This window comes from Ascaphus truei, chromosome 6 (genome assembly GCF_040206685.1).
Source record: "Ascaphus truei isolate aAscTru1 chromosome 6, aAscTru1.hap1, whole genome shotgun sequence".
In the NCBI taxonomy this organism is placed as follows: Eukaryota; Metazoa; Chordata; class Amphibia; order Anura; family Ascaphidae; genus Ascaphus; species Ascaphus truei.
In genome coordinates, this window is record NC_134488.1 from 70,470,726 (window position 1) to 70,614,904 (window position 144,179).

At 45.0% G+C, this 144,179-nt stretch overlaps 2 protein-coding genes across 9 annotated transcripts in view; both read left to right on the plus strand.

Moving 5' to 3' along the window:
* The first annotated feature begins 16,417 nt into the window (after positions 1-16,417).
* LOC142497240 (uncharacterized) lies at positions 16,418-81,929 on the plus strand. Of its 3 annotated transcripts, XM_075604757.1 has the most exons (6): positions 16,422-16,642; positions 33,266-33,331; positions 47,723-47,848; positions 48,981-49,633; positions 50,128-50,229; positions 78,642-81,929. In XM_075604757.1, exons 2-6 carry the CDS (start codon positions 33,295-33,297, stop codon positions 78,912-78,914), a joined length of 1,191 nt encoding a protein of 396 aa, XP_075460872.1. In that variant the 5' UTR covers positions 16,422-16,642; positions 33,266-33,294; the 3' UTR covers positions 78,915-81,929. The 3 variants fall into 3 exon arrangements, with proteins under 3 accessions (XP_075460874.1, XP_075460872.1, XP_075460873.1); XM_075604759.1 differs by lacking the exon at positions 47,723-47,848 and having other exon boundaries at positions 16,418-16,642; XM_075604758.1 differs by lacking the exons at positions 16,422-16,642; positions 33,266-33,331 and adding an exon at positions 36,871-37,072.
* A 14,761-nt stretch (positions 81,930-96,690) lies between these two features.
* INPP5B (inositol polyphosphate-5-phosphatase B) overlaps positions 96,691-144,179 on the plus strand; it is a 75,762-nt gene continuing 28,273 nt past the window's right edge. Inside the window, exons 1-10 of one of the 6 annotated variants that reach the window (XM_075604765.1) lie at positions 98,556-98,606; positions 101,676-101,761; positions 104,386-104,483; positions 106,346-106,375; positions 106,693-106,803; positions 117,902-118,045; positions 138,060-138,150; positions 139,830-140,000; positions 141,258-141,359; positions 142,616-142,730. In XM_075604765.1, the coding sequence (XP_075460880.1) occupies positions 98,556-98,606; positions 101,676-101,761; positions 104,386-104,483; positions 106,346-106,375; positions 106,693-106,803; positions 117,902-118,045; positions 138,060-138,150; positions 139,830-140,000; positions 141,258-141,359; positions 142,616-142,730 (999 nt within the window). Of the gene's footprint in view, positions 96,785-98,555; positions 98,607-101,675; positions 101,762-104,385; positions 104,484-106,345; positions 106,376-106,692; positions 106,804-112,515; positions 112,714-117,901; positions 118,046-124,734; positions 124,867-138,059; positions 138,151-139,829; positions 140,001-141,257; positions 141,360-142,615; positions 142,731-144,179 lie in introns of those variants that run through there. The other 5 variants (XM_075604761.1, XM_075604760.1, XM_075604762.1 and 2 more) reach the window with 5 other exon arrangements.

A 144,179-nucleotide genomic window follows, 5' to 3' on the forward strand; every position in this document is an offset into this window, starting at 1 on the left:
ACAGAGTGTCCATTGATCTTTTTATTCCACTCCATGCACCAATATTTTAACATTTAATTCAATAAAGATATATTTTTTAAATCAACCACACTATCCTACTACAGATAATAGAGTGCTACTTTAAACTGAGTTCTTTCTCTTCTGGTTCATTAATCAATACATTCTCAGTCTAGCACCTTATCTACCCTATACTTTAATTCAGCTTGAGCAGAGGTTCCTTTACCTTTCCTACCCCTCCCCCTCCTTTCCCACGGTATATATACTCTAGTAAGAGTTTGGTTGATGGGCGTCTGTTGAGCTTCCTGTGAAATTCTGTGAGATTTGATACCTTCTGTCCATATTATGAAGATATCAGTGTATCTGAAGTATACAAGTGGTTTGCTGTTGCATTTTGTGAGTCTTCCTCTAGATCAGCTGTCAAGTGGTTGGCATACTGGAGAGTTATCCGTGTACCCATTTTTTTTTAAACATAGTGTTTGACATTAAATTTAAAGTTGTTGTGGGTTATGTGTAGATCTGTGAATAATTTAAAGCCATTGGGGCCTCACAAAGGAGAAAATGACAATCCTCTGTTTAAAATATTAATCGGTTCATCTATTCAAATAATAGATGATAGATTAAAGATTCCTTTATCTGTGGTTTTGGGGCATACGTCCCAATAACAGTGCTCAATCCAATTCTGAACATTCAATGATATGAGTAATATGATTTCATAATTATGATGCAAGAACACAGTGAGATCTTGCACCCAGTGCTAGCTTGATGCAGCATAACAACAGACACTAATCAATAAGATAAGTATGCTGCAGGACGCAGTGTGTCAGGGCACAGCCAAGGATGATCAGGATAACAGCTTGTGGTTAAAAGGTAATCTTTATTCGAACATCATGGTGCAGACAGAGGAATGGAGGGTAGCTCTTACGCGTTTCACGCCTAGCTGGCGCTTCGTCAGCTTCATAGGTTGCGTGCATCACGCTCCATATAGAAGATAGTGGTAGAAATCCTGGGATTCCAGCGGTGCACAGCTGATTAGAGTAGGAGACCAGCAAGGTGTGGGTTAAAAATAGGTTTTTATTAACAAATCATGGTATGGGGGACACACTCTGACGCGTTTCGGACTAACATAGTCCTTAATCATAGAGCTGACTCGCGCCGTTCTTCTCCCCAGTCTTAAGGAGTAAGCCCCGCCCACCTGCGTCATCGCGCTGCGTGAATTTGGCGCGAAAATCGCCGAGATGCACCCTCATTGGTTGGTGCTCATAGCCAATGGAGAGCAAGATGCCGTGGGTGTGTTTCAAGCAGGGGAATGACACGCATACGAAGCAGCCGAACGTACACCCCCTCCTGCAACACCAGCCGTGACGTTGCTAGGGCAACCCCAAAACAATAACAAATAGCAGTGAACTTCCCATCTCGATCGTGTATGGGAATAAGTACATGGCTATATGAACTAAAGAATCAGCGGTGGGGGGGGGGGGGATGGGGGGAGGGTGGGGGAAGGAGAGGGGGAGGGGGGGGAAGGAGAGGGGGAGTGGCAAAGAAGAAAAAAAGAAAAAAAGACTTGGGGAGGGAAACAGATATGAATAAAATACGCATGATGAACCATGCTTAGCAACCATAAAAACATACATAACAAACAGAAACAATTACACATTATTAAACATTATAAAGCGAATCTTGGAACTGCAACGGTAGCTCATAGAGTCAGATGAAGGACAATGTGTTGTCATTATTTAACCATATACTCATTTTCAATAACAATAACAATTCATTTGGCATAGAATATAAATCATAAATCATTTGTCCTTTATGTATTCTATGTGGAAACATATATATTCATGTCTGTGAATATTCATATATTATACTCTATGGGGAGACTGATATTAACCCCATATAACTTGCTTGATAAATAACTGGAGTTATAGTTTACATAATAAATGGGCAGATAAAGCAGGCTATGCATAAAAAACTGGAATATGTGTGACATATAAAGAAGAACCTTAATAAGGACTAAAAGGCCCTCCAGGGCGATTAATGTATATATTAAATGTTCATTTGGTCCATTAAGCATGCAATACCTCTATTACAGATCTTTGTGTATAGGGCAGATCAAAACTACATAGGTCACTACATGCATCAAGGGTGCATATTATCTTAGCTGTTTTTAGTTAAGGAAGTGTTTCAACTCCCAATCCTGATTCATGCCCCTGGGTGCCAAAGTCCCAAGGGCATAAATCCAGAACATTTCCCTGCGGTTCAGGGACGCCTCCCTGTGTCCCCCTCTAGGGTGTATAGATATGTTCTCAATGGCGCTGTATGTAAGCGTTTTAATAGATCCTGATGGGCATGTATTAAAATGGCGCGCTACAGGGAAACGTACGTCCAGGTTTCTAATACTGCGAATATGCTCTGTGATTCTCACCTTCAGTGCCCTAATAGTCCTACCTATGTAGCCACTGCCGCACGCACATTTCAACAGATAAATTACGAAGTTGGTATTGCATGTCATAATTCGCGCCAAATTCACGCAGCGCGATGACGCAGGTGGGCGGGGCTTACTCCTTAAGACTGGGGAGAAGAACGGCGCGAGTCAGCTCTATGATTAAGGACTATGTTAGTCCGAAACGCGTCAGAGTGTGTCCCCCATACCATGATTTGTTAATAAAAACCTATTTTTAACCCACACCTTGCTGGTCTTCTACTCTACTCAGCTGTGCACCGCTGGAATCCCAGGATTTCTACCGCTATAAAGATTCCTTTAGTTGTTACTTTTAGGATCTCTTCGTTTGACCTGCAGTCCTCCCCTCTCTTACCACTTCTTGACGGACTCTTCTTTTTACACCTTGTGGGGACTCTTAATCTATTTTTAATCTAAACACAAAATAGATACGAGCTCTCTTTATATTGTGGTGTGTGCACTAGGGGACAGGTAAACACGGACAAGCACAGGTGTCTCACACCTCAGACTGGAGGTGGAGACACAAGTCCCCCGGTCACTCACGCTAGGGAGATTGGTTGTAGGGTAAGGAGCGTAAATGGATAGGAGTATGAGGTATAACTCCTCTATTGTGAGAGATGCCCCAAAAGTTCACTGTAATGGGAATGACGTGGCTTTAAAAACACTTAATGGTACTGAATATATAAAATAAATGGGGTAAAATAAATTATCCCTAAAAGCGACGACAAGACTGGTGAGCAGTACAAAAGGAATAAGACCAAAAGTAGGTATAAAGTTTAATTGCTGTAAAGGTCTGGGTGACCCTAATAGGGGATAACAATGCACTAAAGTAGGTCTGGTGGTCATATGGGTGAATCTGATTTAGTAATCAGACTAAAAAAAACAAGTATATTATCAGTATATCAGTATTATCAGTATAATTACCAAATACCAGTGCTACACAGTAAAACGGTTGTCTATATGGTGATTGATTTGTAAAAGAAGGAGTAAATTACCATTATGAAACCCCACTTGTACTGTACCTGATGTCGGTGTGTACAGGTCCGTGAGTGTGCAACAAGAACAAATGTCCGAATGGATCCGGTGCTCAGACAAGACAAGGTCTGTAAGCTGTATGAATGAGTGACATGAAATCCAGAACCTCCTTTCCAGAGAATAGATATAATACACATAAAGTAACAGATGAATATTGCCTAATGGTGTCTAACACACAAATACCCCGTAAGCTCATATTTAAGCCCCCAAAATTACCACAAAATATATATATGCATATAAATGCCAGAAATGGAGTGCTACTGGGCATGGCAATATATACTACAAACAAACACAAACAGAGCCCAGTGCTACATCCAATGGCAAAAATACACTGTGAAATACCTATATATCTCTTGAATAAAAGGGTAATTTAGTTTAACACTTTGGCCAAAGCATTGTAAGCCTGTGAGCCCCTTCAAGGCATGACCACAAAATCACAGGTCCTAACGCTAATTAAAATTCTTAATAACCTGTACAATACTATGAAGAATGATCATAATTGATCTGTCATAATCAGCTGCATGGTTCTAAATCTGATTGAACTTTCTATTTACCTGGACAATACCAGGAAGAATGCTCTGTATTAGACCTGTCACAATCAGCTGCATGCCTTGATTGCCACTTTCACCATCACCACATACATTTTCTAGACTTGTGCCTTTACGTAGGTTTGGATCTTAAAGTACACACAGATACTTATCGGAAACCCCATTCCAAGAATACCTTCTTACATGCTTCTAGCTGCCATAGCTTCAATTTATTTAGAGGGGTTCCACATGGACAGTTGCTGCGTTTACGCAGGAACTGTTCAACAATGGAAGACTTTGACGATAGGTCTCAAGAATTAATTCAGAGATTTCTGAATAGAGACTATAATCCGTCAATAGTACAAGAAGCATATGCAAATGATAGAGCTAAATCAAGAGATGACCTGGTGGGTTCTTTCAGCCATTCCAACACACACAACAATAAAATTAGTAGATTAACCAAAAATGAGAGACGTGGTTGTGCAATTACAAATACCAAGCATGATCCACCTTTCTTTATTACACAGTACAGCAACCAGGCTAATATAGTTCAATCTATCATTAGGAAACATTGGAGTATTTTAAATACAGATCCCTTACTGAGAGATTTTGTTTCTGGTGATCTAAAGTTTGTTTCCAAAAAAACACAAACTTTAGCTAATATTATTTCACCAAGTTTAGTAAAAAGTAATGAAGACAAATCAACAAAACAATTGTTTCCTGAGCTACGTGGCTGCTATCCCTGTGGTAAATGTAAAGTGTGTCGACATGTCCAAAAAACAAAATTATTTACCAACAATGACCAAACAAAAGAGTCTCAGATTTTATCTTTTGTCACATGCAACACTGATTATGCATTATACATGATCACATGTGGATGTGACAAAAGATACATTGGTCTAACAACACGAGCATTCAAAATTAAAATGCCCGAACATATGGGAAACATTGTTAATTTGGACATTACACATCCAGTCTCCAATCATTTCAAACTATGCCAAAATGGTAGTTTGAAACATTTTAAATGTGTGATTCTAGAACATATTAAATCTCATGCTAGAGGGGGAGACAGATGCAGGGTGTTAAACCAAAAAGAAGCATTCTGGATATTTACTATAGGCACATTGATACCGCAGGGTCTGAATACAGAGTGGGACTTGAGGTTTTCTCTTTAGTCACACCATTCCCGTGGTATCACTGTGTCTCAGTTGCGCTATCGATATAACTAGTGGCACCCATTTGGACCCCCATATTCTCAGTAAATTTTTATGTTTCTCTAAATTTGGCTTAATATAGAAAACAAAATGCGTGGGCTCTATTATTCTTCTATTTTGTTGTTTATATAAGAAAATGTTACAAGTTATGAGAATGGACAAAATTAAGAATCTATATCAAATATCTCTCATATGAGTTGTATTGTATTGTATTGTATGTCTTTATTTATATAGCGCCATTAGTGTACATAGCGCTTCACAGTAGTAATACATGTGGTAATCAAATAAATAACAGATAATATAAATAACAGATCATGGGAATAAGTGCTTTAGACATAAAAGTAACATTTCGGAAGAGGAGTCCCTGCCCCGAGGAGCTTACAGTCTAATTGGTAGGTAGGGAGAACGTAAAGAGACAGTAGGAGGGAGTTCTGGTAAGTGCGTCTGCAGGGGGCCAATCATTATGTATCGTGTTTAGAATATCCACAGTGCTATTCATATGCTTCATTAAGCAAGTGTGTCTTAAGGTGGGTCTTAAAGGTGGATAGAGAGGGTGCTAGTCGGGTACTGAGGGGAAGGGCATTCCAGAGGTGTGGGGCAGTCAGTGAAAAAGGTTTAAGGCGGGAGAGGGCTTTAGATACAAAGGGGGTAGAAAGAAGACATCCTTGAGAAGAACGCAAGAGTCGGGATGGTGCATACCGAGAAATTAGGGATGAGATGTAAGGAGGGGCAGAAGAGTGTAAAGCTTTAAAAGTGAGGAGAAGAATGGAGTGTGAGATGCGGGATTTGATCGGAAGCCAGGAGAGGGATTTCATGAGGGGAGATGCTGAGACAGATCTAGGAAAGAGTAGAGTGATTCTGGCAGCAGCATTTAGGATAGATTGTAGGGGAGACAGGTGAGACGCAGGAAGGCCGGACAGCAGGAGGTTACAGTAATCAAGACGGGAGAGAATGAGGGCCTGAGTCAGAGTTTTAGCAGTCGAACAACAGAGGAAAGGGCGTATCTTAGTTATATTGCGGAGGAAAAAGCGACAAGTTTTAGAAATGTTTTGAATGTGAGGTGCGAATGTGAGAGAGGAGTCGAATGTGACCCCTAGGCAGCGTGCTTGGGCTACTGGGTGAATGATTGTAGTTCCAACAGTAATGTGGAAGGAGGTAGTAGGGCCAGGTTTGGGAGGAAGTATGAGGAGCTCTGTTTTAGCCATGTTGAGTTTAAGGCGTCGGAGGGCCATCCAGGATGATATAGCAGAGAGACATTCAGAAACTTTGGTTTGTACAGCAGGTGTAAGGTCAGGTGTTGAAAAGTATATTTGTGTGTCGTCGGCATAGAGGTGATAATTAAACCCAAAAGATGTTATTAGGTCACCTAGAGAGAGTGTGTACAGAGAAAAGAGAAGAGGTCCCAGGACAGAGCCCTGGGGTACCCCCACAGAGAGATCAATAGAGGAGGAGGTGTTAGCAGAAGAGACACTAAAAGTACGATGGGAGAGGTAGGATGAGATCCAGGATAGAGCTTTGTTCCGAATACCTAGAGTATGGAGAATGTGGAGGAGAAGAGGGTGGTCCACGGTGTCAAATGCTGCAGAGAGGTCGAGTAATATGAGCAGAGTGTAATGACCTCTGTCTTTGGCAGCATGGAGGTCGTCAGTTATTTTAGTGAGGGCTGTTTCGGTGGAGTGAGCAGTGCGGAAGCCAGATTGTAGAGGGTCTAGGAGAGAATAGGTGTTGAGAAAATGGAGCAAGCGAGAGAATACAAAACGTTCAAGTAGTTTAGAGGCAAAAGGCAGGAGGGAGACAGGTCGATAGTTAGAAAGACAGGTAGGGTCAAGCTTGCTGTTTTTGAGTAATGGTATGACTGTTGCATGTTTGAAGGAGGATGGAAAGGTTCCAGAGCAGAGGGAGGAGTTAAAAATGTGTGTAAGCGTAGAGTTTAGTATGTTTGGATATTACCTTGTTTTGTCCTAATAATGTCTCAACACGTTGATACAAGTTTCAAAATATCGTCCTTGGGGATTGATATAAATCTATGCTGGGTTGTCCCTAGGATTTGTTTAGCCATTTATTTATTTTCATTTAAGTAGCAGATATACCATATTCATCTGCTTACCATTAGCAATAATTTAATATATCAACAATAGTCATCTGCATACTTGACATATGGAGTAGGTATACTTATCTTTATTAGCATACCATACACATTGGATTGTCACTGATCAAATACATGTGTTAGTCATTTGTTATATACTTGTGACACACTACGATCTAAGACTTAGATAGATAGCCTATATATATCTTTGAATGGCTATAAATAGTATTCTTGTGATCCATCAAAGATTATATACACACATTTATCAAGTTGCAATAGACTTTGTAGTATGAGCTACATGTAATACCCCAAGTTTCACTATGTTTGTCTTGTGATTTAAATATGTTTAACAGGTGTTTTACCTGATGATATCATTGGAGGAGAGGCTTAAATAGTACCCTCACAATAGACATTAAGGAGACATCAGAGGGAGTGTGTTGGACAGGAAAGTGAATGCCAATATGTCCAAATATAGAAAATGATAAACACTGAAACTACTTGGTGTGTGGTAATCTATTCTGTATAAATAAATGTTTTATCTATAGTGGTAAAGTTCAGGTGTACACACGCGCTCCAATAGAAAGACACACAGTAGACGTATGTATATACACGTACATTCACACAATACAATTGTCAGCTCTCCACAATAACTTCGTATTTGGTGAAGCAGAATTAGGATTATTGTTGTGTGGATCCTGAAGGTGTCACAATTAATATCTTTGGCTACGGTCCTCTCAATGCTCCAATACAGTGAGTGCAGCTGTTTGTGGGAGAACAGAAAATGAACAGATCTGCCTTTGTTTAGTGACATTGTACATTACTCCACATATATTCTCTATCACTTAAACATTTTCTTACAATACAAGATGCTTTTACGGAATGTGTGTCACGACTGTTGCCGATGGTATGAGATATGGGCTTCAAATGGCTCTTCAAAAAAGGCCGCCTTATAGTTATGTTTATATGATATATAGCGCTATTGAAGTCGGAATTGATAAAAGATCAACTGTAACTGAGATCTATCAGTATATCATTGACAACTACCAATTTTACAAGGAAACAACAAACCAAAAAGGATGGAAAAATTCCATTAGACACAACTTAAGCATGAATGATTGCTTTATTAGAACAGCTCCACGTCGCAGCAAGAGGGTCGGTTGCTGGGCAGTACACGAATTGTGGAAGGGTATGTTCGATCATGGCAACTTTTGGAGGAGAAAGAGATTGGTTGGGAACAAGAGAATGAATAATTGACCATCATGAACTGGTCCCTCCAATCAGCCTCCAACAGAGTGCCTCAAACAATATCGTTACCAAGCCGGAGCAAGTAACTCACGAACAGCTTCCAGCCCAACTACCAGTGTGCAGCCGAATACGTTGGCCAACCTCCGTACATGCTTCCGCCTGTGTACCTCCCCAATACTATGAGCAGAACGCACGAAAGTACGCCGATAAGGAGATGAACCTGCATCCAAACTACATGATTGGCTCGTGCATGTACGTACAGCATATGCCTTGCATCAACAATGGGTCACAGCACCAAAATGTTTGCCGTATCTAATCCAGTTAAATATTATTTCATACAACTTTACATAGAGAATTGTATAGTACAGTAGTAAATCCTAATTGAGCAGCATACGCGTACAATATACTACACATGCGCTAAGATACAAAGACCCACAGATTCATACTATAGTCAAGGGGTTTAGCTAAATATGTTTTGATCCACCCCCCCCCCCGCCATCTTACCTACTATTCTACATTTATATATGATGTGCGATGTCGCGGCATCATGTGACATCACTGCGTGGTCTTTTGATGGCAATGCATCGTCACTTGACGCCACGGCGTCACTATGAGAAGATGCAGGAAGAGAAGCCGGAGAGAGGTTAAGAGGCCAGTACAGATGACCGGAGCTCTCCCCCGGCAATGAATATAAATATTTAATAGCTCGCGGCTCTGTAAGCATGTGTGTAGCTTCGGAGTCCCCCTGTACAAATGTAGCGCCACACAGTTAGCGCACGCCTGCTTTAATCACCACATATTAAGGTAGAATAATCTTATACAGTAAATTCTCTATTGTGTTGTTTCCGATTTCAGTATTCTCCACGAGGTGCGGTGATGCGGAGCACAGCCGAGCAGTAAGGATGTAGCAGGATTCAGCAGTAATGTTAAAAACACTTCTTTATTGGGGCATCATGGTGCAGACAGACATGGAAAAAAGATCTTACTCTTACGCGTTTCACGCCTATTCTCTGTAGTGTTGTTTCAGATTTCGACACTTCAAATCTACAGCCATAAAATGTGAATGGACGTGTCAAAAAGATCCTAATTGTATTACTTTTTCATACTGAAGTGATATATTGTATAGATAATTGATTCAGTTGAACAAGACTTTTTTTTAATCCTACTAGGCACTGAGATATACTATATATTTGCTTGAAATAGTTTGTATGTATTTGTTAAACTACTAGGCACTGAGATATACTATATACATGATAATACTTACAGACTATTGGGTGTGTCTTTTTCACATTAAATATAGAAATTGCAAAGGCGAATTGCATATGAAAAGTCAATTGTTTATTCATTCGCAATACATTATTCAGTGTTAACACAGGTGCTGTGTGATTTGGCCACACTATACAGTACATCAGTTTTCCAACCTTTTTTTGGTTAAGGAACCTGAACCGAAATTTTGAGGAACACACACCCATGTGTAACAACAACTCGCATCAGATGCAGTGTAAAATCTTGTTGATTAGATGCAATGTAAAATCTTGTTGATTTGATGCAATTTTCAAATATCCAGAACATTGCAGGGAACCCTTTAGGGATGCCCGGGGAACACAAGGGTTCCTAGCAACCCCTGTTAAAAAAAACACTGGGCTAGGTGGATGCATAGGACAAAGCTGTTCCCCCTCCCCCACTTTGCATTTATGAAGCACAAAAGTCTGCCCTGGCAAAATTATTACTGGCCAAAGTCAGTTCTCACATTCTCTGGCTTTCCTTCATGTTTCACAAAAACCTGAGTCTCTATCCCCCCCCCTCTAAGCGACACTATACATGATTATCTAACTATCCTGTTTGGGAAACATTTGTAGCTTTATGAATTGTTACATATATACTTTTTGAGCAACAGTTGTATATAATATACACATTGTTTCTCAAATGTGTGTAACCATTATGAACATTTGTAATCTTTTCCCATTATGAGCATAAGCAAAAACAGATTACAATAATAATTATACTTCTTTTGTTCTTAATATTTGTGGACGTTGGGTGTAACACAGAGCATGCACCAGTTTTCTTTGTTCTATTTTGATGCCAACATTTATGAAGTCACTGAAAACATAGTAAATATGTCACGGAGGTTTGGAATCTGTAAACAGAAATAAAATTAAAAAAAACCTTTGCATTGCAATATACAGGATAAATTGGAGCTCAATTTAGCATTGACAGATGAGCCAAAACACCGTAGTAATGTCCAAAATATAGGCAACTTCGAATTTCACACACATGAACTATAAGTGTTACTTGTTCTAATCAATTAATGACGACTACGTACAGCACAATATATAATCTAAATATGAAATGTTAAGTGTTAACATTTAATTTTCATTATATATAACTTTACATCAGACATTATTACATAAATAGAATAATTTTTGTTTACAACGACAGTGAACATTTTTTCCAAAAATCAGTTACACCCGGACATAACTATATGATGTATGCAGGAGGGCCCCGGGTATACAGCGGGTTCCGTTCCAGGGGCCCGCCGTATAGTGAAAATCGGCAGAAAGCGGATCCTGCGATTTTCAGTTCTGCGCATGCGTAAACCGGCATTTTTCGCCGTTCTGCGCATGCGCGACCTTTAGTCTGCGCGTGCAAGCTACGGTATGCACGCGCAAACTAAGGTCTGCGCATGTGCGCCGGGCGCAACCGCCCATTCTGCGCATGCGCGACTTAGGATCCAACATGGTGGCCCCCTTCTCGGTGCCGCCGTATCGTCGGATCGCTGAAAAGCGGAGCGCCGAGAAGTGGCGTATTATAAAAAACTAATCGTTTGACCTTTTGGTACTCACTCTTTCCCCTTTTCTTCCTCCTCTTTCACATCCAAGAATTTTCTAATCATCCCCTCCAACATCCTGCACTGTTGCTATGTAAAATATATATTTTGTGTTTATTTCGACAAAGCATCTAAATAAACTGTACACGTATGCAACTTCATATAGTTCTCGTCCTGCAAAAACACCTGTGACTTTGTGTCGGTGCCCCTTTCATCAGAACATATGAGGTGACCAGTTGCTGCTCCTTCAGGGCCAACAAGAACACCTGCATTTAGCATTGGCAAGGAAATGATGATTATAACATTGATTAATTTCCACTTACAATATACATAAAGTACATATCCAAAGCTTCAATGACAATTGAAATGGAGTGAGAGTAGTAAAGGGTCATAAGAATAAATATATTGTACAATTTTACAATGTACGTCTTTACTTTAGTCTAATATGAACAGTGTACAATTATTTTCCTCTAATCAAGATCACATTCATTGAACTAATACACAACAAAATTACAGTAATGTCTCTTACATGCAGAACATTCACCCCTCATGCACACAGGGAAAATTGTTGTGTGGTGTGGGCCAATTGTCATAGTGAGAACAAAGGGGTTTAGCATCACATACCACTGACAAATGGACAGGTAGTCTACAAAAGAGCCAGCAGATGTGGGCCACACAACCTGTGCCGCATACACAGCATTGTCCTATGATGAGAAACAATAGATAGATTGGAGTAAAATCAAGCGGAAGCAAAGTATAGATTTACATTAAAACATACATTTCGGCTTATGTGAGAAATATGTGTCAATCACGTTCTGACGGGTCTCCTCCCCCCTGTGTGTCTGCTCTCTAGCCCCTGCAGCATGCACAGGAGAATCCTCCTCTAGATTCTTCCGTATGTTGCTTGTGACGTAGTGCAATGTTGTGCAGAATGCAGCAACAAATCACTATGTCAGAAACCTTCTCAGGAGAGTATTGTAGGGCAAACTTTTGGTGCTGCGCCCCCTGTCTGTTCTCCCCCAGTGCTCGCACCCCCCTTACCTTTGTGCCGTCGTCAAATAAAGTCATGGGGGTCATGTGACATCACATGACCCGGCGGTGTCATTTAATGCCGCGTTGCCCAAAGCCGGCTGAATCAAGATAAGTGAGTTACAGAGGCCTCGCACAGCCCCTGGCATTTAATTAAAATGTCTAAAAGGATTATCACATCAGACATGTGTTTTGTCATATATGAGATTCATCCAAGATGCATTAATCTGTGGTTTATGAATTACTGGCAACAGTAAAAGTTACCTGTGGTGCTTCCAGCTCTGCAGAATATGCTGTCTGACATGACAGCAGCATTGTGGAACCAAGGTGTGTGGGTGTGTGTGTTTCTATCTCTATATGTGCATAACTGTATTGACATTAACATTTGTATGAGAAAGTACATTGAAACCATTAGAACATGTCGAATATCTGATAGTTAAGAATCTATCTAAGTATACCAAAGTGTATATATTTTGGAGCAAACATAACTTTATTATGTAGAAAAGACATTTAGCATATAATAGTTGTAGCCCCTGACGAACAGTGCATTACTGGCCAGTACTGACCCTTTTTTCGTTGAACCTTAGTGAATTCAAACAGTGATCTGGTTCACATGTGTAATATATGTTGTGTGGAACTGTGAAAAGGGTGTCGTAAATATTATTCCAGCTTTCTCCTATTCAATGTACTCACCCACCGACCATCCTGCGCCAAATTCCCCGCCTCAGAAGCACGGAAGACTGATGATTGACGCAGGATATAGGAATTGTGACAGGAACCTGGATATTGGGCTACCACACTTTCATCTGCGCAGCACATATGACTTGGACATTAAGGGAGTGATTGCGTTTCCAATTACAATAAACCTCCTCCCTTTCATAATTTGTCAAAAAGCTGCGGGGCCGTCGCGCCCACTATGGCCAGCCTCATGGGGAAGAGGTCTGTAATCATCAGCACTATAATCTTAGCCTAATGGTATACAGCAGTGTCTACCTGCCAGCTGCTGCCTATACATTATTCTATATTGTATCAATGTTTCTTCATAACCCCAGAAGTGCAAGGAAATTATAGTCTGTGATATTCATTTCCAGCGTCATATTACCTTGTGGCTGAAGGCAGGGGTACTCAACTCCAGTCCTCAAGCCCCCTACGCCTCATCCCACTCTCAACAGATCAGGTTTTCAGGATCTCCCTGTTTCAGTTTCAACACAGGTGGCTCAATCAGGGGCTCAGAGCCTCTGATTGACCCACCTGTCTGAAGCAGGGATATCCTGAAAACCTGACCTGTTGGGGGGGGGGGGGGGGCTTGAGGACTGGAGTTGAGCCCCCCTGGCTTAAGGTATATGTTCACTTGCAGAGTGTTTACTGCACTGTAAGGAAAGTCCCTGTCTGCAGTAAGTTGCTACAGAGATAATTCCCCTTTGGGTGCTGTAAGAGATGTGTGCAGAGGTTCATATAATGGAGACCGATTAGGGTGAAATTATATCTTGGCTTTATTGAGCCTGTTCCTTTATCCAGACAAAACATACAAAAACAACACAATAACAAACCCCTGTCCCTTTGTAAGGGCTAGCTTATTTCCCCAGACCCTATCTGGAGGACTGGAGTGAAATTCCCATTACCAGCATATCACCCCAAAGTCTCAGGAGGTACCTTAAGCAGGTGGCCCTCCATGTCAGTCTCGGGCAGGTTACTGGGTCCTCTGTGTCCAGGAAATATAGGTCTCTGTGTGTCTTGATCTCAGCACAGCCTTTGTGCTCAAGACAGTGTATGTGTGCAGGCTTCACTGCTCTCCTTCTGTCAGCCCAAATGTGAGCTAAGGAATCTCTCTCCTGTTTCTCACATCAGGCTTTTCTAAAAGTCCTAATCAGTCAGGTGGAGTCTGGTTAATTGCCTGTGTGCAATTAGCCAGCACATTGCTGGATTTAGAGGCAGTTTCTCTCAAAAAGTGTTACAGGAACTTACATCTAAAGCACATACTGAGCAGACATATATATTTACAAATAACCTGCAGGCAGCTGGGACCTATTTTCTATTCCAACACATGATCACTGACTCCAGCTGGTGAAACATCATTAAAAAGTACCATTACTTTGCTTGAAAACAGGAGGACACAATACTGAACAATATGATGGATAAACTTACATTCTTACTTTCATTTCAACGTATCTCTTATCCTCCCTTGTTTCTTTTTTTTCTTCTAAGATACAGGACAAAGAGCTTTGCCTCTGTGTTGAAACATGCAGGTCTTTTTGGTTTCTTTCAATAAGTTCTGTACCACTACTTTTATTAATCCTTTTCCGTGGCGGAATTGCCACGGCACCAGAGCCCTTCCAGCACTTTGTGATCACGTGATCGTGGCGTCACTGAGGCCTGAACGGAAAAAGATCACGCGGCCAGATCACGGTCAGCGCTGCACAAGAGCACAGAACGCGATCTTCCTTCGAAAAACAAGCAGATAGAATATGACTTGGCTACTGCACGGACATGTTTAAGGAGTTAAATCTAGGTATGGGGTGCGCAAAGTGGGGGGCGCACTCCCCCAGGGGCGGGAGATCTTTGTAGGGGGGCGCGGTGGTTGCAGAGGCACTACGCTCTTCCCCACAGCATTTAAATGAAATGCCGGGGGATCGCGTCAGGCCTCTGCAACCTATTACTTACCGAGATTCAGACAGCTGTGGATGCGTCGCCATGGCAACACGACATCAAATAACGCCGTGAACTGAGGTAAAGGGGGCGCGAGCACCAGGGACAGGAGGCAGGGGGGGCACAGCTGCAAAAGTTTGCGCACCCCTGATCAAGGTGACAACACATTTCTTTTTACTAAAGGCAGACCCTACGAGTATTTTGAAATAATTTTTTAGATGTGGGAGGGGTTACATTTCCTCTGGCTCCTCCCTTTTGTGTGACATCAGTACTGCTGAACAGGAATTTCCGCTGGCAATGCCCCCCCTTCCTCCTTATCAGCTATAACATGGCCAAGATGTTCCAGAGCAGGGCTGTGCAAACTTTTCAGTCTGCACCCCCTGCCTGCTCTCCCCCCCTGCTCGTGCCCCTCCACTTACCTGTTCTCCGGCGTCTTCTGACGTAATGATGTCATGGCAATGCGATGTCATGTGACCCGTGGCGTCATTTGATGCCACATTACCATGGCGATGCATCCCCAGAAGTCGCCGGAGACCACCTATGGGAACTTACAGAGGCCTCACGCGCAGCTCCTCGGCATTTAATTTAAATGCTTTGGGGAAGAGCGCATACCCTTGTTCCAGAGGATGAGTAACCACTAACCACTTAAATGACAAGCCTCCCTCGCCTCTCCACTTCCCCATTCAGAGGACCCATTGAAAATAAAACTCTCAGGGGCTCTTTTTACAACAGCCAAAGCAGCCGATTTGACCGAGTTTCCAAAAACTAAAACCACCAAATGTTTGCTTTAGGTTTGTTAACGGGAGACAATTACACTAATGCAATTTTTGCTAAAGTCTACATCAGGGATCTTCAGCCCGTGGGTCAAATCTATCAGAGTAACCCTTGGATTGTCTGATAATTTCATTGCAGTTGCTGTAGAGGTAGGGTGACCAGATGTCCCGGTTTTGCCGGGACAGTCCCAGTTTTTCCTGTGCTGTCCCGGTTGCCGGTCCATTCTGGAAATGTCCCGGGTTTTGGCCGTCGTCCCAGTATGCGGCAAGGCGGCGGCGATGAGGAGGAAGCGGGAGCAGGTACTGTAAGTAAGGTACTGTAAGCGGGAGCAGGTACTGTAAGTATTTCCTATGTAGAATAGAGGCTAAGTGGCATTTTCACTCTGAAACTCACTATGAAGCTAAAAGAATGAAATCACATGGTCCTGATGATATAAATGTTTACCATATGTTTACCATATGTTTATTTTTACATCTGTAAACATATGTTATAAATACACTTCTGGCCCTTCTGTCATTTTTATCTAATCCCACCCATTGGAAGATTAGTTGAAGAGCAACGAGTTTTTCCCATTTTCCGTGCCTCGGTAGTACAGAACATTTCATCGTCTGCAAACTGGTGCCATGAGCCCTTCTTTAATCTCATACGGTACATAAGGCAGAGCATCTCTGGAGGGTGGAGTTGCGATGAACACTTGGGACTGAGCAAACGGATTAGGTCAGGCACACTGCTGCATCTGACTACCTCCCAGACCTCTTCACTATACCACAGCTGCTGCTGTTACAGACACAGCCTTTCCACGTGAGTTACAAACTGTTCTTTCCTCTTTCTTCTTCATGACAGTAATGTGAGCTAGCCAGTGCTGGGTGTGACTTCCAAAGTAATGTTGCTGTGCGTGACATTTTTGTTTTCTTTTACATTGCTGCCATTATACATAGCACTGTCTGTAGCATTCTGAAGTCTCTGCTCCGTAGAGCTTACAATCTGATTTTGGTGCCTGAGGCACAAGGGGGATAAAGTGACTTTGACCAAGGTCACACGAAGCTGCCTCTGGGATGAGAAGCAGCTTCAAAGGTAGTGACATTAGCACCAAGATACTTCTTCAGCCACTACAAAATAATCTCAATTTGTTAAACATTGGGAAAAGGCTACTTGCATGTTGGTATAGAAAAGTCTGTATGCAATATCTCTGCTTCCAACGCAGAAGGGGGGACGGGCTCTCTAATGTAAACTCTTTTTCTTTCAATAGAAAGTGGAACTGTGTCTGTATGGGTGTAAAAATAATGAGTGGTTCTCTGGTTTGGACTCGTGTGTGTGTGTGTGTGTGTGATACTCTGCATATCTTGATACCATCACTGAGGCAGCCAATTTCCATTCCCCTTTCATACTGAAAGACTTGAGAGGCAGTTTTCCATATTTGATGTAATCATCACTTTATTTCACTGCACCTCAAACTGCATGAGGAAGCCAACAGCTGGGACTACAACAGGTAGTGGCACTGTGCCTCACACAGGAAAAGCAAGCAAACCCTTTTAATTTAAAGTGGGTAATAAGAAAGAGGGTGAACATTTTTAGTTTCTAAGTAAAAAAGTAAATATTTTCCTCCTGTACCATTAACCGCTCGTCAAAGTGGAATATGCCTTAAAAAAAAAAAACTTGATAAAAGCCAACTCAGTCACACTTGTTAATACAAAATACTAACCTCTGCGGTATCTGCTGAACCATTGTTTTCAGAAGCACTACAGATAAGTAATGCGCAATAATACCGTCATATTACATACAAGGTGCACGCAGCCTAGCATTGTATTATACAAGGCAATAATTACATGGGGAATACAGTAGTTAATACTTTTTCACATTATAAATACAGGGTGCTACTGTATGTAATAACATCTCTTCACTGCAAACCTGAGATTTTATACACATTATTCATTGCAGAATAAGAAATCTATGGGCCCTTGGTACAGTATTTGTTTTTCTTTATGTGATGATGTTTTTTGCCCACTGTTGTTATATAGATGCTATATGTATGTATTTATGTATTTATATAGCACCATCCAGGTATTGTACATAGCGCTTTACAATACACGTGACATAATATTATAACACATAATGGGAATAAGCGCTTCAGACATAACACAATAGGAAAAGGAGTCCCTGCTCCTAAGAGCTTTAAAGGCTTTATGCGCCGCCCCTCCTTTGTGACGCTAAACCAAATAATGGAGACCACACAATGTTGGAAGAAAAGGTCACAGCTTTATTTTATTATCCGCTGTTAAAACCCTACCAGCCTGCTCGCCAGCCAAGTATGCTCCATGCAAAATGGGGGGGGGGGGAGATCCTTGCCCAGCGGCCAGCGATTGGCCGCGCTCCCTCCCCCTGCCCGTAGCATGTGAATGGGGGGGAGATCCTTGCCCAGACAGCCAGCAATTGGCCCGCTCCCTCCCCCCGCCCAAAAGCACTGTAAGATGGGAGGGGGAGATCCTCATTCAGCCGATGTTGGGCTGCTTCCCTCCCCCTCCCGGCCCTAGGGTCAGCTTAGGCCCAGCCCTAAAGCTGGTGGCCAGCCTTTTACCAGCGTTGATTGGGCATAGGCCGGCCCAGCCCTAAAGCCGGCACCTCCAGCCTGCCGAGCTGTTCTAGGGGCTCCAGCTGAAGGACGGACCCTAAAGTCCTCATCCTTTCTCTGTCTCCTGAGCTTGGCTGGCGCGGCAGCTCCGCTGTGACGAGGAGACAAACTGCTCCTGTGTGATACAAAATCATGTTAATATAACATTCCAACAGCTCAATACAATAGCAAAACATTGGGGATGGGTGGGTGGGAATTCCGTTAGCTCTGTCTCTCTCCCCTGGGGCCCCACTCTCTATACCCTCTCCCCCCTCCCCCTGCATGGGAGGGGACAAGCAGCCTTCCCCCTCCATGGGGAAAGGGGGAGGGGGGTTAGCCGACCCCCCCCCCCCCCCCCCCAGCTCTCGCCAATCAGGACATCGCAGCCCTTAAGGAGCCTACGACCCCATGCTGGGGCCTCTGCCTCTTCAACATTCTAAGTGGTTAGTGGGGAGAATCTACAGAAACCTAAAGGTGTCTTTCTGATTTCCCGGCTGTGGGCTTGAAATAATCCTTATATACCTGGGTTGAACTGGGACTACATCCAGGATTAACTATATTCAGATAAGGGGTATCGCAATCCCACGTTGAAGCAGCAGCCTGCGCAGTATTTATGCATTTGATATGCATTTTTAAGAGACCGCTTTCTGCCCTTTCCAACGCTGCTTTTATTTGTTAAATCCAATGCTCCGTTCAGGAGATATGAGCGTTTCAAATATTAAGTGCCCGGGAGATTAAAATGAAGCTCGCCCAGTGCAGTCTGAAGGTTACCATGGTAACTTCAGAAGCTGAAGATGAAGGAAATCGGGATTTTTAACACTTAAAAACATAAAACAGAAGAGTAGGACGTGGTATGGGCAGGGACAAGAGGCTAACGTTATAGGAGTTAAACTCACGTAGGATTCGGGGGGAGGGCTCCTACGGGGGGGCGGAGGGGGGGCTGCCTTAACTGCCAGTGACTTGAATGATGATTAACAAGGAACAGCTCCAATTCCCTGTATCAATGCCCAGTGAATCTCCTCCTACATTCTGTACAAAATGTATTGATGCAAATGTAAGTTTTTGTAATAATTAAGCTCTAATCCAGGGGTGGCCAACTCCAGTCCTCAAAGTCACACCAACAGGTCAGGTTTTAAGGATATCCCTACTTCAGCACAAGGGGGGGGGGAGTCAGTCAATGACTGAGCCACTGATTGAGCCAACTGTGCTGAAGCTGAAGTTGGCCACCCCTGCTCTAAGGGAAATAGTCCCTAACACTATAATGAAAGCCTAGATAATATCATGTTATATAAGTAATACTGTATTTACATAATGATTTCTTTTTGTGCCATGTATGGAGTTTTCTTCTAATTAAATAACATCACCCCGTATTTTAGTTTCACGTTGATGTTACTGTGCCGTTCTCAGTGGCGTAGCTAGACATGCCCGGGCAAAAAAAATGTCAGGGCCTCATTATAAGTGAACATATTTTGTAGATTAAAAATTAAATATACCGCACACATCTATACTATAATTCTTAGTTGGATTCCGTCTGTTTGTTTATATGTCCGAAGCATCGAAATCTCAGAAACGGCACCACGTAGCACAACGAAACTTTCACTGTACATTCTGCTGTGGATTTGTAGGACAACACAACTATTTTGAGCTTCCAATGTGACTCACCTCCCAAATTATGGACATTCTAATTTTCCCTCGGCTGTCCAGCAAATTTGTTGGAGCAGGGGGCGGGGAGGCGTGGCTACTAAGGTAGGGGGCGTGTCCTTGCCTGGATCGGGGCTGTGTCTCTGTGTGTGTGTGATGTCAGATATGTGGGGGAGATGTGCCAGCACGGGGGGGCGAGTGGGGGATGTGCCAGCTAGCGGGGGGAGATGTGCCAGCTAGTGAGGGGAGATCTACCAGCAGGGGTGGTGGGCGGGAGATGTGCTGGCAGTGAGGGTACATGCCACAGCAGCGCGGGGAGATGTGCCACCAGCAGGATGGGGTAGGGAGATGTGCCAGCTAGTGGGGGAGATGTGCCAGCTAGCGGGGGAGATGGACCAGCGGGGCCGGGGACGGAACATGTGCCGGCAGTGGGGGGGAGATGTACCAACAGGGGGGGAGCGGGAAAATGTGCCACCAGCAAGGAGAGATGTACCAACGCGGGGGGCGTGGAGATGTGCCGGCAGCGAGGGTACATTTTTGCCGCTCTAGGCCCGGGCCTAATGGGAAATCTGCCACTGAGTAAAGTAGAAGGTGGGAACCTCTCTGCACCCATCCACAGTGAGATTCAATAGCTTTTTTCTCAAATGATATTGGGCTTTTTTCTCCAAAATTCAGCATACACCTTAAATAAATCAGCATAGTACTGTAATATAATATAATACCGACTGCTATTTTTTTCTCCCTCCCCCATCATCCCTCCCCCTCATCAACTTGTTCCCCTATCATCATCAGCTCTCCCCCTCATCATGCCATAGCAGGAGACTCCGGAAGTAAGAAAGACTTCCGGGTCAGACCGCTGGAGCGTGCTCCTCCCCTGCCGTCCTGCTCTGTCTCTGTAGCAACTGCTAATTCCTCTGCCGGCTTATCCTCTGTTTAACGCCAGGGGCCCGCCGCATACCATCTCACCTATCTCTATCTGAAGAGAGAGAGATGGGCTGCGGACAGGGAAGGGGGAGGGGAGAGAGAAGGCCCCTGGGCCGTTCTATAGTAACCTCTCTACGAATATATATTGCTGTACGTATCCCGTCACTAAGCAGAACCAGGAAAGTACCATGACATAAAGCACCATTCAAATAAATAGTGGTTCCCTACTTGCAAATGGAATTAATAATCATTTTAAAGCAGCAGATGCCTCTGAGGGTTTAACTCATATAACAGCAAATAACTTTATTTCTTACAGCGCTGTTCTCTCAATGAGGCTCAAAGCACCTCACAATTACAGTATAGCGCGCAGTGCACAGCACATAGGAATTTTACAGACAATCTCTGCCCAGATGATCTTACAATCTATGATTTTGGTGCCTACGGCACAAGGAGATAAAGTCACTTGCCCAAGTTCACGAGGAGCTGACACCAGGAATTGAACCAGGAATTGAACCAGGTTCTCCTAATGCAAACTCAGTGTCGTTGTATACAGTCAGTGTATTCACTCACCAAGCTGCTTCTCCTGCAGTAACATATAATGCTAGTATCTTGCCCCCTGAGCTTGTTCTGCTATTGTTTTTCTTATTTTCTTTTAGTGTTAAAAAGAATGATTTCCTTAATCTCGGTCTTTTGAGGTTACCATGGTAACCTGTAGACTGGGCTCTGGGGAGAGCTTCATTTTAACCTCCTGAAAATTTAACATTTCAAACACTTCCATCTCACGAAGGAAACATCAGAGTTAAAGAATAAAAACAGCCTTACAAAGGACAAGAAGAGACCTCTTACAGTGGGGGGAAATCCTATTTAGTAAAGTCCCCCTGTCTGCAATAATAGGGGAAAACTAGTGCAAAAAGTAGCCATGTTCAGCAAAGAAAAAGCGAATAGTATAGCAAGTAGTTTGTTGATGAGGTATTCCCTATCTGGTGCTCACCCTCCGTTAATCCCGGTGTCTCAATGCTGGATCCAGAAGTGTGCATATTATAGCAATTTTGAAGGAAGCACACAGGAATCCATTTGCAGAGCAAGCTGTAGCGGATTTTTAAGAAAATGGCGACCTTAGGCAGTTCCCTGATGCCGCCCTCCTGTTCCCATGGCAACGTGACATCACACGCTTGCAGATCGCGCATTCGCTGGGCGGCAAGCTGGCATGCCGCCTCCAAATTCTGCACCCCTTCCCCCAAATTCTGCCGCCTTAGGCCCGAGCCTATTGGGCCTAATGGGAAATGTGCCACTGAGAGCAGGTACAATCATAGTGTGCCGTTTCAGGGCCCAAAGCCCTTTCCTTATACCCTACACAGGCGCCTGAAACTATGATTGCCTCTGCTCTGCAAATAGATTTAACAGAATACGCTTTCATGGGCGTCCGCAGAATTTTTTTCAGGGGGGGGCAAAATTTATAACCGCAGCACAATGGCGGTCCCGGCTGCGGCACAGATTGGTCCCGACTTGGGAGTGAGACGGCTTTCATTGGTAGGTAGTGTTACCAATGAGAGCCGCATCACTCCCGAGTGCTACCAATGACAGTGCGCTGCGCTTCCTCCTGCGTAGCAGCATAGGCTAGCCTACCACTAGCTGCCTGCCGCGGCGCCAGGGGCACCCACCCACCTCCGTCCCGGTCCACCCACCTCCGTCCCGGTCCACCCAGAGTCTGTTTTTGGCGTTTATAGCGCCGTTAACGTACTGTACAGCGCCATAAATGCCAAAAACAGCCCAGGACTGCAGTGATCCAGGCAGAGCCGCCAACAGAAATCATGGGGCCCAGGACAAATGAAAGGAGCAGGCCCCCCCCGAACCCATAGCGCCCCCCCCCGAACCCATAGCGCACCTACCACGAAAAAATATATTTTAGAGCGCAACTTTTACTTAACTGTTTTCTTATTGTGATACAGAATAAAACATTACAATGCAACCTGTTTATTTTTATATTTTCAACAAAAGACATGTGTCTGTCTGCCTGGGTGGGTGAGTGGGTGAATGACAGTAGAATGACAGTGGGTGAGTGGGTGAGTGGGTGAATGACGGTGGGTGAATGACGGTGGGTGGGTGAATGACGGTAGGTGGGTGGATGAATGATGGTGGGTGGGTGGATGAATGATGGTGGGTGGGTGAATGACAGTGAGTGAGTGGGTGGATGGGTGAATGACAGTGGGTGAATGACAGTGGGTGGGTGGGTGAATGTTGAATGTGGGTGGGTGAATGATGGTGGGTGGGTGAATGACGGTGGGAGAGAGTGACTGGGTGACAGTGACTGGGTGGGTGGGAGACAGTGACTGGGTGGGTGGGAGACGGTGGGTGGGAGACAGTGACTGGGTGACTGAGTGAGTGACAGTGACTGGGTGGGACAGTGACTTGGTGAGTGACAGTCAGTGACTGGGTGGGTGACAGTGACAGTGGTTGACGTTGACAGTGGGTAATGGTGACAGTGGGTGATGGTGACAGTGGGTGACAGTGACAGTGACTGGGTGGGGTTACTTACCTTGACCGGGTGGGTGCAGCTTGTCGCCGGACGCTTCCCCCTCCTGCCCCCGATATCCCCTTCTGCCCCCGATATCCCTGCGGCAGCTGCCAGGGACGGGAGGTGGGCTTGGGGAGGGGGCGCGGGAGGAGGGCTCGGGGGGGCACGGGAGGTGGGCTCGGGGGGTGGGGGGGCAAGGCCACGGGAGGTGGGCCGGGGGGCATGTGGGAGGTGGGTGCGCAGGAAGCTGGAAAAGGGGGGGAAGCGGGCCGCAGAGGAGCTGCTACTTCCCCCTCCATCCCACGTTGGGAGCGGGAGGGGGAGCGGGCCGCAGAGGAGCTTGGCTTGTACTTCCCCCTCCGTCCCACGTTGGGAGCGGGGGGAAGCGGGCCCTGCTTGCCCTGCGCATGCGTGACGGGACCGCGGGGAATCGGCGCCATTTTTTTAAACTTTTTTTTAAATGTATTTAATTAACTGGTGCCCGGCCGCGCAGGGGGCCTGGCCTGACCCACGGGGCCCAGGAAGCAGTACCCTTTGTCCCCCCTGTGCCCCCCCGGTTGGCAGCCCTGGATCCAGGGGGGGGCAAGCGCCCCCCCTTGCCCCCTCCTGCGGACGCCCATGTACGCTTTTTACATTTTTGATTCCTGAGTAAAGCAAAGATAAAGAATCCCATTGAAAGTATAGCCTGGCCTTCGGCAGCTATTGCTAATTCTGGGCCTTTCCTCTGTCAGTCCTGTTAGAACAGGCAGTGGAAAGGTTAATTCCTTCAGTTGGCCTGTTTTGCATTTCATCTCTGAATATGTAGCAATATTCAGGGGCGGGCCTAAGCAACCTTTGAGCATGTTAATCCAAAGGGTGGATATGGATTGGAACACCTTCTGATGTGTGTGAGCCAATCGGTATCCAGCTTTGAGTTGTAATGATTCAAAGTTAGAGAAACTCCCTGAGGATATTCAAATTGAGACATGTTTCCTAAAATATAGATTGTCAGTAAAGCCTCGTTCAGGGTGCCAGAGGCAGGAGTTGGAGGGAGGGCGTTCGGGAGGGAGGGCGGCAGTCTGCTGGGCGATGTGTGTTCATCCTCCCCAGCAGACTTTTTCAGGAGTTGAGGAGGCGGGGAGGGGGCGGGGCTACAGACCTGAGGTTAGGGATCCAAGTTGCAGTCTTGAAATCATTCTCAAGAATGATTTCATTGGCTGCCTAGGTCCCAGTGACGCTGCTGCAGCTTCAAAAAACGATTTTTTTGTTTATTGAAACTGCAGCCAGCGTCAACTCCCTACTTCGGAGACAGGGCAGCTGCTACCCTGACAACCACAGTTCACTTTAAATACATTGTATCCCACGGCCACACGCACGTCAGAACGCCCTCCCTCCGAAGCCTGCATCCTGAACGAGGCCTTAGTGAGTGATCAGTTAGTCTAGAGAAAGAGCAGAGAGATAAGAAGCCAAGAAGAGGTCTTCCCCTCTTGCCCACCTGGGGGGATTTAAGCTGCCTTGTTTAGAGAGGCAGAATTAAACTATGCTGTCTGCTGTATGCTGTCTGCACATCTATGCTGAATAAAGATCCACAGAAAAAAAGCTGCTGTGTGTGTCCCTGTTCCTGTGTATGGAGAATAGAGTGTCAGTGAGGGTCTCTCCTCTGGAGACCCCAGGGAATCCTTGCTGGCTGGAGGCGCTGTGCACCCTGAGAGAACAAGGTAACCTGTCCCACACCACACCTCCTGTCCCTGTCCTGGTCTCTGCCCACAACACCGCAGAGCACTCAGCCCTCCTGTTTACCAGCAGGTCACAGCACCCAGATCACTCAGAGTGACCAGAAGGAGTGTACCCCCCAATCTCATGTTGGGTGGGGTACCAAAGAAGGGTTACAAAAGCAAAGAGGATTTTTTTCCCCTTTGACAAATCTGAGGCAATTCTTTTGCACAGACTTTGCCTCAGTTTTGCAGCCAGGAGACTTTACTAAATAAACCCCAACATTTATTTGAAACAGTTGCAGTGCATTGCGCAGTCCAGCTCCTAAGGCTGCGTCCATAGGACTGCGCCGTGCTGAGGCGCGCGGAGGCTGAGGGAAAGCGGGTGCTTTCCCTGGCCTTGGTCCGCGCGCCGTCCGGGGGCGTGTCGGGGGGGGGGGGCTGTGATGTCACGGAGCTGGTTCGTCCTCATTGGGCGAACCGCTCACGTGACCGGCCCTGCGCTCCCTTGAGCGCTTGAATTTAAAATTTTGCTAAGACTTACGCTAGCGTGCCCCTGCTAAAGCCGCTCTCATTGCGGCTGCAGGGGCTCACTGCCAAGCAGCAGCGCGCCTCAGCACAGGTCAGCGCATAAGCGCTGACCATGCCCGAGACCTAAGAATGGACATTCAAAAGCAGCAATAAGCAGAAACATCCTAAATCCTAGGAAGTGGTCCCACTGGTGGTAACAATGAAAGGAAATAGCGGATGAACTCTCCGTCAAAGGGCAGCTACCGAACCTTTTCATATGTTCTACTTGCTCGTTCTACGGAAGTGCAGACATACAGTGGCGATGTAAGTGCAGTTCTGGAGCAAAATGTTCCTCACGTTGTTTCATGTCCTGGAATTATCCTACTTGATTAATTCAATGTGATGAGAATTGGGGTATTTTTCTGTCAACACTGCATTAACTTCTATTCAAGTGACCCCAACTATTAAATATCCTGTGTAGCGTCTTCCCCAGGCTGAAGAAGCTTGTAGTCCCATTCACTTGAATGGAGCTGATCTCCTCTATATAGTTGGAAAACGGTTTCATGGCATGTCGAAAAAGGTAACTCTTTGTATGTATCCAGAGTCTACCACCATCCGTTGAGCAGTGAGCAATATTTTGCTCTAGTGTACAAACGAGGAGAACAAAGATTGGGGGGGGGGGGCTCACTTTTTGGGAGGCTTAAGCAGCAAGTTATTGAGTGACCCAAAATTTCCATTTTTTCCTGCACCCCCTAAAAAAACAAAACAGCTTTACTGCTTGGGTTGACCTCCAGGAAACTATGACATTATGTCCTACTAAAATCACAGCTTCCTATTGGTTAACGATCATAAAGTTAACCTGGCGGCCATATTGATTTCCCAAAGATTCCTGGAGCTGAAAGTAACAGGATTCAGATACGGAGATTCTCCTGATTTGTATTCTATAAACATACAGAAAAAAAAACAAGTAATAAGGATTGCCTTAGTCTTTTATACACATCACAGTTTTCTGACCCAATCACAGACCCAGGACCAGCTTTGAAAATCGCAGGGCCCAGTGCAAACTATGATCGCTGGGCCTCTTACACCCTACCTGTGGGGCGGTTGTGGCAGCGGCACTACAGGGAGCCCACCCGGGGGGGTTCTGACACAGATGTTGGGTCCGGCATCTGTGATCGCCGCAGGCGTGGGCTTCCTCTGTCACTGTCATCGCTCCAGTTCCACAGGTGGCGTCCCGGGGAGAGCACAGGGTCCAAGCAGTTGATCAAGTTGTCAAGCCGGCCCTGCGTCCTACTGTAGTCCTGTTCATTAGAATTGAAACAAGAGAACACAATTATGTACCGCGTGGTGAGTGTGCTGTGTTCCCGATGCAGAATCATCTGGTTGTGTTTCCTTTACATGGTAAATCCAAAATATGAGTGATTGTTCGGACCTGAACTGTGTTATTCTGCACACCAGGCTCCCCCGGCTCCCATCAAAATTCACTTTTCAATTTGCCGTGTTTTAAATTCCCTTTCGGGAAATCAAAATGGTCACTGGTTCAGCCAAACAGCAGCATGCCAAGAGTAAGGCCTGTCACGGTAGCTTGTGACAGGGTATAATATACACCAAAATCTCTGGGTTGAGATGAACACGACTTAGATATAATAAATATAGTTTATTCCTTAAAGAAGGAGAACACACAAGATGATACAAATAACAGACAAGAAATAGCACTTACTTAAGGGTTGGACAATGAAGCAATCAGGTTCAGGATTGGCAATTCATTCAGCAATACAGGTTCAAATGAAGACATCACGAAAGACAATGGGTATAGGGCTTACACTTGTTTATATGGAGTTTCAGCCCTATTCCCTAACATGTGGGCGCCTGAAAGTCTAGCAGACTCTTTTGTAGTCAGGAAACCCTTTTGGCTGTAAGTGTGAATTATGACACTTACAGACCACTCAGGCTCTGCGTTTCTCCGCCCTATTGTACACAATCAGAGTGGCCAAGTCTTTGATCAGGAAGGATGTTTGTAGACAAATGGTCACCACCCTGAACATTAACATAACTCAGAGCCAATAACTTTCCCGGGCTTTATCCCAGCCTTGAAAAACAGTATTTTCTTTAATAATAACATATATTAAAATAATCCGTTCTGTGGGTCTGAGCGGGCTGAAATTTGCCAGATCATCATGCTGGAGGACCCTTGCCATTGTGGACAAATATCAGCCTTCCATGACCCCCAGAACCCGAGATACCAAAACCAAGTTAAAATCCCCTATTAACTTTAATGCACGATTCTCCGCTATAAGCTAAAAGAAATCTCTGCTTTTCACTCTCCCATTGAAATCAACGGGCTCGGCCGCTATAGGCTTTCAATGGAGCAACTCCGCCATTGAAGTCAATGGGCAAAATCCAAATTTTCACATTTGCCCATACTCCGTCTGGTTGATCGGAGAGGGCTGGAAATGGCCATGCAGTCATGCCGGAACAGTGACTACATGCAACCAAAATCCCAGCCCTCTGGTACTCACAGAACCGGAGATATGGGCTTACACTTTTTACCCTTTCGGACTTAGCCGTTTTAAAGCCACGCGGCTTTCTTCCATTAGAATCAATATGGCTGGCGCTTCCATAGCAAATGCATGGGCCGGCGCCGCCATAGGATTCAATGGGACCTCCGCTCTCATTAGAGTCAATGGCGCGACCCTCGTGGCGAGCGCGACCCTTTACGGGGGTCCTTCATCCTCGGACCCGGTGGTGGTTGAGTGTGGGGGTTCCTAGGGTCTAGGGGCAAAAAGAATTTTATTTCTGGGTGCCCTAGAACCTAAGTTTCCCACGCCAATTGTGATTGAACTTGACCTAGTGTGATCAAAGCTCTTTTCTGCGGTCTGCGGTTTGGATGGCTGCCAACCCATTCCTGGAGTTCGGCGTCGAGGAATCCCCATTGAAATGAATGGCTCCATTGACTACAATGGGGAACCGCTGCTCCTCCTCTCGGGCGCCACCTGCAGGTCTTCTGATGAAAATGGGTCCAAATCGCCAGTTTCCCCATAGGATCGTATGGAACTGCAACGGCGACCTATGGGGAGCTGCAAAATGGAGCCTGCAAAGGCGGGAAAATGGAACAAAAAGCTATAATCACTGAATTAACATTAACCCTTTCCCTCCCGCATAGATCCCAGTGTATGTGTTGGTGCAGACACTGGAATGGGAACAATACACATTTACAGGGGAATATACATTTGGGTCCTGAAGCAGGGTAAAAACACATTACTGGACTGCAGTCCAGTTAACCCCTTGCTTCCCAAGTGAGAGCATGGGGTGGCCAAATGGGGTGTAACCCCTTTAATACCGGGCCAAACCCTCTCTCCCATGACAAAGCCAAGTTCAAGGTGGCTGCTATGGACGCTTGCATCCGTGCGCGCCTCCCCTGCATGCTCCTGCAGCCCTGCGATCTGTGCTTTGGCTGCAGGAGTTGGGTCGCGGCGTTTGGGGGTGTTTCTGGGGGCGGGACGAACGTGTCACAGAGCTGGTTCGCTGAACCAGCTCACGTGACGCGACTGTCACCCCAAATATAATTTCGGGTTGTAGCAGCAAAATGTCGCAGCGTCAACACTGCACTTTGCCGCCGGTGGAGTTCTCAGTTTGAAAACTCCCACCGAACAACCCGAAATTGCGATGGACGCTGCGTAGCAGCCACCCTGAACTCGGCCTAAGCTGTGACTTCATTGCAGCATGACATCACAACTTTCTACTGGATGAACCCAGCGGCCATCTTGACTTTAACTTTTTTTTTATCGGCACATTAAAAGGTACATTTTTTGGGAACCAGGGTGGGGGTTGGGACTTGCTGCTTTAAAAGGACATAGCGTACATGTTCCAGGCAGCTGTTACCACATGAATAAGTAAGGAGCCTGTAACCACCAGCATCTGTCTGAACACCACAACATTGTGTAATTCTGCTTCAGGCTAGAAAATTAAATCCTCATGGAAGCAAAAGAGGAAAGCACAGGCTACTTGCACTGTCTAGGTATAGAACACAAAAAGAAGGTGGTGCACTGCAAAAAGCTTAGTACAAAGAGCTGGACATGTAGCCGTGCAGCCATAAAAAAGCTTTTATTGAAAAATCAGATAGTTTCAGCAGTTATGTCTGACGGTTTCGTACTGCAATAGTACTTTATAAAAGTAGTATACGGGTGCTACTGGTACCAGCCTGATGTATCACCTGTATTTTATCTATCAATGCAGGGAGTGCACCACTTCCTATAACTCTGCCTATTGCTCCATATAACCGCTCCCTATACCCATGAGTGTCGGTCTCTTGACCTCCAAGCCTCTCAGTGCTTTCCCATCACTCTTCTCTTCCCTCCACAACCAAATCTTGCTCCTGTAGTATAAAATTACTACAGACACTGGACTGGAGGTTAAACGACCACAGTTTTATTAACCATAATGGTATCATTCAACAGTTTAAGTCACACTTTACCCTGCCAGAGTACCCAAACTTTTTAACAGACCAACAGTGCCAAGCTGAGGCCTCATTACCCAGTCAGGTACCGCCCGGCACTCACTCTGGCTCCTCCCAAATGAATCAACCCCTCCGAGGCAGTTCCTTGTACGCATCACTCAGAGGATACAGCTTCCGCTCACCAACTGCCTCACATATTCCTCAAAATATCACCCCCCGCCCCCACTGTGACAGGGTTTAATACCCCCAAATGAACCAAACTTGCCACAGCTATGACAATGATAACCACAAATAACCCAAAATGTTCCAATATAAACAATATATAACATGTTCATGTAACATATCCGCAAGCATATTGCGTTCTCTTCCTCACTCTCTTTAATAATACCAGTTTGCACCATATAATTCACAAGGGAGGGACAGGGTGGGAGATACACCTTCTTCTCAGCACACTAGACTGCACTCTGTACTACTTCCTGCCCCTTATATAGCTGCTCTAACCCCTCCTCCACCCTTCCGAGTGGTCATCCTGCTCTGACTCACTCTTCCACCTTAACCATTTCACCCCCCAAAACAATCCACCCTGGGATCTCCCAGCCCAGTTACCAAGGGAATAAAAAAAGATGGAAGCGGGGAGAAGGGACAGAACACAGGTCATCCACACACAAAAATGGGTTGATGACTCCTACCATAAGGGAAGTTTGGCGAGGGGTTTGGCGCATCAGTCAAGCCACCCTCCCTGAACTGTCAGGGCTCTTTTTTTTACAATATAAATATGGAAACACTATTGGCTGGAGCAGTAATCATTGGAGGAACCCAAGTTTTGCCTCTGGATCAGTGCCACAAAAATCCTTCCATGGTTGAGATTTCTTAGTTACTTTCAGGTCTCGTTTCATTGCAATATATTCAAATCATTTGAGGTTCCCAAACCCCGATGTTGTGTTACGAAGTGTGGTAGGGGTGGCAAACCTTTCATGAGAACATGTTGCCCAGTCACTGTTATGTGTTTCCAATTGACAAACAAGGTGAGTGTGCGTAGCGTAACCAACTGGGCATCGTGTAGTGTCCCCTGGGTGTAATTATTATCATGTGCATTGCCAACCTGCGGTCACCAAGGCAACGTCACTAGGCTTACAGGCCGCTGCTGGAAAAACAAAGGGAGGGGTCCTCAGGGAGTAATGTCCCCATTGAAAATAAGTACGTCTCAGGCATCGTTCAACCACGAGGAAAATATGAAATATGCAGGGAAGAGGCTCAGAAGTAAGAAATATTTACATGTCTGTATAGCTGCCACTATACCATCTATGTATATCTTTATTTACATAATACCAACAGTGCATGCAGGGCTTAACATATACATACAGTAAAACATACGTACACAGGGATATAATACAACACTGGGATAAGTGCACTGAATAGAGACATAAGCATGGAGAGAAGGGGGTCCATGACCCAAAGAGCTTACAATCTAAGAGTTGTGTTGGGAGTCCAGTGACAGTAAGAGTGCCTGGAAGTTCAGACGTGCATTAAGCAAGTACATTGGTTCACAGAGCACACGGGTGTATGTGCTCCTATTATTATCATTTATTTATAAAGGGTCAACATATTTCACAGCGAGGTACACAGGGGGAACTGTAGTTAGGTAGGAGAAGAGATCCGGCGTCACAGCCAGTGACTGAATCGGAGGCACTTCCGGTTTGAACAGTAAATCTTTATTAAACGCACAAAAGGACACAGGCTACACCACAGTCTCCCCCTCAACGCGTTTCACGCTCAGAATAGCGCTTCGTCTTGGGTGGGGAGCTGTGGCCTGAGCCTGCACATTTATAATAAAAACTGTAGTTACATTAAGAGAGCAATTCAAGCAATATCCTACATGTGTGATTTTTTTTTAAATAAATCAGTTCTGTAGTATTAGATAATACTTACTGTACTATATTATGATTAGTTTTATTCAACTCAATGCCATTTTTAATGAGTTTAAATATACCGTGCATCCTTTGATTTTTATAGCAGGTTTTAGCCACCTCCCCAGCAGTGCAAGATCTTTGTAACACTTTCCTGTTTGTGATAATTTGTTGCCAATGTTCCCAGCAGTTTGAGCTGCAAACGGTAACAATAGATAATGTTACCTTAGGCTGAGTCTGTAGAAGGCACGTCCGTGCTGAGCCATGCGGACGCTCCGCGCTGAGCCCCTGCATCCTCCATGAGGATGTCTTTAGAGGGGGCTCACGCGAGCGTCCGCAGGGGTGCTGAGTTGCTGGATTTTTCAGCCGACAGCCAAGCTGTTTTTCAGTGCGCTGTCGGCTGAAAACATCCAATCAGCGCAGAGCAGCGTCAACGTCACGGTGCCGTGATGTCAGAGCCGAGACGTTGACGTCGGTGCGTCGCGGGTGATTGGCCCAGCGACGTCACTGCCCCGCCTCCCTCAGTCTCCCCCTGCCTCCCGATCGCGCCCGCTGGCTCGCCTGCATGTGCATGAAATCGCGCAGATTTCAGCAGGCGAGCCTCAGCGTCAGCGCGCCTCAGCCCTGCTACCCCCTCTATGGCCCCAGCCTAAGAATATAAGAATACATTGTAGATGCTGAGTTACACTGACTGAAGGATTGATTGAAACGGAAAGGCAGCCATTTAGTGAACCCCGGGAAGCAGGATCTTTCCTGATCGATCACGGGAGAACGAATCGATAGGCAGTTTAGGTAATTCGTTTTCAATACAGGCAATCAAAGACTGCATATATTATGATTTTTTTTAAGTGCTCCTTGTACTGCCTCTTTAAGTAGAATGACATAAAAATAAGAAAAAACATTCCCAAACTGATACAAAAGGTATTCACGGCCCGCTCATTAGAGCTTACAGCATATTACTGTTTGTATCAAGTGGTACAATTGCACCACATGTATCAAAGAAAATAATCCTATTGTTCTCAAAGGTATTTGTTTCTTTGATACATCTGGTGTAGTTTTGCTCCAGAACTGTACCACTTTTGCCTTGATACAAAATCCTACACACTGGACGTTCTTAAAGCAGCAACCCGGCAGCCTAAAGAAAGCTTTATTGTGTTTCTGTCTCTTCCCAGGTCGATTTGAGGCTTTGATCTGGCAGAAAATGGGAGGTACAAATCATCAGATGCATACATTTCAAGGTAAAAAACATTTAAAGAAAACTCCATTTAACAAGCTCAGTAAATCGCAACAACGATTTCCAATTCTAACGTCTTATTCAAATGTAGCACCGTCTGTCAGAGGCCTGTAACTCACTAACACCTCCTATTTCTCCATATAACAGCTCCTTATAACTCCTCCTATTACTCCATATATCCGCATCCTATAACTCCCCATATTGCTCCATATAACCGCTCCCTATAACTCCTCCTATTGCTCCATATAACCGCTCCCTATAACTCCTCCTATTGCTCCATATAACTACTCCTTATAACTACTCCTATTCCTCCATATAACTGCTCCCTATAGCACCTCCTTTGGCTCCATATAACCCCTCCCTATAACTCCTTCTATTCCTCCCTATAACACCACCTATTGCTCCATATAACCCCTCCCTATAACTCCTCCTATTGCTCCATATAACCCCTCCCTATAACTCCTCCTATTGCTCCATATAACCCTTCCCTATAACTACTCCCTATAACTCCTCCCTATTGCTCCATATAACTACTCCTTATAACTTCTCCCTATAACTCCTCCTATTTCTCCATATAACCGCTCCCTATAACTCCTCCTATTTCTCCATATAACCGCTCCCTATAACTCCTCCTATTTCTCCATATAACCGCTCCCTATAACTCCTCCTATTTCTCCATATAACCGCTCCTTATAACTCCTCCTATTTCTCCATATAACCGCTCCCTATAACTCCTCCTATTTCTCCATATAACCGCTCCCTATAACTCCTCCTATTTCTCCATATAACCGCTCCCTATAACTCCTCCTATTTCTCCATATAACCGCTCCTTATAACTCCTCCTATTTCTCCATATAACCGCTCCCTATAACTCCTCCTATTTCTCCATATAGCCGCTCCCTATAACTCCTCCTATTTCTCCATATAATCGCTCCCTGTAATTCCTCCTATTTCTCCATATAACCGCTCCCTATAACTCCGCCTATTGCTCCATATAACCGCTCCCTATAACACCACCTATTGCTCCATATAACCTCTCCCTATAACTCCTCCTATTGCTCCATATAACTTGAATAACTGCCCTACCAAAAAATCATATTTTTTAAATATGCTTTCAGTGAATAAAAGAGAAGTACTTTGGAAAATGAATCCTTGGAAAAACACGTGGCCTTGGGGCAGTTTCTGTAATCTGCCCCGTGGGATTAGCTGTGTGCGCATATTAAAGTGGGATGGGTAATTGAAATATCCCAAGGGAGATGAGTTTTCGTAATGCAACCAGCCCCAAAGGACCTTTAAAACACAGGTACTGATTTCATCAGTAACAATTATACACTAGTAGCCACCTTTCCCCGTAGCTAAGGGAAACTACCAGTGCTGTCGTTACCTTCGTGGTTAACAAGATCCCTGATCCTCTGCCGCTGGGAACCTGGGGTGATCACGTTCGATGGTACACAGCGCCTCCACCTGAGAGAGATCCTATCGTAGTAGGATTACCTCTCACAGGACCCAATAGTCAGTAAACACCCACCAAGTATATAACAAGGTATTTACTAACATATAAACGGACCACACTACAATAACAAGGCAATGCAAGGCCATACCCACACAGTGCCAGCCACCACCTTGTCCACACCCCAATGAGGTTCCCCAAAGTTATGAGGGTGCCTCGGGCACCTAACCACCCGGTGTCCACAAGACAGGCCCACCCCAAAGTGTGTGGAGTATCGTTACACACAGTGTGTATGGCCGTTCGTGCATGTGGTACCTATCCTGGTCTAAGTCCAGACCAGGACAACCTGAAGATGTTGATCCGTCAGACCGCAGAATGAACGCACGCCGCGTCTACCGGATCCTTTTCATCCACCACTGGAGGAATCTCCCGCAAGGAGTGTGTCCCTGTAAAGTGTCTCTGGTATAGTGCCGCTGGTCTGGTCCCAGACCGCAGGCCGCGCACACCGTGTGGCATCTGTCACCGACATACTCGCACTATCTGTGGTGATCTAAGGGTATGAGTCCCTATCTGAAGGTTTCTCTGTAGAACCACAAGCTATAATGAGTCAGGGCCTAGCTTGAACCTGGGTGGGAACCTGGCCTAGTCCAGCAGAGCACTGCTCCCTGGACACTACTTTCTTCCTCTATGTCCTGCTCCCGACTGGCGTGCTCCACAGGGCGCCAAACGTATCCTTTTTGGTGCTCCGTGGATCAGGAAACCCTATTGGCTAAACCTGACCATGTGCTGCTGCAGCCCCTGTGGCTGCTGGGGATTGTAATCCCCTTTCGGAGCCTGGTAATGGCCGCCACAACTCTCCCTCAATGCACAGGCGCAAGACCCACACCACGCATGCGTGCGCAACCAAAATGGGGGCCCCCGCTGATCGGGTACGCCGTGGAGCTCCGTCAACCCGCTCGAACACACAGCCTCCACCGACAACCTCCCTGCACCTGTGCCGGGTCCACCTGCCACTCCGGCAGCACCCGGCGTCTCCCTGCAGCCTCCCCCCCAACGCGCCCCGGACCTGGAGGTAAAGGGACATGGCTACACACTTATATGAAAAAGGAGTATATCAGTGGTAAAAACACTGTCTTTGATGTGGGAACCCAGTTTGAAGAGTCAAATCCTTTTGACTTTGTTAAAATCATTGACTGCGGTTCCAAAACATTAGGGTCTATCTAATTCCCATCTCTTATAAAAAATATAAATGATATATTCCAGTATATCCACTGATGTAACCCCCAATCCCCACTGCTGATGTTAACCCCTTTGCTTCCAGAGGGCCCTGTAATGCACAGCTATAATTTGGTCAAAATCAGCGTGACAGATCTTGAACACTGCCACAAGGAGGGGAAGTAGAATGTTGTATAGTAACATAGTAGCCTCCCCCCGACCCATCTCCAACTGCTGAGCATGAGTGAGCCCCTCTCCTCTAAATGCTGAGCACACGGGAGCCCCCCCCCCCCCTCCTCCAACTGGTGAGCACGAGGGAGCCCCCTATTCAAATCCAACTGCTGAGCACGAGGGAGCCCCTCCCTACAACTGTTGAGCACGAGGTAGCCCCCTCCTCCAACCGCTGAAAACAAGTGAGCCCCCCCTCCTCCAATTGCTGACCACAATAGAGCCTCCCTCCTCCAACTGCTGAGCATGAGGTAGGCCCCTCCTCCAACTGCTGAGCATGAGGTAGGCCCCTCCTCCAACTGCTGAGCATGAGGTAGGCCCCTCCTCCAACTGCTGAGCATGAGGTAGGCCCCTCCTCCAACTGCTGAGCATGAAGTTGGCCCCTCCTCCAACTGCTAAGCATGAGGTAGGCCCCTCCTCCAACTGCTGAGCATGAGGTAGGCCCCTCCTCCAACTGCTGAGCATGAGGTAGCTCCCTCCTCCAACTGCTGAGCATGAGGTAGGCCACTCCTCCAACTGCTGAGCATGAAGTAGGCCCCTCCTCCAACTGCTGAGCATGAGGTAGGCCCCTCCTCCAACTGCTGAGCATGAGGTAGGCCCCTCCTCCAACTGCTGAGCATGAGGTAGCTCCCTCCTCCAACTGCTGAGCACGAAGGAGCACCCCTCCAACTGCTGAGCACGAAGGAGCACCCCTCCAACTGCTGACCATGAGGTAGCCTCCCGTCTAACTGCTGAGCACGAGTGATCCCCCCCTCCTCAAATTGCTGACCACAATAGAGGCCCCCTCCTCTAACTGCTGAGCATGAGGTAGCCCCCTCCTCCAAATGCTGAGCCCGAGTTAAGCTTGTCACGGTAAGACCAGCTTATTACAACTTTTAATTACCGGGATCATTGATTGAGCAAGCAGAGAGATAAAAATAAATTACGTTTATTCACCTAATGAACGCTCACAACTATGTTACACAAAAATACAGTAAAAAGACACACTTACTTTGGAAAACTGGGATAACAAAACTAATCTTTCCTAATTGCAAACACACAGCAAAATATTCCAGGCCACTTCTCCAATGGGACTGAATCTCAGGTGAATCACACAAGATGGAACTGATGAAACTCTGAGATGGATCTCTTAGAACACTTAGAATCTTACCTCTGTCAGAGCTTTTCAAACCTCTGGTGTTCAGGTCCCAGAAAACCTGCAGCCCAATCAAAAAACCTTAGCAACCGCCCAGCGACCAATCTAAAACACTCATACAAGGTTTCCCACCCCTGAGCTTTTCCCCGGGCAGGTGAAATAGCCCCCTCTGCCCCTTCGCCCCCCCATGGTGCGAGGCTCCACAGCGGCTGGCTGTTTAGCAAAGGTTGTTAGGTTGCCTTGTTTCATGCCAGGATATGGGTGCTCTATAATAATGGCAGAGCCCAGATGGCCTCACACCTAGGCATCTCTGAGCCCTTTCAAGTATGGCCCCTGGACAGACACACCGGAGCCGAGCTTGGTAACCATCTGTGCCTTCCAGAGTCTTTAACTTAGAAAGCCCTACAAATCACTAGCCTCATTCCTGGCACACATTAGAAACATACTTTTAAACACTGCAAATCTGCTCAAATCTTCCTGAACCCCTACTCTAGGCTCAGGATACCTGGGCATGTACAGTATGGGGGTACCTCTGCTATACTGGGGAGCCCCATGCTGTGCTAAGGACTCTGTGTATACCTGCAGATATCTTTTAACCCCTTCATACCCATTTACCTTGTCTGGAAGATGCTGCAGCAGGGACTCTGGCAGTGAGTCGTAAGAGCGTTTTCAGGGTACAAGGTTGGCGGAGTAATGCGCTTAGCAGTATCAGAGGATATCACTCAATCTCCGTATACAACTTTTGGGGTATCCCATAACCCGGAACCCCGCTACATAGCCGCATTCTGCAAAGACTTTCTCCGCCAAACCCCCTGAAACTTACAGCCTAGAAATCTCCCGATCCCAGCATCCCCGGAGAGGAAATAAAATCACATCATTCTTTAATGTCGCAAAATCAGTATACTGTTGCAGTAATACATTTTTGACATCTGGGTCCCAGAGCTGACACTCTAAGAGCCTAACACACGGGTCAGGGTTAACCAAGTGGGCCTGAACTTTATTACAAGCCCAGTTAACATCTTCACCGCCACAAGCCCCCCCTCTTCCAATTGCTGACCATGATAGAGCCACCCTCCTCCAACAGCTGAGTACAAGGGAGTCCCTCTTCCATCCTCCAGCTGCTAAGTACAAGGGAGTATGAGGGAACCCCCCCTTCTCCAACTGCTGAGTACGAGGGAACCCCCCTCCATCTGCTGAGCAGGAAAGAGCCCCCCCTCCAACAGCTGAGCACGATAGAGCTCCCCCCAACTACTAAGCACGAGGGAGTTCCCCCTCCTCCAACTGCTGAGCAAGATTGAGCCCCACCCCTCCAACTACTGATACATTTCGCACATGCACAAACGGCGAGCACCAACCACGCATGCGCAAACAATGAGCGCCAAACGCACATGTGCGAAGGCCGTGCACTCATCGCGCATGCGAAAACGGCAAGCACCTATCACTTATACGCGAGTGGCTGGCAACTTGATGGTCGCGCATGCGCCATGAATGTTTCCAGCCACGCATGCACCATCAGCATTTGCCAGTTGCTAGTGCGCATGCATGATCTGTTCTTGATGGCCACGCATGCACGACCGGCGCTTACCAGCCACCCCTGTGCACGCACAATCCTCTTGGAGAAGGGCCCGGTTTTGGTGAAAAATGTTGTATTACCCAGCGGGACTGGCATCTGGCCAGCCGAAGAAAGACCGACATGAGCCATGACCCCCGATAGGCCAAGTGAGGAGCAACCCACCATGGGCAGAGCAGGTGAACCTGTATGGGAAATGTCAGAATTGATGACCACCATGCGATTGGAAGTGTTTAATGCGAATATACGAGAAGAACGCCGGGGAGTAGTACGATGATCACCCATAGGGAGCAAACCTCTAGATGAGCAAAGAAGCCTTGGAGAAATCCTGAGCCAAAAACTGGAGGACCGGTATTCTGTTCTAGATGTGGGGAAGAAGGGCACTATGTCAGTCATTGTCGAAAAAGAGAGAATCTACTTCAGGGGGTGAAGCAATTCATTCGCTCTCGTTCTGCTTCAGGAAATGACATCGGGACCCAGTGAAGAAGCATATTGGGTCCGGTTCCAGATCACCAGCAAGAGATCATCATACCTCTCATTTACCCCTGGGACTACTGGGGCATCAGCGCGAGTGAAGATGAAGATTAAGGGACAAGTATTCAACGTAAGACAAAGATACCCAATGCTACATCCAATGTGACAAAATATATAGTTCAATACTTCAATGTTAGTATTCTCATGAGTAAGGGTCATTTAGTTAAACCCTTTGGCCAAAGCATTATAAGCCTGCAGCCACTTCACGGCATGACCAGTATGCAGGTCCTAACACTACCTGTGAAAATCCTCATTTACCTCTGCAGTGGAGGGAGTATGGTCTCAATAGACCTGTCCTATACCAAAACATGGAAAACCCTGCTACTTAAAAAGTGGGGTGGGGTGAGCTTAAACCCTGGAAAGAGCGGCACTAACCTCCAAACAACTAATACCAGTTGAAAATGAATAAACACAATTCCAGCAAGCTCTAACCCCAAAACCTACCACATCATATATATATTTGTGTCAAAAGAAGTGCTGCTGTGTATACAACAAAAGACAAAGATACCTAATGCTACATCCAATGTGACAAAATACATAGTTAAATACGTCAATGTTAGTATTCTCATGAATAAGGGTCACTTAGTTAAACCCTTTGGCCAACGCATATAAGCCTGCAGCCATTTCACGGCATGACCACTATGCATATTCTGGGCATGGCTTACCACAGTCACAGTAGGCTTGTTGTAATTACAATTTTATGGGGGTAGAGGGGGTGGATGAATGGGGGTACTTGGCTTCGGTGGGTAGTTAGGCCTACCGGGTAGATAGCGTGAGGGGATAACCTTTTCATTACCACCGCTATGGTAATGAAGGAGTTAACTCCTCCCGCAACCTTCCTGGTAGGCCTAACCAAGCGTGAGACATTGCAGGAGAGATGTAAGTCTGTAGCTTGGGAGACGCCGGGCCCAGCGGCAACAAGAGGCCCGACCAGCATCAGCCGACCCCATCCGACAGCTACCAGCAGGACAGTGAGGGAGAAAGGTAGCAGCGTGGGAGGGAGACAGGAAGGCCCAATGTATGTGTATATATAGATGTATGTATTGGGGGGGTAGTGTGTATGTGTGTATATTTGGGATGGGGGGGGAATGTATGTATGTATTTATTTGGGAGGGAGTTATGTATGCGTATTTGGGGGAGTGTGTATGTGTATTTGGGGGGGTAGTGTATGTATATATTTGGGGGGGACTAGTGTATGTATGTATGTATTTGGGGGTGGGGCCATGTCCCAAATGTATGATTATTCACCAGAAAGTGAAGCCATGCTGCCCTCTCACATATAAATAGCTCTCAGAGTTTGGACCTCCCTACACAGATAATTGAGTATCTGCCGGGTTCGATTCCGATGATAGGCTTTCCCCCCGCTGTTTATTTATTTACTTATTTATATGTGATGAGGGCAGGGGGTTTATTGAGTGGGGGGTGGGGCCGAATTGAGTGTTTTGGGAGATTGAGTGAGAGGGGGGGAGAGAGGGGGGGAGTGAGGGAGAGAGAAGGGAGCAGGAGTAAGTAAATACACAGGACCAGGCATATTTTGATTTATTTGTGTTTTTTTCCCAAGGGAGGAAATGACAAATGACAAACTGTTTTTAACAGAAAAACAATGGGAAAAAAAATCTAAATAAAGGGACTGTGATGAGGAATCTGATCAGGATGAGTAACACCAAGGAAGGAGAATGTTAGGGCACCTATCGAATATCATGGATCAGGAAGAACGGCATCCTCCTCAAGAGGTGTCCCCGACAAGCAGAACCTCAGGACAGAGATAGAGATGGTATGATTGAGTTGGACTCCAAAACAGAGGAATTCACCCCAGTGGGTACCATTGAACAGGATTGTGAAACTGAAGATGCAGTAGTGCTAGATAGTTGTGAGCCCCCCTCAAGTGTAGGGTCCGCAGAACATGATCCACAAGTACCATGTGTATCCTCTGAAAGGCCAGGGGAAGTAACAGTAGTACCCCTGGTGTACTCGCCACATTCAAAAATGGAAACTAGACCCTCCATGAGACTGACCTACGATTCTGTGGGGGTGTTTTCAGAGGTTCCTATGGTTAGTATGGCTAGATTGGTAGTGCCTATGACCCTAGAGATAGGTGATCCTGGGAGCTGTGGGACCATGTGGTGTAACAGTACTGCAATCTGTAAAAATTGTATGTGTGTTGGTTCCATTGTACCTATGATTCTCTGTATATAGAGAGGAAGATATGTGTTGGGTAGACTTGTCATGTATAACAATGGACTTTAACCCGGTTGATGGGGACATCAACAATTTACCACGGGGATGATGTAACCCCCTGTGTGATGAGATCCACACAAACTCACACTGCCCCCTGGTAGGTTCCTCTGCAATGTGCTATGGACATGTAACTGTTAATGGACATATTAGTGGCTGTGGAAGAGGTAGGACTAAGAGGAAGAGGAGCCTTTAAAGGGGGGGGCGGCCATGTTGAGGGCAGATCTGTGTGGACCTGGGTGCTATCAGGTTCGGTCGAGGATTGAAGAGTGTGCATCTGGTGCAGGTGTAGCGGGACACAGTCAGAACATCATCGAGAGTTTGAGCGTCGTCGGAGGGGACCCTCAATGGCTACAAAGTCCAGAGGTAATGAAGCATCCTTTTCGAAGTACAGGTCTGCAACAGTTAGTACACAAAGAGCTCCCACGGTGTGCCGGCATCATCACAAATCTAATATACCCAGGACTGGGTGGCCAACGCACCACTGATACTGACTTACATCTGCGCAGTGTTATTGGGAACTGTATGATCATTGTATGTTGTGTGTGGTGATCCTCTGCGGAGGATCACAGGCTGCCCAAATTATTAGGGGTACAGTAAACCTGTTGTACCATCCGTATACTGTCTGCATTTTTCCTACTGTCTGACCATAGGCCAAGAGTGACCTATTAAGCATCCATAGGTACTCAGACCCCCACCTCAACAATAGTTATGTCTGAGAGCTAAAAAGTGGAGGGGTTTCACGTGTGTGTGTGTGTGTGTGTGTGTGTGTGTGTGTGTGTGTGTGTGTGTGTGTGTGTGTGTGTGTGTGTGTGTGTGTGTGTGTGTGTGTGTGTGTGTGTGTGTGTGTGTGTGTGTGTGTATATATATATATATATATATATATATATATATATATATATATATATATATATATAGTAGATTTTACCAGATTGGAGTCCGGAAAAAACGAGACAGTCCAGTAGTTCCAATGAAGCTGTATTCAGAGTAACATGGCACCACCTCCAACGTTTCGATCACACAAGCGTGACCTTCCTCAGGGACGTGCAATAAGTGAATGCTACAGATCCCCCTTATATACCCATACTAATTAAACAATAAAGTGAAATCACCCGTATAAAGACAAACTTACCCGCGAAACCGCGCTGCTGTGACCCGCAGGGATGTGTTGGAACGCATCGCCATCTTGGATATGCTAAACAGACTGTCTGAAATCAACTACGGTGGCTGGTGTAGCACATATAACACACACAGCAAACCTAGACACACTCCGCGCATGCGTGAGTTCCACTGTGTCCCGCTATAGCTGTACTGGCCAGCAACTTAGAGATCACCGTGCTCTTGTAATAGCGGTTCGCGCATGCGCGAGTCCCACAGTGTCCCAAAGTGTACTAATGCATAATGCCTGTGTCTCTATGTGTGTCTGACTGCGTTCCTGTTTCAAGCATAAGTGTACATACGCAATGCTGTGACCTACACTTCTTATGGTCAGCGTAACGCTGGCACAATGAGTAGGACTGGGGATATTTGGTGCAGCCACAGATTGGGTTACATTCCATAACTGCAAATAAGATGTAAAAACCCTATTATGCGATGTACTGATGACATTTCAAAAGTTAGCATCATAACCAAGAGGACATGTTCCAACACATGACTACATGGCCCACAAGAAAAAATTAATAAATAAAAAACTAACATGTATAAAAATGTGCATCTCAATATGATGTAATGTTTTAACTGTACCACTATAATAAATACTATAATTACATTGACCAATACAGTCTGTGGCTGCACCAAATATCCCCAGTCCTACTCATTGTGCCAGCGTTACGCTGACCATAAGAAGTGTAGGTCACAGCGTTGCGTATGTACACTTATGCTTGAAACAGGAACGCAGTCAGACACACATAGAGACACAGGCATTATGCATTAGTACACCTTGGGACACTGTGGGACTCGCGCATGCGCGAACCGCTATTACAAGAGCACAGTGATCTCTAAGTTGCAGGCCAGTACAGCTATAGCGGGACTTGGTGGAACTCACGCATGCGCGGAGTGTGTCTAGGTTTGCTGTGTGTGTTATATGTGCTACACCAGCCACCGTAGTTGATTTCGGACAGTCTGTTTAGCATATCCAAGATGGCGATGCGTTCCAACACATCGCTGCGGGTCACAGCAGCGCGGTTTCGCGGGTAAGTTTGTCTTTACACGGGCGATTTCACTTTATTGTTTAATTAGTATGGGTATATAAGGGGGATCTGTAGCATTCACTTATTGCACGTCCCTGAGGAAGGTCACGCTTGTGTGATCGAAACGTTGGAGGTGGTGCCATGTTACTCTGAATACAGCTTCATTGGAACTACTGGACTGTGTGCTGTCTCGTTTTTTCCGGACTCCAATCTGGTAAAATCTACTTTTTACATGTGCATATGGGACAAGCATCAGCATTTTTCATTTGTTTACAGTGTGCCAACTGAGTGTGATTTTTTCATATATATATATATATATATATATATATATATATATGTATGTAGAGGTATCAGTACCGTGTTAGCCGAGCTTTAACAATCAAAAATGAATAGACGATACCGTTCTGTGGCTAACGAAATGCTTTTATTTGTGCGAGCTTTCGAGATACACTGATCTCTTCTTCCGACGATGCTACATTGAATAAAGCAGCAAGGTTAAACTTAAAAACAGTGTATATACTGTAGGAATGTTATCTGTGACTGAAACCTAACCCCCTCCCCCTGTGCAGTATACGATTTATGACTTGAGGTGTTAAATAGTCCCTGAATGTTAGTGATGTAAGAGAGAGAGAGTGTGTGTGTATGTAAATATAAATTGGTAAAGAGCCCACAGTGTATATAACAAGAGACAGGGGGTGCCCAATGCTGCATCCAATTGACAAAACATATATAATGAAGGTATAAAGTAAAATACTTCAATAATAATAATAATATAAAATACTTGGTTATTTAGTTGACCCTTTGGCCAAAGGCGTCATAAGCCTGCATACCAACGTCAAGGTATAACCAAAATAATGCAGGTCCTACACTACACTGTGAACCCTTCCTTTTAAAAGGAAGGGTTCACAGTGTAGTGTAGGACCTGCATTATTTTGGTTATACCTTGACGTTGGTATGCAGGCTTATGACGCCTTTGGCCAAAGGGTCAACTAAATAACCAAGTATTTTATATTATTATTATTATTGAAGTATTTTACTTTATACCTTCATTATATATGTTTTGTCAATTGGATGTAGCATTGGGCACCCCCTGTCTCTTGTTATATACCATTGCCACGCTCAGTAGCTCTCTGGTTGACATAAATATATATTCACTTTGTGGTGGGTGTGGGAGTTTGAGCTTGCTGGGAATCTGTGTTAACCTATGTCTGACTGCTAGCAGTCAATTGGAGGCTGTGGCACCTCCCCCAGAGCTCACTCCTCCTCCTTCACCCTTTTAACTTGGAAGGTCATTTCACTTGCTGCAGGAACAAGACCCATTATGGTCCTTCCCCTCTCACAGAGGTAAAAGGAAGGGTTCACAGTGTAGTGTAGGACCTGCGTTATTTTGGTTATACCTTGACGTTGGTATGCAGGCTTATGACGCCTTTGGCCAAAGGGTTAACTAAATAACCAAGTATTTTATATTATTATTATTATTGAAGTATTTTACTTTATACCTTCATTATATATGTTTTGTCAATTGGATGCAGCATTGGGCACCCCCTGTCTCTTGTTATATACAATTGCCACGCTCAGTAGCTCTCTGGTTGACATAAATATATATTCACTTTGTGGTGGGTGTGGGAGTTTGAGCTTGCTGGGAATCTGTGTGAGCCCACAGTGTATACAGTGCTTTACAAAAGGTGTGTGTGGAGTGGGAGTGTATATCAATGGTGTGGGTAGGTGAGGAAATGTAAGAGGCTATATATATATGTAACCCCTCTTTATTTTACTATACCTCAGACCAGGGGTGCGCAAACTTTCCTCCCTGCACCCCGCTGCCAACTCTCTCCCCCTGCTCGCGCCCCCCCTTCTTACCTTGTCTCCAGCATCAAATAATGCCGCAGGGTCATGTGACGTCACGTTGCTATAGCGATGCGCCGTCAGAGACAAGGTAAGAGAAGTTACAGAGGGCTTGCACGGTCCCCTGGCATTTAAATGCTTTGGGGAAGGGCGCGTGGCCTCTGTAACCGCCACGCCCCTCCCTCCCTCCCAGAAAATGTCAAGCCTCCCTGGGGGGCGTGCCCTCGAGTTTGCACACCATTGCCTCAGACTATGAAGTTGGGGCCTAAGTCCTTATAATTATGTTAGCCGCCACACGTGCGCGTGGCAAGTAGAAAGGGACACCACACCAGGATATATATAACAGGTTTATGAATAGGATAAATAGATATAACCCACCGGTTATCAGTAACTATGTGATCCTTAGGGCTCTGATCACTACATACAAAGTACAATACAAATCATAACATCAAATTTCACCCAAGCACTGCACATGTATGTGTGTTACGCCGTTTGAGCTTAGGTATTGTCATTGTAATTTGCAGGCCTCTACTTCTTAAAGATATTTAGTGTGGTCTACATTTCCTATGACTCCTCTGTCGGCAATCTGTCTCCTGCTCCACTTCTCTGCAGCTGGGTTCTCTGCTGATCAGCTCTCCTGTCTCCTCGTTGGGCATGTGCAGGTTCCGTTGCGCAAGAGGCGCTGGAAACAACCTTACTTCCACGCAGCTCTGGCCTGTCAGGGCTGCCCCGAGCTCTTAAGGCTCACTCGCCCTCAGTCAGGGTTACCACCTTATACTGAAAGCTAACCCGGAGATAAAAATGTTACCTTCGGTGGCGGCGGCGTCTTCCGGTATCATTCCAACATTATTCCCTGCAACTACTGCCAATGTGGCTACACGGCGCAAAATGGTGCAATGTTGCCATGACAATGGGACACTACGTCACGCAACATCAAGTTGCCATGCCAACTGGTTGCCTTATGGCACTGATGCATCATGTGACGTCACGTTTCCATAGCAACGCGGCTATGATGATGCTCGTCTCGAATCAGGAGGCGGACCCGCAGGGCTGAGGTGGGAATGCAGAATAACCGACCAGAGCCCAGGGACAGAGTCCTGTAAGAGTATCTGAAGTCGGTAAGCAGGCAGGGGTCAGGGCTGGCGGCAGTGGTGCAGAGTCAGGGGGACAGGCAAAAGGTCAGGGCAGGCGGAAGGCAGCGAGGTCGGGGTCACGGTCCGGGGTCAGCAACAGAGGAATCCAAAAAGGCAAAAGGGAAAGCGTGACAGCGAAGACCAACAGGTGCTGCAAAAGTTAGAGCCTTGCTCAGTGACTCCCACTAGGAACTGCAGCCTTATATACAGTCGCAGGCTGCCAGCAAACCAAGTGGCCGAACTGAGCAAAAAGGGCAAGCAACCTGGAAAACCAGAACTGCAGCAAAACCTGGCATGGATCGGGCAGAATCCTTACTGCGGTGCCACGTGACATCACGATGTCATGTAGCGCCATTTGACGCCGCGCAACCATATTGACAGCAGTTGCAGGGGGGAGATGCTGGGAGGATGCTGAGTATGCCGGAGGACGCCGCTTCCGCCACCACCCGGAGGTTTACAAGGTGAACTCATAACCCGGAGAAAACACATACAGTATACATATAAATAAAATAAGGACCCACAATGTTAAGTAAATGCTATGGGTCTCTCTAACACCCAAATCCACAGAGGTCTGTTATTAACGTAACGAGGCACAAGTGAAAACCTTGTTAAGCATTAATAATAATGGTGTTTGCATGGCGTTAACGGATGTCTGTGGATCTGGGCCTGACGCATAGCCTCGGACAGTACTCTTGATAAAGTACTACAGGTTTGAGTGCTCCGTACCGTGACCATGTCAGACTGCTACATTGTCATTCGAGCTCCGAAGCCAGAAAATCTGAGCTCTCTGATTCGCCCTCGGGAGAGGGCAGGATAAACTGCAGCAACGCTGAACGCTCTATCTTCTGTCCTGTATTTCAGCCTCTCTCCTGATAGGGGCTTTGATGGCAGCAGGACTGACTAAATCCACGACAAACGCGTTTACTACAGAATACCCTACAATTGAAGTTACTACCGATGTTACCAGTGCTATGTCTCCATTCACAGGTTTATAGAGATTATTTTGTAATATATGATATATTTAAATCAGTATTGTAGGCTTGTGTGGAAATATCTTGTAGCAGGGAAGCTTTACATTTTTATTGGATATCTCCCCTTTTAAAATGAATCCCCTCTACAGTAATATTTTCACTTATTTGCTTCTTGTATAAAAGAAATGAGTCTATTTTCTATTTTCTCTGGGGTCCATTTAATGCAGGGGTAGCTAACTCCAGTCCTCAAAAGTTACCAACAGGACAGGTTTTCAGGATATCCCTGCTTCAGCACAGGTGGCTCAATCAGTAGCTCTTTCTTTGACTGCACCACCTGTGCTGAAGCAGGGATATCCTAAAAACCTGACCTGTTGGTGGCACTTGAGAACTGCAGTTGGCCACCCCTGATTTAATGTACAGTATATAATATCTGGTCATTATTGTTCTTTCCTGTTATATCTTTAAATAAATGATGCTGCCATCATTAGCCAAACAAATCATCAAAAAGGAAGCTATAGTTATTACTATTAAATGACTGTGCAAAAGGAAGGCTGTTGCAGCTTCCTATGGGCCTGAGGTTTGGTCGCCATTTTGTTTCCACTGAGGGATATTTAAAACTGGTAATTTAACAGCTAAGTATCTAAAAAATTGGGGATCCCCCAAAGCCACACATCACAATTTTCAGCTCCGGGGGAACCCTGATTCAAAAAATAAATAAATAAATAATTAGTAGGAAGAACTTCTCTTTGTTAACTTTATTGGTTCTCTGATAGGGATAGGGTGCATAAGGGGAAATAATACACTTGATTTAGGCTGCGCTTACAGCGCCGGCAACAGCAACGCGACGTCGCTTCAAAACAAATGTATTGAAGCCGTCGCGTGCGCTTATAGTAAGGGTGGCGCGACGGCTTGGTCGCTGGAAGTCAAGTCAATTTGGCGACGGCACTATAAGCGCAGCCTTATAAACACTTCCCCATTCAGAGACCCCGATGAAATTCATTTTTATGGGGGGGAAGAGAGTTCCAAAATGGTAATGTCATTGTAACTAACTTACTGAAACTGCTGTCACTAATGATGACATTCTTTTCATGATTTGTATTATTAATGCTGAACTTTTCATTACTACTTTGTGTATTTTGCATTTCTAGGTGTCATAACAACCGCCACAATGACTCCAACCGCCACAACGACTCCAACCGCCACAATGACTCCAAACGCCACAACGGCCGCAACCGCCACACCGACCCCAACCGCCACACCGACCCCAAATGCCACAATGACCCCAACCGCCACAACGACTCCAACCGCCACAATGACTCCAAACGCCACAACGGCCCCAACCGCCACACCGATCCCAAACGCCACAATGACTCCAACCGCTACAATGACTCCAATTGCCACAACGACCCCAACCGGCACAATGACCCCAACCGCCACAACGACCCCAACCGCCACAACGACCCCAACCGCCACAATGACCCCAACCGCCACAATGACCCCAACCGCCACAACAACCCAAACCGCCAGTAGCCAATCTGCAACCGCAACAAACGCAACAAGAACAAACGCCACAAACGCAACCGCAACAAACACAACGACTCCAACCACAACGACTCCAACCACAACGACTCCAACCACAACGACTCCAACCACAACGACTCCAACCACAACGACTCCAACCACAACGACTCCAACCACAACGACTCCAACCACAACGACTCCAACCACAACGACTCCAACCACAACGACTCCAACCACAACGACTCCAACCACAACGACCGCAACCACAGTTGCGTTAAGTGTAAGTATTCAACTATAGTGTAAACATTAGAGAGAGGAAAAGGGGCAAAATTCGATTTGCGGGGTGGATTTTTCTCAGGAAAATAAGAAAATTCACAATATATTCACATTTTTTTAAATAAAATTCTTCCTATTTTTATGAAATTTTGAATATTCTCTGTTTCCCAGTTTTGTGTTTGCATATATGAATTTTCTCCAATTTTTGCAGGGTTTTTTGTACACGTTTTTGAATGTTGAATTTAATGGAGCATTTTAAGAAGCCGTTTCAGTGGTTGAATAGAGACAGTCTTAGTACATCCATGGCAACATCCTAAGCCAATAAGGGTGTTACATTTCCAAAAGTTCTATTCCTGAAGCCCCAGCAGATGGGAAATAAGATGCTGAGTTTTGCAGAATGGACTGTTATGGTTAATGCCAGAACCTTGTGTTATTTTTAATATGTGAATTTTGGATCATTTACAGTATTTTGTAATCACGTTTTCTGGTTCTCGTTAGGATAAGATTTGCAGATCCTTTAAGTGTACTGGAGTGGACTGCTTCAAAACTCAAACAAGCGCAGAAAAGAAACGCTGTCAGATTGGAATAAACCACTGCGAGGTAATACTGTTTTGCTAGTTCATAACACTGACTGTATATGCAATGTTCTACTCCTATGTAGATTATTGTACACCGATTATTGTACACCGCGATCTGGGGACCCCTAGTTGCCCACATAAAAAATCATTTCAATCTTCAGGAGATAAATACTTGTCTGGTGGGAACTGTATGGCCACTGGGGTCTGCCTCACTCCGGCGGGCCAATAGGAATCTGCAACATGGTTAGGGAGGTTAACGCATGGCTAAGAAAGTGGTGTAGGAAGGAGGGTTCTGGGTTTTTAGAGCACTGGGATTCCCTTTCCGAGAAGTGCTATCTATAAGGTAGGGATGGATTGCAACTCAACGAAGAGGGATTTTCTGTGCTAGGGGGCAGGATGTTAAAAAGGTTGGAGGAGATTTTAAACAAGGAAGGAGGGGGGGGGGGCAAGAAACAGATAATGAACTAGACAGAATAGATAGGAATGGGGAAATAGCAAGGGGCAGTGGAGGTAGAATGGGGGCAAGTGGGAGTTTGGCAAGCATGGAGACACCCATATTAATACAGATAATACTAGAAAACTTCTAAACTTCTAAAACTTCTAAAGACTAAACCCAATTGGAAGGCAGGAGCAGATATAGCACAGCATGCTTGCTGATGTAAGGAGATCCAACACACTGCGGATTTGCTGAATAGGAAAATTTATTGCGCCACACAACGTTTCGACCGTGAAGGTCTTTATCAAGTGACAGGCCTGTCACCTTTTCATCAGTTCAGATTTGGATTACCATGACAGGTACCCATTGAACCAGCAGCACAGGTAATATTGAATGTATTATTTATTCTTGGTGTGCAGCATATCACTCTTGTTAAGATGCTGATGTAAGGAGTCTGACAGATAAAATGGGGGAGCTTGAATTAATAGCTACAAGGGAGCATTATGATATCATAGGCATTACTGAAACATGGTGGGACGAAACTCATAACTGGACAGTTAATTTAGAGGGTTATTCCCTTTTTCGGAAGGATCGAGCAAATAGAAGGGGAGGTGGAGTATGTTTATATGTTAAACCGGATCTAAAACCTATTATAAGGGATGATGTTTATGAAGGGAATTATGAAAATGTAGAGACTTTGTGGATAGAAATTAGCAGTGGAGGTAAAATATAAAGAAAATGTTTGTAGGGATATGCTATAAACCACCAAATATCTGTGAGATTGAGGAAGCCAAAATACATTTGCAAATGGAGAAGGCATCAAAACATTTTTGCATAATGGATTATTTTAATTATTCAGACATAGACTGGGGCAATGAGATTAGCATTATGACAAAAGGAAACAGATTTCTGGGGGTGTTTAAAGATAAATACATGACCCAAATTATTGAGGGACCAATGAGGAGAGGGGCAATACTAGATTTGGTAATATCAAACAATGTACAAATAATAACAAATATTCCAGTCTGGGAATATTTGGGAAATAGTGATCAAAACATGGTCTCGTTTGAAATAAATGACCAAAAACCATTTTTACCTGGGAAGACTCAATTGCAATAAAAGTGCCGCAAACAATTGATTAACTGAGGAAGACGTTCATAGGCGGCTTGATGAAATTAAAGTAAATAAAGCACCTGGCAACTGGCATGCACCCAAGAGATCTTCTGTAGCTAAGTTCAGTAATAACCAAACCATTACATTTAATATTCCAGGACTTCATTTCCACAGGCTCAGTACAACAAGACTGGCATAAAGCAGACATAGGGCTCTATGCAGTAAGCGGCGAAAAAGTGCAATCGGCAAGGGTACCTTATCGGCATGATTCTGGCGATTTTCCCTCTCCGTATACAATAAGTGCCGAATTCCTTCCGAATCAAGCCGAAAACATTTGCGCCCACTCTACCGATGATTTGCCGATCACACACAGGTGTATAGGCGTGCATGGCGGGGTGCTGTTAGGTTCGTCAATTAAACTTCTTGCAGAATCTGCCGAAGCAAGCATGTTTTGGATTGAGCGGCCCATTTAAAGGCAGCGTGTATTGTTATTCATTTTCTGTGTTGTTGGGAGTGAGAGAGAGAGAGACACACAGAGCTGCCCGATTTACACATTTCATATTGTCTGAGAGAGTTGTTGTGTATTGGGAGACGTTTGTCCTGTATTGTTTTGTTTACATCTTTGTCTTGTTTTATATTTGTAAGTGTTCAGTGCGATTGGCTTAAAATTTCTTTTCTGTTCTTTGTGAGTGCTAGAGGTATGGCCGCAAGGCGTGGGAAGAGTGATGCTGCTGTGAGTAGTAGTGGTAGTCGTGCAAGTACACGTCTGAGTGAACGTAGGGTTCAGGGGAGTGCTGTTGCTGCGAGTGCGAATGGTGTTGCTGGGAGTGCGAGTAGTGTAGCTGTGAGTGCGAGTGCTGCTGGTGGCTCTGTTGCTGGTGCTGCTGGGGTGTCTGGTGGTGGGGTGGTTGCTGGTGGGCCGCTTTTGGCGTCTCTTCCATTGGAAGAAGGAGAGTCCAGTCAGCAGCAGCCAAGCTCTGGGCCTGCACGTATTCGGAAGAAACGTGTGGAGCGGCCACGTAATCCTTGGTTCAATGAACAGGAAAATACAGTTCTTGTCACAGGGATTCTGGAGCACTATGACTCTCTGTATGGGCATTTACTAGGTAAGTCTATCTTTGCATTCATTCTTCAAACACATGTTATCCTAGGTCATGTGAGGTGTCTTAATATCAAAATATTATTCCATAATATCTATCAATTCAACTTCATTGTTACACACATATTTGCCTCATGCTTTAGAACGACAATAACAATCAGTCGTACAATTGGCCCAAAGTTCATACAATATTCATGCAAGCTTCCTTACATTTGTATGTATACATGTAAATGCTCATGGGGTACACATATTACACCTAAACCAGCATGTTTGGTATTTCTTGGAACAGGTAGCAGTTTAGCAAACTGTTCGTTTTTATAATAATAATTAACGTCATATATGATGTATGTATTTCAAGGGCGGACAAGTTCAACATCAAAAAAAGAAATGTGGAATCAAATAACATTGGCTGTGTCTGCGTGTGGAAATCATGTCAGGGACCGGAAGAATTGTCGGAAGAGATTTGACGATATCAGGGCAAACTTACAGAAAAAAATACAAGCACAGCGGATGCATGCTTCTGGCACTGGAGGTGGGCCGCCAGCACAAGCTCTCATCTTAACACCATTGGAGGAGCAGATGCGGGAAAAATTTCTTCCCGTCGTCGTGGAGGGTTTGCCCGGGGACAGGGAAATCGGAATTTATTCTGCTCCATTTCCACCAGGTGACAAATGTTATTGTACTAGGCGTGTCGTAGGTTACAGTTCTTATGTATATTTCCGCTGCTACTTATACTTTCTTACCAATATAAGCATACCTACATATATATCTGTATATATGTCTCTCTCTCTATATCTATATATCTATATATATTTATATGTAGTTGTCCTACAAAAAGTAACAATTAATATATATGGTGGCAAAAGGTGGCACTGAGTGCTCATTTGCATGTCATTTCCCACAATCCCTTGCTGCAGTGGAAACACTGTATGCTGCCCGATGATGGGGAACGACAGGGTTGCAGACCTGTTTGAGACATGCAAATTAGCATACAGTAATATGTACTGTTTCTGTAAATATATATATATATATATATATATATATATATATACATAATTGAGTGATAATCTATGTAACACCTATAAACAGGACGTTACTGCCTCATCAACTCTTGCATGGCAGATAGTGCATTCAAAGGCGAACATACATAAATTGCACTAACACATTTCGTTATTTTTAATTAAACGTCCTTTTTTGCTTCATGTCATATACAGAGACCATAATTAGGAACATGTAGCATATGTTATTGAATTGTGTTCATATGTAACTCACTTCAGATTATTATTTCGCTCATGTACCAGTGTGTGAAACCAGCTGCAATTAATATGTAATCACATCATAGAGGATAACACAGGGGGTGTGGTTGGGCACCCAGCCAGATCACAGGGTCATGTTACGGTAAACTTTTTTGACATGCCTTACAGCTGCTACAAACATATAAAACCTCAGGGTGCTGTCACGTCTTGGGGGAGGGACTACAGTTCTTAGAAGCTGGCAAACTACACAGAAGTTCATCACTTTCATTTGAAATGTTAATTCTATGAAAACTTTCACCCACCAGGCCACTATGTATGAAAACTTACGTAACTCATTCCTTCACTCATATGTTATTGGAACCTTATAGAAACGGCACATTAGCACACCAGTAGCATCTGTGAGCGACACACTGCATGTGTTGTTGAGTGTCAGCCACATTGAGCGCTACACCTGATTCTATTAATTGTTAAAACATATCCCATAAAAAATTAGTTTACATTTCCACAATTACATACTGAATTATAAGCACAGTCAACTTTGCTGTGATGGTAGTGATGTACATTATTATTTTAATATTACTACACAAGATATGCAGTGTATGTCCAATAGAACACTTAATTTTACAACGCATTACGGCATACACATTGTATGTTCTATGTTATTTACAAAGCAAGTGGAAAGTAGCCTCACATGTACATTTATGTTAAAATGGATAATGTACAGCTTGCCAGAAACATCTTTTCATTTTATTAAGTGATGCTGATATTTAGCCATAAATACTCCAAAGTCACAAACTCTATGTTAATTATGTACACATGTCAATCAAAATCTTGTTATTCTTCTATATAGTTGCTCCTGGAGTTCATGTGTCACCTCACACTGAACAAGTGTCATCACCTGGCTCATCCATCTCCTCATCAAGGCTGGAAAGTGAGTGTATGAGGTGCAGGACATCTAATGTTTACATTTCTAGATGTTATGTTGCCATGCTAAATAAATGCCTTTCACATGTAATTAACTTCACATCAGTTATTGTCACAGAATATGTAGTTTGTAATGACAACATCTATTGTGTGTGATGTAAACTATCAGCTAGGAGTTGTGAGGTTACAACAACCTTTCATTCATTCTTCTTTCACACTGAGTCGAAACATAATTGTTACTTCAAACTACATTTTAATTTGACACAACAGAAAACTTATGCAAACATGTTATATTCTGAAAGCCAGGGTCATATGTGAGATGATTTAGCCCAGATAGTGTCAACTCGGCCCTCTTTTCCAAGCACAACAAGTTCTGTTTCTTTTCTTTACTTTATTTGTGGAAAGCAGGTAAAAAACAGGCACTTGTGTAGAGAAGTAGGTGTTGGGATAATGTCTCTCTGTGGGTGCTTGGTAGTTAAAGGCAGGTGAAAAAGGTAATCCTACCAGTACAGCAGTTATAGGGTGCTCACTCATCCAGGGTGATGGTGGAAAAGGAAGTGAGGGGCAAGGGTCACACTAAAGGTTCAGTGAGACTGCACTAACTGTCAGCAAGGACAGGGGGGGGAATGGGAAAGCCCATAACTAGGAGGACTGGAGATGTTGCCAGAGCAACCAGGGGTGTGACAGACTGGAAGGAAAAAGGGCTACATAATGTATCCATTCCATCTGCACTGGGAGTAAACTGAAAGGAAAGTGACATCCAAGTACAGCTAGCAGGTGGAACTGCCAAGGGAAGGGGGGCTGAAACAGAGAAGGCAGACATGGGTATTTCTGTTCCATGACACTCCCCGTCTGTTATCTGGAGATACCACTATTCTAGGTATATGTGGAACATATGTGCAATATAACATAACATACTTCATGTCCACATAACGATGGGATACCGACCGGTACCACCAGCTTGATGTCCTTTGCCATCTCGGTAAGGTAGGTGGATGCTCAGCTCTAGGTTAGCTTGATGCACCACAATGTCTCTCAGAGTCCATAGAACTGGTAGTCAGTTCTTCCTTGTGATAGTCCGATTTGGGCATTAGGAGGATAGTCTCTGTGATAAGTCTTAAAAAGGTTTTAACGACCCCATTCTGGGTCACCCGAACTTCCACTTTGCGGACCCTTTCATCTTTGCTTGGGATGGTTTTGATAATAAGTCCCATGGGCCATTCGTTTCTTGTTACCTGTTTGTCTTTCAACAGAACCACATCTCCTACTTGGATATCTGGTTTAACTGTTTGCCATTTATGGCGTTCTTGGAGTGTCACCAGATACTCGCGTCTCCAGCGATCCCAAAATGTGTTGGCCAAGCGCTGCACCTGTCTCCACTGTCATTTGTACATATCCTTAGAGTTGAAACCTTCGTCTGGGGTGGGGATGTTCCCTACTTTCTGGGTTAGCAGCATTGCTGGAGTCAAAATACTTGGCGATTCTGGATCTATTGACACTGGAATCAAAGGCCTAGCATTAATTATCGCTGATATTTCGGCCATAAATGTGGTTAACACTTCGTGGGTGAGTTGAGTTAAATCGGTTTTCAGCATCAGAGAGTCCAAGATACGCCGGACCACCCCGATCATGCGTTCCCATGCTCCGCCCACGTGAGAGGAATGAGGAGGGTTGAATGTCCACGTACACTCTTGGTCACGCAGGTATCTTTGGATACTGTTGTCTCTATTATCTTTAGTGTTTATTTGTAATTCCTTACATGCTCCAACGAAATTGGTGCCACAATCGGAGCGTATTTGTTTAACTGGTCCTCTGACTGCAAAGAATCTTCTGAGGGCATTTATGAAGCTTGAAGCATCCATAGATTCTATAATCTCGATGTGTATAGCTCGCGTACTCATGCAGGTGAAGAGTACCGCCCATCGTTTGCTGTTTGCTAGTCCGCCTCTAGTTCTACGTGAGATGACCATCCAGGGCCCAAATACATCGAGTCCTACATATGTAAAGGGGGTTCTGTATTGTCTGTCGATAGGCAAATCTGCCATCCTTTGGTCTTGGCTTTTGCCTTGCAGCATTCGGCACCTAACACATTTGTGGACGTACGTCTGTTGTAGTCAGCAAGTGACTGACGAAGCGCCGTAGAGGCGTGAAATGCGTAAGAGCTACCCTTCATTCCTGTCTGCACCAGGGTGTCTCAATAAAGAAAAAGTTTTTATCCTGATGCTGTGATCCTGCTACTTCCTTATTGAATGGCTGTGCTCTGTATTCCCCACCCCGTGTGGAATCGTCATCACTTATTTAACAGTACAGGCCTTCATGGCTCTAAAGAGGCCTTGTTTGCTGTTAACTGCTACTTATACACAGCTGACTCTAATAGGCCCTCAAACATACTCACCCAGTAATGTTAGAAACTTGAATGAAGTGTGAAGATAATAACAAGGCCTGTTTGCATATAAGGCCTTAAATGTAGATATATATATATATATATATATATATATATATATATATATATATATATATATATATATGTATATATCAAGAGAGACTAACAGAGAGTGTAAGAGAGAGACAGAGATAACCAGACAGAGAAAATTAGAGAGAGAGATTTAAACATTGAGAAACAGAGAGACATTAAAACAGACACAGGTGTCTCTGTGGGTCATTATAGGTCAGTGTACGCGGTCATCTGTTCATTCTACCACTGTAGGATCTTTCACACACATTGTTATTTTAATTACAATCGTACACTTGTTTTGCACATGTTGATTAAGCCGAAATAAAAGTTTATTTTACAGTGAAATGACTATCTTACACAAAGAATGTGTGGCAATTATGTTCACACATTTTTAGTGGGGGGAAAAGCAAGGCGGATAACATACAGCTTGTATTGTAACCTTGGAATAAACCACGAAGATAACATGTAACTATTTTCACATTCAGCAGACAAACGTATGCGCTCAATTTAGACACTCATCACTTCAACACAGCAGAAATGGCTGATGCTTCAACATTGCACAGCCATCCACGTAAATCATATAAATTTATGATTTCACAAGCAATCGAATCAATAGATGACAAGAAAGCAAGCGTAGGCCAAATCTATGACTTGATCCAAAAGAAATATCCATACTACAAAGAAGCATGTCGAGAATCTAATTTTAAAACTTCTGTACGATTCACTTTATCAGCAAATGAATGTTTTGAGCGTGTCCATGATCGCCTAGATCAACGATATGGATGTTGGCAGATTGCCCTATCATTTAAAATTACCATGGAACATGGAACATATCTTCTGTTAAATAGCATATTTTTGCCTAATACCAGTTACAATGGAGCCGCACCGACTGGCATGTCTGCTGCTATACCTGCTGCAATACCTGCACCCTCCATTCATCAAGACCAGATGCAAGATGCACATAACAATAATGATATGTATCCAAACTTATATGGGCAATACCTATGTGGATGGGAAAACAACCAAGAACTGTACGTACCTCCGGACGTCTTGTTTGAAGAAGACAGTGCAGATCCATATGAGCGCCTCATGGGGAGATGTGTGTGATTCAGGATTCAACGGTTGCCTCAAGCATGGATGAGACTGTTGTGCCTTTCTGGAGTGACCAGTTGCAGCCAAATCAGTTGTGACTTCTACAAGAATGGTAAATACAATAATCGTTATGCGTTCACTCACATTATAAATGTGTACATTTTTAATATCCACCATTTCCTAGCCAAATGCGTGGATACAACGTCACATTGCAGACAGCCTTACATGTAGCGTGCACAAACACATAATTTCCTATAACAATATACTACATGACGAAGCATTACTACACATTGCTGACGGACTCACAAAACCAAGAGTAATATCACTTTGAAAGTATAATTTCAACATGTTACACTAACTGTAACACACACACATCATTGTTTAGCATGCAACATAGAAAAAACAAAAGGGTCGGCCACATAATGTGTGCGACACTTGTCATGTCCCAAGGCGTCCTTAAAAAGGTTTACAGATGCAAGCCCCGCCCCCAACCGACGTGCACGCATGAAAGCGTATTGGCTGTGGCCGTTGCTTCTTGTTACGGTCAGTGCACTGTGTCATGCGCGCGCGTCGGCGTTTCGGTGTGTGCACAGCGCTGGAGGCCAATGTTAATTCAGTGGGAGGAGTGTTTGCGTCCATTTCACGGTGCCTTAGCATGACGTCACACATCTTTGTTCGCACATTGGCTGATCGGCCGTTGTTTTCGTGCACACGCGTCCGTTTACAAAGTTTATATAAGTACGTGTGTAGAAGTGAATTACTTTCGCTTCCATAGCATAACTTCCAACCATGATATGGTTACTGCTAGCAGCACCATGGAGGGACATGTATTCAACACACAGCGTACACATTGCTTAGCGCATGCGCTAAGACTTATTCCACACAATCGTGAAGTGCGCGCGCAACTGAAGTTGTGCGCGCACATTATTATGTATACAGGCACCGGAAATATCATATCCATAGTAATGCCAGCAACGCCATTATAAAAATGACAGTTCAGTATGTGTCGTTTGATCGTTGCAGTTTCAACATATACGTTACTTATGCGTGAATCTCCACAATAATATAGAGATGTGTTACGCGTTGTCATGCAGAGAAATATATAAACGTGCCATCTTTGACCATCATGTGTTTGCTGTATTTCTGTGAGGAATCAGGGATCGCGGCGCCCGCGCCCTGGTTCCTCTGCTGATATATTCCCTCCTGCTGCCGTGGCACGCACCTCTCGCCAGCGCCACTCACCTCCGTCGGTGCTGGGGGTTCCCCGTCGTCCTCGGCGTCCTCGGTTTCCAGCAGTACCTCACGCGGCCGCCATGTTGCTCGGGCGCGCGCCTGAACAGCGCGCGCCGGGCGAAGTTAATTTATTCACTGCTCTGGCAGTGAAGACCCGCCCCCAATACAGAAATATGATCTCCTGTCAAGACAAGAGTTCTCACCTGCCTGCCAATCAAGGGAACCTATCCAGGATGGCTCCACGCAGTCCTCCAGGTCTGCCTTCACTTCTGATTGGTCAGCCACACTTTATAATGCCAGTCCTTCCTATCATTCATTGCTCGACATAGTTTTCACTTGGATTACTACTCTGGCGTTTTCTCTCTCATTCACTCAGGTTACGACTTGGCTTGGCGGACGTCTCTCTCTGGCTCTAGACCCCTGCTTGGACAAACGACCTTCCAGTATTCTCCAATCCCAGACCTTGGCTAACGGCAACGACAACGGCATTTCTACACCGGTACCGGCAAGTATTGCAAGCGAAATACACCTGGCCTGGCAACGCCAAAATCACCACACTCCGGACACGCTCCCTTTGCTGCGGGTGCGTGCTTCTATACGTTCCTCACCTCAGTGAAAGGAACGGGTCTGGTCTGCGGGCAGCACCGGCGTAACATTATGTCGAGCCCACAAGACGCAGACCAGACTGTGGACTCTATGATGACGGCCATGTACCAACAAATACAGGCCTTAACGGATCAAGTGGCTCTCCTCTCCCAACAGGTATCGGACCGCCCTTTACAGGCTCCACCTGCGGCTGCACCCCCGGCGCAGCCTGACGTATCTTCCACTTCATTTTCAGTTCCGAAGATTCCGGCTCCAAGGCCCTACGCAGGGGATCCACACACCTGTCGTGGCTTTCTCAACCAGTGCGAGATCCAGTTCGAGATGGCTCCCCAGCTGTATGCTACTGGCCGGAAAAAGGTAGCCTACGTATATAGTCTGCTCACAGGTAATGCACTGGCATGGGCTTCTCCGATCTGGGAACTACGCCCTGATATTACCCGCGATTACGCGGCCTTCAGACGGGACTTTCGACAGGTTTTTGATATCCCCGCACGTCAAGAGACTGCTTCTGATACCCTGCTAGAGCTTACACAGGGACGTCGGCCTGTGGGTCAATACGCCTTGGAATTCAGAACCGTAGCAGCTGAGACTCATTGGGGTCAGGAGGCTTTAGTCGCCGCCTTCTGGAAAGGTCTATCGGAGTCTCTGAAGGATGAACTTGCTTCCCACACCAGGCCAGTGTTACTGGAGGATCTCATCACCCTGGCTACTCGTATGGATCAGCGCCTTCAGGTACGCCGCGCTCAGCGTCAGCTTCCCCGGGCTACGCCTTTCCGTACTTCCTTTTCCAGGTTCTCTACTAACCAGAGACCCGTCGTATCCCCGTTACCGGCGCTGGAGGCTCCAGAGCCGATGCAACTTGGAGTTCAGCAACCTCGGGTACCGTCACGACAACTTCGCTCTACTGGGGAATCGTGCCATCATTGCGGAGCTTCTGAGCAGCGTACCCGTAACCATCCTCCATCTCCGGGAAACGACTAAGCCCAGTGAGTACGAAGGGGCGCTCTCTGGGTACTGAATCTCCTTGTCCCCCTCCAAGAAGGGAACTTCCCAAAAGATTGACTATTCCCGTCTCCCTTTCAGGACCGACTTTCCGCACCTCCACTGCTGCATTTATCGATTCCGGCGCAGGAGGGAATTTCATAGATCAAACCTTTTCTGAGCAAAATCAAATTCCGCTTTCCAGGAAGGAATCTCCCGTTGCCTTGGTCGGGATTGATAATCGACCTCTCACCCCGGCTTATATCTCCTTAGAGACCGGACCTATCACCCTTTCTACTCATTCTCACAAAGAGACTCTGGGTTTTGATGTTATTCATGCCCCAGGAACACCTATCACGCTTGGCTTGCCCTGGTTACAGAAGCATAATCCACTCATCGATTGGGTGTCTCCTAACCCTATTAACTGGAGGTCAAGGTCAGAGAAACATTTTCCCTCTATCAAGCAACCATCCTTTCTATTAGCCAATACATCAAGTTCTCTGAGGGAGTTGCCTTCTCCATACGCCGAATTCTTGGACGTTTTCAGCAAGGCTCAGTCTGAACTTCTACCTCCTCATCGTTCCTACGATTGTCCGATTGATCTGATACCTGGTTATACCTTGCCGAAAGCCAAATCTTATCCTCTCTCGTTGCCCGAGACCAAAGCTATGGACGAATATATTCGTGAGAATCTTAAGCGGGGTTTCATACGTCATTCCAATTCTCCTGCGGGGGCTGGATTCTTCTTTGTCAAAAAGAAAGATGGTACCCTCAGACCATGTATTGATTACCGGGGTCTGAACCATATCACGGTGAAGAATCGTTATCCACTCCCACTCATCTCCGAACTCTTTGATAGACTTCAGGGGGCCAATCTCTTTACTAAACTGGATCTCCGTGGGGCATACAACCTCATCCGCATCCGGGAGGGCGATGAATGGAAGACTGCCTTCAACACCCGTAGCGGACACTACGAATATCTAGTGATGCCCTTCGGGTTATGCAACGCACCGGCAGTTTTTCAGGACTTCATCAATGACATCTTTCGAGACGTTCTTAATATATTTGTCATTGTATACCTGGATGACATCCTTATTTTTTCTCAAAACTTACAGGATCATATCATCCATACGAAGTTTGTGCTTTCACGCCTCCGCGAGAACCGGTTGTTTGCTAAAATGGAGAAATGCATTTTTCATCAGTCTACCACTTCTTTTCTCGGATACATCATCTCCAACAAAGGTTTGGCCATGGACCCAGAGAAGCTAAAGGCCGTCGTGGATTGGCCACAACCCAATTCCCTCAAATCTGTTCAACGGTTTTTGGGTTTTTCTAATTATTACTGGAAGTTTATCCGCAACTTTTCCACCATTGTCGCTCCTATCACGGCACTGACCAAAAAAGGTGCAGACCCTTCATCTTGGTCTCCAGAAGCTGTCACGGCATTCGAGACACTGAAACAAACTTTTGTCTCTGCTCCCATCCTTCGGCACCCTAACACGAATTTCCCCTTCACCTTAGAGGTTGACGCTTCGGACTGTGGGGCTGGGGCGGTTCTGTCGCAGAAATTTTCTTCCCAGGATAAACTTCATCCTTGCGGGTTTTTCTCCAAAAGATTTTCATCGGCAGAAAGGAATTATGACGTGGGCAATAGGGAACTTTTGGCCGTCAAAATGGCTCTTCAAGAATGGAGACATCTTCTGGAGGGGTCAAAAGAGCCATTCACCATCCTTACGGACCATAAGAACTTATTATACATTGAGAATGCTCGTCGCTTAGGTCCTCGCCAAGCTCGCTGGTCGTTATTTTTCTCTAGATTCAATTTTGTTCTCTCATACATTCCCGGCACTAAGAACGTCAAGGCGGATGCTCTCTCCCGGCAATACTCTTCTGAAGAGAGATCAGAGAAAACCACTGAGTCCATCCTCCCTAAACAAAGAATCTTAGCAGCTGTGGCATTCAAGAATCTGGAGAGGATCATCAAATCTCAAGAGAACCTCCCGTCCGGTCTGGTGGTTCCTAAAGACTCTTTGTATGTGGAACCCAAATTTATCCCTGAAATACTGGACTGGGGACACGCCGTCCGTTCGGCAGGGCATCCTGGATTCAAGAAAACCTTGGACCTCATCCGTCGTACCTTTTGGTGGCCCAATATGGCTAAAACCATTCTGGAATTTACACGGTCCTGTCCGGTATGTGCGCGTAACAAGAGTCCTCGTCAGAAACCTCAGGGTCTTCTCTTACCTTTACCTATTCCGGAGCGTCCCTGGTCCCACATTTCGATGGATTTTATTGTGGAGTTGCCTAGGTCGAATGGCATGAATACCATTCTTGTGGTAGTAGATCGGTTTTCCAAGATGGCACACTTTATCCCTCTCAAAGGATTACCCTCCTCACCCGCCCTTGCGGATATTTTTGCCAAAGAGATTTTCCGGATCCATGGGATTCCTACATCCATCGTGTCTGATCGAGGTTCCCAGTTCGTCTCCAAGTTCTGGAGAAATTTCACCAAGAGACTAGGTATCTCGTCTTCCTTTTCTTCGGGATATCACCCTCAATCCAACGGACAGACCGAGAGGGTTAATCAATCCCTCGAGAAATACTTAAGGTGCTTCGTCTCTAATTCTCAGGATGACTGGGCAGAATTACTTATCTGGGCTGAGTACGCATTCAATTCTTCCAGGAATGAGTCCACCCACGAGACTCCCTTCTTTATCAACTACGGATTCCATCCGGCTCGCCTACCTATTACTAAAGAATCCTCTGGGGTACCAGCCGTGGACGAACATATTGCTCTCTTACAAGACTCTTGGTCCAGAATACAATCTGCATTACAAAAAGCATCCTTGACATCTAAAGATCAGGCTGATCGTCACCGTCGTCCGGCACCCGAATACAAACCCGGGGACAAGGTTTGGCTATCTTCCAAGAACATCCGTCTCAAAACGCCTTCCCTCAAATTGGCTCCTAGGTTCCTGGGTCCCTTTTCCATTTTGGAGCAGGTTAATCCGGTTTCTTTTCGACTCCAACTTCCTCAAAGCATGAGAATTCCGAATGTCTTTCACACCTCACTTCTCAAACCTTTTATCTCCAGTAGCCTCTTTCCGGATCACACTTCGAAACCAGATCCTGTGATGGTACAGGGTAACGAAGAGTATGAAATACAGGCTCTACTGGATTCCCGTCTTTCAAGAGGTAAAGTCCACTTCTTGGTCCACTGGAGAGGTTTTGGACCCGAAGAGAGGTCATGGGTACCCCTGAAAGATATTCATGCGCCAGGACTCCTCAAACGCTTTCGTAAGAAGTTTCCATCAAAACCATGGAGGGATCGTCCTGAGGTCGATCCTGAAGGGGGGGGTACTGTGAGGAATCAGGGATCGCGGCGCCCGCGCCCTGGTTCCTCTGCTGATATATTCCCTCCTGCTGCCGTGGCACGCACCTCTCGCCAGCGCCACTCACCTCCGTCGGTGCTGGGGGTTCCCCGTCGTCCTCGGCGTCCTCGGTTTCCAGCAGTACCTCACGCGGCCGCCATGTTGCTCGGGCGCGCGCCTGAACAGCGCGCGCCGGGCGAAGTTAATTTATTCACTGCTCTGGCAGTGAAGACCCGCCCCCAATACAGAAATATGATCTCCTGTCAAGACAAGAGTTCTCACCTGCCTGCCAATCAAGGGAACCTATCCAGGATGGCTCCACGCAGTCCTCCAGGTCTGCCTTCACTTCTGATTGGTCAGCCACACTTTATAATGCCAGTCCTTCCTATCATTCATTGCTCGACATAGTTTTCACTTGGATTACTACTCTGGCGTTTTCTCTCTCATTCACTCAGGTTACGACTTGGCTTGGCGGACGTCTCTCTCTGGCTCTAGACCCCTGCTTGGACAAACGACCTTCCAGTATTCTCCAATCCCAGACCTTGGCTAACGGCAACGACAACGGCATTTCTACACCGGTACCGGCAAGTATTGCAAGCGAAATACACCTGGCCTGGCAACGCCAAAATCACCACACTCCGGACACGCTCCCTTTGCTGCGGGTGCGTGCTTCTATACGTTCCTCACCTCAGTGAAAGGAACGGGTCTGGTCTGCGGGCAGCACCGGCGTAACAATTTCACAGATGTCGTGGATGAATACATGGGATCAATGTATGATTTCAGATGATTCTGACTACTCGTTATATTAGATGATTGTGACGACGAGCAAACAACTATTATAATACATATGTAACAATGCTTTCAATGCTTGTTGCGCAGATTAACAATGAATATATAATGTTATCCGGTTAGGCCTATATTTACTATGCAATTAATTTACATTATGATGCTGCTAAGCACTGAAGTTAGAATTTTTAATGTTTTGTGGTGATTTTCTACTAACATTATATGTCTTGCTGTGTTAAATATGCAACCAACATTCTCACTCCGCAAACACATTTGTCTACTATATTGTATAATGTGACGTGTGACTTGTGAAAGAATGCAAATGCTACATAACAAGTCGTAGACATTGTATCTGAAAGCACACAATAACAATAGGGAGGTCAGATACACTATTTATTCGTTTGAAAAGTTAGTTTTCACCTAAGTTGTAGTGCTAACCTAACATGCATGAGCTATTGAATATTAGTTAAACATCATGAAAATATTAACATTTGTGTGTATATTTTATTTTCATTACTAACTATAGTTTATTGTTTTTAGTAAACGTTCAACACAGACAGAGCGAAGTGAGTCTGATGATACAATCAACATTAGTATGTTAGTTAATATCATTTGACGTTGCAAAACATGCATCACACTAAATGTGCTACACACACAAACACTGCTGCTCAAATGTGTGCGTATGTAAATGTCCACGTAATTGACATTCACATGTTGACATTAGTTGTAAAGGATCATGATAATAATGAATAAGTTACGTGAATGAAATTAAAATTATATTAACAACATTGTCATTGGGTCGAATGAAGTATGAAAAGTTGATAATACAAAGAATTAACATTTTACATGTTATTCACATTTTAACACATGTTACATGTACGTCAAATCAACACACGTGTGACTTACACATACACATGTGACAATGTTGTAATCAACATGAAGATGCATTGATACAAGAACTAATCACATACATTGCTATGTAAATGATGTAGAATACATTGGTGTGTTTACAGGCAAACATGCATTGAGTGTTAAGATCACTCATGTGCATCCGTGGATGTTCTCCTCCATAATAAATATTTGAGCAGGGTTTATCCCCTTCTCTCCACCCACCACTATATTACAGGAATGGAATTTTGAATGTTTGCTACATTAAATGTTATGTAATGTCCCTAATGCTTTTCAAAAACACTGCACATTAACCACCGAGTGTAGCTAAACGCACGTACACTATACATAAACTACATGTTTCAATAGTCACATATTTTTCAGTACGTTGTGTTTAGACATCCTGTAACTATACCTTTATAGAGGTTTGCACATCTTATGACAGATGTGAGTTGAAATACATACTATGAGCAGTCATTGACGTGATATACCTTGAAAAAGAAAACATGAATGAATATAAAACATTGTCGTGACATGTTCATGAAGGTAAGCAACACACCAAAATGTCTATTTTTTGTTATATATGAAACACCATGGACATTTCATTCAATATAATATGAAAAACACACTGGTGTACACATCATTGTGATGCACATGTCACACTGCTAAAATAACATTGTATGTAACCATACTGCACTAACTAATGACTATGCACATAGTAGGTGTATTGTGTATGCATAACCAAAAAGATCATGTACATAAAATAATAATTTTGTACACATTATTTATGCACATACACACAAATACTTTTAATTATAAGAAGGATAATAGAACCTCTGGATGAATGACATACCGGTTGCACATGCATTTGTCCAGACAGCAGAGAAGAGAAAGGTGTGCGACCCATATTCATCTGTTTCCTAAGTGAATGGTATTTGGACAAATGTATTTATCATAACAAAGAATTTATATATGTATGTAGTACTATGACCATGTATGTATTTGCTTACATGAAAAAAATGTGTTTATGACATTCAGACGTGTCTCAACACCACTGGCTGTTTGCTCAGTGTCAGCTGGTAAATGGACGGGATGCTCCTCCTCCAAACCCTGACGTATGTCTGTTTGAACATTATTTCTGAGTGCCACATTGTGCAAAATGCAACATGCAATGATAATATCAGACACTTTATCAGGCTTATATTGAAGTGCCCCACCAGTTCTATCGAGACACCTAAATCTTGTCTTTGGAAGCCCAAATGTCCTCTCTATAACGGATCGCGTCGATATATGGGCAACATTGTACCTCTCCTCTGCTTCACTTTGAGGGTTTGCCACCGGGGTCAACAGCCACGGCCTAATTCCGTATCCTGAGCCACCTATAATCCATGGTGCACACATATGAAACAATTAGTGTTAACATTATAACATACAACATTTATTAGAAAACCAATAGTTAATTTTTATACATCATAATATGTACTCACCCACCAGCCAACCAGGTCCAAAATAGCCTTGTTCGAAAGCATGGAAGACTGATGAGTTTCTCAGGATAGAGGAATCGTGACTGGAACCAGGGAATTTGGCTACCACATGCATAATAATCTTCATCGTGGCATCGCATACCACCTGTACATTCAGGGAATGGTAGTGCTTACGGTTGTGGTAAGCATGTGCACTCTGACTAGGTGGGATCAAAGCAACATGGGTGCAATCGATTGCAACCATCACACATGGTATCCCGGCTATGGTATAAAAGCCATTCCTGACTTCCAGCCACTCTGTGTGCTCTGTAGGAAAATAAATATAATTCCTAGCGCGTCTATTGAGTGCACATAGAAACTGGGTAAAGGCCCGCGAGAATGTAGATTGCGAGACCCCGCCCACTATGCCCACAGTTGTCTGGAATGACGCGGAAGCAAGATAATGTAATGAGCACAGCATTTTAACAAGCCCAGGGACTGGACGACCTCTGGCTGTCACAAAATCTAAATCTCCCCGTATCTCTTCATAAAGAGCTAAGATTGCTGCTGAACTCAAACGATAGCGACTTACAATCTCCTCCTCACTCATCCCATCTAACAGGGTTCTCTCCCTGTACAAATGAGGACGAGGCACAACTTCTCTCCTCTCTCTTCTCCTCTCATCTCCTTGCCCTCTCCCTCTCCTGTCCGCGTGCCTGTCCCTGTCACTGTCCCTGCCACTGTCCCTGCCTCTGTCCCTGTCACTTCGTTGGCCTATGACATCCTCTCCATCAGCAAGCCTCTCGTGCAATAGAATGTTCCTCCGTCTCCTAAACATTCGCATCATTTTGAGGTCTGTAGCTGTGAATGAGCAGGTAATTGCCGTCCTTTAAATACGTATGTGATGATGTCAGGTGACTTGCTAAAATGCAAGGTGTTACATTAACATATCCAAGTAGTTGACTCCCAACCTGTATCCATTTGCTATAACAAGTATTATTTATGTGTATTCAGCAGCCATTCATGATCTTTCACAATGATGTAACGTTAAGCTTTGTACAAGCATTTATTGGAAATTATTTGTGGAATGTGTAATGCATGTACCACTTCTGAACGCAACACTCAGTCATCAAATTAGGATACAACCATGACATTGACGTTGAAAACGTTCGCTGCAACATGTCTAATTTGCCATGTTATTGTCACATGTTCACATCAATTAATTATACTGTGCATATGCATACATTTATGGCATCAGGATAGTTGCTCTTGATTCAGTTTCAAACGTGTAACAATGAGTAACTATTCTAGATGTGTGTATAAGTTAGCATGAAGTGATTGTAATGCATCGTGTACAATGTAAACATGCAATGTGATTGAGTGTCCAATTGCGGACGTCATCAAAAAAGGGAGGACACAAAGTACATGTAAACATGAAAACAAACAGCTACATTTACGTTTGATCATGCATTACACATTGAAAGCATTGTGTAATTTATAGCAACATTACTATACGCTGGATCTGTTAGATGTGTGAAATGTGTTACATATATAATAAATTGAAGCACACTTCAGTAACATGTTGGATATGATGTGAGCTGCTCCTTTAAGAGTTGAGTATAGGATTTTCCCTTGACACATCATAACATGATGAGTAATGTGACACGCAAATGATGATAACATATAAAAGTACGATGTTATGCAAATAATAAACGTAAGGGGTGACACGATGAAATGAATGACCTCCACACTGTAATGCTAAGCACATTGGTATTGTGAGCAATAAAACGTAAACACTACTATAATGTTATAAGTCCCCGCTCCATTGACTCCATTGATGTAGAGATGAGGTTTTCTTTCTAAGTGCCGTTCCGGCAACCTTACCGATGGTTCTCCCCTCCTACTTGCCAACTTTAGTTGGCGGGACCAATTGCCGATGAAATCTCCATTTCTGAGTGCTGATCAGCACCGATAAGCTGATCTGGCCTACTTGAATACAGCCGATTTAAATAAGTGCCGATAAATGCCGAAAAGGGGCTTATCGCCAGGCACATGCCGAAAAACTTTTATCGGGAAGAAAAAATGCCGATTTTGAGCACTTATCGGCGCTTACTGAATCTCAAATCCAATTTTGGCGGAAAAATGTCGAAAAAAACATAGGCCCATAGTGCCTCATGCAGTAAGCGGCGTAAAGGCACTTCTCGCCCGTTTCCCGCCAAACATGCCTACCCCTATTCAGTAAGGGGCGAGAAAGTGGCGAGAATAAAAAAAAACGCTAGTTTTTTTGGCGTTTTTATTTTTCCGCCAGTGGTGAGGCGAGAAGGCACTTTTCGTCTAAAATAGACACGTTTTCCGCCACGCTGTATTCTAGTAGTGGCGAGTAGCTTAGCGCCGCTATTCGCCACTCTAGAATGGCGTTTTTGTGCCGAATCCAGCACGGCAAAAAAAGTTGGCTAGTTGATGGTGAGAGGCTGCTGATGAGCGGCGGATCGGCACTTAGAAAAAATTCTGGCCTTTTTCCTGGCTGGGATTGATGCCGGGGGTCTCCAGAGCTGATACCATTAATACCAGCACCGGAGCCCCCCGGCATTTATCCGAGGCAGGAAAAATGCATTTAAAGCCCACTTCATTACCTTAGCGGCTAACCGCTAAGGCAATGAAGGGGTTAACCCACCGTGCCAGGTTTATTGTGGGTAGCGGGGGTGGGTGAAGGGGGTATTTGGCCCTTGTTGTTTGTTTAGGGCTTGCGGGTGGGTTGCGGGTGCACTTACCCCTTCACGGCCGTAGCAGTTAATAATGCTACGGTCATGAAGGGGTTAAGCCCTCCGCTACCCACCCGCAAGCCCTAAACAACCACCTTTGGGGCTAATACCCCCTTCACCCACCCCCCCTACCCACAATAAAAAAAATACACACAACAGCCCCACACTAAATAAATAAATATATCTAAATAAATATATAAATATATATATATATATATATATATATATATATATATATATATATATATATATACTAGCTGAGAGACCCGGCGTTGCCCGTGAGTGAAATTTCCCGCTAGGAAAAGGTGGGGGGAGGGACAGTGGACAGGAGATGGGGATGGGGGAGGGACAGTGGACAGGAGGAGGGGAGGGACGGGGACAGTGGACAGGAGGGGGGACAGTGGACAGGAGGGGGGGCAGTGGACAGGAGGTGGGTGACAGTGGACAGGAGGGGGGCAGTGGACATGAGGGGGGCGGTGGACAGTGGACAGGAGGGGGGGACAGTGGACAGGAGGGGGGGACAGTGGACAGGAGGGGGGGACAGTGGACAGGAGGGGACGGGGACAGTGGACAGGAGGGGACGGGGACAGTGGACAGGAGGGGACGGGGACAGTGGACAGGAGGGGTCGGGACAGTGGACAGGAGGGGACGGGACAGTGGACAGGAGGGGACGGGACAGTGGACAGGAGGGGACGGGACAGTGGACAGGAGGGGACGGGACAGTGGACAGGAGGGGACGGGACAGTGGACAGGAGGGGACGGGACAGTGGACAGGAGGGGACGGGACAGTGAACAGGAGGGGACGGGACAGTGGACAGGAGGGGATGGGGACAGTGGACAGGAGGGGACGGGGACAGTGGACAAGAGGGGTACAGTGGACAGGAGGGGGACAGTGGACAGGAGGGGGACAGTGGACAGGAGGGGGACAGTGGACAGGAGGGGGACAGTGGACAGGAGGGGGACAGTGGACAGGAGGGGGACAGTGGACAGGAGGGGGAGGGGGACAGTGGACGGGGGGGTTGTGGACAGGAGGGGGGTGACAGTGGACAGGAGGGGGAGGAGAGTGGACAGGAGTGGGGGGAGAGTGGACAGGGGGGGAGTGGACAGGGGGGGAAGAGTGGACAGGGGGGGTGACAGTGGACAGGAGGGGGGTGACAGTGGACAGGAGGGGGGAGAGTGGACAGGAGGGGGGAGAGTGGACAGGAGGGGGGGAGAGTGGACAGGAGGGGGGAGAGTGGACAGGAGGGGGGGAGAGTGGACAGGAGGGGGGGTGAGAGTGGACAGGAGGAGGGGGTGAGTGGACAGGAGGGGGGTAAGAGTGGACAGGAGGGGGGTGAGTGGACAGGAGGGGGGGTGAGAGTGGACAGGAGGGGGGTGAGAGTGGACAGGAGGGGGGGACAGTGGACAGGAGGGGGGGCATTGGACAGGAGGGGGGGGAAAGTGGACAGGAGGGGTGGGACAGTGGACAGAAGGGGTGGGACAGTGGACAGGAGGGGGGATTGGGACAGTGGACAGGAGGGGGGGTGGGACAGTGGACAGGAGGCAGGGGGGGACAGTGGACAGGAGGGGGGACAGTGGACAGGAGGGGGGGTGGGTTTCTTAAAATTTACAGGTCCCTCCTCTCCACTCCCCCTGTATGTTTCTCCGCTCCTGCTCCCCCGCCCCCCCATGCGTAGCTCCAGTCCCCACCCTAGTGTCTGACACACACACAGTGTCCCACACACACACACACACACACACACACACACACACACACACACACACACACACACACACACACACACACACACTGTGTCACACACACACACACACACACACACACACACACACACACACACACACACACACACACACACACACTGTGTCACACACACATACACACACACACACACACACACACACACACACACACACACACACACACTGTGTCCCACACACACACACACAGTGTCCCACACACACACACACACACAGTGTCCCACACACACACACTGTGTCACACACACACACACACACACACACACACACACACACACACACACACACACACACACATACACACACAGTGTAACACACACACACACACAGTGTCACACACACACACACACATAGTGTCACACACACACACAGTGTCACACACACACACACACACAGTGTCACACACACACACACATCACCTCTCCTTCCGTCCCTCGCCATCTTAGTTACTCCGCGAGGGAGGAAGGGGGTCCTTCCGTCCGCCGCCATCTTAGGCGCCGCATGGCACGGCAGCGGCAGGCTGCCCTGCCCACTGCCTGTCCCCGCGCCGGGGAGGGAGGTGAGTGGAGCTGGAGAGAGTGTAGCGGGAGGGAGGTCAGTGGAGCAGGAGGTGAGTTGAGCGGGAGGGAGTGGAGCAGGAGGGAGGTGAGTGGGGAGGGAGGTGAGTGGAGTGGGAGGGAGGTGAGTGGAGCGGGAGGGGGGTGAGTGGAGCGGGAGGTGAGTGGAGCAGGAGGGAGTGGAGCGGGAGGGAGGTGAGTGGGGAGGGAGGTGAGTGGAGCGGGAGGTAGGTGGAGGGAGGTGAGTGTGGAGGGAGGTGAGTGGAGCAGGAGGTGAGTGGAGCAGGAGGGAGTGGAGTGGGAGGGAGGTGAGTGGAGCGGGAGGGAGGTGAGTGGGGAGGGGAGTGGAGCGGAAGGGAGGTGAGTGGAGTGGAAGGGAGGTGAGTGGAGCGGGAGGGAGGTGGAGGGAGGTAGGTGGAGCGGGAGGGAGGTGGAGGGAGGTGAGTGGAGCGGGAGGGAGGTGAGTGGAGCGGGAGGTGAGTGGAGCGGGAGGGAGGTGAGTAGGAGAGGGAGGTGAGTGGGGAGGGGAGTGGGGAGGGAGATGAGTGGAGCGGGAGGGAGGTGGAGGGAGGTGAGTGGAGCAGGAGGGAGTGGAGCGGGAGGGAGGTGAGTGGAGCGGAGATGAGAGGAGCGGGAGGGAGGTGAGTGGAGCAGGTGGGAGGCGGGGAGGTGAGTGGAGCACCGGGGAGGGGGGGGGTGAGTGTGATGGGGGGGGGGGAGAGGACAGAGAGAGAGGTGTGTGTGTGTGTGTGTGTGTGTGTGTGTGTGTGTGTGTGTGTGTGTGTGTGTGTGTGTGTGTGTGTGTGTGTGTCGTCACTCCGCCTCAGGCCAATGAGAGGTGCGGGGGCGGGCGGCCCAAGGGACCAATGAGATTTCCCCTAGGGACACAGGAAGATGCAGACAGGCATACAGTGCTTTCACTAATATATAATAAGATATTACCCCAACAACCCCTATACCTCCCTAACATACACATACAGTATATGCACATCAATGATACTATAGGCCGGCGGGGGCCCTCGGGTGTTACCCGCAGGCCTGCAGTAACAATTATGTGGCTTCCCCAATTAATGTCAAAACACATACATACTTATAAATAAATAACAACCCCCCCTAACACATACAGTATAGTAATCGGCACAATTACTATTATCCACAAATGGATAATAGTGAATGTGCCCATTTAAAATACATAAAGAACAATCAATACATTAAATACATATTGCACTCACCCTTGTCCGGCTGCCACGATGAAGGCCATCCTCATTTTCATCACTGTCCATGCCCCCTCCGATGCTGCAAAACAGACACAAGAATGAAAACATCCAATGTAATGTCCCCTAACCCCTTAATCACCATAGCGGTTATTAACCGCTACAGTCATTAAGGGGTTAACCCACCCTCACCCACCACTCGGGATGCCTATATACCCTCCCACACCAACCCCCCACCCGTGAGGCCTAACCACCCTCACCCACTATCCACAAGGGAGGCCTACCCACATACCCTTGGGGCCAATACCCCCTCCTCCCACCCCCAGTACCCACAATAAAAACAATACACTGCCCCACATTAAACATCATTATATTTATTAAATACATTACCCACCCCCTGTGCCCCCCCATAAATACATGATTTATTCTTTTACATACAGGGTTCATACCCCAGCCCCACGCGAGTCCCCGGCGGGCTGGCGGGTCACCTGACAGACCTACAGGTTACCAGCAACTTGTTTCACACAGGTTCTGGAGGCCTGTTGGTGGGTCCCGCCAAGCGCCATGGCCCCCAGGTGGTCTCCTTGGGTCACCGTGGGCCACAATTGGGTCCCCACGGTAGGCCCGCGGATGTCTGGGAGCCCCGGGTCAGACCCACAGGTGTCTGCGGGGCCTCGGGTGGTTCTCACGGGGGTCTGGGGAACTCACGAGTGCTCACTACGGGTCCGCGGTGCCCCCACGGATGTGGGACCACCGCTTCATCCCCACACCTACGGATCCGCGGTGTCCCCACGGATGTGGGACCACCGGTTCTTCCATGCAGACTACGGGTCCGCAGTGCCCCCACAGATGTGGGACCACCGCTTCATCCCCGCAGGTGTCACCCGTGGAACCACCAGCCTGATACCCGTGAGATACCCGAGGAAACCGCAGGTGGTCTCCAGAGGTCTCACGCAGAACCAAGCCTAAATGTAAAAAAAATAAACCTGGCCTATACATTCAATTCATACATTCCCCCCCCCCCCCAACACCTACAGTACAATAATGTGCAAAATAACTATTATCCAGATAGGGATAATAGATTATTTGCCCATTGTTAAACACATTAACTAGCATATTAAAATAAATAATGTACTACTGACCTCATCAATAAGAAGCCCCCGTCGCCAGCAACATCCTTGTCTTTCGTTGCCCACAAAATACATAGCCAATACATTGCGATGACTCCGGCCGAGCGCCAGTGAATTAAATAAATAAATTAATAATTTTTTTAAAAAGTTTAAAAAAAATGGCGGCGATTCCCCGCGGTCCCGGCGCGCATGCGCAGGGCCCGCCCCCCCCCCCCCCCCCCCGCTCCCTCCCCCACCTCCCGCTCCCTCCCCCCCCCCCGCTCCCTCTCCACCCTTCTCCCTCCCCACCCTGCTCGCAACATGGGACGGAGGGGGAAGTAACAGCCAGCTCCCCCCTTCCCCCTGCTCCCAACTTTGGACAGAGGGGGAAGTAACAGCCAGCTCCCCCCCTGCTCCCAACGTGGGACGGAGGGGGAAGTAACAGCCAGCTCCCCCCCCTGCTCCCAACGTGGGACGGAGGGGGAAGTACTAGCCAGCTCCTCCTGCGGCCTGCTTCCCTCCGCGGCCAGCTTCCCGTGTCCCCCCGAGCTCACCTCCCATGCCCCCGCCCCACAAGTTCACCTCCCTTGCCCCCCGAGCCCGCGCCCCCAAGCCCACCTCCCGTCCCGGGCAGCTGCCACAGGGATATTGGGGGCAGGAGGGGAAAGCGTCCGGCGGCAAGCTGCACCCACCGTCAAGGTAAGTCACCGTCACCCACCCAGTCACTGTCACCCACTCACTGTCAAGCACCCAGTCACTGTCACCCAGTCACCCAGTCACTGTCACTCAGTCACTGTCACCCAGTCACTATCACCCAGTCATCCAGTGACTGTCACCCAGTGACTCTCACCCAGTCACTGTCAAGCACCCAGTCACTGTCACCTAGTCACAGTCACCCCGTCACTGTCACACAGTCACCCAGTCACTGTCACCCAGTCACTGTCACCCACCCACCGACATTCACCCACCCACCCACCGACATTCACCCACCCACCGACATTCACCCAACTGTCATTCACCCACTCACCCACCCACCAACCCACTCACCCACCCACTCACCCACCCACCCACTCAGCCACCCACTCGCGCACCCACCCACCCACCCAGTTACTCATTCACCCACCCAGGCAGGTAGTCACATGTCTTTTGTCGAAAATATTAAAAATAAACAGGTTGCATTGTAATGTTTTTTTCTGTATCACAATAAGAAAACAGTTACGTAAAAGTTGCGAGCTAAAAGATATTTTTTCGTGGTAGGTGCACTATGGGTTCGGGGGTGGGGGGGTGCGCTATGGGTTCGGGGGTGGGGGGTGCGCTATGGGTTCGGGGAGGGGCCTCATTTTTCCCGGGCCCCATGATTTCTGTTGGCGGCCCTGTGGGTGACGTGAGGTGCAGGGGGGGAGAGAGTGATGGGAGGTGCAGGGGGGAGGGTGATGGGTGATGGGAAGTGCAGGGGGGTGATTGGAGGTGCAAGGGGGGGTCATTGGAGGTGCATGGGGTGATTTGAGGTGCAATGGGGGGTGTTTTGAGGTGCAAGGGGGGTGATTTGAGGTGCAAGGGGGGAGAGTGATGTGAGGTGCAAGGGGGAGAGTGATGTGAGGTGCAGGGGGGAGAGTGATGTGAGGTGCAGGGGGGGTGTGATGTGTGTGCTGTGCAGGGGGGTATTGTGTGTTTGATGTGGAGGGGGAGTATAATGTGTGTGGGTGAGGGGGAGAGATGGGGGTATGAGAGATAGATGAGGAGTATCACAAAGGTTGATAGTGAGGGGTTCTGGGGGAGATATGAGGATGATGATCAAGGGTGCTGGGGGAGATATGAGGATGATGATGAGGTGTGCTGGGGGAGATATGAGGATGATGATGAAGTGCTGGAGGAGAGATGATGATGATGATGATGATGATGATGATGATGATGATGATGATGATGATGATGATGATGATGATGATGATGATGATGACGATGACGATGATGACGATGATGACGATGATGATGATGATGATTTTACCTGTGCGGCCCAATTTTTTTTTCCTTGGAGCAGTTCGGCCCTTCTCACTTTACGAGTTGTGCAGGCCTGATCTAGATGATCTGTGTGTCTCAGTGCGAAGCAATCACCAGTCAAGCAATGAGTATATCTCCTTTACTGGACTCTAAGCTAGAATCTATCCAGAAAACACTAGAAGACATACAAGAACAGATGGGATTGCACAACCAATTACTTCAAGAGCTGGAGCAAAGAACTAGTGATTTTGAGGATAAACTACATATTGTTCAGAAAGATATAGCAATAATGGATAAAAAGATATCCAGTCTAACCGAGCAGCTGGAGGACCGAGAAAATAGACAACGAAGGAACAACCTCAGATTCATAGGAATACCGAGGCGAAATCAGGGAAACAACTATTCACAATCCTCTCACAAACCACAAAGTATTCTAGAGATTCCTACAGGAGAAAAGGGTATTAGAATAGAAAGATGGCACTGCATCAGCCCTCCGAGAAAAGAAGACCTGTGAACTTGTTGGACATATGTCTTTGTTCAACCTCATCTACTATGTAACTATGTAACATCATTGGAAGGTAGTGGCTTCCTATTAGGTCAATACGTGGCAATCCTGATTTATTCCCATAAAGCACCCATAATATGTGATTATTACTGTGAAACAAAATCCAGTGTTAAATAAATTTAAATCCTGAGAACTGCCTAATAGAACAAAACGAGGGCTTCTCTGTATATATTTTTCCTCAATTCCTTGCAAGAGAAAATATAAATGAATAACCAGCAGTGTGCACAGGTAATTACATACAATTGTTCAGTCTTCATGCCCTGTCCCATGCAGCTTATAATCTAATATTGGTAGCTGTTCATTGCCCTCTGAGCTTACATTGGGAATTGAACCAGGATCACCCAAAGGCAGTGAGTTTGCTTGTGGCACTTATTCAATGTGCTGTTTAGCTACTTCCCCATATCAGGGAAGGCTCTTGGTTTATTTTCTAACGAATGGGACTAAGAGGCTTCCCTGACTTGGATAGGTGGACTGCCAACAGCTTTCCTAGGGCCCAGGAAAAAGAGGGTGGACCTGGGAGCAGGGAGGGGGTGCTGAAGAGATGAGGGGGGGGGAGGAACGTAGACCCTCAGTAACTGTGAGATTGGCAGTGGATGGGGCACACGGGCCCGGCAGTAGAGGAGCGCATGAGTCAGCAGTGGAGGTGGCCCGGCCGGACGGCCATTCAGAGAAGTTAGGCCTAACTTCCCAGCTCTCCTGCTTTATCAGTGGTCCTGGTGGCTTACTGAATAGAGTTCTTGATCTACTGTTTCTCTTTTTTCTTTGCAGCTGCAAAAGGTGATTTCAGGGACCGCTGTCTCATACGAGGGTGGCTGCAGTAACACCTGCTCCACAAGCAAAAACTTCTGCTCCAGCACTGGCACCACAAACTGTTTTCAAGAGTGCTGCAATGCCACAGCCACAGCCTGCTGCATGAAGCTGGATGGCCAGGTGTATTCCAACACGGCCGCTCGGGTCAGCAGTGGTTCCATCCTGAAGATTCTTGCATGTGCCGTCATCGTGATTTTCACCTCCCGTTTCTTTTCCTCTCTCCGAGCTTAAACCAGCAATCCTTCCCCCCCCCCCCCCCATCCTCCCCCTTTACCTTATTTAAACCAGAAGGGTGGAGAAGGGGAGCCTCTGGAGCTTTTCCATGCCACTCTGAGCTCCGTGGATGTTGAGATATTGATTTATTGTCCAGGAAAAACAATGTAGCCGCCGGAGCCAGCCTCGTTCTACTGGCCAAAAGAAAGCTGCAATGTCATCAGGAGATGATGTCATGGCTTCCTCTTGGGTGATCACACGGCCTCCTTTGTCTTTCCTTGCACCAGTAGAGCTCGAGGTGACGCTGTTCAGCTCTTTGAATCCCCCGTTCAAATAGGGTAAAAAGAAAATAATTCGATTTTGGGGAAGGGGGGGAGATTACTTCTTTACCACAGTGCTCTAACTTCCTTCTCACACTAAAGCAGGGGCCCCATCCATTCTCTGGAAACAATTGTAAGAGTGAGGTGTGTATTAGCCATTAGGTTGCCCTTTTCGGTGTTCCCTGTATGCCATGAAGGCCGGCACGCCAGGACCCATTATGACCTACAGGGAACGTTGTGCTATTTGTGCTCATTTTCTAGGGCAATGTTGCATTCACTGCTATGATGGAGCCCCCACCACTTCCATTCACGCCTCTGGGGACCGGGGGTGACTATGTGATTCCTACCCCCAGCAATAGCGTGGTCGTGCCTGGTGGAGAAACTCCGTTAAAAAAGTAGCGGGACTGCGCTAGGTTTTAAGAAATTTGGGGAGTTATTTATCAAAATCTCCAAGCTTCAAAACTGGGACAAAAAGTGGTGCATAAAACAGCACCAGATTTATGAAAGAGAATAATTCTCATTGGAAGCACCTGGATTTTTTATGTAAAAAATCTGGGTCAGTTCTTTAGCGCCTGATTTTAAAAAGGGAAATACAATATATTCAGATATGTATAGATGTTAGCAGCAATAGTGGAACTACCGTTAGTTCAGCTGGTTCGGCTGCACCAGCTCCCAGGACCCATAGGGACCCATCCTCTGGAAATTCTGTTCCGGTACTTATTTTAACATCCGGAACAGCGTTCTGGAAGTTCTACATGACCTACCTGTGAAGTGGCGCCACTCTGTGCCCTGCCAGAGGAGACCCACCAAGGCCATCCTAACAGAAGTTAGGCCCCACCGGAAACGAGGCCTGCCTTCGCAATCAGCCGTCTGGTTGGGCAACATCAGGCACCGAGTAAGGATCTGCTCCACAGGTAGGGTCAAGTGGTGGGGAGGTCAGGGAGTGGCCCAACATTGCCTTTTTCCACCCCTAGTTGGCAGGCTCTGGAAACCTGACCTTCTCTTCTTGAAAGTCATTAGGGTCACTCTTGTATGCTATATTTTGAATGAGTTTGCAAATCTTGCAATATACACCTTTTATTCCAAAAAATACTCCGATGTCCGTTGCGGCTGATCTGGCTATTCTCTGAAAAATGTCCCAAACAGTCGCATGGGACAATAAAGAAATATTAGGGTATCATAGATGGGTGTGAAACCCCCCTACTCTAGAGAGTGATATATCATTTTTATTATGTACAAAGATTTAAAAAATTTAAACATAGCTAATATGCAGTTTCTAAAGTTCATTATGGGTTAAGAAGATAGTACTATATAACATAATAAGATAATTAATTGGATGTGTGCTGGTTTAATAAAGCATCACTGGTACTGTAAAGCAAATTGCTGCAAAACAGAGAATGACCGTACACAACGTTACAGTAGTTTAGGTTGAAAAAAAGACATATTGTTTATAGAATTAAACCTTCTGCACATTTCTAGCAGAAAGAGATACGTATACTATATTTATAAATCTACTATGGCTGATGCTTTTTAATACAGAGTAATAACTTTGGCCGTTTTTAGGGGGGGGGAAGCTGCAATATTTTATGGCATTTTAAGTGTAAATATTTTTGGAACATAGGATAAACTGCTGGATAAACACCCTAAATGCTAAGGAGCAGATTCACTAAATGATGCTAAGCTTGTACCAATTCAAATACATTAACTTTAGGGTGTGCTGTACTTTAGCACCATGTCCGGGCCTCAAGTCTCAGACATTTTAGAGATAAATGCACACACAATTTTCAAACTACAATGATGGAATTATTAAGGATTCTTTTTAGTATCAGTCTTCGACTGAGCCTCTGATTGAACCAGTGCTGAAGCAGGGATATCCTCAAAACCTGACATAGTGGTGGCCCTTGAGGACTGGAGTGGCCCACCCCTGACTTAGGCTGCGCTTAGCGTGCCGGCGACAGCAATGCAACGTCGCGGCAAAACAAATGCATTGCCGCCATTGCGTGCGCTTATAGTAAGCGCGGCCCGACAGAGCGACGGATTGGTCGCAATCGCTGGAATTCATCTCTATTTGATTTTCCGCCAACCGTCGCGTCACCGTCGCCGGCACTATAAGCGTAGTCTTAGAGGGTGTTTAGCGTTTATAGTAGGCGTGCGCACGACGGAGCACATGGCGTCGCGCGCGCCTGTCACCTGAGCGATCTGTGCACTCAGATCGCTCGCGTCAGGCAGGCGTGGCGGGCGCGTCACCAGGCTGGTTCAACCTCATTGGCTGAAGCGCTCACGTGATTGCTCTTCATCGCGCCCATGCGCACGATGGCCGGCCCGTATCACTGCTTCACTTTGTTCGCACAGCAAACGAAATCGTACGCGCCGTCGCGCTCACTATAATCGCAGCCTTACGAGGCATGTTTTGAGGCAAATAGAAAATGCAATGCGCTTGTATCAAACTCAGCGACAGACTAGTAAATGCAAAGTTACTTATAACTGTTGCCATATAATGATACTGAATATAGTGAGAGCACAAGGCGTATTATTCAATAGGCTGTGTTGTGAGTGTTAGTAAATCAAACCAAAAATATAGTTGTGTGGTTTTTTTTTTGTTTATTCAATTTTCAGCATTTTATATATTATATCAAGTGTATGTGGACATTTGTATATAACTTACTAATTTATTATTAATACCACAAATAGTCAAGAAATAATAATAATGAATACAGCAATTTATAATGATAACATATATACTGTACATATACACACATTTTATATATACACACATATACATATATACATATATATATATATATATATATATATATATATATATATATATATATATATATATATATATATATATGATTAACATTTTAGATATAGTGACTTACTTAACTTTACATATATATACATATATATATATATATATATATATATATATATATATAAAGGGCAAAATCCTGGAAAGCAATGCAAAATGTGAGATTACTGTGTTCTGTGTTTCCGCTAGTGGGAATTGTGCTTATTCTGGTGTGTTTAGGCTCGTCTGTCCTGCGTGAGGTATCGCTCATTGAGCCATTATATCGTTTACTAAAGGAAAAAGGATTCTGTTTATAGGCATTGTCACTATCTAGCCCAGGCAGCAGCAATTAAAATGTTAAATCTGTAGGAACTTTATACAGTTTCACACCTTTTTATGCCTGACACACCAAAGATTAAGGTAGTGCCTTATAAGTGTAGCCTCATTATATGTAAAGACCTTCAATGGAATAGTACTAGTTTAAAGTAATGCAAGATTAACATTTTATATATATTGAATTACTTAACTTTACATATATATATATATATATATATATATATATATATATATATATATATATATATATATATATATATACACACACATAAATATGTGTGTGTGTATATACTGTATATATATATATATATATATATATATATATATATATATATATATATATATATATAGTGAAGGCTTCTCTATAGTGATACAAATATGTATGTTTGCATATTTATTTATAAGGACATAAATATGATAGAAGCCTCTTTCTTTGATATAAGATATCATTCTTAAACCCTTTGCTGCCCGAGCAAATTGCCACATTAACCTTAACGTGGATGCTCTAAATTGCCATCCCAGCTATACAGAATATATTAATTTTTTTTAAATCTTGCCTGAACTGGGGGTTTCCCCCGAGCACATCGGTGGTCCCCCAATGTCCAGGGATCTACTGGTTCAGTAGCAATGGGGGTCGTGCCGGGGAAATTGGGAGATCCATTTGGCTGTCTTGTTTGAGGCTTACCCCGGGGTCGGTGCTTACATCTTCTCGAGATGACACCGCAGCTTTCTATTGGTGACCATCATTTCTAGTCCATCACCATATTTCTTGTTTTTTTGTGTCAAAACCAGCACACACACAAATACAAATAGCTCTGAAACCGGGTGGTCATTGCACGACAGGCGGCCACCGATAAACTTTAAGAAAACACCACATTTTTGGAACCATTTAACCATCACACGGGGGGAATCACTCAAGTGCATTAGTGCCCATGAGGCACTAATGCACAAAAACTCCTATTCAAGACAGTGAGAGTTTTGGTGCATTGACGCCCGATCGGCACTAACGCACTTTAGTAAATCCCCATGTAGAATCGCTTTTAAAGATGAACAATGTTGTTGTTTATAAACCCAGGATTGCAATTGCCAACTCACCGTAAATTTTAGGCTGAGTTCAGGAGGGGAGAAATCAATCTTAGTTTAGGTTAAAAAAAATGGTGAGTACACTTGAAATCACTCAGGTGCAAACCCAGTCACAGGAAGGGGCTTCCGGAAATGAAAGGGTTAACATTTAAGCTTTGGGTAATACGGGAGATAACCATCATATAATACATATTCCCCTGTGGGTTCTGTACATCATTTAAAAGCAATACAAATATATAGTATGTGTATCAGGACAAATTCAAGTTTGCTTCAACGCACTCAATCGTTTGCTTATGGCTGCGTCAAATGTAAGAATTCTAAGGCCGGGTCATGCTAGGCGCGCACACGAAACGGAGCACGTGACATCACGCATGCCTGCCGCAGGGGCGATTCGTGGCCTAGGAGGAGACACGGCGGGGAGGCGTACCCATGACCTCACGTGAGCGGTTCGCCCTCATTTGCTGATCCACGCACTTGACCCGGCCTCTTAATTATTTTGTCTGCTCGGCAATCGCACATGCGGCCGCGCGCTCTATGGCCGCCTCGTAGAGGCACAGCCTTTTGTTCGCACCGCGCTAAGCACGGATGCGGCTGAACAGCTGTTAAAAAAAGGTAGTATTGCTGTGTTTTCTTTTAAGACGCAGTGGTAACGCTGGATCTCGACTGTGCGCTCATCTGCATGTCATTACCCATTATCCCCAGCTGCAGTGAAAGCACTGAGATACTGGGGATAGGCAGGGTTGCAGATCTGTCAGGGACATCTGAATGTGCTCACGACTGGTATTTTTATTTGCTATACGCTGTACGGTGAAGGGTTTTTTGTCATTTTTTTTTGCCCCCCATAATTTATATAACGTGTGATCTCATTTTGTAAACGTTTATATTTTATGCACTTCCAATAGAAAGACCCTTCTTTGTAATAAATCCTTATCGTTTATAAAGATATCGGAATGTAAATAAAAAGTAGTGGTACTCTGGATTTGCTCAGAAATAAAAGCAGTTGTATTCCGTACCCTCACATTTGAACCCTCTGAGTGTCCTATGAAGTAGCCACCGGGTCATGGGGTCGGGCACTTCAGGGGCCCCAAGATGTAGTGGCCACGGCATGGGTTTGAGCTGGGTATGCTCGGAGGAGAGATCGATCTGGCCAGAGCGGGAACGTAAGGCTGAGATTATAGTGCCCGACGGAGCGCATGGCGTCACGTGCGCCTGTCACCGGAGAGATGGGTGCACTGTAGATTGAGGCGACGGGGAGGCGCGGCGGACACGTCACCAGGCAGGTTCGCCCTCATTGGCTAAACCGTTTACGCCACGCGGCCGTGGTGCGGCCACCACACGAAGAAAAAAAACAAAATCGTTTGTCTTGTGAAAAATCTGCATCGCGCCCGCGCTCGCACGCACTATGGCCGGCCCGTATCAGCTGCTGCACTTTGTTCGCACAGCACACGAAAATGCCTGCGCCGTCGCTTGCGCTATAATCGCGGCCTTAGACGAGAACTCCATCCCCTTCCGTACGCATCGTCAGTGACACCGCGATCATGTGAACGTGATGCGCTGTAGGGGATGTGGCACTCTTGTGCCGTGGCCTATCCGGCACGCAAAGGGTTAAAACATTTGATAGAGGAAAAAGACAGATTTTAGAACTCCAAGTAAAATGTAAAAGTGATGAAAGCTGTCAGCACCAAGCTGAGAAATGCATGACTTACCCAGCCTTGGAAATATGTCCCCGCTGAAATAAACACACTACAACCAATGTCTTTGGAATTCATTTTTTGTACCAGCTACTATTGTCAACCAAACAAGCAGTGTATATGATAATCTTCCCATGGGACCCTGGCAGCTTGCTCTGACCACTGAAACCAGAAGCCCGCCGGTTACCCATAGTTCAAACCCTAAATCGCATCGGCCACCCCAAGTCTGGTGACACATTACTTTGGGAGATGACTCCCATACCTGCTGCATTAGCCCAGCATGACACCACCTGCCCCATAAACACACCTCAAGAGGTTCACCAATCTGCCAACGCTAGGGTCAAACGGGCTTAGTACCTGCACCGAGCCGGACACCATCGGGCTAAGCTGCAACGACAAAGTATAACATTTATTTATTTTTGTTACAAAAATCAACTTGCACCTGACCCAGTATCACTGCCAAGTCAAAACACAAACAGAACAGATTTTTAGGAAGAGGCGAAAACCAAAGTACCCTTACATGACCCCCGCCCCCTCGTCACACACCCTCCCACCCTTTCAGGCCAAACCAGACCATTAACCCCTTAACAGCCAGCCCCAGGTGGGACCCTGCATGAAGTCATGCCCCACTCCCCCAACATTAGTCAGCTTGGGGTTCTCTTTAGCATTTGCTTAATGTATGTTATTTCTGATACTCGTTGATACAGTATTTATGACTGACATAAATGAGATGTGTGTGTGTGTATGCTTCCTTCATTTAACCCTTTAAGCACTTTTACATATCTCACAAAGTTCAGTCCACAAGACAATAAGAAATATGATGTATTTAGGGTAAGAACCTGCTGAAATGGAGTTTACCTTGACGGGGTTAGCAGGCATAATAATTTTGTGTTTAAACGTTGCAACTAAATGACTTCTTTCTTATTAGACATCAGATCTACGTGTAGAATTTCACTGATAAATTGCAAGACAGGGAGGAGCATAGGGGGTGTGTATTTGGTTTCCAGATATAGTTATATGATATTAGCACAAATGTATTAGATTACCAATAAAGCAACATCTTCTTTACCATTTTCAATAGTTATTTCATAGCTTAAGATATGATTTACAGCTTTTGTAACCATAAAGCCCAAATGTCTCAAAATGCAAAGCATATTCCACGTAACTTACAATATTCACTTTTTTGTGCATGGAAAGTAAAACGACCAGAACAAAATTGGGTCAAAATGTTCTAGTGAGTCTAAACAGGTCACATTTTCTAAGGTTATTTTTTAAGCGGCCATGCAATCAATTGTTTCGCATTCATATTTCTCAGTTGCATATTCCTGCTGAATTTGACACTTGCAATAGTCAATTAGGTTGAAAAAAAAGGAAAGTATGGGCAATTTTTAAAAAAAAACTATATTTAAAACAAGTGACTAAGGGCCTACAATTATAAATGTACTAGGCTGTGCATTAAATCCTTTGAAGGAGAGGCTAGCTAAATTAGATTAGTTTACAATAGAAAAGAGGCGTCTGATGTGCATGCGCGACAACGGACTGAATGGACGCTTGAGTTCTTAGCTCCGTTCCCAGCCGACAATAAATAAACAATCAATGCGCTAAAACCTACCCGATTCTCACAAAAACTGACCACACAACCCCCGGATACCCCCAGGATGTCGAAAGGGACACGCTCAAAGCGCCCCTCCACGGTGCTGACAGATTATTTCGGCAAGGGAGATCAGCCGCGCACCAAAAGCCACGAGGGCCCCCTGCCAGGCGGTTCCGACTCGGAGGCAGAGGGGGACAATGACAGAGGCAACCAAATTATGAGGAGACGCGATATGCAGGAGTTCTGTGCGGACATTAAAAGGTGCCTGCAATCCGAGGTGGCGACCTTGAGAGCTGACATAGGCAGCATCGGGGCCAGGACAGACTCCCTGGAAAGGAAACTGGACTCAACTATCAAATCACTCCACAAAACAGACAGGCAATTGTCCCAAGTCAAGGACACCATCCGGGACCTCCTAGACAAACAGGAGGATTCCGAAAACCGGGAGCGACGCAACAATGTAAGGATAAGGGGGGTCTCAGAGGAAGAACCCGATCCAGAAGACTTCGTGGGCCGGTGGCTGACCCAGCTGATGCCGGATAAGGCGACCCAGGAGCTTCAACTGGATCGCTGTCATAGGGCCCTGAGATCCAGGCCGCAGCAGGGAGACCCCCCGAGAGACATTATTGCCCGCTTCCACTACTTTAAAATAAAAGAACTATTTTGCCAAATGACTCGCAATAATCCTTCCTTCGAGTCACATAAAATCCAGGTATTCCAAGATATCTCCCCCACCACTCTGCTGAAAAGAAAGCAACTTACCCCAATTACTAAAATCCTCAGGGACGACGGGATTAAATACCGGTGGATTTTCCCGTTCGGGCTCCTGGTATCCAGAAACGGGGCATCAACAACAATAAGGAGGGCGGAAGATGGAGGGGCCTTTCTCACGAAACTGGGCCTGCAAGACAAAATTACGGACGAAATGGCGGGAAACAGATCAGCTCCAGACCCAACATGGCGGGAGGCAGGAAGATCTGATAAGAATAACCAAGCCCGCAGCCCCCGGTAAATGGACTGACAGAGGTACATGGTTCACTAATAGTTAAAGTTGACCCCCCCCCCTCTCCGTTCGTTTAAGACACCCGCTGAGGCCCCAACAAGATCTCCCTTGCAGCTACACCCCCCCACGGCATCCCCAACAATGCCCAGAAGTGCCTAGGTCCAAATCTAATGTTGCATCACTTACCTGGATCCCTGACGGCAGCAGACAAAGACTAGCGGCCATCTTGGAGCAGCTCCGGAGTCCAACTGAGAAGGGGCGGCATCGGATGACGTCAGCGGGGAGGAGACAGCACTTCACGCGAGAGGAACAGGAGCGCGGTGCCACATCCAAGATGGCGGCGGACGCAGATGAGCCGGAAGGGGCGGGAGCAGGAGCAGGAAGCCGGAAGCGAAACAGTAAAGGACACCACACAGCACCGAGCAGTGGCAGGGGCCGGAGGAGATCTCAAGCATGCTGGCGGAAGCGGCAAACAAGGCACACACACGGGCGTTAGGATAAGAGAGCCCATAGGATAGGGCAGGGAGAGAGTAGACCAGGCCGCTGGAAAAAACAGGGAGCTCCATTTAGATAGAAGGTGAGGAGAAGGAGATGGGGAGGGGGAGAGAGGGGGGAGAGGGAGTTAGAGGTTTAAGTGCCCACAGAGGAAGGGGATAGAAGCTTAAAAAAGTGAGACAGGGGAATAGGAGAGATACCAACATAGAAAGACAGGGAGACAGGAGAGATAAGGGCTATGGGCTCCAAAGCGGATAGCTGGGAGAGAAAAGTGAAGGGAGGGCAGAGAGACTCAAGGAGAGGGCCTGACGCACAGACACAACAGGGGAGGAAGCTGAGCTGAAGCTAAGAGTTAGAAGAGAAGGGGACATAACTAAACGATTTAGCGGAGATCTTGTGCTTAGCAGTTGCTACAAAAGGCAAGTTTGTTGGGAACTATAGGGGAAATGGGGTCAGGTTGAGGAAAGTTATTGTTATAAGGTTAGGTCTTTGTTTATTCTCGCATTGGAGGTTTTACATTGACTTGTTGATTCACGAAATTAGTCAACATTACAGTTTGGACTAATAAAGCTAATGGTTTGTCGGCTGGGACGTCGGTCCTACAGTCGCCGTGTGTGTCTACCCTCTGGCTGGGGCAGCTGCCCTAGATCCTGAGGAAGTCCTGGGGAAGAGGGGGTATGACACGGCCCTTCGGAGAAGGAGGAAGACAGAGGGCGTGTTCCAGAGACCCACCGACCCACAGGCAAGGGAGAGAAAGTGGTTCCATGTCACTGTTTACTCTCCCACGTTGATGTGTGTGCTGTATGTGTTTTTTTCCCTTCCTTATGTATCCCATGTACCCATTGTGTCTACCCCCCCCCCCCCCCACACTGTCTCCTACACAAGTGGTCCCCCGCTGAAGCCCCGCACAGAGCTGAGTATTGCAGAGGAACAGAAACGCCACCCTAGCGGCCCGACATATCAAAAGGTAGCACTAGGAGCACAAGGTCAGTACCCCACACCACCATGCCTCTAACCTTTATATCACACAACACTAAGGGTCTAAACTCCCCATGCAAACGTAAGATAGCACTCACAGACTACAAAAAAAGGGAGCGGACTTCATCCTACTCCAGGAAACACATTTCAGCACCACTAGTGCTCCCAAATACTTCGACAAGCAATACAACCAGGTATTTCTATCCTCCGCTACAGAAAAAAACGGGGTGTAGCAATCCTAGTTCATAATAGGGTGGGCTTAGTAGTAGACAAAGTGAAGAAAGATCAGGAGGGCAGGTTCTTGATGCTCATAGGATCCATTAATACACAACCCATAACAATAGCCACGCTGTACGCCCCAAATGCCCATGAGGCAGATTTTTTCACAATGACGTTCAACGTCCTAATTTTTTTTAGCAAAGGAGCTCTAATTCTAGGAGGGGATTTCAACACGGCTATGAATACAGCCCTAGATAGATCAGGTCCTCATCAGCACAAGCCCAAACCACGACCTTCAGGCTTAATAGATCTACAACTAATAGACGCATGGAGAGAGACCCACCCGCTAGAAAGGCTTTACACTTTCTACTCACACCCACACGACTCATTTAGTAGAATCGATTACTTCTTTGTATCTAGTAGACTGGTCTCCACGGTCACCCACTCTGGGATCCATGATATTTCATGGTCTGATCACGCACCGATCGAGCTAAGGTGCACTCAGATAGGTTTGGAAAGGCCAAGAGCAAACTGGAAACTAAATGATTCCCTTCTAAAGATCCCGGACCTTGAGAGAAAGATCAAAGACAAGATCAAATACTTTTTCAGTAAAAATAAAGGTAGCGTTGACTCACATATAACCCTCTGGGAGGCACATAAAGCAACACTGAGGGGGGTTTTGATTAGTATGGGAGCCCGAAAGAAAAAAGAGCGCAACGCAAAAATTATTAAAGGAACAAACAGAGCTAAAGCAGCTTTGGGAACAACATAGAAGATCACCCAATGCAGCGACTCTGCAACAAATTAAAGACACCCAGATTAAACTAAACCTACTCCTCACCTCCCAGGCCGAGAAATCGCTAAGTTGGTCAAAGAGAAGATTTTTCGAGAACGCAAACAAACCAGATACCTTACTAGCTAATATGATTAACTCCAAAACACGTAATTACAGTATCCAAACCTTACGGCGAGAAACGGGGGGGGTTACCGCCAATCCCAAGCAAATTGTAGGGGAATTCAAAGCCTTCTATGCAAAACTATATGACGGGGATAAAGTAACTAGATCGGCAGGGAACAAGGAGGCCCTAGTGAGTTTTCTAGAAAGCTCAAATATACCCAGCTTGAGCGGGATGGACAGAGAGGTGATAGGTAGAGATTTTACAATGGAGGAATTATCGGAGGTTATGAAAAACCTGAAACCCTCTAAAGCCCCGGGTCCCGACAGATATTCGAATCTTTATTACAAAAAGTTTAGGAAACAATTAGCCCCTTATCTACTCTGTATGTTTAACCAAGTGCTGAATGGATCCCCGTTCCCTAGCCACATGCTCCAAGCGTCCATTTCAGTAATCCACAAGACAGGGAAAGACCCTCTGGACTGTAAGAGCTACAGACCTATATCCCTGATTAATTCGGACATCAAAATTTACTCCAAATTATTGGCCAATAGATTGAGCCTTATCCTACCCAGACTGGTGCACCCAGATCAAGTCGGTTTTATCCAGGGTCGACAAGCATCTGATAATACCCGACGGATTATTGATCTGATAGAGATAGCCAATTACAAAGATATACCAGTTATGGTGCTCAGTCTGGATGCGGAAAAAGCGTTTGATAGGATAGACTGGCCATATCTGGAAGCCACGCTTGGAGCATTTGGAATGGGAGACAAATTGATAAAAGCTATATTCGCTCTATATTCGGCCCCGTCGGCTAGGGTTACCCACCAGGGATTCGCTTCAGATCCCTTCCAAATTAAGAGTGGAACACGACAGGGATGCCCGCTCTCCCCCCTCCTCTTTGCACTGTGTATGGAGCCGCTGGCGGCCCAGATTCGGGATAGCAAAGATATCTCAGATATTGCCATCGGAAACCAGACGCATAAGGTGGCACTCTATGCGGATGACGTGTTCCTGACAATATCCAAGCCCCTCACCTCCCTGCCAAACCTGCTCGATCTATTGGGACGTTTCAATAGGGTCTCCGGGTTCACAATCAATCAGAGCAAATCGGAGGCTATTAACATAAATCTCCCTAAACACGTTGAAAAATTAATTGCCCTTAACTTCAATTTTCGCTGGCAACAACAACAAATCAAATACCTGGGGGTTAATATCACGCGGACATACAACACAATTTACCAGGCAAACTACCCGCGACTGATGCGGACCCTGAGAGAGGATATCCATAGGTGGGCTAAAAATAAAATTTCATGGATCGGCAAAATCCACTGCGTAAAAATGAACTTGCTCCCTCGCCTATTATATCTTTTTCAAACTCTTCCAGTGCCGTTAGGTTTGAAGGACACTCTCTCCCTCCCAACTGAGATAGATAAGTTTATCTGGGGAGGTAAAAAGGCGAGGGTGAGCAAACAGATAATGCGCAAACAAACGGGGGACGGGAGGGCTAGCGGTACCTTGTTTGTTGTCATATTACCGGGCGGCCCAATTGTGTCAAATTGTGCAATGGCACACTAACCCCGACTCTAAAAGATGGGTCGCGTTAGAGCGAGAGGTATGCTCTCCATTAGAATTGGAGCACCTGATTTGGTACCCTATGAAGGTGCGCAATAGCACCAAACTGCCGCTATCCTCAATGACCAACTCGCTCTCGATCTGGGAAGGCACGAGGCTCAAATGCGGCCTGACTAGCAGGGCGTCGGGCATGACACCAATTTGGAATAACCCCCTCTTTGCTCGGGGCCAGTCCAGCACAGATTTCTCTATCTGGAAACAAAGCAACATAAAGCGATTAATAGATCTGGAGGGGAGACAAGGCATAATTTTTTTCGAAATAGTCAAATCAGACCATCACATCCCCAATGCCGAGATCTTTAGGTACCTCCAGATCAGGGCGTTCTATCAAAAAGTTCAGCCACAGTCCCCTATGACGAATTTCGAAAAGCTCTGTCGATCAGGGACATCCACGGCGAGACTCGCATCGCAGATGTACAAAGAAGTGACCGGTTCTAGCACGATAGTAAAAGACAAAACCAGATACATGACTCAGTGGGAGACAGACCTGGGCGAGGAGTTGGAGGTGGAGGACTGGACAAAGATAGTGACGGCGACCTCCAAGAGTTCTATATGCACAACCTTAAGGGAGAACGCATATAAGGTAATGATGCGATGGTACCACACTCCCACAAAACTAGCTAAATTCCTGCCCAGTTACTCCCCATTGTGTCCGCGACAATGTGGACAGCAGGCAGACCTGTTACACATGCTGTGGTCCTGCCCCAAAATCGTCCCAGTCTGGGACTCAATTAAAGACTGGTTGAATAAAATTACAGGTAAACCCATCCCATTAGACCCATGGTTGTTCCTCTTGAACAGACCAGCAGCCAGGTTCACCAAAGGAGAAAACAAATTGATAGCTCATTTTGCTATGGCGGTGAGGGGGGAGACTGCAGCACGTTGGAAACAAAACATAATTCCCACAATTACAAACATTAGAAATAGAATTTGGTCAGTATGCCAGATGGAAATGTTGACAAGCCTGGTCAACGACACTGGTGAAAATTTTGAAAAAGTCTGGGCACCATGGTTAGCAAAGAAAGATATCCAGGGAGTGGAAAGGACCACAATTTGGCTTTAATATTAGAAAATGCGTTCTCCCATGAGGGAGCGTTTAGAGACGGGACCCACGACACACATAGATATCCCCCCCCCTCCCCCTGAGAACCCCGCTTACCCTGGAAGGGACTTATAGGAGAGCGAGAGAGACAAACCAGTTGAGAGGCGGCTGTCCTACAGGGTACGCGCAAATTCCCCAGACGCAGAGAACCAGCAAAGGTGAGGCAGAGGCGGAACCACAGGAGAACCCCAACTCCCACCCCCCCACCCCCCACTTTTTTTCCCTTCTCTTTGTCTGTCCCCCCCTCCGACCCCTAGCCGGAGGCCCGCCCCAGTCTGTCTGTCTGTCTACCCCGTATGTCCAAAGATGTCTATCCACTCACAATGAAGATTGACACATGCAGTAAGCTGATACTGTGAGCCGTCGTTATCTTACTCACTGTATGTATACTATGCTTTGAACAAAATAAAAAAAATTTAAGTTGAAAAAAGAAAAAAGAAAAGAGGCGTCTAAGAGGGGATATGATAACTATATACAAATATATTCGGGGACAGTACAAGGAGCTTTCAAAAGAACTATTCATCCCAACGGCAGTACAAAGGACTCGGGACATCCCTTAAAGAGGGAGGAAAGGAGATTTCACCAGCAACAAAGGAAAGTGTTCTTTAAGTGTAACGGCAAAAAGGTAAGTTCCAATGGGCGGCAACATTTTAAATCCGCCACTGCAAATAAGTAAACATGGGAAGGATGTTGATCCAGAGAGAAATCTGATTGCCAATATTTGGAGTCAGGAAGGAATTTATTGTTCCAGTTATGAGATATCATTAGATGGAGTGCTGCCTAGAACACCATACTTTTTGTATCATTAGATGATATGTCACTGGGGTTCTTTGTTTTCCTTCCTCTGAATCAATATACTGTAAGTACAATTATAGGCTAAAGCAGTAAAATTCCGGGCATTACTGAAATCCCTGCTCTGTGATTGGTCAGAATTCCGGGCATTATTCATTCAGTAATGCCCGGAATTTTTGACAACTTGCCAACTCACATCAAAGCAGAGATGCAGGGGCTCGCGCTGAGAAAAAAACCGGCAAGTTTAAAACTTAACTGCAGCAGCTCCGCTCCTCTCCTCACTGAGCACACTGAACATGGCAGCACAAGCAGGCTCTCTCCCTCTCACACCGCTGCTAGTGCTGTCAGAAGCTGCTATGTCCCAACTGGTAACTTTGTTGCTTGCAACAAAGTAATATTTCTCACCACATCTATTGCCTGTGCTACTGTAATGTAATTTGTATTTCTTTTTATTTGGTTGTAGTTAATATCACAGTCCCCCCCATTTCTCTGCCACACCCCCCCTCCACCCACCTCTCCCCCTCCATTCCCCCCCTCACTTCTTTTCTCCCCTCACCTCTCTCTTTTCTCCCCTCACCTCTCCTCCCTCACCTCTCTCTCACCCCTCACATCTCTCTCTCCCCCCTCACCTCTCTCTCTCCTCCCTCACCTCTCTCTCTCCCCCTCACCTCTCCTCCCCTCATCTCTCTCCCTCCTCACCTCTCTCTTCCCCCTCACCTCTCACCTCTCTCTTCCCCCCTCTCTCTTCCCCCCCCTCTCTCATCCCCCCCTCTCTCATCCCCCCTCCCCTATCTCTTCCCCCCCTCCCCTCTCTCTTCCCCCCCTCCCCTCTCTCTTCCCCCTTCCCCCTCACCTCCCTCTTACCCCCCTCACCTCCCTCTTACCCCCCTCACCTCCCTCACCTCCATCTTACCCCCCTCACCTCTCTCCCCCCACCACCACTTCTCTCTTCCCCCCTCCTTCACTTCTCTCTTTCCACCTCCTCCACCTCTCTCTCCCCCCCTCACCTCTCTCTTCCCCCCCATTCCCTCTTTCCCCCTTCCCTCTTTCCCCCCTTCCCTCTTCCCCCCCCTCGCCTCTTTCCCCCACTCGCCTCTTTCCCCCCCACCTCTTTCCCCCCCTTCCCTCTTTCCCCCCCTTCCCTCTTTCCCCCCCTTCCCTCTTTCCCCCCCCACCTCTTTCCCCCCCCCACCTCTTTCCCCCCACCACCTCTTTCCCCCTCCCCACCTCTTTCCCCCTCCCCGCCTCTTCCCCCCCCCCACCTCTTTCCCCCCCCCACCTCTTTCCCCCCCTCACCTCTTTCCCCCCCCCTCACCTCTTTCCCCCCCCCTCACCTCTTTCCCCCCCCCTCACCTCTTTCCCCCCCCTCTCACCTCTTTCCCCCCCCTCACCTCTTTCCCCCCCCTCACCTCTTTCCCCCCCCCCTCACCTCTTCCCCCCTCACCTCTTTCCCCCCCCTCACCTCTTTCCCCCCCCTCACCTCTTTCCCCCCCCTCACCTCTTTCCCCCCCCCCTCACCTCTTTCCCCCCCACCACTTCTCTCTTCCCCCCTCCTCCACCTCTCTCTTCCCCCCCTCACCTCTCTGTTCCCCCCTCACCTCTCTGTTCCCCCCCTCACCTCTCTCTCCCCCCCCCCCTCACCTCTCTCTTCCTCGCCTCCCTCTTCCCCCCCCCCTCGCCTCCCTCTTCCCCCCCCTCGCCTCACTCTTCCCCCCCCCCTCGCCTCCCTCTTCCCCCCCCTCGCCTCCCTCTTCCCCCCCCTCACCTCCCTCTTGCCCCCCTCACCTCCCTCTTCCCACCCTCACCTCCCTTTTACCCCTCACATCTCTTCCCCCCCTCCTTCACTTCTCTCTCCCCCCCCCCCTTCACCTCTCTCTCCCACCCCCCTCCTTCACCTCTCTCCCCCCCCCCTCCTTCACCTCTCTTCCCCCCTAAACCTCTCTCCCACCCCTCAGCCCACTCATCTTCTACTTTACTGCTTTTTCCTACACAGGTATATACACTGATAAAAATCAATGACTACAAAAAATGTATCTTTTATGTATCTCCTGTATTATTACTTAAATACAGGATAAGTATCTGTCATCTAAATTTAGCACAGGTTGAACTTGATTGACGGATGTTTTTTTTCAACCTCATCTACTATGTAAGTGCGATTATATGCATGTTATATGCATATGCAAGTATGTCCCAGGACATACTTGAAAACGAGAGGTAACTCTCAATGTATTACTTCCTGGTAAAACATTTTATAAATAAATAAATAATGTTAATCTTTCATCTCATTCCATTGTGACAGTGTCAAAGGCAAGAGTTGTTAATACAGTGTCACATGCTCATATAACTCCTCCTATTGCAAATCAGAAGCAGATGCAAATAAGTGAAACCAAAATAGCTTTATACAGTGAGAAAAACACACTGAACTTGCACCTCTCAGCAACAATTTCACTGCAAAATTAGGCTTCCTGCACAGTTCCCTCTAGTGCATCGATGGTTGAAGTAGTCTCACAAAAAGAAGTGAAAAAATATAAAAGCTGAAAGTGAGTCTTCATAAAACAGGTCTCCTAACAAAAAAGCGCTTGTAAAAAGGTAGTAGTCCTGTCAGCTGTTAAATTAAAAAGTAGAGGTGTTTATTCAGTGAGTGACCACTGCACTGAAGGCTAACATTAGCTGCATGCTACAGATTTGTAGTATGGCTCTCTAGTTCTCTCTGCCTGTGAAGGGTGTAACTGCAGCACAGTGCCCACTGCTACTTGCAGCAGGAGGGGTTACTAGATGCTGCTGACGTTGCCTGTCGGAAACTTCAGGCCAGACAGTGTCTCTACTGTTCATAAATCCACTATTCCTGCATCCTCAGAAATCTCGCAGGCTCTGCCCGTCCACCGACGTACAGGAAAACCATCTCCGCCTGCTTCCCAGCTGCCAGGAAACCGTCTGGTAGGCGTGATCGGTAAAGGAGCATCTTTAATGCCTGTGCTTCTGTTATCCCATTGCTGTGTGGTTGGGTGGGACTGGGATAGTGGGTTTCATGCCCAGGATTGTTACTAAACGTCCTGTAATATATTGTACGGTAGCAGACGAGCTGTTTAACCCTCTGAGTGAGGGGTTGACATGTCGCGATCGTGTGATCACATGATCGCAGCCACACTGCTGACGCGAACGGAAGAGGAGTCTTAGTTTAGGTCGCGAACGCGGTCTTCCCTACCAAACGTGCAAAAAGCCCATGACGTAACCACTAAGCGATGGGGTCTCTGGCGTGCCAGACCTCAAGACGTGGTAGATAGTGTTTTTTGTAGTGTTTGAACCAGAGAAGCCCATGAGGCTGACTCATACTACAGCCAGGGCCGGATTACCCACTATGCACGTGTCTAGGGGCCCCCAAGGATAGGGGGCCCCTGTAAGTTGCGGTGGGCCGGCGCTGCGGCTCCCCGGCTCCCCATGCAGCAGCCCCGCGGTCACTGTCTGCCATACTCTCCCTCTCCCTGTCGGCGCCGGGATCCAACATCCGCCCGACCAGAGGAGGGAGCTGCAGAGTCCCCGGACCTCACCCAAGGTAAGAGTGTGTGTGTAAGAGAGAGAGCGGTGTGGCTTACCTTCTCCGGATCGGCCCTCCTCCTACCGCTCGTGTTATCATGGAGACCAACGTCAATTGATGCTGTGACATCACATGGCGACATATTGCCATGACAACACATCACATGACGCTGCAGGAGGAGGGCCGCCTTGAGAAAAGGCCCCCCAAAGTTTGGTGCCTAGGGGCCCCAGAGGGTCTTAATCTGCCATTGGCTACAGTTTTATGAGGGACTGTCCCTTTAATATTACACATGCGAAAAGTAACAAGCATTTTTTATTCTCTCTAATGCATTGTGTTTTCCCCTGGTTTTCTGAGCCTTAACACTTTCACTGCCCGAGGGGCCTGCAACGCGTTGCCTTGGGAGTGTGTACTACTTTTTATTTACTCGCTCACAATTCCACGTTTCCCCCTCCCCCAATTTTAGAAACTCTCTCTCGCTTCCTGTCTAACATTGCATAAGCATTGCAGACTGGTGTCTTCTCCCCCCTCCCCCCCTCCCCCATTGTGTTAAACTTTGCCCAAATGTTTCGTACACGTAGCACTTTTTTTTTTTTTTTTTTTAAATCTGGCACTTTCACCGCTACTCGAAAGCATTTGACCCTTTCGCTGCCTCTTGACGCAGCTACCCCGTCATGAGGTGTGGCCCTCCACGGGCCGCTTGATGTAGTAGGCTAGTCACGTCCTTTTCTAATTGTTCGTTTATCTGGGGGAGACGCGGTTCTGCAGCGCTGTGATGCCGTGGCCGCGACGCGGCAGGGGAACAGAAAATGAGCACTCCCCTTTCATTTGCATCAACGGGCCTGTGCCTCTTAGGCCTCGCCCAGTGTGACGCTGAGCAGGCGCTCCCGCTCACGCTGGCTGTGATGAAACACAGTGCTGCAATGTGTGTGGCCAGCGTGAGCGAGCGCCTGCGCATGCACGGTGCTTACCTGCTTGTTCTCTCAACAATACCTTTAGGTAGCCTTTGTCTGTTAATACATTTTATATAATTATTTTTAGTTATTCCCCCCTCCCCGCCAAAATGAGACATATTATACTGCCTTAACCCCTTGACTGCCAGTTAACACCTGCAATAATCTACTAAGCAGTGCTGGGAAGCGGCAAATGTAATGAAAATAATGAAGTGGTGAATTTCTCAGGTGATACAATGGACCAGTCCATCGCTATCCAGGAGACGCTGGCCCCCGGAGAGAATTGCATCGCTGTATCCTTCATGTTAGATTTATTTTTTGTGAACTTGGCAGAAATTGAGCAGAGTTTGGTAAACTGGTAATTGATGATTAAGGTGAGCAGAGTACTGCAGAAGGAGGAGGACATTAATGGTGCTTCCTACTCACGGTCATACAGGACAGTTGAGCCAGGAGGACTATATCCTTATATCCATAACCAATTCACTAAAAAAATCTATCATTTTCTTTGCTAATGGCTAAACCTTTTAAAAGAGCATTCTCTGCAATATCCTACATGTGTTGGTTTTTTTTGTTTTTTTGTTAAATAAATCAGTTCTGTATTATTAGATAATACTTACAGCATTTTTTTTAATGCCATTTCTAATGTGATGGAGTATACACAACTTAGCGCTATATCCACAGGATGAATTCTATAAACAAATGAATGTCCCAATACAATTAAAAAATAACACCTTTACGTATTTGAAGTCCTGCAGCCTGGATGACTCACAGATTGTCCAGAAATCCATCTTGTAGATATGTTGAAGAAAAGTCCTCCTGGGCGCTGGTCCTCAGTGTGTTGTGCTGAATAGTGATAGGAGAAAAACAACAAAATAAAATGGTGTAAACCTTCTTCACAACTACTACAGTAAATGCAGTAACACCACTTGTGCGTGCATATAATAAAACAGCACCAGAATACACAATAGAACAGGATCTACACAATATACCCAGTGAAACTCTTTCACAAGTACAGTGAAATAAAGTGCAATAAAGTGCAGCCTTGTAAACTTTAAATGGATTAAATTAACACAGGCCGTGCTTAATGGCATCTAGATAATGATCTAGATGTGAGCGAGTACAGTACAAAGGTAACTGATGTCAAATATATACTTAGCTCTGGAGTGAAAATGGATAGAAGTCCATTAAGATTGGCATAAATGCAAGGAAGAGAAGAGAGAAAAACTCACAAATTCTCTGTTAAAAATGCGCATGTAGATCAAATAGATCAAGTGTGCTGGTGTCCTGGCCTCACGGTGGGTCTGCATGGTGTAGATGAGGGTGCTCTGGTTTCAGCGTGGGATGCCGAGCTGCTCTGCGTCTACTTCCAGACTCCACCTCCCGTTAGGGCCGGCTTGCGTGGTGCCGCGCGATGACGTATAACGTGTCGCGACGTGATGACGCATTGGATGCACCCTGGATTTCTCTCATAAACTCCGTACACTCACTCAAAGGCACCGCATAACTCCTCCAATGATTGGCCTCTGTTCCCAGCAAACCACTAATCACCCTACGCGTTTCACAAGACCTGCTCACTTCCTCAGGGGTACACACTTTTAATGTGTTTTAATATACTGAGCATCCTTTGATTTCTATAGCAGGCTTTAGCACATGGGGTGCACAAACTTCCTGAGCTGCGCCCCCCTGTCTGGCAGGCGCAGCATTCGTGCCCCCCCCCCCTCTCCAAGGACCCGGTGTCAAATGATGCCACGGGTCGTGACGTCACGTCATTTGACGCCGCTTTGCCATGGCGACATGTTGCTGAAGAGCCGACAGAGAGCAGGTAAGGGAGTTACAGAGGCCTCACTTCTCCCCCATCATTTCATTTAAATGCCGTGGGGAAGAGCGCGGGGCCTCTGCAACCGCTGCACCCCTCCCCCCCCCCCCGGGGGGCACGCCCCTTAGTTTGCACACCCCTGCTTTAGCACACTTGCCCAGCAGTGCAATATCTTTGTAACACTTTCCTCTTCGGGATAATTTGCTGCCAATATTCCGAGCTGTTTGAGTTGCAAACTGTAACAATAGACAATGTTACCTTAGTAATATAAGAATACATTGTAGCTGCTGAGTTACACTGACTGAAGGATTAATTGAACCATTTAGTGAACCCTGGGAAGCAGGATCTGATTGATCACGGGAGAATACAACTATCGTTAGTTTAGGTAATTAGTTTTCAAGTAAAGGTAATCAAAGGCTGCATATATGAAAACAAAAAGAATACATATATATATTTTTTTAAAGTGCATCTTTAATGCATATAGAATATATATTGGTAATGTATTCGTGTCTTATTTACGCAGCCAATCACAGCGCTTTGTGAGCGTTGCAAGACAAAATACCCTCTATGAGCGTTACATTTGATAAAATAATTGCCATAATAAGTATAATTTAATAATGAATACAAACAGTTCTACTTTTATTGTTGTGTAATATTGTACTCTAGCCAGTTTAATTTGATTTAGGCTCCTCTTATCTAAAATCAATCAATAATAATACAATAAATAATTTTGGGGGTAAAAAATAGTAATTGGTAAAAGGGAGGGACCCATCCATATACAATCCCTGCATGAGGCACCTGAAGTAATAATAACCATAAAGCAACTTATCAGTGCAATTAGCTTCCTTAAAAAGACCCAATCACCCCCAAAGTTACTGTTTTACTTATTTCTGCCTTATGAAAAATTAGTTTTGCTATTTCCCCCTCCCCCCCCCCCCCCCCTCCCCGGGAACACTGAATTCAAGCAGATCAGCTACTTGTGTTTATCTGATTGACTAATGATGATTCATTATTACTTTGCAAACAAAGAACCAAACAAAAAAAACACACAACAATTGTCTTGTGGCTTTGAGGACGGAAAGTCTTTTCACTAAAAGACATTAGATAAAGATTGTGAAGCTTTTGTTTACCATGGGGATTTTATAACGTTTAAATAGTTCACTGTTTTCCTAAGAGGGACAGACCCTTTAAATACACTTCTTTCTTCCTTACAATATTCTGTATTTCATGCATCAACTATCTAACAACTATTGTTTTTTTTTACATTTTACCAATGGTGCGTGTTAGGATCACATACTGTAGAATGCAGCTTATTTAGGGAATAATTCCATTTATTAATACTCTTGCCCGACGGTTGCTATTTACTATATTGAATGCAGTTTAAACATGTAATTATTACTGCTCTATCCAGTGCTTTCCTCTGCGTGAGACGGCGCAATGCGGGCTGTTGCTTGGCATTAATGAAAATAAAAAGTTAAAATGAAATCAAGAAATGGACAGAGACGTGAAGTAATGATTATTTGTGTTCCTTAATCGCAACGTCCATGCGGTGCAAGGAGTCCTGGTTACCCCCGAGAGCAATGAAAGCCGACTGGTGGGGTTGGTGGAGTGTAAGAAGGATGCAGCGTAAGTGTCCGGTGCATTCTGAACCTGGCTGAGCAGGTCATTCTATACACAGCACAGCGGGTCGGCGGTGTGGGCCATTTTCTTACAAACATCTCCATAGACTTCACTCCACTTCCGTTTATATAGAATAAGGGGAGTGAGACAGTTGGTGGCCGCCATTTCGACGTGAACAAATGACCGCAGGCGTTCGGCCGCAGATGGGCCCGCAGCCAATCCGCCGCTGGAGTCTCTTCCGCCGCCAACCACTTCTACAGCAAGGTACGTTTTTAGTGCTATGAGGATTAATTTTAGGGGTTTTAGCTGTTAGGTAGGGGATTAATTTTAGGGATTTTAGCTGTTAGGTAGGGGATTAACTTTAGGGGTTTTAGCTGTTAGGTAGGAGATTAATTTTAGGGGTTTTAGCTGTTAGGTAGGAGATTAATTTTAGGGATTTTAGCTGTTAGGTAGGAGATTAACTTTAGGGGTTTTAGCTGTTAGGTAGGAGATTAATTTTAGGGATTTTAGCTGTTAGGTAGGGGATTAACTTTAGGGGTTTTAGCTGTTAGGTAGGGGATTAACTTTAGGGGTTTTAGCTGTTAGGTAGGGGATTAACTTTAGGGGTTTTAGCTGTTAGGTAGGGGATTAACTTTAGGGATTTTAGCTGTTAGGTAGGGGATTAATTTTAGGGGTTTTAGTTGTTAGGTAGGGGATTAATTTTTTGGGGTTTTAGCTGTTAGGTAGGGGATTAATTTTAGGGGTTTTAGTGGTTAGGGTAAGGGTTTAACTTTAGGGGTTTTACTTGCATGGGTTTTACTTGTATGGGGAGATGGTTACTTAAGAGTTTTACTTTATGGGTTTTACTTGTATGGGTAGATGGTTAAGGGGTTAAGGTTTTTAGGGTAGGGGTAGCATTAGTAATAGGGATTAACATGAGTGGGTTTTAGGGTAAGGGTTAAGGTTAGGGACTTACCTTAGTGGCGAAGCGGCCGATGTCGACAGGCCCCGGCGGCGAGGTGAGTTGCAGTCAAGTGTCGGCGGTCCTTTGGTCTCACAGCGAAACGTCCGCGACCAAATGATCTAGAGCGTAGAATAAGGTCGGTAATTTGCGTTGGTTCCTTGGAAAATGAAGAATTGTATTTTTACCCTCTGAATGTGTGGAGGGAGCTCGTCAATCAAGTGTTCACTCAATCTCTAGTCCCCCTTGTCCCTGTAAGAGTTAATAGAGATGTGGAAGAAATCTTATTTGTTTGGCACATCTGCCTTTACATGCAAGGCATGGGGAAATGACTATGTATGAATCAAAGGACAGACAAATGTGTCATTCTGCTCTCTATCCTGCAAGTGGCGATGTCTACTGTGAATTAGACAGAATAATGGGCATTCATAAAGCAACACCGAGGCAAAAGGAGATAAAGTGACTTGGCATAGCTCTCAAGGAGCAGCGATTAGAACCAGATACCCCCACTTCAAGGGCAGCTACATTACCATTAGACCTTAAAAATGTATTCACTCTTAGGTCAAACTTGTGATACATGAAAAAAAGAGTACTTATTAATTGTTATTAAAGCAGCTATTACATATTATACAAGATACAACTAGGTCACGTTTCCATTCCACACTGGATAATCATTATCAAGTGGATTTTAATTCGATTTTTGCCTTAGATCCTAAACGTATTCTTTATTTTCCTGCTCTGCGCCTCCTCCCCCCCAGGTTCTTGTTTACTCCGACTGGCAACAAGGCAGGAAAGTAGTTTGAGTTGGAAAGATGTATTTGGCTTGTGTGGTTACTTGTAATTCAAAGATAGGTCACTGTGAGAAAACAATCACTCCTCAGTGCATTAGAGTATTCCTGGTGTGGTATCCAATGAATCTTCCAAAGATAATGTATCAACCGAGAAGTAAATTATACAAATAACGTGAGTAATAAAGAATCTGTATGTGCATCCCTTGATTGAAGTGGCGAGTAGGTAAATTGATAAATTAAATGCCTGTGTTTGCAATAAGTGCTTTTACACTCTTGAGAATGCACAGTATACTAAGGGTATAGGGAACCAGCTATCCCCCCGGCCATCCAGGGCCGATCACTCAGCTTCCCCGGGTGCAGGTGAAATCCAGCCTCACCCCCCACCTCAGATAATGGGCATTAAGGAGTGGGCATCTCGTGCAGCGATAAATAACACAGTCTGAATGGCAATAGAAGGACTACTTACAGATTACCATCCCTAGGGAGCTTCACTGGCGTGCTTCCCAAAGAGAAGAGGCATGAACCGAGAACGATGAGAAAAAACCGAGCACAGCAAAAAGGAGAACAAATCACGGCCAGACTGCGCGTCACATATAAAGTGATTTACTTTATTTGGCCAAAGGTAAAAAGGACAAAGAATCATCTGACGCGTTTCTCACCAGGCGCTTTATCATATAAGCTTTGATAAAGCACCTGTGGTTTGTGCAAAACGCATCAGAAGATTCTTTGTCTTTTTTAACTTATGTCCTTATAAATCACTTGTTACGTTAGGCGCTGTCTGGCCGTGGTGTTTTCTCCCTCTTTGCTGTGCTCCGTTTTTTCATCGTTCTCTATTCATCACATGTAATTCAGCAGGTATGGGCTGGCAGTAACACCGTTGTGCTCTTGTATTTACACAGAATGTTTTTATACAAGCACAGAAGGATGGCCATCAGCGCTGAGGACGTGACACTGGATTGGATAGTCCCATTGGTAGATGGGATCACTATTGAGGAAGGTGAGTTAATATAGACCAGTGGTTCCCAACCTTTTTTACATTGTGCACCCCATGATAGAAAATATATGTTCTGCAACCCCCTAATTAATAAATCTTATTGCCTACTCATCAGACTATCGCTAACAAAACTGTGTGACCGATCCCAGGCAGTATATTGTCCTGAACTAGTGAGGTGGAAAATGCTTAATAAGGCTCCAAACTGCACTTCAGTGTGTGCAGACATTATGGGGGGTATAGCTATTAATTACTGGGGGAGCTTACAAAGTGACGCCCCACAATGCCTTGCCACTGTGGATGCAAAGCATTGTGGGGTGCGACTTTGAAAGCTCCTGCTGTAATTGACAGCTGTACCTCCCACACAAAGGTGCAGTTTGGGGCCTTACTAAGTGTGCAATCCCCACACGGGCTCAGGAACTCACTATACTGCCTGGAATCTGCCATTACATATTTATTTTAGGGAAACCTCTTGGAGACACCTCATGAACCCTTAAAGCTGCAGTTTAGTCTTCTTTTTTTTTTTTTTTTTAATTTATTTTTTTACTTCAATAGTTTCATGTGTGCAATCTCTAATTACCTAAAGAAGAAATAGCTGCAGGTCAATTTGTTCTCCATGTATTGATAGGCGAAATTTGGTGACATAATTAGAGCTGGCATATGTTTATATTCTGCCTCTGTCACTCAGTGGAAGCTCATGAATAATCATGAGCACTTCTGCACTGACATGTGCTAGAGGGAGGGCAGGGCTGACAAAGGGGTGTGCCAGGGCTTGTGACAGGACATGAAGGGGCAGTTCCTTAGCAAATGGCTGTTAAAATAGAATACAAGAAAATTGGTCTTTCAAAGTTGTTTTTTTAAAAACAGAAAATGCTAAAAGTATTTTTTCTTACTACAGAACTGATTTATTAAAAAAACCACACATCAGGATATTGACTGAACTGCAGCTTTAAGGGTTCCGAAACCCACTGTTGGGAATCACTGATCCAGAGTCACGCTTTACATGTGTTTGTTTTTAAACTTACCTGAAACCTGGAGCTCATTTGTGGTCTTCAGACGTTTGGGGACTGTCCGGTTCCCAAGATATTTGTTTGTTTTTCTTGTGCTGTTTTTTAAACAAAAACATACAAATATGTCCTACAGAGCTACAAATATGACTGCGTGGCCAGCAATACAAAGTTGTGATATCATCTTCCAATGATGTTGCAGTTTTCTATTGGCTGTTGGAGCCAGCATTGTCCTTGCAGCCATTTTGTATCCAGCAGACATTCTGACGGGGCCAGAAGCCTGGAAAATGAGGTTGGGGGAGTCCCCAAACATTGGGGGAGCACGGAGCAGCTTCCTTCAGGTTAGGATAAAAAAAATTAAGAAAGTGTCGAGCAGTATGAATTGCTACTATTTAGGGGGATGTGACTTACGGCAGCATTTCACAACCCAGGCATCGCAACACACGCTGGTATGTCCCAAACCAAGGCTGGCGTGTCCCGGAAATCTATGGAGCACGGCAATATCTTGTAGGATACACACAAATGCAACTTTAATGCTAGAAAATGGAAACACTGCATTTGAATTTACAGTGTCTACAAAAGATCAGGAATCTGTAAATCAGTTATTTAGCATCGCCCCTACATGGAAATGCTTCTGTGCTTCTGTGAACTGGGGACGAGGCCTACGTGCTAAAATCTGGATTTTCTAAAACTCTTATCTTTTCAGATTACCACGGTAACCTTTAGACTGCATTGGGCTCTAAAAGTTGGAAAGAGCACGAAGAGATTATAGATTATATTAATGAATGTAATAAAATAAAAGGCAAAATGGTGATCAGAGACGACTGCTGTTTTAAACCAACCTTTCCATTTATTTTACAGTGACACCATATAAAGGTTTCCGCATTATCGGTAAGCAAGGTGTATTATTCTGTTACTATTATTGTATTTTATGGGAGAGAATTCTTGGAAGCGTTTCAATTCTCACTTCCTCCAATGCTTCTGTGAATTGGGCAGCTGTATCAAATATATTCCCTTGATCTCAATCAATTTAACCTCTTGGTTGCCGGATACCCTATCACTGTGTAACAGTTATTGTTTGTTAACGCCTTCAGTGCCGGAGGGCCTGCAATGCGTCGCTGGCAAATGACAGTTCCGTGGCATCTTTTAATGGTAAGATTAGTCTGTATGGGAACGCCTGCTTACAAAGTATATCCTCGTCTTGTCAGGTTCGGATGTCAGTGTGCGGATAAAAGCTCCAGGTGTCGACCTGGAAATTCAGCTTCCATTTGGTTCCCACACCCAGGAATTTCTGCAGAGAGTCAACCAGACACTACAAGGTAACACAACACTACCACTACAAGGTAACAGGCAGTAATCCTAATGTTCTGTGTGACCAACGCAGAGAATCCCATCAGCATCGTCATATCGGGCAGTGTATGCAGGCTGTGCATAGAGATCTTACTGGTGCTACAGGAAAATGATGTTGCTTAAACTCTTTCAGTGCCAGTGGGCTCGTGGTGTCTGAGTGCCCCTAAGGCACAGTGCAGTCATGTGACCGCTTTTCATTGTGGTCACATGACCGTGGCGGCCCTTTTGGAGGATACGGAAGAGGTGGGATCCGCCTCCGTTTCCTCACTGGTTAGATCGGAAACGCAGGGAACGCAGGACGCGATCTGACCCGGAAAAAACAGGCCCTTTGAGTATGACGTAGTCACTACATCCAGGGCCAGCTGGGAGTTTTGTGGGGCTTGGTGCAGTGGGGTTTTGGCGGGGCCTTCTCCAGAGCAGCATCTCCTCCTGCTATGTTGCGTTGTCATGGTGAAGCGGTATCACGTTGTCATGGTGATATGGTGTCATGTGATGTCACATCGTCATGGCGACACATCGTCACATGATTGCAGAGGAGATGCCAGCTCAAGAGAGAAGGTAAGAGCCACTTACCGAGGCCCTGCAGCAGTCAGTTTAAGTGTTGTGGGGAAGAGTGCGGGGCCTCTGTAAGCGCAGATCCCGGTGCAGTGGCATCAAGTACGTCGTGACTACGATATGGGGCCCCTAGAGTTCCAGTCTCCATCATGTAGTGACTACGCCATGGGGCATTCAAAGGGTTAAAGCAGTGATTTCTTCCCCTTCCCCCCCCCCCTCCCAAATGATAATTTAACATATGTGTTACCCCCGGGGTCCGCTGAGCGGAATGGTGTGAATCTCATTTTCGGAGAGTATCCGGTTTCTGAGATAATTATTGGCAAAGTTGCTGGTGTCGCTCCTGTAATATCGATCTGTGTGGCGTCACTGACCAATGGGAAGACTGAACCGATAATATTGCTACTTCCTATTGGAAGACCACCTGCACCTTTAATTGTATGTGTATCTTTATTTATATAGCGCCATACAGGTACATACTGTAGCGCTTCACAGCAGTAATACACGTGACATAATAATACAACACAGAATGGGAATAAGCACTTGAGACATACAGTAAAAATAACATTAGGGAAAGGAGTCCCTGCCCCAAAGAGCTTACAATCTACGTGTAATTGTGCAGTAATATCTGCAACTTGGGTGGCCCTTAGAGCTGAAAATAGCACTCTTCAACTCAGAGGACCCCTGGTTCCAGATACAGGTGGTCCTCGGTATCCGACGGTCCGATTTCCGTCGGATGGCTTACCCAATGCCACATGATGCAGTATGCTGCACGCATTATCCAACGTCGGAAACGCTTATCTGATGCTCACCGCCGTGGATTAACCTGGACCCGCAATCTGACGGTGGTTTGCGGGAAGGATTCCAGCGGATAAGCAAAGACCGGCTGTATACATTTCCAAATAATCCCACACGTGGAATTACTTCTTTAGTACTTTAACCAATCAGAATTCTTTCTATTATATACCCTTCCATGCCATGACCCATTCCTATATAAAGCAATTCCCTTGCACCTATAGTGTAGCCTGAAGGTACAAATCAACTATATGGTTTTATACATTTATTTGTATTTATTTTTTTTACCAATAATAGGACTGTTCCATTACCACATGTACTGTATAAGAAAAAACATTATTGTTGGTACAGGCCTAACAAGTTAACATTAAGACATTTATTTTACAGTTGGATAATCGTTTTGGTCATTAGCAAATAGCAGGTCTTCATTGAGGTAGAGCCAAAATGGTCTTTCTCGCATAGATACACATTGCGTTTTTTCTCCATGGTACAGAAGCATGCTTGGATACATAGCAAGAAAGCACATACAATATCATAACATGTATTAGGGTTATCGTGTATACAGTGAAGGAGTGGGAGTGAGTCAAGACACTGACTCTGAAAACAATGATACTGACTTTGAATCAGGGGAGCCTGGTCCAACCCACGGGGTCAGCTTCTCGTGACTTTGGTGAAGTCACTTTATCTCCCTGTGCCTCAGGCACTACAATGAGATGGGACAAGGGACTCATTGTGCTTCCAAAATGATATGTACAGCTCTGCTTACACTGTCAGCGCTATGTACGGAAAAATTCTTTATTATTTTAATATTATTATTACAGACTAGTGGATGGGGTTATAATGTTTCTTATTGGAAGACAGAGTATGTGGTTACACCGTTCCCACACTATAAGTAGGGTTTTATTGAAGTGCCTGAAGAAGTCTTTAGGCAGTAGAATGGCTGCAGGGCCTTCTGGCAGTGAAGGGGTTACTTGCGACTACTTGCGCTTGTAACATCTCCCATCTATTTTTAGAGCAAGATGCCAGAGGTCAACAAATTCCTTATTAGCTAAGAAGGGAGATTGTTTCTTTTCCCAGGGCCAAGACAGGCAGAGTTCTGTATAAACCTTTAAGAGGCCCAAGTCCTGGCTGCTAAAGGAACGCAGACCCTCCTCCACTTAACCGCTGGCATGCCAGGGTCCAGCAACCAGTGGCATAACTACCGCCCGGGCCCAAAGGGAGTCGGGACCCTCCCTCCTGACTCTTAATGACCCCGTCCCAAGCGGCTGCAGAGGCCCACGCTCCTCTCCTTCTTCTGTAACAAAGCAGCCGTCGTTCATCGACATTGTGGCTTCATGTGATGCTGTGTTTCCACAACAACACGTGGACACATGACGCAGCGACCTCATGATGCCGGGACGTTGCTCGGGGGTCCCTTACGGCTTAGTTACGCCACTGCCAGCAAACATCGTTTGGCACTTAATCGGTTAAAGAACAAGTCGCACTGACCAATTTTAACCATTAGGGGACTATGTAACATGTGTGACAACAAAGTGCGTGGATTCTGCATTGTAGATACAGGTCAGCTTGCTCAGTATATAATACACATGGTCATAACTTTCCCCTTTTTCATTCAGATCATTTTACATAATCGTGAAATCTGCCTGCACGTCTCCCATCATGCTATTAGATTGTAAGCTCTTTGGAGCAGGGACTCCCTTTTGCTTTATGATATTATAGCTAATCAAGGGCGCAGCACTCATATAAGCATACATGTGCAGACTTGCAAAATACATCAGCAGTATGGTACAGTATATAAGCGTGTGTGGTCTCTGTGTACGTGTGTGAGTGTGCAACCATATATACCAGTGTGTCTGTGGGTAGACTGTGTGTATCAGTGCCTTTGTACTACCCGGATAAAGCAGATTAAGGGGTGAAGTTAAGTTGGAGAGAGTACCATTATAAATATAACAAATATATCCATACATTCGCATTGCTCTGGTATGCATTGCTGACCTCCTTGGCATCCATGGGGTTAATATTTCTAATTGTATACATAACTCCCTGTGTTTTACATTGGCTCCATATTCCCACTGTAAGGCTCTGTCTATGCGGTTGGGGCTATATAAAAATAACTCCTATTAATATTCTTACATTAGTGAAGCAGATACACAGCTGTGCGGTAATACATCAAAACTGGGAAAACAACTGATTTATAACAAATATACGCTGGCTTCCATTTTGATGTGTATTCCCCTTTATGACTTTAGTGCTGTTTTTGTACCAGGTTATATCGTCTGGAGACTTTGATAAATGCAATACTATGTATTTACAAGCCCCAAACCACCACTTCTTTTCCCTGTTACATGATTATATGCCATAAACCTGGGTTCTCCCACCGGTGGCCGGCAGGCAATATATGGCCTGTGAAGGGTTGTGATGCGGTCCTCAGACTCTCAGCTGCCCCAGCATGAAATTAGCAGGAGCAAAGTGCCATTTTTACATTAAAGCACACTTGTAATTTATGATAATGGAAATACAGATGGCACATGTGTTATACTTACCAAATGTTGCAATATTATAATTGTCCACTTTCTAAATGACATTATAATAAGCGTGTGGCCCTTTTACGCTAAATGCTTTTCTGTCCCCTTTGGAGAACTGGTTGAAGAGCCCTGATACCTTTGCTAATTGAGTCATTGGATTTTGTTCTTTACTATTTGTTTTCGGACATGGAAAATAATCTGTAGAAATAAAGTACATTGCTAGGTTTGTATAATTCTTAATATTCGACGGGAGACCTGCAGAGCAATGAAGTGCTCAACTCCAGTCCTCAAGACCCCCCACCCAACATGTCAGGTTTTAAGGATATCCCTGCTTCAGCACAGGTGGCTCAATCAGTGGCTAGGTCGATTGAGCCACCTGTGCTGAAGCAGGGAGACAATGATTGAGCCACCTGTGCTGAAGTGTAAATGGAATTGAAGTGATTCGGAATCCATGTTGTCTGTTAGAATTAGGATTACCATGTGGCTTCTCCCAAAAAACTGGACACAATGGTGAAAGGTGCGACACACTTAAGACACACACACGCTCGAGAAACACACACCTCTCTCACCTCTATGCTGTTTCCTCCTCTCCTTGGCCCCAGGGCTCCTGACACCTCCTTCTGGCTGCCTGGTAATGCAGCCAATCAGGATGAAGGAAGCTACCAAGCCCACCAGTAACAGTCCTCCTCTCTCCCTGCTCGAGGAAATCCTGCAGCCCACCCAAGCCAGTCAGGTCACTATGTCCAGAGAGGTAATACCGGACACATACATGTCCAGTGTTACCTCTAATTTTTTACTGAACAGTGGTTTCAAATACAGGACAGTCCGGTTCAATACTGGACACCTGGCAACCCTAGCTTAGAATTCATTTTGTTTCCCCAGACTCTATTCAGACTGAACTGAGAAAGATTGTGTAATATAAGAAAAACACATTTAAGGGAAATAATTGATTTGTTAGAAAGTTAGAACAAGTGAATTGTTTATAATACATTTTGGACACAAGATGAAGTCTATTCAAGGCTACGATAAGATTATAGGCTTTGTGCCCAGACTTTTCCAAGGGTTGTTTACATGTATTATTGTTTCCTGCTAACAAGCTGTGCATAGGTTACATTAATCGCTAGGATTTACTATATGAAACTGTTTTGAGTAGATACGTCAGAACGTAAAGAATGAACGTACCAACAATACCATCGAGCAATCAAGAAAGCTCTGTTCTCCATCCACAGTATGTTTTAGTTTAAGAGTGAAGAAAAAGGGGATCCGAGTATCAGCAGAAACCTCCCAAGCAGCCGAACTCACCAGCCAGGAATTCAAATAAAAAAACCTTTATTAAACTACATAAAAAATTACAACCACAAAACAGAAGCGCTCCTCCTCCCACGCGTTTCACGCCGCTAGTGGTGCTTTCTCAAGATTAGCCTGTATCGATGAAGCTTATTGTTACTTTGCCTTGCGATAAATCAATGAACTGTCAAGACATCTGTTTTCGGATCTTTCATTTGATAGGGATCAGAGGAAACGCCCAATTACAAACATAAGGAACTTTCTTCTACACACGGACATCATCATCTTTCATAATGTTATTTTCCACGGACTATGTTATTTTCATGAAGCAGTTATACCCAGAAAACCTGCCCTGTTGGGGGGTCTTGAGGACTGGAGTTGAGAAGCTCTGCCTAGGCAGCTGAGCGGTTAATAGAAGGCACAATTTCCTTGTATTTATCTTAGCGGAGACAGGAGGGTGTAGAGCCGTTTCTGTAAATACTCTGCATTGTCAAGTACACGCTATCTGTGCTTTCCCTCTGAGCCTCAGAAGACTGAGTCTGTGCCAGCAGCCTCTCCCTATAAGGACCCTATTCCGTTTTATTCCCAGAAGCCGGTAAAGGGCTCTCCGTCCCGCAGTTCGTTTTTAAAAAAAATCATCGTTTTATAAAACTTTTGACAGTGTCTATTTCGACATGGACACACTGTTAAAATCTACGGACAGCGGCAAACCTGCAGATGGTGAGTAGATATATCTATTTAGGGCTGGATTCCACTTACTCCGGTTGATATATCAGAATTAGTATTTAAAGGCAAATGTGCTGGGTATATATTTATACATGTAGTTATCTCTTGGTAGTTTAACTGCTACACGGCGCAAAAAGCCACAAATAAACTGTTATACTGATCTGAATTGTTGGATCTTGGCCAGGTCATTATACCCTTATGTGCATCAGAATTAGATTGTGAGCTCTTTGGGGAAGGTGTTTACAATATAATATAATGCAGCGTTCCATACACTGCCTGCATATTACAATAGTGCCAGCAGGGCGTGGTGTTTACCAATGATACTGCAACAAAGTGGCAATTAGAAATATGCAGGAAATATGCGTAATCGCGTCATCGTGTTCCTGGAGCTGCCTGTAAGGTTCCCACATAACAAACAGGCTTAGCTATTTCTGCGGGTAAACAAGTATCCAAGAGTCTGTACTCTAACACAAAACATGTTTGGCATCAGTCTGACTGGGGTATCAGGGGCCCACAGGGGAAACTTAATGTAGGGGTCACTATAGGGACACATTTACCAAGCCGTTTTCTGCCATTAGACACCTTACCATCCTTTTAAGTCAATGGGCTTTAAGGTGACTTTGAGCACTGCTTAGTAAATATGGCCATAATGTACAAATACATCATAATAGGGCTTGCATTCATGTGTAGGTACACAGGCACAGACATGCATACATACACTCAGATACATATACGTACTCGTACATGATAAATACACTCAGATAAATACTGCCCACTCATACTTGTATATACTTGCAATGGTGAGCACAAGTTTGTGAACCCTTTGGGAGTTTCACATATTTCACCCCTAAAATATTATTAGATCTTAATCTAAGTCTCCGCCGGGCACACGTGCTACAGTGTACACTGGGACTGCAGCCTTAAATGCAGTACCTGCTGGCGCCCCCTTGAACAGCAATGACTTCAACAAAGCGTTTCCTGTAACTGCTGGTCACTCTCTCACATCGGTTTTGAGGAATTTTGGCTCATTTCTCCTTACAGAACTGCTTAAACTCAGTGACATTTGAGGGCTTCTTTGCCTGGACAGCTCACTTCAGGTCATGCCACAACATTTCAATGGGGTCTAGGTCCGGACTTTGACTAGGCCATTATAAAACGCAGAATTTATTCTTCTGCAGCCATTCTTTTGTAGATCTACTTGTATGTTTAGGATCATTGTCTTGCTGCATGACCCACGTTCGTTTCAGCTTCAGCTTCAGGATGGCCTGACATTTTCCTCTAGAATCTTCTGATACAATGCAGAATTCATGGTTGTGTAAATGATGGCAAGCCGTCCAGATACTGAGGCAGCAAAGCAGCCCCAGACCATCACACTCCCACCACCATGCTTGACGGTTGGGATGAGGTTCTTCTGTTCAAACTCAGTGTTTGGTTTTTGCCAAACATAACGTTTCCCATTGAGGCAAAAAAGTTCTACTTTTGACTCGTCTGTCCAGAGAACAATGTTCCGGAAGTCTTTAGGATCATCTGTGTGCTCTTTGGCGAACTTCAGATGGGCAGCAATGTTCTTTTTAGAGAGCAGTGATTTCCTCCTGGCTATCCTTCCATGAACACCATTCTTGTTCAGTCTTTTTCTGATAGTTGATTCATCAAACCCTCACATTAGCCAAGGCGAGAGTGTTCTGCATATCCTTGGATGTTACTCTGGGGTTCTTTGTGGCTTCCTGGATGATTTTTTGGTTTGTTCTTTGGTATGATGACCACCCCTGGATAGTGTGACTGTGATCTTGAACTTTCTCCATTTGTAGACAGTGGATTGGTGGCGTCCCAAATAATTAGAAATGGTTTTGTAGCATTTTCTAGACGGATGAGCAGCAATAACTGCTATTCTGAGGTCCCCAAGAGATTTCTTTTGATCATGGCATGACATGCTTCCACACATCTGTATGGAGAAGACCAAACTAATAAAGTTTCTGATCTTTATTTTGGGTGGGGCCTCCCAAACTCACCCCTAAAGATCTACCTAATTAAACACCTGATTCTAATGATCACCTTTATTTTAGCTAACAAAACAAGGGGTTCGCTTACTTTTGCACATACCCTGACTCTTAATTACTCATTTGTCTAATTCATATATCATTTTGTTTCAAAAGACATGGAATTCGTTAATATAACCCCTATTGGATAGTTAAGAAAAGACTGGTTTTGATTCAAGGAATTTCCGTAATTATCATTGGGGTTCACAAACGTTTTCTCGCCACTGTATAACTGTATATGCATACGCGTATAGTTAAAATACACTCATAGATACATAAACTCATAAATGTATGCACTCAGATACATACACTCATACAAACACACTCATACAAGCATGCAATCCTAGATACACACTCATACATACATATATACTGTGATAACCCCAACATACTGACTGCACTCATACACAGACTGCCATCAGAAATTCTCCTGAGTCTACCCAATATTTTGGGGGTCTCACGGTCATTCCTGTACAATTGGCAAGTTTGGACAATGATGGCCCACCTGATCCCAAAATCCACTGGGGATTTCCCTGAGCCAGCAGTTAACACTGAGAGCGGCGGCATGTTAATTCTGCTTGCGTTTGAGTGAAATATAATCGGTATTATGATGGTGTCAAACGTATGATACAGAAATGTGAGAATAAAAAAAAGCTGATACATCCATTAAAATATATGGTGAACTACTTCCCAGTGTCTTCAACTGCTCCTCAGTGTGATGCACACACACACACAGCGTCCCAGCTGCAAAGGTGACACAGAAAACAGCACCAGATTTACTTTAAGTGAGGAAACAAAGGCCGGTCCAAAGAAATTAGGTTGTTTTCTCTGATACATCCTCTGCTGTGTTTTTGGGAGACTTGGAGAAACAACACACGTTAATGATAAGAAATGTACAGTACTGTACGTTTAAAAAAAAAAAAACCACTTCAATGTAACAGCAATACTATACACTGTTCCCAGATCTCAAAAAACACTGCTGCATCGTGTTCTGTGAGCACGGAAAGGAAGAGGGCGGGACGTTTTACTCGCAGAATCCCACACAAGTCCCACTGTTCCTGGGGACAAGCGAACTCTTTGCAGGTTTATGATATTTCATTGTTGAGATACTAGAAATGGCCCATTAACCCCTTAGCTGCCACTTATTTCCCTTGTCACAAGAAATTGCAAAGCAACCCATATTGTTTCAAAATAGATGTTTTCGTTTTATGTTATTTTTTTAATTGTACAGGTTTTATATGGCAAATCTTTTGATTTGTATTATTTCTGTGTTATTTTTCTTAGTTGTTGAGATACTGAGATAACTGAGATACTAAACCCTTAAAACAAGCTATTCAGGGATTGGTTTGATTACAGTCAGAGCTCATAGCAGCGAAAACAAGAAAAATATCAAAAACTTAAAATCCATGCAATATCCTACAGGTGTGTGTTGTTATAAATCAGTTTTGTGTATTAGATAATACTTGCTACTATATTATTTATTTATTTTTTAATTCAACTCGAGTCGACTCATTTTTAATGACTTTTAATATACTTAGCATCCTTTGATTTCTATAGCAGGTTTTAGCCACCTCCCCATCAGTTCCTGTTTATGATCACTTGTTGCCAATGTTCCCAGCAGTTTGAGCTGAAAACTGTAACAATAGATAATGTTACCATAGGCCTGGTCCATAGTAGAACGAGCGTGTGACGTCACGCGTGCCTGTACTTGAGGAGATTCGTGTCCTGCAGGGTTGCGCGATGGGGGGCGAGGCGAGGGCGTGCTGGAGGCATGCCAGGGGCGTGCCCGTGACGTCACGTGAGCGGTTTGCCCTCATTGGCTGAACCCGGCCATCGCACGGCAAATTCAAACCAGTTTGTCGCGCAAAGTATTGGTCGCCTCGTCGGGCTTGTGTACGCGCGGTCTATGGTCTTGCGCATTGGAGTCCCACTATTTGTTTTAGGCGCGAGCGACGTCACCATACCATTAGTAATATAAGAATATATTGTAGCTGCTGAGTTACACAGACTGAAGAATTGATAGAAACTGAAAGGCAGCCATTTAGTGAACCCTGGGAAGCAGCATCTTTGCTGATCGATCAGGGGAGAACTAATCGATTGGCAACTTAGGTTATTAGTTTTCAATAAAGGTAATCAAAGGATGCATATATTAAAACAAAAATATATACATATATATATTTTGAGGTGCCACTTGTACTGCCTATTTAAGAAAATGTAAAGGAGCAGCCACACATAGCAGCAAAAAATACATAACTTATCCATCCAGAAATATTTAATCCCAGCTAAAATAACATTTTCACCTATTTGCTTCATGTGTTAAAATGTGTTTGTTTTTATTTTCTTTGGGTCGTTTTTACTTAAATATTATCTTGTTCTTTCCCATTATCTCTTTAAACGTATTATGCTGTCGTCATTAGCCAAAAAAAACATCAGAAGGGAAAGACTTCATGCACATACATCGGTTTACAAACAGTCTTACAGTATCACAAAAGAGATGAGGTCAATATTAAACAAACACTCCAAAGCATTGGGTGACTGTGGGGATACAGTTTTTAAAGTTTAAAAAATAATGTTTTAAATACTTAGACCTGCCTGATTTGTTTAAAAACGGTATCAATCACCTAACTTATTAAACATGTCACTGTCCTTAGCTCCCTTTGGTCCAGGAGTGACCCTTTAAATGAATAGGTTTATGCTTGGGGAGCAAGGCTGTATCATAACATGAAAAGATCTCTAAATGCCTTTTTTGGGTGGGATTTGAGCTTTACCTCAGGGGTGCTCAACTCCAGTCCTCAAGACCCCCCAAGATGTCAGGTTTTAAGGATATCCCTGCTTCAGCACAGGTTGTGCAGTCTTCGATTGAGCCATTGATTGCGTCACCTGTGCATCATCTGCCTTAGATAGTTTCTTGTTTTACATCTGTGTTAAGCTCATGGAATCTCTGTAATGAGTATTGCTGACCTGAGGAAGAGAGCAGAACCCTCACAAGCTTGTCTTATAATATCTATTGTCAATCCAAATAAAAAAGGTATCACCTAACATGGAAGTAATCTCAATAGATAATTCTTATAATGGGCCAGCTCGTATTGATGCACCAGCTGCCCGTGGCGTATAATGAATGCCTTCCCTTGTCTCTGTTCCCACAGACCTTCCTGGGCTCCCGTCTCAGCAGTTCCTGTGGCTCCGGAAATACTGGCAGAGAAGCCTCCCGAATCTGAACAGCTTCTTCCTGAGCAGCGGGAATGTGAACCGAGAGCAGAACCAGCTCCCTGGTGAGGACAGCAGAGCAGGTGCATTAGAATAGGGATCTCTGCTCCCAGTGTCTAACCTGTGGGGGAATTTTGGGTCCAAGAGGAGTTTCTGCATCTACATAACTCATGGTGTTCATTTAACATAGCTTCAGGCTAAATATGTATGTATACATACATCATATCACTGCCTTTGAAGTGGGTAAACCTGGTTTGAATTCCAGTGTCGGCTCTCCTAGCAATGTTGGGCAGGTCCATTAATCTCCCTGTGTATTAGATTGTAAGCTCTCCAGGGCAGTGACTTACGCCTGTAAGAAGCATTCTATGTACAGCACTGGCTATTGTCACTGGCATTATAAATATTATCTATATCTATATATATAGCAACTGTAAATATTACTGTATGTTCATTTGCATGTCTTAGACAGGTCTGCAACCCTGTCTTTCACCATTATCGCCCAGCATTCAGCGTTTCCACTGCAGCAAGGGATTCTGGGAAATGACATGCAAATGAGCACACAGTGCCACCTCATTTGCATGTCATTTCCCAGAATCCCTTGCTGCAGTGGAAACGCTGTGTGCTGAGCGATAATGGGGAAAGACAGGGTTGCAGACCTTTCTAAGACATGCAAATGAACACACAGCAATATTTACAGTTGCTATATGCTTTACTGTGGAGGGTTTTTGTCACTTTTTTTACCCACCATAACCTTAATAATTGTGTGTGTGTGTATATATATATACATATATATATATATATATATATATATATATATATATACATACACACACACACACACACACACACACACACACACACACACACACACACACACACACACACACACACATATAGTGCAGAATAAATGAGTACTTCAGTGTTAGGTGGTACCTTTTTTATTTGGGCTAACAATTTATGTCATAGGACAAGCTTTTGAGAGTTCTCCTCTCTTCCTCAAGCCTGCAATACCGATTAACAAAGGAACCTATGGCTAAACAGGGGTTAGGAAAGCAGGAAAAAAAAAAAGATGTAGATAAGGTGGGGTGAGAAAGGGATGTCTGAAGACATTGGAAGGGTAATAAAATGTGACAAGGAACAGCATGGAGGGGGAAGGGGATGCGGTAGAGAGGGGGAAATGTGTGGATAAGAACAGAGCGGCAGGCAGGACAATTACAAACAATTGTGATAGTGTGTGAGAAATTCCATATCCGCATTAAGTCCTCTTGTTTTGGTGTCAAAGAGTCTTATGGTTCTGAGTTCAAACGTTTTGCGTTCAGGCGTGCTCCTGTTCTATTTATGCTTATGGAACATGCACCAAACCATATTTTCTGTATCGGACTGCCAGCTGTGTCTTTTTGTTTATATACAGTATATATATATATATATATATATATATATATATATATATATATATATATATATAACCAGCGCTCAGATTATATACCGGTACAAACCAAAAATGAAATTGTGCATGTGCATAAATGTGTACCTATAAAATAGGCAGATATTGCAACAAATGTGTAAAAGTGTATGCAAATAGTTGCCAGTGAGTCCAAACAGTAGCAAAAGTAAAATCTGTGAACAATAAATAGTTAAGCGAATGCAAATAGCTGGGGAGATCAGGCAGCTTTCAAGGATGAACCTAATCCAAGTGACAAATCAAACAAACGAAGGAAGAGCGGGCGCTCCTAGTGCATGAAATAAGTCAATGCATTAAAAATTGGACAACCATTGTCCACTCATAGGTAAAATGATACAGATGAATAAACAAATGTTGATAGATGTGATATAAACACCCCGGTAAACTGACGTATCCACAATGGAAAGATGTGTGGGCCGAGTGACTAATGTGATGAACGGGGTTGGGTTGTAGGTAATATAACTTGTAGGTGAAAAACATTGTGAATTGTATCCACGGGAGTCTAGTGTTAGCGCTGTATGATGAAATGGAGTTTTAGAAATACCAGTCCCGCAGTCTTGTTAGTACAACAATTTGATCTTACCGCTCACCTAATTTAGAGCCAATAGTAAAGACTGGTGCACACAGGAGACACACATATATATATGTATATATATATATAGCAATATATATATAGCAATATATATATATATATATAGCAAAATACTAAGTGCGCTATCTATCACAGCAGAAACAGAAAATGTACCATGTCGATGCTGCCACAATGTATGCACTATACACAATAATGCTATATATGGAGTAAAAAGAAAAAGTACACAGGCGCAAATAAATGGTGTACTACTGGATATCAAATCAATTAAACTGGGAACATAGTAGGTGACTATGGAATAGAGTCTCTGAAAGGAAAAAAGAGAAAGCAATATATGGTGAAAGTACGTTTGTATTTAGAAACTGCGCAACAGTAGAGAGCTACTTACAAAGTAGCAGATCCTTCGGGGATATAGGATATTAGAATCCTCTCCTTCCAGCTGTTCGGCGGTCTCCCCTGTCTCCACGTGGGACGCTGGATCTCCGTGTATCGATATGCGTCCCACTGCCTGTGGGTTCCTTCCGATAAGCTCCTAGTCCCGCGAGATCGTGAGTGTGACATCACGTTCCCAGAGAGTTCGTCGGGGCAAAGTCCCCGGGAGAGAACGAGTCCAAATGATCTTTAGTATACACTGCTGACAGTTCAGAGAGAAGGGAAGGCTAAAGAATTCTTCTCAAGACCTCCACCCTACGCGTTTCGTCCTACTGAAAGGACTTCGTCAGGGAAATCCTTTCAGTAGGACGAAACGCGTAGGGTGGTCTTGAGAAGAATTCTTTAGCCTTCCCTACTCTCTGAACTGTCAGCAGTGTATACTAAAGATCATTTGGACTCGTTCTCTCCCCGGGACTTTGCCCCGACGAACTCTCTGGGAACGTGACGTCACACTCACGATCTCGCGGGACTAGGAGCTTATCGGAAGGAAACCACAGGCAGTGGTGACGCATATCAATACACGGAGATCCAGCGTCCCACATGGAGCCAGGGGAGACCGCCGAACAGCTGGAACGAGAGGATTCTAATATCCTATATCACCGAATGATCTGCTACTTTGTAAGTAGCTCTCTACTGTTGCGCAGTTTCTAAATACAAACGTACTTTCACCATATATTGCTTTCTCTTTTTTCCTTTCAGAGACTCTATTCCATAGTCATCTACTATGTTCCCAGTTTAATTGATTTTATATCCAGTAGTACACCATTTATTTGCGCCTGTGTTCTTTTTCTTTTTACTCCATATATATATATATGTATATTACCAGAAAGCACAAGAGGGATGATGAAGAAATTGCCTCAAGGTCCCTGTTTATTGCACTCTGTCATATCACAAAGATACACGTATGACTCAATAGTCCAATATATAGGTATGTATTACAAATGATATAGGTGACCAGTAGTAAACGCTCCCCACATGGTAGAACAGCGATGTACTAATAAAAGCCTAATGGCCAAAAATAATAAAGTTTTATTAGTTGAATAACGACGAAAAATTGGTAATTATATACAGTGTTTTAAAATATCCCATAAAAAGTAGGTGGGTAATCACTTGTTATTCTGTTTGGTTATTCCACAACCACAATGGTAGTTAGGACATAATTAACCCATGATCGGCTGAATCCTATACTGGCATAATGCACATTAGATCCTAATGGTACCTGAATAGAGCAACTATGGGTGCCTATATAAAGTATAGTGCTAAACCATTCAATTAGTCCTATGTGCTGGACAATTTATGTGCACATGTGACAATCCACTCCATGTAGGACTCTAATCATACTTTAGTATCATTAGAGTCCTACATGGTGTGGATTGTCACATGTGCACATACATTGTCCAGCACATAGGACTAATATTTATAATAGGACAATGTATGTGCACAATTGAATTGAATGGTTTAGCACTATACTGTATATAGGCACCCATAGGTGCTCTATTCAGGTACCATTAGGATCTAAGGTGCATTACGCCATTATAGGATTCAGCCGATCATGTGTTAATTATGTCCTAACTACCATTGTGGTTGTGGAATAACCAAACAGAATAACAAGTGATTACCCACCTACTTTTTATGGGATATTTTAAAACACTGTATATAATTACCAATTTTCGTCGTTATTCAACTAATAAAACTTTATTATTTTTGGCCATTAGGCTTTTATTAGTACAGTACATCGCTGTTCTACCATGTGGGGAGCGTTTATTTATTTATTTATAAAATATTTTACCAGGCAGTAATACATTGAGAGTTACCTCTCGTTTTCAAGTATGTCCTGGGCACAGAGTAAAACAAATAGTACATGGTTACAAGTACAGTTACATAAATGAACAGGGTATACATTATATACAAGACATTGCGTGCACAGTTAAAGAAAATGTATATTATGAGCGTATGAAACAGTTACAGACCAGGTTAAAATGTGAGACAGCCTTAGATTTGAAAGAACTTAAACTGGTGGTGGATGTGAGAGTCTCTGGTAGGTTGTTCCAGTTTTGGGGTGCACGGAAGGAGAAGGAGAAACGTCCGGTTTACTACTAGTCACCTATATCATTTGCAATACGTACCTATATATTGGACTATTGAGTCATACGTGTATCTTTGTGATTTGACAGAGTGCAATAAATAGGGACCTTGGGACAATTTCTTCATCCCTCTTGTGCTTTCCAGTCCCGCAGTCTGACTGGAGATCCCGCAGTTCCTAAGAAATGCCGCTCAGTCTGATCCTCCTATTCCTGAACCCGGAGTTCCCGATGTCGCAGATCCAGGGATGAATTAATTAAATTGTCGTCAGCTGGGACTTCCTTGGGGATTGTAGATAGTATTGAGGGATATTGATCCCCTGAAGAAGTCGGCGTCATAGCTTATTTATATAACATTGTTTTTGTAAAGCGTCAACATATTCTGCAGTACGGTACCGTGATATGATGAATACATAAACAGTTAAATACAAATATGGGCAAGCATACACAGATACAAAAAAGGTAATATATATATATATTTGCACACATACATAGGGGTGTAGAGTCACAGTCCCCTATTTATTATGGTAAGAATCAAATTAAAGCATATATAAAAATGCACTCCCTGCCATTCAGTTGAGTGAACTTAATGAATCATTAACTGTGTGTTATCCTAAGTCCCACCATATTAGATAGCAGGGGGGGAGTACATTAAGGATGCCTACTTAGCCTCTTATAATGTGTTACAGTTTCGCATTCGTACAGCCACCACTGGGATAGATTCCTTGTGCACTGAGATATGAGATTGAAAAACATCTCCTGTCTGCAGATCTGTGGCAAAACCATCACACACATAGCAGATTTTTTTTAAATCAAAGTAAATATTGTTTAAATGTTTTTTTTTTTTATTAATATAATTAAATATTCTGGTATTGATTTTTGTTGTAGTAAAATTGAATGTAAAAACAACACAGTACAAATACACCCAGATCTAAACATGGATCAAAATATTTATTTAAAACAAGAACCTGAATTCAGCATGTGATAGCCACTTCAAAGAACATCACGGGCACTGCGATGTTAACTGCGACGTAAACACGCAAATCTTCTGTTTTTCCATGTTCCTTCTATCTATTGGAAAGAAAATGCATGTAGGAAACAGCAAATACAGCTGGTCTACTTCAAACACTAATTCATTGGTTTCTCCTCTCATCGCAGTGCATTAGTGCACTGTACTATTAGTGCACTGTACCATGAGCTCATAACATCAGGAAAATTAACCCTTTTGCTGCCAGAGGGGCCAGCAATGCATTGCGGAATGGGTTAAATATGGCAGTCTACTGTAAGCTTTTCGGTTATTCCAAACCAGACTTCTTTACTCATCCAAAATATAATATAAATATATAACGAACCGATCTATTTTTGCTCCCAAGAACTAAATTTCTGAAGCATTTATTTTTAATGTCAGCGCCGTATAACGCAATATAATTCTTATAAATGTATTAGGAAGAATGCTGAAATAATTCCATCCTGTGTCTGCCTTATTTTGTTATTTCAAGATGGGGTGGTTACCACTTAAGCATACTTTAATTTTCCTATACGCCTTTCTCCACTAGCATTGTTAATCATATGTAATATAATTAAAATATATATACGGGGCCAACACTATGTAAACGTTTGATGTTTTTCTGGTGAGTGGATGTATAAAGAGGGTTTATATCAGGGGTCTCAAACTCGAAGGCTGAGCCACTGATTGAGCCACCTGTGCTGAAGCAGGATATTTCTAAAACCTGCTCTGTTGGTGGCCCTTGAGGACTGAGTTTGAGACTCCTAATGTAAACACTCTAAAGCATCCAGTCACCAGAAAAACATCACACGTTTAAAAAGTTATTTAAAATGAATGTTCATATCTGACAAGTGCCATTAGTTCCATTTGGTCCTAAGTGGAACTGAACCTCAAGGAGACAATATTATTGTAAATTGACTGTCAACCTGCCAAGTGGGACTGTTCCTTTTTAGAGTGGCTCCTTTATTCAGCTTCACCTGCAGCTACAGTATCCGCTTCATTCCTCTGTCACTGGTGATAATTAACTGCTTTTTGGCATGTGCATGGTTAATCCGGCAAGGCTGTGACATGCTACCCATCCAACGGTTGACACTTCCTGTGTTGTGCGTTTCAAGCCTCGATCTGATTGCTTACCTGTGATTGGCTACAACCTAAAAGCTGGGCGGGTGTAAGCGCTGGGCGGGTGACAGTGCTCGATTCTGATTGGTGAGTGTTGCGGTTGCCGTGGTAGCGATGTGACAGGCCAGGCCTAACTGTGTGCGGGCTGCATTCGCCCTGTCAGAGAGGGCAGGAAGAGGGTGAACAGGAGATGTCTCGGGGCAAAGAGCGCTACGGTACGGACCAGCCTATGGGGATTGGGGGGGTTATATAATATTATCATGATCTTCTATAGATGTAATTGTCCCTTTGTGGGTATATATAATGTTATGATCATCTTCTATATGTGTATATATAATATTACTATGATCTATCTATATATACAGTATCTATCTATATATATATATATATATATATATGTATATATATATATATATATATATATAGTACAAAATGAAAAATCAGGATCTGCGTCACTCCAATATGTGAAAAATTATTTCATTAACCAATAAAACATATTAAGACACAAATCATAAATAAAAAAACAATGCTTCAGCGATATTTTTCATTGCAATCGAAAAGGGTAAAAGAGAGAGCACTACAAAGAGGAGAACTAGAGGCAAAGTATCAAGCAAAAATATCAAAAAGTTTGAGGCATGATGCCTAAAAAGGTTTTAAACAGGGACCTCTGCTGCGTTTCCTGCCGTTGCTGACGCTTTATCAAATGCATTCAAATTCATTGCATATGAAACATGGCCGTCTGCTCATTGCAAGATAAGTTGATGGAAACATTTTTGCACATTCTTGAGTGCCTATCACTCATGCTATCTGGGTATGTGAAGTCCTAATTGCACAACAGACTCTCCCTCAGAAATTGAGAAGGAATATCTATATGCAAGAAACACCCCTTGCAGCTGGGATCTGAGTGGGCGCCCCGTTCATCCACAGCGAGATCCTCCAGGATCACAAACAGAATAAACGCTGCACACAGGAGGTGACTTGCAGATAATTGTAATAAAACCGCACAACAAGCATAAGTGACTTGCAATTGGGTAAGTAAAAGTAGGCACAGCGCTGTGTTCCGAGTGGCAGGGGATCCTTGGATGGACTTCTGTAAGGACCTGGGGCATACACGCGTCACAGCAATAGACGCAAGAACTAAGTGATGTCAGTCGTGGGATACGTTGCATGGCAACATAACAGCAATACCTCAACGCTTTGGGACCATATATATGACACTGTGTGGGTTTACAAGTTTCCAATTGATTCATTGAGAATAATTATCTTCTATGGGTATACATGAGGACTGTCTAGCGTAACACTACCCCCTGATGAAGCACGTCAAGCGTGCGAAACAGCCACTCGGAACGCAGCGTTGTGTCTGCTTTAACTTACTCAATTGTAAGTCGCTTATGTATGTTGTGCGTTTTTTTTTATTCCAAAGTTTTTTATTGGGAACATCTAGGTACAGTTACAGATTACAAAGTATCATGGGCACATGACTGATTATTTCAAGATGCTTACCAATATAGGTTTTCTTTTTGTTTAGAATGTAGAGAAGGGATAGAGAGGGGGGCAGAAAGAGACAGACAGACCAGGAGGGGGGTTAGGAGGGGAGCGTAAGCCGCTTCCTCCAAGTTCTCCGACTTCCTGGTTCAGCGACAGCTGCCTGACCTAGACCCTTGCCTGACCGGTGTCCTGTGTCATGAGCCATAGGTCCCAGGTTTTCCAAAATTGAGGCATTCTCTTATGGAGCATGGCTGTGAGCTTCTCAATTGTCATGACAGCGTTTATTCTCCTGACCATTGTGCTTCTGGCGGGAGCATTGACCTGTTTCCATGCCGCTGCTATGGAGCATCTAGCAGCCGTCAGGACAGAGGAAACCAGCCTAGATATCGGAGCGGGAAGGATTCCAATAATAATAACTTTTTAATACAAGTATCTGCAACTCACCTCTGGTATGCAGTGTGTCTTCTGTTTTTATTTCTTCCTTGTGTGTGTGTGTGTGTTATATATATATATATATATATATATATATATATATATATATTTCTATATATATATATTTCTATAGATGTATAATATGACCTGTGTATTTATATATCGTTTATTAATAATGTGCCACCAGATTCCAATATTGCATTGCAATATTACCATACACTGGTACAGTAGGTAAGATGGTCACTGCTCCAGGGAGCTTACGATCTATGAGGAAGGAGGTGCTTGTGCGTCTTATGCTCAAACTACCTCAGAGCTTGGAATTACATATTGTCTCATTATAAATCTAAAATGTATTGTAAAGGACTGGATTACAAAAGTACACTGTGGTTATGATGTTCATGGGTAATAGCAGCCATGTATAAATCATGTACCATCACATTTCAACAACTTTTTAAAGTCCATAACACTGCATTTTTTGGACCCTCTTATGCCTGTAAGGGGGTGATCCTGATATTTAAGAGAGTAATCCAATTAAAGTCTATAAGGTCATACAGGTGTAGCAAGGGTTATTGCACTAAATCATAACGTAGAATATTCATTATAACGCACAATATATATGATTTTTCCATAGATTTTTTTTTCTGATGCATCGAAAGCAGTGATTCCCAACTTCAGTCCTCAAGGGCCACCAACAGGTCAGGTTTTCAGGATATCCCTGCTTCAGCACAAGTGGCTCAGTCGAAGATTGCACCACTTGTGCTGAAGCAGGGATATCCTGAAAACTTGACCTTTTGGGGCTACTTGAGAACTGAAGTTAGTAACCACTGATCTAAAGCTTTGATTATTGCCCCACTTTACTCTTCATGTGAGAACTGGTGTAAGTAGTGACATGGCGTCTGATTGGAAGAAATTCTTAACATGCATTCTAGCAGAACTGAGTAGAACGTTTGATACAATATCTAAGCTGTAATAACCTAAAAGAGAGACTTTTTTTTTTTTTTTTTTTTTTTGCAATACAGTATTCATCTTTTTTGTGTGTGCTTAGAAATAAAGCAGAATTGTGGATCTCTAAATATAGAAGTGGTACCTTCCATTTGTAAAAAGCAATATAGTAATAGTCTGACGCCATTAAGCAGATTTAGAAGTATTGCTGTCTGTAGTATAATCAGATGGGTAGAACGCGAAGGAGATTAATATGTACCTATGATTTATTATAATTGTCCGGGGAGGTGGAACATTTCTTGGAAGGTAACTGCAGTAATAGAATGGATATAGTGTGTCATTAATACATTTTGCCTGGAGCAAATTGCATGGGAGGGGGAATTTAAAATAGTGTGGGTGAGATATTAACCTCTTCACGAGCACATGCAGTAGAGACGCCAGTGACTTTGGACAGAGGATTTCAAGCTTTTAAAAACTCCTCGATACCCTGTTATGTCTGTGCGGGAACCCAGCCCACTAAGGCTGCCTTCATGTTATGGCAGACCGCGTAGACGCGTCCGCACACTGAGCGATCATACTGCCTAAAGGCAGTGTACATGCGGCGTGCGGGAGGGGGCACGCGATGCGCGAGATATCAGTTGAAACTGATTTCTTGGCGCGACAGGCCGGTCACGTGAGCGGTTTGCCCAATGAGGGCGAACCAGCTCCGTGACGTCACTGGAACGCCCCTAGACACGCCCACGGATGGCGCGCGTACCATGGCCAGGGAAAGCACCCGCTTTCCCTCAGCCTCCGCACGGCTGAAATTACCATGGACGCAGCCTAAGCCTGCAAATGTAGCCAGTTATTGCCCTGTTAACGGGATGCTGCGCATCAAAGCTGTCGCGTCGTGTAACGCAGGAAACAAATGTTGCCGTGCGCAAAAAGAATCGCGTTTGGGGGCATGTTTCTTTTAGAACATTGGTGCAACAAGGGCGATGACATTGGCTGCAACGGTATGTACAATATGTAAAAATACTATTACCTTGGTAAAAAAACAAACAGCTGATATATTATAAAATTACAATATAATATTTAATATTTTTTGATTATTAGATTAAATCATGTGTTCCCGGTGATAATAAAACATTTTTGGTGACATTTCGGGGATGTAAACTTTTTGGAAATTCAAAAATCTGACATCTTTCTCGCAGTCCTCATGAAGAGTTTTCTATCAATACATAACATGACCACTTAACTTAATTCTTGTAGGAAAGCGTGACAGACGAATAATTGTTATATATATATATATAATCTTTTTTTCTTATATTTTTTATATGGGATTGAAGCAAGGGGTCTCTGGATACCCCCAGCTTTCCGAGATACTCACGTCCCAAGGGGGTGCCGGTATCTCCTGCTAGTTTAAGCTCCCGCGTCACATGGGCCACTAAGAAGCCGCACTGCTGATGTCACGGCTTCCTATTGGCCCGCAGGGTGCGGGTGCTTTAAAAAGCGGCCATTATGTTAACCCTGGTAGCCGAGCCGAGCCGGAGCGGCTACCGGCACCCGCTACCGAGGTCTGTATCTCCGGAAGCAGGGGGTCCCCGAAGCTGACCCCCTGCTTCAGTCATATGTAAAGTAGCGCTGCCTGAGATTGCCTGTTACATTTGTTATTCAGTGTACGTGTAACAATTTAACAGCAGAAATACCAGATGTTAATCTGGTTGCTGTGAGTGGACAAACCAGTCTTCAACACTCTGTTTTCTGACATGTGTGTCTGGCACCTTTTGGATGGAGAAATAAATAGGAGGCAGTTGACTTGTGTTTTGAAACTGTCAGTGACGTTAGTGCTAAAGAGCAAGTTTAACCGTTTACTGCCTGGTATGCGCACCCATTTAAAAACTATTGTGACCAGTGTACATACACGTTAAAACATTGCACTCTCCTTACATTACAATCGCCTAACCTAGGAGTGGCCAACCCCAGTCCTCAAGGGCCACCAACAGGTCAGGTTTTCAGTTTATCCCTGCTTCAGCACAGGTGGCTCAATCAGAATGACTAAGTCACTGATAGAGCTACCTGTGCTGAAGCAAGGATATCCTGAAAACCTGACCTGTTGGAGGCGCTTGAGGACTGGGGTTGGTCACCCCTGACCTAACTCCTTAGCTGCAGGAGTGCCAGCAGTGCACTATAACACAGATGAAAGTGTACAGCAGGGCTCTTCAACTGATGGCCCGTGGGCCAGGTCCGGCGCGCAGGGCCTGGGAGTGGGATTAGTACTGCTCGCCCACGCTCATTTTAATGTAGTTGCCTATACAGCAAAGTGGGATATTTTTGACACTGAAACTCGCTTGTGAGCTAAGGTAATTTAAATATACACAGTACAAATGGTGTAAATATTTGCTAAATGTTTTATATATATTCATTTGTAAGTCTACACGTTTCCAAAATGACATGACGGTATCCTGGCTAGAGGAGCCCCGCTGTGCAGTCGCCACATGCACACATTATGAGATGTCTAATCGCCAAGTCCGCTTTGCATAAATGTCTCTAAGTAAACACTTGTTTAACGAGTTTCTTGCATGTGGCGTAGACGCAGGCAAAATATTTGTTGGGTGCTGTGCATCTGAATGCTCTTTTCAGCAGCTTTACTACACGCTGCGAGAGCGCCCATTATAATCAATTTGGGCTTTCCGTGCGACCATGCGGAAGCCGCGCTCTCACAGCACACCGTATACAATAAGCCCCATTGTATCCTCTTGGAAACGTGAAGCAGCCGCAGTGCCGTGTGTCTCAGCTGCTGAATCCTTCCCGTAGCCTAACCCAGGGCTTCTCAACTCCACTGCTCAAGAGACCCCCAACAAGTCAGGTTTTAAGCATATCCTTGCTTCAGCACAGGTGGAGCAGTCGAAGACTGAGCCTGTTTGCGGGGTCTTGACTACTGGAGTTGGCCACTCCTGCCTTAGCCTAAAGGAAAAACGTACGTTGTAAACCCTCTTTGTTCTCCACACCTGATGATGGTTTTTCCCCCTTCCATCCCTTTGGGAAAGTTAAACGGCCCTGCGCACTAAATAAACCGTGCGCTGTCGGAAAACCTGCTCGCTCTTGTTTTTTCTGTCTTCACACACTGTGACTTTTGTGATTGTTTGTAATGTTACCCAGGTCACACACAGAGCTGCAGTGTTCACAGGCTTTCTTTGTGACTCCGATCTCTGTTATATTACCGGATATCTACCCATTGTATTGTTTGGCTTCTATTCTTTGTTTCCCGGCTTTCCCTGCGGTCAAACATAGCAGATGAAAAATAATAATGAATGGGTTTATTTAACAGTGTATCAGTAATTGGCTCTCTCAGATTTAAACAGCCTTAAAGAAACCGTTTCCCCTTATTTCTATTTTGTGGGAAATATATGTTTTGGTTTTCTCAGGGAACACTGAATTCATGCAGAGTTTATGAGTTTGTAAAGTAATTATGGAGCCCTCATTAGTCAAACAAACAGAGATTGGAGGGTAATCATCAAAAGACATTGGATAAAGGTTGTAAAAAAAAAAAAGCTTTTGTTTACCTTGGAAATCTTAAAATGCAGATACGTGTCCAGTTTGTTTTAAAAGAAAAAGTGGCAATCCAGTCAGTTTAACCGAGTTTAAACATGTCACTGTCAGCAGCAGCAGTGAGTGCTCTTTTGTCTCATGGAATACTTTACTTAGATCTCTTCTTGCCCTTTCCAACACTGTTTTCATTTAAAAAATCTGATGCTTTGTTCAGAAGATATAAGCATTTAAAAATGTAAGTGTCCATGAGGTGAAAATGGAGCTCTCCCCAAAGCCCAGTGCAGTGAAGGTTCCCATGGTAACCCTGTGTCAGAGATGAAGACAATCCTATCTTTAAATAATTATTTAATTAAAAGGAGCAAGACATACTCAGGGGGAAAGATACTGCTGTGATAAGAGTTAGACATATAGATGCTTCTGGGGGCAGAATGGGACATTTCGGTTGCGGCCATGTCGCTGCTCACCCCGCTGCCGCAGCCAATCTGCCGCTGGAATCCCCTGCCGACCGCTTCTAAGGCAAGTTTAATTACTATTTAGGGTAAGGGGTTAATTTAATGGGTTTTAGTACTTAGGGTAGGGGGTTTTAGGGTAAGGCACTTACCGACGAAGTGTCCGGCGCCTGCAGCTTCCGGTGGTGGGGTGAGACGCAGCGAAGCGCCGGTGGCCATGTTTGTTTATTTATTTATTTACTAAATGTTTTACCGGGAAGTAACACAGTGAGAGTTACCGGGAAGTAACACAGTGAGAGTTACCGGGAAGTAACACGGTGAGAGTTACCGGGAAGTAGCACGGTGAGAGTTACCGGGAAGTAACACGGGGAGAGTTACCGGGAAGTAACACGGTGAGAGTTACCGGGAAGTAACACGGTGATAGTTACCGGGAAGTAAAACGGTGAGAGTTACCGGGAAGTAACACGGTGAGAGTTACCGGGAAGTAACACGGTGAGAGTTACCGGGAAGTAACACGGTGAGAGTTACCGGGAAGTAACACGGGGAGAGTTACCGGGAAGTAACACGGTGAGAGTTACCGGGAAGTAACACGGTGAGAGTTACCGGGAAGTAACACGATGAGAGTTACCGGGAAGTAACACGGTGAGAGTTACCGGGAAGTAACACGGTGAGAGTTACCGGGAAGTAACACGGTGAGAGTTACCGGGAAGTAACACGGTGAGAGTTACCGCTCGCTTCCAGGTATGTCCTGGGCACAGAGATAAGGTGACAAATACATGGTTACATTAAGTGAGCAGGATACACATCATATACAAGACATAGCATGCACAGTAAGAGATAATATATATCATAGGCGTGTGTAACAGTTACAGACCAGATTAAAATGTGAGACAGCCTTAGATTTGAAAGAACTTAAACTGGTGGTGGATGTGAGAGTCTCCGGTAGGTTGTTCCAGTTTTGGGGTGCACGGTAAGAGAAGGAGGAAAGGCCGGATTCTTTGCTGAACCTTGGGACCATGAACAGTCTTTTGGAGTCTGATCTCATATGATAAGTGCTGCATGTGGTAGGGGTGAGGAGCTTGTTCAGATAGACGGGTAGCTTACCCAGAAAGTATTTGAAGGTAACACAGGAAATATTAACTTTGCGCCTAGAGTCAAGTGATGACCAATCTAGTTCTTTGAGCATTTCACAGTGATGTGTGTTGTAGTTGCAATGGAGAAAAAAACTGCATATTGAATTGTAGAGGGTGTCAAGTTTGCCAAGGTGGGTTTGAGGTGCTGAGCCATATACTATGTCCCCATAGTCTATACTTGGCATTAGCATGTGTTGTGCGATACGCTTTCTGACCAGCAGACTTAGGAGGATTTGTTCCTATAAAGTACACCTAGTTTGGCATAGGTTTGGGATGTCAGGGTATCAATGTGTATCCCAAATGTTAAATGGGAGTCAAATCATATGCCCAAATATTTGAAACTAGTAACGGGCTAGGATGGTATTAGCGTTGGTTCAGATCTGAAGGTCATTCATTGGAAGCGTTAGAAATTTAGCCTTGGTCCCAAATACCATTGTTACCGTCTTGTCAGTGTTTAAAAACAGTTTGTTTTCGGAAATCCATTTTCAAGTCTCAAAAAGTCAGACTGAAGTACGTGTTCAAGGTCGGAGAGGCTATGGCTGTGTGCATATAAGATTGTGTCATCTGCATACATGTGTATTGAAGCTCCATGACAAGTTGTAGGAATATCATTGATAACACTGAGAAGAGTAGGGGCCCCACAACAGAGCCTTGCGGGACACCGCAGGTGATATCCAAGGGGTTGGTGTTAGAGCCTGAGATGGACACATGTTGGGATCTACCTGATAGATAGGACTGAAACCAGTTTAAAGCATGCTTCCCTATTGCAGAGCACTGTAGTTTAAGTAAGATAACATGATCAAAAGTATCAAAAGCCTTTGCAAAATCTAGGAATACTGCACCAGTGAGTTGTCCCAGTTCCATTCCACACTGGATTTCATTGCAAACTTTTAGCAGGGTAGTTACCGTGGAGTGTTTGGGGTGAAAGCCAGATTGGAATTGGCTAGGGAAGATTGTCTTTGTATAGTAGTCGTTTAATTGGGAGTGAACACATTTTTCCATGACTTTGGATACTATGGGGAGAAGAGAGATTGGCCTGTAGTTTGAGACAGTTTTTTTTTGTCTCCACTTTTGAAGATTGGGACAACGCTGGCAGTTTTCCAGGTCTTAGGGATATTGCCTGCAGACAGAATAGAGTTGACTATGGAAGCAATTGGTTTGGCAATGGCTGGGGCACCAAGTCTTAGGAACTCAGAGTGCAGTAAGTCAGGTCCACATTGGCTGCTTAGTTTTAATTTGAGGAGCGCTTGTGTAATCTCCTTCAGATACTGGGACACATTGAAAATTGTGGGCAGTGTTGGGAGAGGGTGGGGCTATAGGGGTACTGTCAGAATGAGGTTCTTGTTTGTGGTTTGGGCTGCGTTTCGCTAATAAGTTAGTAGCACACCCCACAAAGTTATCATTGAATGCATTTGCAATGTCTGTGGGATTTGTCAGAGTAATATCCCCCTTGGTGATATTACTTGGTTGTTGATGGCTTGAAGGCTGGAATACATGATCAAATGTCTTGGACAGTCTGGTGGTGGGGGATTGTGACTAACTCCTCTGGAATAGAAGCCTTCCAAATTAATATCTGTTGCAACAAATAATGGCTAGTGTGAATATATCTTTTATAACGAGCATACACAAAACCAACTCCTTTTTTAAAAGGAGGAATTCATGTAGTTTTATATATTTTTTTCATTTTTTAACAGGTTTGAAGCAGGGGGTCTCCGGTGCTGAACCCCATTCATTTCAGCTCCGGGACCCCCTGCTTCCGGAGATACATTACCTCCGTAGTAGGTGCCGGTAGCCGCTCCGGCTGAGATAGCTGGGTTTTAAAGATTAAAGCTCCCGTGTCACGCTGGCCAATAGGAAGCTGAACCTGATAACATCACAGCTTCCTATTGGCTCGCAGGGCACGGGTGTTTTGAAACTCCGCCATTACATGAGCCTTCGTAGCCGAGAGAAGTAGCTACCAGCATCCCCTACGGAGGTAAGTATCTTTGGAAGCAGGGGTTCCCCGTAGCTGACATGGATGGGGTTCAGCTCGGGAGCCCCTGCTCCAATCCAATGTAAAAAAGAAACAAAGATATAAAACGGCGTGGATTGCGGCTTTAAACACAGAGCATCGGAAAGTCCACCTTTAACCCCTGGGTTCAAATGTAACCTTTATTTGGCCTACAATCATCATAAAAAATGATTTCTGTTTCATCCTTGTCTTTCACTCACAGCGGTCAGACCCTCCAGCTGCCCATGAGGTGCCAATTGTAGAATTCATGCACCGACTGTTTGATTTGAGACTAGGTTATAAATTGGTAACGATAGTTATCCCTGGCTGCAGCTTTCGGCTGGGTTATTTCCTGTTACTGTCTATTGTCTTTGAGCTCAGTGCATTATTAAAGGCGTTTACAGATTGAAAGAAAACTGGTTTATGCGGCAGATAAGTGCGAACAGGTAGAGCATACACAGTATGTCAGCGCAGCTGCTGTGAAGCTTCCCACACACGAGCACTCCTATCTGCACTTACATGAAAAGATATACATGGGGTAAAGCTATTGGCTCAGGTTCTTGTGCTTAACCTTTTCAATGCTGGCGGTAGTACCGCCGGATGTCCGGCACTTCTGCGTCATGTGATCACTCCTGGCGCGTTTGCGTGACGCGACAGGTGCTAAGGTGTTGGAAGTGGATTGCGAGCCACCTCTGTTTCGATCATGCTGGACGCTCCATCGTTGCGGTCAAACCGATCTGCCCCAAGTAAACAAGCAAGTGCCCATGACATAGCGGGTACATCATAAGGGTACTGTAAGGGTTAAAGCACCGATCCTGACCATTTAAAAAAAAAAAAAAAAAAGGATTAACATTTTATTTTACAGAATTGGGATCGCGGTTGCCTCCAGGGCTGAGCCAGGCTTTAGTTAGCTCTAGGAACCAGGGGCTTGCTGGCACCATTTTGGCAGGGGGACAAGCATGGCTCACCAGCCCAGCTTATTACACACACTACGCAACTTCACAAACGTAACAGATAATGTGCACAAAACCAGACATGCCAGATATATGCACTGTGCACACACACACACACACACACACACACATACATACCAGATGCACGCACCAAGCAAACACATACACCACATACATGCACCTTGTACACACACACAGATGCAGCGGCCGTTATTCGAACACTTAATGCGGTGTATACCTCGGAATACCCATGTCATGGCGCGTGATTTCTTCCAACCGTACCGCCTTTAGGCCCGAGTGCAGAAAATTGCATTTTAGTGTTCTGTTTTTAAACACCTGAAATTGACACAGTAGCACAGTACTGTACACATTACATTTCATGTATTTGTGCCACGGATACGCGAAGAATTGCACCCAAAGAAACAGAATCCATGAAATTCAGACAAAGTAACCACGATAAACACGTGTGCTTGGGCGATTGGCCGCGTGGAATACAGCAGAGCACACGAAAACGGCACCGTGATTTGTTCGAATAACGGCTGCTGCATCTGTACATGCTCAATGCACCATGCACAAATATGGCAGATACATGACTAATAACACCATACATACACAAACACACCAGATATAAACCACATAGACACACATCAAAACACGTCACATACATGCACCATGCATCCACATGCACCACACACACACACACACACACACATACACACACACACACACACACACACACATCAGAAACATGCACCATAGACACGAGTTCCCTGCAATTTTCAGGTCATTAGACAATTGTACCAAATACAGCAGAATTTACAATGCATGTGATCTCAGGCACACTATTAGAGAGGGTTGGGGTTCCTTACAATGCATGTGATCTCAGACACACTATTAGAGATGGTTGGGATTCCTTACAATGCATGTGATCTCAGACACACTATTAGAGAGGGTTGGGGTTCCTTACAATGCATGTGATCTCAGACACGTTATTAGATAAGGCAGGAGTCTACGTTGGGGAAGCGGAGCACAGCCGATCCAGAAATAAATGATCCGGGGCTAAGCAGTTGAACTTAAAAATTATTTATTGTGGGTGCAGAACATGGTGGCACAAGAATGTACCTCTGACGCGTTTCATGCTGGAATAGGATACCCTTTGAAAAATCGCTATTCCAGCATGAAACGCGTCAGAGGTACATCCCTGTGTCACCGTGTTCTGCACCCACAATAAATCATTTTTAAGTTCAATTGCTTAGCCCCGGATCCTTTATTTCTGGATCGGCTGTGCTCCGCGTCCCCCACGTGGACTCCCGCCTGCATGCACATTTCAGCTGGACGCACGCCTTTGAGAAACCCTTCAACAGCGTTTATGTGAGTAACTTTGTTGTTACATTATTTGAGGATTACATCATGCTGTAGGATTGCTGCCAGTTGCACTGGGACACGCTGAATGTACTGATGTTCACGTACATTGGTCAGTTCAGGCAGTACTCCTTTTGATACACATCTGGCAGCAGGTAACCTTTCAATGAGCTCTACAATCAAGATTGTTTCAGCTGTTTGTTACCACTTACTCACTTCAGGGTTCGTTTCAAGATTCGTTATTCATTTTCTCCTTAAGACCTCACACTCAGATGCACTGAAACTGGAGGACTTTCCCACATAGCTTCTATCACGTTATTAGATAAGGTTGGGGTCTATAATTATAGGGTTACTTAACAAAAAAAGGGTTAGAACTATACATACACCCTAAAACATACCCACTGGTTGAAGTCCCCAACGGGCAGTTCTGAAGGTGTAAGAAACAGCTGTGGTCTGATACTTCTGCTTAACATCATGACCTCAATACCACAAGCTGCGTCAGGCCATCTTAATGCACTGATCATTTCCCTTAAATGCTTATGTTTAACTCATTCTTCTCGCTTGTTTAGGGGTCTGCAGTACATAGTGTTGATCTTCCATTTCTGTGGTCTATTTGTGGCTATCTCATTGCTGCAGGAGAGATTTGCTTTTAATGGTCAGACTTAGAAAAAGTAACGGTGCTGTGCATAACATCAAAACCTTCTGTACTTGTTAAACATTGGGGACTTTCTTTTAAAAGGATATATGCAATACAAGTGCTTAGAAAGCAGAGCGCCTTCCTAAAATACATTGTTTTTATTTCTTTACATTGAAAGTGGAACTGTGAATGGGTAAAGAAAATATTAGTGCTACTCCTGGTGTGGTAAATAAAATGTTTAAAAAAAATTAGAGGTACTCTGGGGTGCTAAATAATCAAGTTAGCGGTACTTTGGGGTGCTAAGTAAATAAGGAGCAGTACTCAATCCCCTCCTCTCACCATCACATCAAGATCACGTTTCAACCAGTGTCCATGATGCCTAGCAGAACTTTGCAAGATTTAAACAGCTTGTCAGCTAAACGGAGGAGATTAGATCTGTCAGACGGTTTTCCTCATGTCGTACATGCCAGTAAAGTGTTTTCTCCCTGCAGATCACGGCTCTGAAGACATCCAGCAGAATGGAGAACGACTCAAAGCTGCGCAGAGGCTCGATCCGTCACGCTCTCCACAAACCCTCCCCAGGTACACAAACGTTTCATAGCCTCCCTACAGAGGTACTAAAGGCTGATACAATAAGGGAATTCAGACATGCTTGGGACAGTGGCGGACTTACGTTTCTGCCGCCCATAGGCTCGGGAGCGGCCCTCCGTCCTACCGTAGTGACGTCATGCGACGCCACATTGTCATGCAACGTGACGTCATGTGACAGGTCGCCATGACGACGCTACGCTACAGGAGGGGGCCGCTCTGAAAAAGGCAAGGCTCTCTAACACACACACACGCATTTTTCTGCCTCAAAAATTGCCGTTTTCCCCCCAAGAAATTGCCGCTATATAAAAGAGAAAAAGTGGCTCCAGTAGGTAGAATATAAAAGCTCTTGGCTATAGCCTGCTCAGCCTAATGGGAAATCTGCCACTGGCTTGGGATAGACACAAGCCTATTCTAAATAAGAAAGCAAATACATGTACAGCTTGTGGGTACATTTGCATGTCTCAGACAGGTCTGTCAGAAATGCTAAAGTACTCACAAGGTTTGTTTTATTTCTGTACACAGTACAATGGAGGGTTTTTGTCACTTTTTTATTTTATTTACTTTTTTACTCGCCAAGGATCAAATAGGGTCAGCGGTTTGACATCAGATAAGAAAGTGGGCCAAGTAGTTCTTATCTGTGTCCCATTCTGTTTCTATTATTTATATTTGTTAATGCCTCCACAGCCAGGGCAAAGCAGTATCCCACCATGCAGAGCGATGCATTGCAAGGCAGCGAATGGATTAGTGGGGGATTTTGTCATGTTTAGCCCTTATAACCATTTGCATGTTTTGTCGCTTTGCCTCTGCACTGATTTGGGTGCTAAATATTAAAGTTCCTCGTCTGCAGAAGTGGTGCAAAATACCAGCACCAGATTTAGCCAAGATCATGATCCCTTTTCATTTGATGATATTTGCTAACTTCCCCATTCTTCCTTTGGCACAGACTGAGATACTTGAGGTTTTGTATGGGGGAAACGTCATTAAGGACAGAGAGTTGCTTAAACAAGACTGACATAACCTGTCCCTGACAATCCAGAGCCACGTGGGGGTTATATTGACTAAATCCATAAGGCATCTTACACTTATTGAGCCGTAAGCATCCCTACGGCTTAGCACCACTTAGTAAACATAGTCTGTTTACTCTTAACCACACCTCCGCTTACAGTATATGTAATTTTAGGTGTTGCTCTTGAATACACAAGCTTCTGGCTTTGATTCAAGCCTCAGTAACTAATACTCTTGCTGTGTGAGGTAGGGAATAACATCATTATTATCATTACTAGTATGTTTTTCCTTGTTGTTTTTTTTTTTTTGCTTAGCTCTCTCCGTGTGTACAGAGCATTACAGCCAAAGCACACAATGTACAGTAACTTCAGATAATATACAGGGAGACTAACTTTTAACCCCAGTGAATGCCTTGCATCTCTGATTCGGATCTTATGTGTTCAAACATACAATGATCATTAAAGTCCTTTGCAGCCACTGGGGTTAACACCACAGTACCATCTACTCAATGATATTGAATGTTGATGGTCACCCTTTCCTAGATATTGAGCCCTGCAGGGGTCTGATTTCTCCTTAGCTTGGTAAGCCCATATTTGTTCAGGTAAGCCCATATTTGTGAATAAGACCCAACAAGTCAATCTGGTGCTATTGTCTTTTCATTGCAGGCACAGGAAAATGAAAGCAGATATCACAGAAGAAATGGTGCGGTCGGCTAGCGTGATGACTGCTAACAAGGCAGAGATGTTACCCATCACTAAATTTGGGCTACGGGACAATTTGATCAAGTCTGAACTCCTCAAAAAAGAGCACACCTACACTTCAATCCACAATTACAGGTACATGGCTTTATAGGGAGCAAATGCAGCATCTTGTGACTTGATTGGCAGCAAGATGGTGATAAGAACACTGCCCTTTGAAGTGGGTGAATCCCGTTTAAGTCCCACAGTGGACTCCTTGTGAGCTGGTGCATGTTTCGTTGTCTCCCTGAGCCTCCGGCACCAGCGATAGATTGTTGAATGCTCAGGACGTTGGTATTAATGTTTAAGTCATTTTGATGAAGGACGATTTGTAGATTCATGAAGTCCAATGTTCTGCTGGCTTCCTGGTCTGTAGTGTTTCCGTGCCGGGTTATTTATGCAAATCTACAGGCTCTAAAATTGCTGTAAAAAAAACCTCAGTGAATTTATAAACGAACAAAAAACTGTTACTTTCAATGGAATAATGTATTATTTGTTGCACCATTTTTACACCCAGGATATGACAAGAAATGGCTTCTACATTATATATCCTTAAAGGTGTAGTCCCCCCTAGTACACCAATGAACCAGTGACCTATTTCTAGTATCGCTATGGACCAGCCACATGTTTCGTGTACCACAATGAACCAGTCGCATGTTTCCAGTACCGCAATGGACCAGTGACATGTTTATAGTATCACTATGAACAAGTGACCTGTTTATAGCACCACAGTGACCTGTTTACACAGTTAAATGTTTGATGTCTATTAAAAGAAAACGGCTGCTTTACATTAAAAATAATGTAAATATGCCTGTTTCATTTTAAGTTGGAAAGTACTTATGATAAACTAAGACCTAAGGGGGTTTGCCTTTGTATGTTGTGCCTTCCACAGACAACCCCCAACCACTTCTACTGCCCTTTAACAAGAGAAACTCGTCATTTCCAAAGAATGTTATGTTTTCCCTTTATTATTATATTATCATGCTTCTTGTGTGTGTGCCCTTAAAGCAGGAATCACTCACTCCTGTGTTTGTTTCTCTTACTGGAACCAGATGTTATTTTTGCCAATGTCTTGGTTCCAGGAGGATTGTATCAGAGACCATAAGGTGTCTCTAAAATGGTCATAAACATAGAGGATTTCATCCCCTCCCATGACTTATGTTTATGAAAAATAACTACTGATTCCACTGGACATTCTCCTCTAAGCACAGGACTGCAGTGACCGTTCAGGTGCACGTTTCAGCATATAACCGAAGCTGCACAGACGTATATGTTCTGATCTAATGTTTGCTGGAACTGATTCGATGCCCAGAAATTGAGTATCTCCTGGGTCACATTGGTGCTCTTTTTGTGCAGGTTTTTTGTTGGAACGTACAACGTAAACGGCCAGTCTCCCAAAGAGAACCTCCAGCCGTGGCTCAGCGGTGAGCCAGAACCTCCTGATGTTTACTGCGTAGGGTACGTTTATAAATGGGCATTATAAACACATTACATGGATATAAACCGCTCGGTTCTAAAATTGGTATTTTGCTGACGGATAAAACTATAAGACTAAAGAGAGCAATTGATGGAAAGAATTTTGAGTGTGTTAGAGCCAACAGATGTTAGGATATATGTAAGATGAAGACATAGTCCAGTTTAGAAGACATCCTGTTTTCTGATGCAGATCAGTAGAGATGTGCATATTGGCAGCTGCTAAAAACTCCTTTGCAGTTTACCGTCTTTGGGTTGGAATGGGGCTTTTCAGATGCGTTTTGGAACAATACGGATTTAAAATCAAAAGTATGCGCGGCTCAACTAGAAAGGTGCATTATTAGTACGGAGAAGGAGTGGTTCAGTGAGTAAAGACACTGGCTCTGTAAACAATGACACTGAGTTTGAATCAGGGGAACATGGTTCAATTCCTGGTGTCGGCTCCTTGTGACCTTGGGCAAGGTCACTTTAACTCCCTGTGCCTCAGGCACCAAAACCATAGATTGTGTGCTGCTTAACGCGCACTAGACTGTCATTGTGAAACGCTCTGTGTCCCATTGGGAGAACAGCACTATATGAAATAACGTTTATTATAATGTCGACTGTAATGATTTCCCCATTCCCAAAGACACTGAGAAAATATCATGTGCGTTGTATCAGTAGCCATAAACCATGGATGTTGACTGTTGTGGGGGCCAGTTGCATTGCAACACATTCATGTTCAACATCTATGACGAACATTTGAGATCATAGTGTACAGAGCTTTCCAAATCTCAATGTGTTCATCTTGAATCAGATGGCAACCGTAATACCAAGTATCAGTCAGAATTAACCCTTTGATCGCCCCATGATGTAGCAACTATGTCATGGGGTCTGGCACTCCCAGGGGCCCCTTGACATAGTGGCTACATCATGGGCTTTTTTAGCTTGCGTTCTGCCCACCTGTGGTGCTGCATGCAGGAAAACGCAAAAGGAGAAGCCCTGTTGCATTTCCGTCGGCGAAGCCATGAGCACATGAACAGTCCTTGCAGGGACACTCAATGGGATCACCAGAACATCTCAGCCATATACTAAAACGGCCAGGGAGGATTCAGCTGAAGGCATTAAGCTTGCTGATTAAACTAGGTGCGCTACTTGAACGTTGCATATCGTATAAAAGCTCCAGCAAAGTGCAGCGCAAGTGCAGCATTGGCATCTGCAGCTCGCATAACTTCGTACTAAAGCTTCTCATTTCTTCCCAGCTTTCAGGAGCTTGATCTGAGCAAAGAAGCCTTTTTTTGGAACGACACTCCCAAGGAAGAAGAATGGTTCAAAGCCGTGTCTGACGGGCTGCACCCAGAGGCCAAGTATGCAAAGGTACAAACCGTACCCATTACAGTGCAGAGGGGCGTAGGATGTGAAGCGGGCCGAGTGGCACAGTTGCCATTTGCATGGGTCGCCATTCCTCATTAACCCTTTCCCTTCAGGGATGTGGTGGCGGTCCCTTAAGGGAAAGGAAAGTTGGTCCTCTCTTCTATGCACAATATAATAATGTAACACTATTCCTTGTTCCTTTTTGCCTTATTTTGCCGTTTATTTGCAACGCTGCACTAGCTACTAGCAAGATCATTTGTTTCAATGTCATTTTCAGTTGTTGAGGATGTGAAAAAGCCATTGAGATGTTTGCAGGTCTACAAATGTAGTCCATATTGGTTTGTGTTATTAATGGGGTCACTCCCTCAAGGATGCAAGTGACCTAAGGACACTGACATGTTTAAATAGAGCTCATTGGCATCTAACAATCATTTCCACGGTAAACAAAAGCCTTGGAGTGTTTGTACCAGCTCTTGTCTAATGTGTTTTGGTCTTAATTTTTCTTTTTAAAGTCAGCATTTGTTTTGCCTTTACGGCAAAGCTATCATCGAAGCCGTCAAGCAATTTGTTCTCCCATGATCGATCAGCGAAGATCCTGCTTACTGGGGCACACAATATGGCTGCCTAGTTCAAAAGAGGATGTGCTGTTGCTTCCTAAATAGTTGCTATAGCAACCCCAGGAAGCTTACTACAGTAAAACGCATTAAAAAGGGCATAAAGATTAGGGGGAGGGGATCATTGAGTATTATCTAATACTACACAACTGGTTTATAAGAATAAACGCAAAGGATTTTGAATGAAATGCTAAAGGAGACCATTGCACTGCTAAAAAAATGTTTTCTTGCCTACTGAATTGAACTGGTCCTTAAGTGCAGAGTAACCTTTTTCCCTGAGCAATGCAGCTTTTGAATCATCATATGTTTGCTTATCTTTTCTAAGCCTTAGGTATTGGTACGCTCGCTTCGCTTTTTATATCGTGTTTTGCTTTGCTTAGCTTGTGAAATATCCCTTCTGCACGTTGTTTAATCCTCGCTGTACGTGAACGTTTGAATCCTATCCCCGTCATCGTTCTCTCTTCCAAGCTGCACATGTTGAGGTCCTTTTAGTCTTTCCTAATTAAGTTGTATGATGTCTGCGTGCGGCAGAGGGATTTTTAGAAGAAGCATTTCAGCAAGACCCATTTCCTCTGCTGACCACCCTGTGTGCTGTAACTGACCAGCTCCCAGAAAGATATCTTTTAGCAGGCATATGGGCTGGCATTGTTCCTTAACCCTTTGAGTGCCGGGAGGGGAGGGTGCAGGCCCAGAGTGCACTCTGATCACGTGACTACTTCTCCGAAGCGGGCACGTGATCGCCCTGTCACTAATGAAGGAATGAAAGGGGAGGGGTCACCCCCCCTTCCGTCCACCATCACTGCCGATCACGTCCTAAGCTCCATATACTGTATATTTA

What these genes read in the sequence shown, in the direction of transcription:
- LOC142497240 (XM_075604757.1), top strand. Translation starts at nt 33,295, where the DNA reads ATGGGAGGTACAAATCATCAGATGCATACATTTCAAG. An exon ending in TCAGATGCATACATTTCAAG is followed by an intron (nt 33,332 to 47,722) that starts GTAAAAAACATT and finishes CCTGTATTTCAG; the next exon opens with CCTCTCTCCTGATAGGGGCT. An exon ending in TTGGAATAAACCACTGCGAG is followed by an intron (nt 50,230 to 78,641) that starts GTAATACTGTTT and finishes TTTTCTTTGCAG; the next exon opens with CTGCAAAAGGTGATTTCAGG.